We start from the raw sequence: 143,387 nt of genomic DNA on the forward strand, positions 1-143,387 counted from the left end.
TTCAAATCTGGCCTCAGACACTTGCTAGCTGTGTACCCTGGGCAAGTCATTTAACCCAATTTTGAGGGGTTTGCCTCAATTTCCTCATCTGCATAATGAGCTGGAGAAGGACATGGCAAGCCACTCCAGTATCTTTGCCAAGAAAACACCAAATAGGGTCACAAAGAGTTGGACATGACTGAAAATACCGAATAACAATAAATATGGAAGAGAAATCAGACTTGTACAGTTTGGCCCCAAATGGCAAAACTAGGAGCAATAGCTAGAAACTGAAGGCAAAATTTAGATATAATTTTAGGAAATCTTCCTAACAGTTAGACCTATTTCCAAGTGGTACAGGCAGTCTCAAAAGGCAATGTTCCCCCTCCTTGGAGGTCTTGACAGAAGAGGCTGGATAACCATTTGTCAGTTATATTATAATGGGGTCTCCTTTCAGATTTGGGTTGGATGAAATGGCTGCTAAGATCCCCTCCATCTCTCAAGTTTTATGAGAGGAAGCTTGGCACAGTGGAGTGGGATCTAGCCATAGAGTCAGGAAAAAAAAAAAGCTTGACACATCCTAGCTACATGACGTCATCAACTAACCTCACGGCATCTCGGCAACTTGGGAACCCAAAGCTTATCACACCAATGAAAGCTAAGTTAGGATCCAAAAAAAAAATATTTTAACAAAGAGATGGAAGAGACTTTAGAAGCCATCTAGCCCAATCCCTTCAGCTTCTGCATCTATGTTAATGAGTTATCTGCCCCAGACCACACAGGTGGCAAGGACAGGATATGAACTAAAGTTCTTTGGTTCCAAAGCCCACAAGTGTCTGAGGCTTAGGTAATACTTTCCTTACAGCAACCTCACAACTACTCTACTTAGCACTGTGCCATCTAGAGAAGGAAATTAAGTCTTAGAGATCTCTCTAAGACTGTCTAAGAGAGGTTAAGTGGCAGGCCCAACTTACCGCCACTAGGTTATGTCAATTCCTCAAACCAAGGATTAGCACCCAGCTCCAGATCTAGTGGGAATGCTTCCCGCTGATCAGAGCCATTTTGGTTGTTATTTGTTTTTACAAACCCTCAGTTTTCCCACTGCCTCCTGAATTGGCTGTGAAAAGAACACTGACCTTGGCTTGAAGAGACCTAGGTTTGAGTCCTGGCTGGGACCCTGACCAGCCAGGACCCCCAGGCCAAGTCAGCTCTCCCTGGGTGTTTTCTCCTGTCAAACAGGGAGAATTCACTAAGCCCTACAGACCTCACAAGGCTCGTGGTGAGGAAAGAAAGCCCTTTAAACCTGGGCCTAGGTCCAAGGAGGGGCAGGGTGGACACATTTTTAAAAGGATGCCCTTGGGGCTAGGTGGCTCAGTGGAGAGAGCTCTGGCCTTGGACCTGAGTTCAAATCCGGCCTCAGACACTTGGCACTTACTAGCTGTGTGACCCTGGGCAAGTCACTTCACCTCGATTGTCTCACAGAAAGAAGGAAGGAAGGAAGAAGGGAGGGAGGGAGGAAGGAAGGAAGGAAGAAAGGAAGGAAGGAAGGATGCCCTCCAGGCTGATTCTGAGCAGCTCCCACCGGCTGGGATGCGTCTTCCCCTCTGCCTCCCTTGGGCGCCCTGTACCCAGAAGAAGCTTCATAAACGCTTGTTTGCTGGTTTTGAATAAGCTCTATTTAGGTACCCTGGCTTAATGGAAAGAACCCTAGTTTTGGAAGTCCCATCACGTTCAACTTGGGCAAGTCCTTTCCAGTCTCTGGGCCTCAGTTTCCTCACCTATAAAATGGGGGGGGTGGGGAGAGGGGAAAGGAGAACAGGATTTAATGGCCTCTAAGGTTTGGGTCTGCCATAAACAAATCTAGGATCCGAAGGTTTCCAAAATGTTTCCAAAAGGGGTCGAGTCCCTGAACCCCAGCCCCGCCCCCCCCACCTCAGGGCCTGACCTCAGCCTTGTCCCTCCTTTCTGACCTCCACCTCAGGCTCAGCGATAAGGCCTCTCCCTCAAAGGCGGTCTCTTCTCAAAACATTTCTGCGAGGCCCTCTAAGGGCCAGTGGGAAAAACTCCTGTCCAGAAAGCCTTAGCCTCTCCAGCTCAAACCCCAATGGCTCCTGAGAGGGTCGTTTGACTCTTTCAGCCAATAGGAGCCTAGAGCCTGCCCGGGCCGCTCTGCAGCTGGACCAATGGATACAAGCAGATGGTGTTTAGGGGCGGGACCTAATGAAGCAGGCCGGCTCTGGTAACTCGAAGCCCTATTGGCTGGGATTCTCCTCCTCCCGCCCACCCCGCCCCCTTCTATAGACAAAGCCTGCCGTTGCTAGGTTTGGCACGAGAGTGTTTATTGTGGCGGCTGCGCTGTCTAAGAGGACTCTAGGGCTGGGGGATGGCAGGGGAAGGGAGCACTAAGCTAGCTTAGGAGCCAAGGTGCCTTGTCCAGGTGCGCATGTCTGAATTTTTGGCACAGTGAATTTGGAGGGAGAACATCTGCCCCAAGAGGCTCCCTGTCATCGGCGGTGTGATAAGCATGGGAGCACAGCCAACAAATAATAATAGCTGGCATTTAGAGAGGACTTTACAAATACTAACTCATTTTATCATCACAACAATCCTGAGATGAGGTCGGTTCTATTATTATCCCCATTTCACAGATGAGGAAACTGAGGCAGACAGAGGATAAGTGACTTGCTCAGGGTCACAGAGCTAGTAAGTGTCTGAACTCGGGTCTCCCTGACTCCAAGTGCGATGTTCTATTCACTATGCCATATGATGCCTATTATGTGTCCACTGAGTGCAAATCCATACTCCACGCTGAGGGAAGTACAGAGTTTGAAGACCCAGTGTCTGACCTCACAGTGCTCACAGCCACCCTAGTAGAATATATAAACTCTTTGGGGTCAGGGACTATTTTTCTTTTTGTCCTTGTCTTCCAGTACTTGGAGTGGTGAATGGAAAGCTGACCTTAGAACCAGGAAGATTTAGGCTCAAGTCGAACCTCTGACACAAACTGGCTATGTGATCCGTAGCAAGTCACTTAACCTCTCCATTACACCAGGTAACTGTCTAAGGCTGTAAGTTCCAAAGGATATGCCCACCTGCATTTGTACAGGGAGTTTCCTCACCCAGGGTGTCCTACATCAAATCCGAGGTGTAGTTGCTATCCCTAGAGCCTAGCTCAATGCCTTGAACACAGATACAGAATAAGTGTTTGATGGATGGGGTTAGAACCTAGCACAGAGAAAAGAAACAAAGACAATTGCTGGGAGGTAGTGTGGTACAACGAGAAGAACATGATGTGAAGTAGGAGGACCAGTGTTCATGTCCCAGCTGCCCTTACCTAGGTGATCATGGGCAAGATGCCTCACCTCTCTGGACCTCAGTTTCCTAATCTATAAAATGAAAATGTTGGATCAGATAGCCTCTAACATCTCTTGCAGCACTAAATCTATGATCCTATGAACTATAATAACACACAATATTATGTCATAATTTGGGATAAAATATTGTCAAGAACACGAATGACTGGAAAAAATAGACTAGTCATTCAGGGAGTCTTAAAAGAATAACTAGGGAAAGGTAACAGGAATTTTGTCCTAAGGCAGTGAAATTTGGAGTACTATGAATATGTCAACATCAGAAAAAGAAACTGACCTAGTCCCTGGTTGACAAGAATAATTAGTTAAAATAAAAAGCTACCAAAGGGCATGTTTCCTCTCTCCAGCAGCCATACCCCTAAACAGCTCCTCCCTGGTTTGGCTCAGCTCTGCCCCCTTCCTCAGGTGGCAGCCTCCCAATAGCGGGTCTTAAGGTATACCAGAGTCTCTATCTCCTCACCATAGAGTAGTGCTACAGGGTCCCTCCTCATCCTCCATCTTCCCACCCATAACTGCATTTGCTTTAAGAAGTTGATCTGAGGATGTATTTTATAAAGCTTGCCCCAGGTGGTGAAATTGCTAGTTCTGTCTCTGATACTGAGGGATAATAGATAGAACAATCTGAGGGCTGGATGCCATGGAATATTAGAAGTATCAGAAGGCTTTAGTGAATCCTCTGGGGAGGACATCTGGAAAGATGCAAACAAAAACCGGGTGGTAAAATGGCAGGATTGCAATCTGAATTGGGGATGGGAGCCCTCACATCAATGAGAGCCACTGCCTGGGAGAGGTATAAACAAAGTGCTCAGAGGAGGTCATAGCCCAGAGCGTCATGAAACGTCAGAACTGGAAGAGCTCTTAAAAATCATCTCATCCAACTCTCACTTTATTATCATTTTAGAGAGGCGCCCCAGAAAGTTCAGGTGATTTCCACAAGGTCATAGAGGTTGTAAGCAGCAGAGGAGGAAGGATTTGAATTCAGGTCCTCTAACCCTAAATGTAGTATTCTTTCCATTTTCCTGCCCTGCCCTCTCAAATCCAGGGATACAATAACTAATTCTTTATATATACTGTCGCAATAGCCTGGAACCCCAGTCTAGCATTGGTAAGGTAAATATAGGTGTCAAAGTTTGTCTGAAATGAAAATTTGGATCTTGAATGCAGATCATTTAGATAAAAAAAATGACAAGGAAGAGCATGTCTCCAAAGAGGCACAATGCCAGTGAGTAGGTTATGACCTCAAGATTCCTCAAAGCATTCTCTTCTATACTTTTCTCTCATGATTTAGCTGCTTGGTCTGATGATTCTGATAAGAGTTTTGTGGGTTTTTTTAAACCTTGGTTGAGATCCAGTACTTTCTCTTTCTCTGTCTGTTTCTCTGCCTCTCTGTCTCTCTCTACCTTGTTGTTTTCTATTTGGTATGCGTGTTCACTGAGGACCTGCTATTAGAGGAAAGGGTCAAGTCTTGAATGTAGAGCTTGGGGTCCCCCTCTGCCCCCAAATGACAACATAATCAGAAGTTAGATGGAACCTGATCATATCCCCTAGACTAACAATACTTACAGGGAACAGGTAGATGTACTTCTAACCTGGAACCCCACCTCTCTCTGAGGAGAGGAGAGTGGCCTCCAGCCTACTTCCTGCTTCCCTTCCTGGCAGGACTGAAAGTAGCCCCTTGGAGAAGAGGCTTGAGATGTCCGTTCTGCCTCCCTTCAAGCCCCACAAGGACAGCTCCTTTGCCAGCATAGCCTCTTACAATGTAAGGCTCATCCACTTCACTCTTTCTTTACCTGTAGGGGCTTGTCCTTACCTTCATTTGTTTATTTGTTTTACTTTATTTCCTAAAAGTCTTTCCAAAGTGCTGGGATAGAAATCAGGAAGACTGGAATTTAAATCTGGCCTCAGACACCTATAAGCTGTATGATTCTGGGCAAATCACTTAATCGCTATCTGCCTCAGTTTGCTCATCTGTAAAATGGGGGTAGTAATAGAATCTACCTCACATGGTTGTTGTGATGATCAAATAAAATATCTGTAAAGTCCTTAGCACAGTGTCAGGCCCATTGTAAGTGATTAATAAATGCTTATTCCCTTCCTCTGCTTTTTATTCTTCATATTTCTGTTTCAATCACAGAATAATATTCCTTTACATTAGCGTACCACAATTATTACCTTCTCATTGTTTTCTTCTAGTTTTTTTTTAGCAATTACATGTAAGAGTTGCTATAAGAATCTTTGAAAAAAATTAAATTTTGTTCTTGACAACACTTTCAAAAACTATGTTTATTTTTGTATCTTTTACTCCATACTGTCATCTTGCTTTCCAAAAAGATTCTCTAAGTTTGCAATTCCACCAGTAGTGAATCAACATTGAGTTTCATTGCTTTTAATTACTTTTGCCAACTTAATGAACATGAGATGGTACCTCATATTAGTGAGGTTGAGCATTTTTCCCAAGTGATCATTCATCATTCATTTCCTTTTTTTGAAAATTGTCCATTACAATACTTTAAATATTTATCAGTTGTAGACAGAAATTCACTGTGATTTTTTTTTTTGGAGGAGTGAGGCAGTTAGGGTTAAGTGACTTGCCCAAGGTCACACAGCTAGTAGGCCAGATTTTGAATTCAGGTCCTCCTGACTCTAGGGCTGGTGCTCTATTCACCTTCTAGTTACCCTACAGCTAATGATTCCGAGAAATGAATATGTGTAATCTTGGTGGCTTTAGGAGTTCCTAAGTCAGGTGCCACTTGCCCAGCAGGAAATGATTTCTATAATCAGGATGGATGAGCACCACTGCCATCCTGTATCCTGTAGCTGAATGACCAAAGAAAGACATGCCCAGCTGGCCAGGAAATCTTGTCCTTGTGAGTTGTTCACACAGTACAGGTTTGAGGTGAATGTGAAATATCTATCTAGCCATCCCCCAAAAGACCCTTAACTTTCAGTGTAATGAGCATAATGAACTATGTGATATCCTTGTATGAGTCCTGTGTTTGTTAATATGTGCTTGTGAGTCTTTTGTGGTTTTTGTGGTAAAAACAAAATAAAATAAAGAGCTGATCTATAGCACCTACTACTCATACTGTACGTTGAGTATCTTTTCTAGAAAAGATCCTATTACCTGCCTTTGTGTTTTACCAGGTTTTATTTTAATATTGCATTGTTGACTTCATTTGCATTGTGGCAATTGTTGTAGCTACAACACTCACCATATGTAACACTCAAATATCACATGTGTATCATTAGTGTTTTCCTTCCCCTTTAAGAGTATGCCTTGGAGCCACTGCTACTACACATTTCTGTCTGTAAAAGATTCCAAGTGGGGCTCAAAGCTTGAGCTGCATCAGCTCAAGGAAAGCTGATCATGCCCAGAAGCACCTTTCACCCTCTAATACATTCCCTGACAATTCGAGTTTCAAATTAAAGTCTAGGGATAGGAATTAATTCCCTCAAAATCCTATTTTTCAAAGGTCTCTAGTTCGTATTTCCAATTCAGGTTCTTCAGATTTGCTTTTCCTGTTCTGGGAAAATTCCTGAATAAGTTACTCAGGCAGCATTTAGACTAAATAGAATTTGTTAAAATGAAATTGAAACAAAAGGTTAAAAATCCAAAGCAACTTAATTATCAGCCACAGCTGCTTGCTGTCAAGTATGAATTTCCAACATCCATTCTTTCTTATGGGTTCTGGCCCCTGTTCTCCCAAAGGGGAAGATATTCCCAAAGGCTTTTTGTCAGTCAATAGTACGAAGCATTCTCAGTCTCAGGAAGCCAAGTCAGGGTAGGGGAAACACAGCTTATGGAAGGGGAAACCTATTGCCAGGGATTGTTACAAACTGGGTCATGCCATCTCCTTTTATTATTGATGGTGATTATCATCTCCCCATCATGGTACTACTACCAAAGAGACTGAGACTCACTTCCTGGTCCCAAACCAAGATCAATGGTTCAATCTGTCAGCAGCCTGGCCTTAGGGAAATTCCAAAGTACCCACCAATTGCTCTGTGTCTCTTACCAACATGAAATACACGCACTAGAATCCAGAGAGAGGGAAAACTCCAAAACTACTTGTCTGGCTTTTTTAAAGTCCTGCTGGAATGCCAAAGTGTGACCTCTGACAAATCTCCCTTAATGGGAGATGCCCCCTGCTCTCTACTTCATTTTCTCTTTGGTACCTAAATATGTCAACAATGTGTAAGGAATCTAGATCCAGTCCTTGGCAACAGAGAGTTGTTTCAGTGGAAGGGGTTATACATTTATTTTTCTTTTGGTTCTTCTTTCTTTGGTTCCGCATCATGTCTCATAGCTAGTTCTATGTTTCTCTGAATTTTTCATATTTGTCATTTACAACACAGTAATATTCCATCACCATAAGTTGTATGTCTTCCCCCTCCAATCATTGAGAGACCTTGTATTTTATTTCTTGCTTTTTTTAAAAAGAGCAAATAATGCAGATATGAACATTTTTGTAGAAATGGGTCATTTCTTACTGTCATTAACCTCCTCGGGGTATAATTCCAGCAGTGGAATTTCTGGGTCAAAGGACATGAGCAATTTAGTAATTTTCTTGCACAATTTCAAATTGTTTTCCAGAACAGTAGAACAATCCATAGACCCATCAGCAGTGAATTAGTATGCCTGTCTTTTCACAACTTTGACCGCTACCCCTTTTCTTCTAAGATATTCTCTCGTTTTTGGCTTCTGTGACAGAATTCTCTCCTGGTTCTCCTCCCACCTACCTGACCAGTACTTCTCAGTTTCCTTTGTTGAATCAATTTCTGTCTTCAGTCCCCTAACAATGTGACATCTTCCCTCCCCAACTTTTGTCCTGGATCCTGTTTTCTTCTCTCTCTACATTCTTTCCTCTGGTAATCTTATCTGTTCCTTGGGTTCAATTATCATGTCTATGCAGATGATGAAAAATATAGGTATAATTAAATTATCTATCTAATTTCCAGGTACTTTCTTCCCGATATTTATTGGATGTCCCACCTGCACTCAAATGTAATATACCCCGATTGGAACTTAACTTCCCTAAACACACTCTTCTTTCAAATTTCCAGACTTCTATTAGTTGCTACCATCCTACCAGTTATCCAGATCTATGACTTCTGAGTCTTTCTTGATGCATGAGATCACATGATTTAGAGTTAAAGGAGATCTTAGAGATCATCTAGCCCAACCCCCACATTTTACAGATAAGGAAACTGAGGACCAGAGAAGTTGTGACTTGCCAAAAGTCATAAGGGTAGCAAGTAACCGAGCCAGGAGTTGAACCCAGGTCCTTTGACTCCAAATCTAGCATATTTCCCTATGGTTCTGAAGTTACTTCCCTCTCCCTCATCTGCTTTATCTAATAAGTTGTCAAGTCTTATCAATTGTACCTGTACATCCCTCACTTCTCTCTATTCACACAGGAAATGCCCTGTTTGAGGCCTTCAGTCGCCTCTAGCCAGGATTATTATAATAGCTTCCTAATACAGTTATAATTAACCCAAAAGCTAGTGGGGAGTTAAGGGCAGCTAGGTGGCAGTGGATAGTGTGCCAAGCCTGCAGTCAGGAAGACCTGAGTTGAAATTTAGCCTAGCTGTGTGACCCTGGGTAAGTCACTTAACCCTCTTTGCTTCAGTTTCCTTATCTGTAAAATGAGCCAGAGAAGGAAATGGCAAACCACTCCAGTATCTTTGTCAAGAAAACCCCAAATGGGGTCACAGAGAGTTGGATGTGACAGAAACGACTGAACAACAACAAGTGGGGCCAGTTGTTGCCTCTACCTTCTCTCATGGCTCTCTTCCAAACTTTCCCAAACTCCTGCTGCTGCCATATGTGAAGATCTTCTGTGCCCCACTTGTCCTATGGCTGATCTCGAATTAGTTTCTTCTGTTCCCAAACTGGGAAGGACCAGAAATCCCGGGTGTTTTGTGGCCAGCCAGCCCCTTGTCAGGGATTGTTGCATATTAGGAGGTCCTCTTGCATGACTCTGGGAAATGGGTTGAGGAGGAATGGTGGTGGTTGTCCTCCGTTCTTGAAGAGGACCAAAGTGACATCACTTTGCTACAGTCAAGTTACAGTGTGTCTGACTGCGGCTGATTGGACCAACATGAGCTTGGAATGCTGAATGTTTGGGGCGGATTCTCTAAATTGGCACATCTCAAGTTTCTTCTGAGCTACTTCAACTCTGCTTTGCTCATAGAGCACAGCACCTTCTCTGATGAGGACATGGCATGCTGGGCAGTCCTGTGCCAGTGTCTCCCATGTCACACAATTGATTCCCAAGTTCTCAAGAGAGACCTTGAGAGTGTTTTGAGTATTGCTTCTTCTGACCACCGTGGGAGGAAGAATGGTCAAAGAGGGAATTGAGTACTTACTAGGTGACTATTATTCTGTTGAGGAGAGTGGAATGTTAACCCCAAACTGCATTTTAATATATAGTGACCTTTTCTTGGTTCAAGACTCCTATAAATGCTACTTTAAATTGTCTAATGGTAGAAAAATGCCTAAGGACATTGGAGTAAGGGGTAAGAAACTTTAGACATTTCTCTCTTTAAGCTAGAAATACTAGGATTTAGAATAATGTTAAATGAATAAAAATTAACCTCTGGAAGATGTGCCTAAAATGTAGAGTACAACAGTAGCATACTTTCTTTGACACTACCTACAGTGGTTTGCAGATTATTGTGGATTTATTTAATCAGAATCAGCTCTCCAGACCCAACCTGCAAGAAACTCTGTCTCCTCTCTGAATTTGCTCTATTTTATGAGAGATAGCATGGTGTAGTGAATAGGACACTAGACTGGGAGGAAGAAAGGAAAGCAGGAAACAAGTATTTATTAAACACTACATGCCAGGCACTGTGCTAAGCACTTTACACATATTACCTTATTTGATCTCCACAACAATCCTGAGAAGTAGGTGTGATTATTATCCTTATTTTACAGTTAAGGAAACTAAAGCAGACAGTGACTTGGCCAGGGTCACACAGCTAGTAAATGTCTGAGGCTGAATTTGAATTCAGGTCTTCCTGAGTCTAGCACTGCATCCACTGTAGTCCTAGCTGTCTGGGTTCAGATCCTGGATCAGGTACCTAATACCTATATTACCTCAAGCAAGTCACTTTACCTTTTCAGAAATTTTAGAAATCCATTTTAGAAATCCATTTCTTCATCTGTAAAACGAGGGGATTAGATTTGACCTGTGAGATTGGATTAGATGACCATCTAAGGTCTCTTCCAACTCTAAATCTATGGTCTTATTTCACTGAATACTAGCCACATGACCTAGCCATGACTCTGAACAAGAATAAATGGGCGTTTGTTCCTGGCATTGAATCCAAAAAGGCACTAGACCAATACTAAAATATCGAACGGTGTCTGTAAGCCTAGAGCAGGAGTGGGGAATCTGAGGCCTTGAGGCCACAAGTGGCCTTCTAGGTCTTTGGGTGTGGCCTTTTGAATGAGTCCAAGTTTTACAGAACAAATCCTTTTATTAAGGGGATTTGTTCTGTGAAGTTTGGATTCAATTCCCACCCCTGGCCTAGAGCTTCTCCCAGACCCAAGTCTCTGTGAACCCAGAGGTTCTAGAAAATGCACAGCTGAGTTTGCTCATCTGCTTATCTGCTTTTACAGCTCATCTTCTGACCTGTTGGTGTCAAAACAGCACAATTTTCATAAATGACATTCAACTCATATTCAGTAGGCCCAGTTTATAGATGAAGATTCATGAATTCAGAGTCCAAGAGTTTTCATTTTCACAAGTACATGGACTTGGAAACAGGTGTAGATTGAATTCTTGAAGGCTCCATTCACTGTCCAGTCACTGGCAGGGACCTCCAACAGCTTCTTGCCGTAGCTAGCCCATTGTTTAGGAAGCAAGGAAGAGCCTGCCATTGCCATACCACCCTTGAGACTGACCTTAAGACTTCTCCTACTGCTGTTGAGATTTAGAGGTTTAGGGATGCTAGGACCCCAAAATCACAACACATGGGGCCTGTCTCCAAGAATTCAACCCAAGCCTTCTTTCAGCCAAAGACAAGGTTTATTAAAGATAAGCCATATAGTCCAGACTCTTAAGGAATCTGAACGTTAGTGAGTTATTGGCTAGATTTTAAGGATCTGAGCATTTGGCTACATTTTAAGACTCTGAGCACCTTAATAGAGACAAGATGGATCTTATATACAGAAAGACTGTGGGAGGGATCTAGGAGTGGCCAAGTAGTTTGGGGTGACTGAAGGAGGGGTCTAAGGAGGATATAGATGGGAGTGGCCAGTAAGCTGGAGTGAACAGAACAGAGGGACTAGGACCACATAGCCAAGGGAGAATGGAGTCTAGGTAGGATTAAGGGTGGGAAGTGGCCAGGAGCAATTGGGAGGTAACAGAACAGAAATGGGAGATTGGGCATAGCCACAATGAAAGGCCAGTTGAGTGGATTACAGACTCAGGCAAATGCCAGAGATTTGGGAAAAGCACAGGGATTTTCTTTTTTTTTGGGGGGGGTCCAGATCCCAAAGATATGATATTTTCCTTTTAGGGTTCAGATCCCATTTCCATCACTGCCACAGCAAGTCATTGTGATATTCCCATCTTGCTCCCTCCTACCCATCCACCTTCATAGTTCTACGTAGACAGAGCAAGAAGGATGCTACATATCATCTTCTTGCGGGAGAGATGCTTTGTCTGATCTTTCTACCCCACCCTCCATTCCACACCCCAGATTCAAAAATGCCTTTGGTACAATAATTTCTAATTATTGGTTATTACTCTGCCTCCTAATTAGTTTCCATGCTTCTAGATAGATGACTCAGTGGATTGAGCTCTGGACTTAGAGTCAGGAAGAATACTTGAGTTAAAATCCTGCCTCAGACTCTGAGCAAGTCACTTAATCTTCCTGTATCTCAGTTTTCTCTTCCATAAAATGAGGAGATTGCTTCTAGCCTCTAAGGTCCTTCCCAGCTCTAAATCCTATGACCTCTACCAGACATCTTTTACCCAGCTGTTAAAATAACCTTCCTAAGGCACAGTTCTGACCAACCATTCCCTTGCCTCAGATGGCGTCTCTACATAGTGAGGTGGACGGTCCTGATTCTGGGAGAGTCCAGATGATATATGAGGAAAATGCCTTGGAGAGACTGTAGAATTCATGCAGGCACTATGTAACTGGTCCAGCTTGGCTGGCTAACTGCAGGGTGAATGAATGACAGGCTCTTTGATTGGCTGCAGAGGTACTAAAAAACCTCAGTTGGCTTCCAGAGCTCTGTTGCCTCAGACCTTGGAGCTTCTCTCTTTATAGCTAGCCTCCTCTCCTCAAAGCATCCAGAGAGAGACAATGTTGGGCATTGGCAGAGGCAGAGTGCCCTTCTCCCTATCAAGGCCTCATGGCTTGAGAAACTGGCCTCAGTCCTTGGCTTTTGCATTTATTTGTCAGTCTAGGTAAAGGTAGTACAATCTTTAACCTTATAAGTTTTGAAAGGTCAGAAGAGTGACCCACAGGAATCTGAAAGTTGGCATCCGCAGCCTGCCCAACACTGATGCTCTTAGGAATAAGTGGCAAGCAGCCTTTGAGAATAACCCTCTGGACCCAGGCTAGCAGAAGCTAAGACTAGGAGTTATTCAGCAGACATGTTGCCTCTAGCTATGAACTCCATGGGAACAATACTGCGAAAGAACTGAGCTAAGATGGACCCATTCTCTCCAGAGAAAAGGGTGGTATAGGAAGAGTATGCATGCCCCTGGGGCACTGGATGCTTGTACTTTGTTCTTGCTATATCTTTAAAGTAAAGGTCTGCTTGTAAAAGCTCATTGATATTAAGTGGTTAAATGGAACTAGGGATGGTAAATGGAATTAGTTTCCATTGCCTCATCTTCATGAGTTCAAGTCTGGCCTCAGAAACTTATTATCTGTGTGAACCTGGGCAAGTCACTTTACCCTATTTGCCTCAATTTCCTCATCTGTAAAATGAGCTGGAGAAGGAAATGGCAAACCACTCCAGTATCTTTGCCAAGAAAACCCCAAATGGGGTCATGAAGAATCAGACATAACTGAAACGACTTAACAGCAGTGGTAGGGACTGGGGAGAAAGATGTAGATGGTAGGGGCTTGAACCAATGTCAAACAGAGAAGAGGCACTTGTCAACTCCTCAGGGCACCTAAGAATCCTAAGAGGGCTTACAGCAGGCCTAGCTCTAGGAGAGAGGGCCAGAACATACTGTCTACAGGATAAAATATAAATTCCTTAGCCTGGCATGTAAAGCCCTTCATAGGGTCAGGGTTTGACTCCAATCTACTGTTCCAGTTTTATCTTATACAGGATTCACTTCATGTGTGCTGTGTTCCAACCAAACTTGCTCCCAAACTCCTCATTCCATCTCTGTCTTTTGTACAGGTTGTCCCCTGTACATGAAAGGTACTGTCTTCTCATCTCTAACTCTCAGAATCCTTCCTTTCCTTCAAGGTTTAGCCCAGGTGCCTGCCATCTCCTCCACGAAGGCTTTCTTGATCTCCTCTCCCATTCATGGATGTATACTCCCTCCTCAAACTTCCTTCTATTTATCTCTGTTCATGTTGTAGTCTTCCCCAACCCCCCTCCACCATAGGATTTAAGGTCCAGAGGGCAGGGCCTGTTTTATTTTTGGTCATTGTGTCCCCAGCTTCTAGGACAGTACCTACCTTGTGCATTGCAGGTGTTTCAAATGTTTAATTGTGTTCTTTATAGGATCATAGACTCAGAGTTGGAAGGCAGCTGAGTTCTTCTGGTCTGTTTCCCTAATTTTAAAGGTGAGAAAACTGAAAATCAAGGAGGTCAGGTACCTTTCCCAAGGCCACAGAGGAGTGAAGAGACAGGCTCAGGATTTGAACCCTGCTTCTCTTATGCCAAATCCAGTGCTCTTTTGTATCATACTGCCTCATCGAATAAATGACCTTGTACCTAGTAGACTGAATAAAGGTATATACCCTGTAAGCATGAAGTGGATGAATATTTCTTTAATTGAATTGAATTAAACCAACCCTTTTTGAGTTTCACAGGAAATACTGGGTTTAGCATGCCTTGGTTGTTCAGACCCTCTTGTCCTCCTAGATCTTTTACCTCTGATCACTTTTCTCTCCCACAACACACCTTAATTCCTGCCCTAGTGAATGGTCAAATTATGTCTTCAATACAGCACTGCCACCAGAGTTGTTTCAAGGTTGATTCTGCTGTAGCACTCTTGACTACCTGGAGAACAAGAATGGGAATACTGTTTTTAATCATTATGGAGGTATAAACTGGCTCGCTTTCTTCACCTACTCACGATAAAATACCCCTCCCTGCTCATCACTCCCCTACAGGTGCTGTCTTCCTCTACTAAAATGTATGCTCACTACAGTACATATAGTGTACCAAAGAAATCTGTAATAATGTAGAATACCATATTAACATTCTGATAAACCTCCTTATTTCTTGCAATAATTGTGTCAATGTACTTTCAGTGATATTACTTCAACATGTACAGTGCCTGGCCATTTATTTTCAGATGCAAATTTATATTAAAACCAAAAACGTTTCCAACCTTTTATTTAAGTAAAAGATGATGCGTCCTGATTAACAGGTGAAACCTATTCCACAGATCTTTTAGTTACAGTAGTTGTTTATAGCAGTAAACTCAGTTTTGTAAAAATTAACATTAAGTGAAATCTGAAACCTTTGTGCCTAACAATGACTGTTACTTGAGTTAAATGGGATTTGGCAGGAATATTAGAAATCTTGTCAGTAAGAGGTGATGAATGTGAAGGAGATCTTGATTGTTAAATAAAGTTTTTATCTTTCCTCAAAAAAAGAAAAGAAAAGAAAACATATGCTCTTTTTTAACCTTCTGTGTTTTCCTTGGGTTTTTGGTGTGTTTTTCTTTTGTAACATGGCAAATATGGAAATATGTTTTATATGGCTTCATATGTATAATCGACATCAAATTGCTTGCCTTCTCAAGAAGGGGGTAGGAACAGAAGGGAAGGAAAAAATTTGGAACTCAAATTTTTAAAAAATGAATGTTAAAAAATTTATACATGTAATTGGGAAATATTTTTTTCAAAGAATGTATGCTGTTAAATACTTTACAAAACTTGAAATAATAGCAAAATTCATTTGGAAAAAACAAAAGATCTAGAATATCAAGGGAAACGAAAGAACTAAAGATGAAGGGGAAATAGCAATTTCATATCTCAAACTATATTATAAAACAGCAGTCATCAAACCTATCTGGTATCGCTTAAAACACAGAGAGAGCAATGTAATAAACTAGACAAGGAGAATCAGAAACAATGGAATTCAACAACTCAGCATTTGATAAGGTGGAAAACATAAATGACCTTAAAAAAACCCTCTCAATTTGATTAAAAATGGCTGGGAAAACTGGAAAGAAGTCTGGCAGAAATTAGACCAGTATCTACACCATATTCCACAATACATTCTAAATGGATATGCAACCTTTAAGAGTAAAGATTATGCTATAAAAAAAATTAGAAGAGAAGCAAATCATATACCTCTCTTAGCAATGAGTATAGAGGCAATTACAAAAGATAAAATAGATGACTTTGATTACATGAAACTGAAAAGCTTTTGCACATATGACACTTGTCGCGACTAGCTCAGTACCTCGGATTCATGGACTACCTTGAAAAATAACGTCCAGCTTTAATCTTCTATCTCAGAACACATTGAAGAGGCGGGAGACAAGATGGAAGCAACTCCATTTATTCAAGGCACAGCACAGCGTTTTTATATCTTTGACTCATGGGAACATACCCCAATGTAACAGCGGACAAAGCGACAAAGTTTACATCTCTTTACCAATAGCAACACCGAGGATTTTTCTCATAGGAATACCAAAGTATCAACAAGCACATCTCTTTGCAACATTATCCTGGCTGTGTCCTTCTCCGGAGCTGTTCAGGTGGAAACACCATGTACTTCTTGTTCCCAGAATGTTCCCAATACCTGATACCTGAGCTAGCAATACTTGATACGTATTTGTGCTAGAGCTGACTGTGCTTGAGCTGGCAACATTGTTTATGGTTGAGTTTGCCTAGCATCAGAGTTCTGCTGATCCGGAGGTGCAAGGTCCGTGGATGGAGAACCGAGCCAGGATATTCTGCTCGTGTACTAACACCCGAGACGGGCCTCCGCCCATCAGTGAAGTCTCATGAACAGCCTGTGGCCCTCAACGTCCTACAGACCCGTAATAGACACTAAAAATGCATCTAGGGTAAGAAGGGAAGTGAAAAAAAAATCTTTGTATCAAATTTCTCTGATAAGGGTTTGGCATCATATATGTAAACTATATATATATATATACACACATATATGTATGTGTATATGTGTGTATATATACATATATATGTGTGTATATATGTATATATGACTAATAGCCATTCCCTAATAGATAAATGATTGATGGATATAGAAAACCAGTTCTTAAAAGAAGAATTGCAAAGTATTCCCACCACACATAAGAATATTCCAAATCACTAACAAGGGAAATGCAAATCAAAATAACTCTGAGACTTCACCATATACCCTGAAAATTGGCAAAGATAACAAAAAATAGCAATAGTCCATGTTGAAGGTGTTGTGGAATGAAAAACACAAATATATTATGCTATCCATCTCACCTCACACCATCACCCTTATGATTCCGGTGTGAGAGGGTAATGGCTACACATGCTTCTTTTCATCTTTCCTCTGACTTTGCTGTTTGTATCTTTGCAGGCTGGCATGTGGCCATAGTATCACTCAAGCACCTTTGATTAACTAACTCTGAATCTAGGAAATGAAATGGAATGTTAGTCAAAATATTAATGTAGGGTGTGTGTTGCCCATGTGGACTATGTGACTGTCCACCTAGGTTTGTCTTAGTTTACTCACAGGGAGACATGAAGATATCTCTGGAATTTTGCCCAGTCTTCTCTGAGAGATTTTGATTCCTGCCTGGAAGGGAGGAAATTGGGACCAGGAAGCTGGCTTATTGTGATTTCTTACATCTGGGATCCGAGATTGGAATTATATCTATCTGCCACCCTAAATATTGCTAGTAGAGCAAAAATGATTTGTTCTCAGGTTTAAGCCACTTTCCTGGTCACCATCTCTTAATGGGTAAGCTATATCTGAAGACTTGGCTCCCTTCCCAGCAAATGCTAATTATACAAAGGCCATCACACATAGTGAATAGCAAATAAGCGTATTTATCCCAATGGATAGCAAACAGAACTCGAAGAAGTTATATAGATTAGAATATATCTGACAATATAAAGCTGAATGAGCTCTCCTACTGGGGGCAAGACATCTCACCTAAACTGGGAAAGTTCCCCCTTATATGCATGTATCAGGCTTGTAACCCCCAGGATTAAAATATATACAAGAAAAGGAATCTAGACTAATTACTCCTATGTGGAATTATTAATCTCTAACCATCTCCTAGTCATCTTCCGTTTCCCTCCCAGACCTTTGACTAGGAGGGTGATAAATCCCTACTAAATACATCCATGGTTCATGGAAAAGGAAGTGGAGGGCATTCCCCCTCCCTGTCTCAGACTCACGGATTAAAAAGAAAAATCATTTCCTCAGCTCACCAGTACAACAGGAGACATAATAGCTGGCATTCTCAGAAACTCTGGATCTTTTCTGCAATAAAATGACATCCCCCTGGTCACCACCTCTGCTCCAGGTACAGAGACTCTCCTCATGGCACCATGGCTTCTGGCCAGCACTTGTCATGAAGTCCCCGCCTCTCCATCTGGTCCCCAGTCACCCCTGATGCTTCTGTCTCTTTCCCAGAAGTGTAAACAGCAAGGTCAGAGGAAGAATGAGAAAAAGCAAAGAAGGGACATTACAATGTGCAGATACCATTCCTTTATACCATCACAGTGTCTTCTATCTCATTGCAAATGAGAGCTTACCAAGACCCCAAATGAGAAGTCATAACCCTTTCTTCCCAAAACTATAAAAAAAAAATGGCTCTATCACTCTCTCTCCATAGGGGACAATTCAAGGAGATAAATAGCACCAGCAGGAGCTGCAGATATAGAAGGAAAGGGGAGTGGAGTTATGAAGCTACAATCAACCTAAAACCTCTCAAATGAAGACCTTATTTTTTCATTTGTATCCCCAAAACCAAGCAAAGTGTTTTGCACATAATAGATGCCTAATAAGTGCTTGTTGGTTTAAATTAGATCAGTGTTAATTAGTTTAAATTCCGTAACTCCAAGAGAAAAAAATCAGAAATAGTCTCCTCTTATTTGCAAAGGAAGCAGACATCCAGCTGCTGCCAGTAATTCCCCAGTCTGTGTGGGCTGAGTTTAATGGGGAGTTGGGGGGATAAAAGGATGAGGGAAGTGTGGAACTGTCTGTAAAGTGTTTTCTGGAGCCTTAGCTGTCTCAGATAATTTTCTTTTTTTTTTCTAGAGAATTTTTTAAAGTTAATGTGTTTTTTGGGGGGCAACCACCCTACTCTACTTTCCTGGGACCAGATACTCTCTTTAAACTGCTGAAACTTCTAATTTACCCAAAAAGATCACTTAGCTTATTGTTTAAGCAAATGTCAGGGAAGGGAAAGACTCATTGCCAGCTGCCTGTTTTTCATTCTTCAGACACAAACCCCACCCAAACCACAATGTGGTATAACAGAAAAGAGCCAGACCTTGGAATCAGAAGGCCTGAGTTTAAGTCCCAGCTCTGCCATTAACTATCTGTGTACCTCAAGCAACTCACTTCTTTGGACTTCAGTTTCCTCATCTATCAAATGAGGGGGTGGATTAAATGATCACCAAGGTTCCTTTCAACTCAAATATCCTAGGATTCCTTTGTAATAGAGTCCATTTCTCTTCCCCCTATAGAGAATGCCCCCTTGTCATTGAAGGCTCCAAATGAACACATGGAAGCTTGTGGGGAGGAAATACTTCTGTCTCTGTATAACTCGTTGTTAAGAGGTTTTCACTGTGTGATGATGAAAAGTCCCCTAACTGGCTACCAAGCCAGAAAAACTGATGATTCAGGGGCTTTTAATGGGAGATGATAAAGAGTTTCCTAATTGGCTGCTCAGCTAGAACTCAATAAAGGGTGACCTACTGCTCTACTCTTCTCTTCTTTTTCAGTTATGAAGTCTTTTTGAGGATTATTGCATGCAGATGGTCATGTGGGAGAAAGATAGCAGCCCTGTCTCTCAGGTCCATGTGGACATGAGAACATGTCCCTTCTAAGCAAGGTCTGCAATGGGGCCACCTCTTTCTTGCATTTCCTTTTCTTAAGTAGGAGACTTGGTGAGTTTTGAAAGGTTTGGAAGTCTGTTTTTGTAGCAGCAGTAGTAATAGCATCCTCACTGCAGGGTGATGGCGCTTGAGGCCGTCAGAGCCACTGGAGTCCGTAGTGCCCAGGGAAATATGTCAAAGAGACTGGCCACCAGAAAGAAAGGACTGACCTAGTTGGGCTACTTTACCAATGGGTTATTCTATGTGTTCTGAAGGGAGAGGATAGAGGCAAAATGTAAAAACTGCTAATTAGCAGCCTTGCAAACTCTATTATGTCCCAATATTCTTGAATATAAACCTGGTATAATTAGCTGATTGTATTAGGTTTATAAGTTAAGTTACTAAATCCTGTTTAAAGGGTTTTGTTGCTGTTTGCTGTGATTCTTTTTATGGTTATCATTGCTTTCTGTGTAGGAGCTAATGACCTGTTCCAAATTCAATTCACATTGTGACCCAGGCTGGGCCCTTCAGGCACGTCTCCTTCCCTGGGAGCTAGGCTTCGGACGTCTCCGGACCCACCCTGGGGGAAAGGTGGGCTCAAGGACCAGACAGGACGCGAGTGTGGTGTATGCTCTTTATTGTGGAGGATCCCCCGATCCTTTGTTCTCAGCCCGTTATATAATCTGAGGGCGGGTCATGAAGGCTACAAGGATCCACCCCGAAGGCGGTGCCAACAACCCATTAGCGGAGCCTCCCCAGCACCTCATCCGGGATTGCCACGTAGCTCACTGCTGAGCCCGCAAGCTATCCCAGAAGAGGCGGGTCCCAACTCCTGGGGTGTCACCTCTCCATTCAGGTGTCCCCTGCCAGCCCCCAATCACCTTTACCTCTCCATTCCGACATCTCTTACCAGCCCCCAACAACCTCCCCCTTTTTGTTTAAAGAGGATGGGTGCTGTTAGCATTACGGAATTCTGCCTTAAGGGCTGCGAGGGATCTTTTGAGAAGAGAAAGAAAACAAGAAATAAGGCATGGGAGGAAAACACATAACAAAAAACCTCCTACAAGTACAAGAGCACCATGGAGGATCCATTGGAGGACATTTTGGTATTGAAAATCGTCCCACCATTTAACCGTTTTGGAGATTGAGTCCTCCCAATCTTGGGAAAAGTGCAGGGTAGCATTCTCTATGGCCATGATGATCAAATCCAGCTGCTGAAGCTCGGTAGCAAAGACAACGCCTGTGGTGGCGTTGCGTAGAATGTCCTCCAAATCATTATACATGGTTGAATTATAAGGGATAGGGGTTACACAAACAGGGCGATATTTATAATGACATGACAAGCGCATATAACGCAGCATAAAAGCTTGTTGATGTAACAATACTTGCACAGTAGCAGAAAGGGTAGTGATTTGTCGTTCCAAGAGACGGTCGAGTGTCTCTTGATGTTTCCAGGCTTGACTTTCTAAATGCATGAAATGCTGCAAGAACTCTGCTAAGAAAGTGACTTGTTTATGTAATTGCATTATTTGTGTCTCTTCTATAATTGAAAGGGCTAGCGCAGCTACTGCCACGATGTCAGTGGGATCAATATCCCGTTTAACCAGTTTACATAGGAGAGAATCCGATAAAGACAATGCGAATGGATCGGCTCTCACAGGGTGAAGAGTAAAGGGGGGTACACGTAAAAGCAGGACGATAAAAGAGGTATGGGAGGTGTTAAGAGTGTTAGTCAAGGTAGCATTAGTACAGTGTATAGTGTAACCGGTTTTGTTATTTGCCTGGGGCACGATTGAAATGGTGAAGTTCCCTGGAGGGCACAAAAGGAAAAGAGCATCAGGTGTCGTTTGTGCCTCGGCTGTAAAAGTATAACAAAGAATGTCAGTAGTTGTGGTAGCATTCGTCTCATGACAAGTACTATTTTTGTTCCCAAAAATCTTATGCCATGTTGCAAAAGGAAATCCGTGCTGTACTTTGGCAGCTGTCTGATTGTAGCGGACAAAGGTAGGATGAAGAGCAAGACCTGCCTTCCACCAATGACTTTGCAAGGGTGCCTTCTCTTTAAAGGGGATGGGTGCAGGAAGTATAGAAGTTTGTGGATAATTATCGGCAAACCATATAGATTCGTTAGTATTGTTCAACCTACTAAAGTTTCCTGTACTACAAGCATGAAGGGGTTCGAATATATGAGGGGCGGTAAGTGGACAAGGGGGTAGCGAAGTAGTAACAGTATGGTTATTACTGAAATTGCGAATCAAAGAGGCGAGAGTTATGTTTAAGGAACCATAAGTAGCATTCAATAACTCTGATTCTAGAAAGGAAGGTTGGGAAATAGACCAATTTGAAAGAGGATAGCACAGTTGAGAAATGCTGCTATTCGAGATATTTGAAGGGGATAAGCACAGAGGCAACGCCGCAGAAGTCCAAGTAACGTTCATTCCAGTTTTGGAGATAATAGGAACCGCCAGTCCCAAGTCACCCGTTAACCAAGATGCGTTGCCAAAGAGGAAAAGTGGGCTTGCCTCGTGATTCCACGTCATGAGTTGAAAAATGGGCAGATGTGGTGTTAGTGCCCAGTACATAGGTGTCTCTGTCTCCAATGAGACCCAGGTAGTGTTAAATTGGTGTAGGTTGATCACAGGGGTTGGACATTCCCAAACGACCAGCAAAAGAGAGAGCCATATTTCAGGCCTCATTATCCCTCCCGTGCCTGTGGAAAGAAAATAACCGGAGTGGAAACGCAAGAAGGTTCGTTTCTATATCTCCTCTGGCGGCGCACATGGCAGTCCCCGCGGCGCCCCCTCTTGTGTCTCCTTCTCCTGGTACGCCTTTTCTTCTTTTTTCTCAAGTTCTCTGGCCCACCGGACAGGGATCCATCTTCCTTTATCATTGTCCTTTTCATTCTGTGGAGACACAAAGAGATAACCCTTCCCCCGGATAGTTACTCTATCTGGACCATGCCACACACCCTCAGGGTCTCTCCACATAACAGAAGCGCCTTGCTCCAGCAGCTCCTGCCGTGGGGTCAAAGACGGTGCGTGCACACCGGTATCACGTGGGCGAAAAAACCTCTCAGCTCGGGTTAGGCCATCATCAGTCACTTGTAAGAAATTTAAAGTGAATAAAACCTGATCAAGGAGGGCCCTGGTAAGTCTGCCTGGGATTCCCCCTTTTTGTTTAACAAGAAGCTGCTTCAAAGTTTGGTGGGCTCGTAATATGTCCCGCCCTTCCGCACTTAAAACAGCGGACTTGTGGGGTACCCTGGGTACATTGATTCTGAAAATGACCTGTTTTCCCGCAACGGAAACAAGTCCCCTTTGCTCTAGTCCCCGAGTTAGCTGCCTGCGCTGCAGCGAAAGCTTCTGTCAGTACCTGGATCATGCCTGCATCAGGTAAGGGACCTTCCTCCAGGCAGACATCAATGCATTCTTCCCATGTGGGGTCTGGTGGTAACTTTGACAACAACCCTCGTGACTGTTTAAGTCCTTCTTTGAAAAGCTGTATCAGCAGCTTTTGGGCAACATCTCCTGCTCCATATCTCTTTTCCACAACCTCTTGTGCTCGGGACGCGAATTCCATGGCACTTTCTTTTGGCCTTTGCACGAGTTTGTTTAAAGGAGGTTGCGATTTCTCCCCTAGTCTATCCAATGCTTTTAGCGCCACTATCTGGGCACCTTGTATAACAAGGTCTGGGAGTAAAAGCTGTGCCTGCAGCCCAGCATGCTGGCCATACCCAGTTAGCATATTAATGGTATCTTCTACATTCTGAGGGAAATTAACCTCCGCCCAGGCCCTAGACTCTCGGCGTCTATACGCCGACCAGGCGGTGTAAGCAGCACTCTCCAATACAGCAGACATAATTTCATCCCAATCCCCTGGGGTCCAAGCGGCCACAGCCACAGTAGATTGCAACAGCTGCTTAACATAAGAAGAGCCCGCTCCATATACTTTTACTGCCTCTTTCAAATCTTTCATGAACTTATAGGGCACTGGTCGGTGAGACCGACCACCTCCTCCGGGACCTCCCTGGACAAAAATCGGGAATTCCTGTCCCCACTCTTTCCAGTCTACTACCTGCCCGTCCCTAGCGGCCTCTCGCAATGAGTGCTGTAAAAGTGAGGCCTGCGGGGTCTGTTCGTTCTTCCCTCTTTTGTCAAGCCGCATTTGGTTTATTTGGGCCTGTAGTTGCTGTATCTGCATTTCTAACTGCGCCACAGGCGGAACTTCCTCTTTCTGGAATTCTAACTGCGCCACAGGCGGAACTTCCTCTTTCTGGAATTCTAACTGCGCCACAGGCGGAACTTTCTCTTTCTGCTGCCAACGTGGCACATACGGGGGGAGCGGCTCCGGACTCGGCCATGGCGCGGACGGGATTTCAGGGGGCTTAGGGGGCTCAGGCCATGGCTCGTCTTGACCCTCAAGGTCTTGTTCCCCTCCTAATAAGGATGTTCCTACCTGTGTCTCCTCCGCTACTATTACCGGCGGAGGGCACGGAGAGAGGGCGAAAGTCACAATGCCATAAAGAGTAAAATCCTCTGGTTCTGTCTCTGCGTAGGAAGACATCTGACTCCCAACTATTTTCCATCTTTGATAATCAACCCCTTGGCTCTGTAACCACGGGGACACCACTATAAATTTTTCTACCCACTCCTGACAGCGTCTCAGCTGTATTTTTACCCCATTATCCCTACAAAGCTTATACACTTGTAGGACTAGCACTCGCTTATCCTCCGGTTTAATTCCTTTACTGTATCGTGCTCCCATCTTTCCCTCTATGCAGCCCCGATCTGCATAGGGGTGTCGGTCCCTTCCTCTCTTTCACTGGAGAGAGGGTACTTACCCGTACCTGGCGGGGTCGCCGAAGAGGAACTCAAGTCCCTGTTCGGGCGCCACTTGACCCGGGCTGGGCCCTTCAGGCACGTCTCCTTCCCTGGGAGCTAGGCTTCGGACGTCTCCGGACCCACCCTGGGGGAAAGGTGGGCTCAAGGACCAGACAGGACGCGAGTGTGGTGTATGCTCTTTATTGTGGAGGATCCCCCGATCCTTTGTTCTCAGCCCGTTATATAATCTGAGGGCGGGTCATGAAGGCTACAAGGATCCACCCCGAAGGCGGTGCCAACAACCCATTAGCGGAGCCTCCCCAGCACCTCATCCGGGATTGCCGCGTAGCTCACTGCTGAGCCCGCAAGCTATCCCAGAAGAGGCGGGTCCCAACTCCTGGGGTGTCACCTCTCCATTCAGGTGTCCCCTGCCAGCCCCCAATCACCTTTACCTCTCCATTCCGACATCTCTTACCAGCCCCCAACAACATTGGACATCAAGTACCTCTTTTCCTACTCCCCTTTTTAGGAAGGCTCTAGGCTCGAGCCAAAAATAACACTGTCCTTAAGACTGTTAGGTGAGGATTTAATGAGTTAACCAAAGTGAGAAGGGAAAGCTAGATCCCCTTAATTAGAAGCAAGTTGTCCTAGCATTGAACCCAGTATAAACAGCAATGGCAAGGACAAAATAGGGAATGGTACAAGTTGTCAGGCTTTATGAATCCTAGTCTAGTGCTGTCTCTATGCTAGATTTTTTCAGGTGAAGGTGATGGTGGTAGTTTTTTAGAAGAAGGGTGGTAAAAACAGGGAAATATTTATTTCCCCTGAATTTTATCTTAAAGGATGAACTGATAACTCTGGGAAAGTGACATAGGATCAGTGAGGTCTAAAACATAGGCCAGGATCTTTCTTTTTAAAAATCTGATTTTAATTTATACTTTTTTTACCTCATTCATTTCTGAATATAACCCTTCCCCCCCATCTACCAAGTCATCCCTTTAAACAATGCTTTTAGAAAGAGGAAAAAAAAATTCAGCAAAACTAGTCAACATATCAATTACATCTGATGTTATATGCAATATTCCATATCTAGAGTCTTCCCCTACCCCTCCTACAATTTCAAATGAGAATTTTTATGGCTCTTTAAGAACATTCTGCATGAAACTCTAAAATTTAACATTTAACTACTGGCTGGCTTTTTTTCTTTCTTTTTTTTTTTTTAGGCAATTGGGGTTAAGTGACTTGCCCACGGTCACACAGCTAGTAAGTGTCAAGTGTTTAGTCTGAGGTCAGATTTGAACTCAGGTCCTTTTGACCTCAGAGCTGGTGCTCTATCCACTGTGCCACCTACCTGCCCCACTACTGGCTGTTTTGTAAGAGGTATTGTATGTGGACCTTATTAGAGTGGTGAACTTGCTTTCCCTGTTACTCTCAGGGTGTGGATAATCTCATTGATTTATTATACCCATTCCACTGGACATTTCCTGTTTCCTCATCTGTAAAATTGGAATAATAATAGTACCTAGATCAAAGGGATAATACATTTCAAGCATTTGCATACTTTAAAGTAATATAAAAATGATATATATTATTATTTTTCCCCAGATGCTAGGAGCAATAGAGGGAAATCAGTCCCTTCAAGCCAAGTTCATCTTGGAATCTTCATTACCACCTCCTGAGTCTTGCTCTCCTAAATAGTGTCCTAGGACTAGTGTGCCTTTTACACATTTATTTTTTAAGGGGTGTGGGGTACAATAAATGGAAGGAAAATGCTTAAAATAAGTCAAATTAGAAAAAAATTCCCCAAAACTACAGGCATGGAGACTACCATGTGGAATCTAGGATTCCACAACCCTCTCTTGCTACATATTGAAAAACTCAGAGATTGAATTGGGAAGAAGTGGAACTCCAGATATTTAAAAACCAATTCTGTTTTTCTACTTTGAGGCAGATGCAAAATGAACTAGAGCGACCTTCCATCTTTTTCCTACCTTTCCCCTCAAAACCCACTATGGTAGATGAATCTTTGGGATCTGGACAGATTTATCTGGAAGAGGGAAGGGAAGGTTCTTCTTGCCTTAGTGTCTTGCTACGAGCCCTTTATTACACGCCTTTTTTTGATGTGTCACTGCTTCTTTTCCCAGTCCAGCTGGCTCCAAAGCTGATTTTCTCTCAATTTTCATGTTGGATTCCTAATTCGCAACTAGAATCCATTCTATTGTATGCTGACATAAAGTGGCAAGAAGAGAGAAGAGGAAGAAATCCTTTCCTTCCCTTGAGGACCTCTACTAGAAATACTACTAAGAGCTGGTTGTGTCAACTGACTGCTTAGAGAGTACGTTGAGGGGCATCTATGTGGTGTAGTGGATAGAGCTCCAGCCTTGGAGTCAAGAGGACCTGAGTTCAAATCTAGCCTTAGACACTTGACACTTACTAGATGTGTGACCCTGGGCAAGTCACTTAACCCTGATTGCCTAAGCAAAAATAAATAAATAAAAGAATTGAGAGTATGTTGCCAGCCAGTGGCTAGCTGTCCTTTGTTTGCTCTTCATTTTCAATGAGGACCAGTGACATCATGGGGTGATGTCTTGTCTTGTCCATGAACAGGATTTAAGGGAGGCAGAGTTGCACAGTTATAAACCTCACTCTCTTTTCCAGAGTCATCAAAGTCCAGTGTCAGGACAAAAGTCAAGGTGACTGGCAATAGCCAGGATGCAATGGATGACCTTGGCATGTTCCACGTCTGGCCTAGCCATATCTGACCAAGCTCTAAGCACTCCACAACACCTGCTTCGGCTGCCTTCATGGCCATTGGAACAAATTGTTATCATCAGTCATACTTGGGGTAGACACCCCCTTAACTCACCAATGGGTAACCTGTCAGTTACCTTTGTGGAAATGAAATGTGTAATGACTATTCCAACCATCTTGACTTCTTGGAACTGCCATATTATTCTGAACCAATGACTGACTGGACAGGGACAACTGCAAAGCATCCTCTGACTGAATCCTAGTGTGTTTCTGAGGCATGTCTTTGCTGATATCCTGCTTCTCAAGACCCTGTAACTTCAAGGCAAACATTCTAGAACAGTTGAGTCAGGTGTGCAAACACAATCTCACGAACTACTTTCAGAGAACTGTCAGGTTAGATGTTCAAACACAGTTCCAGGAACTACTTTAGCAAACATTTCCCCCTGATTTCCTTGTATTCTGTGATTTTTCTTTTGCACACAAAAGCCTCAGTTTTACCCTTCGTAAGTAGGTCTCCTCTCCAGAGGCTCTGCATATATGCTGTCTGTCCGAGAAATGAAACTTAGCTTCTTGTGCTTCTTACCTTGTCTCCCAAACACCTTTTTCTGACTTAGGTCCTTGGCCTTTATTCAGAGTAGGGTAGAGGTCCACACCCTCAACTTGCCTTAGCTGGCTGCTGTGCATGCAACAGCTTCTTGGGGTCACAGGAGAGAGTTGAGTGTCAAATGGACACCAAAGGTAGATGAGCAGCCCTGAAAAGGGCTCAGCAAACCCTCACACCAGGGATTCTAATCCTCCTTGAACACCCCAACTAGGGCCCTATAATTCTATCAAATTGATATAGAGACATTGGTCCCAGAGGAGCAATAAAGTTATACAGAGATTAAAATATTTCTCTTTTTTCAGTTGTATTTTATTTATTTTAACATTAATTTAGCATTTAGCATATATTTAGTATTTAGCATCTTTTAAACAAAATTTTAATATTTAAAAAATTTTAGTTCCAAGTTCTTTCCCTCCCACCTGCCATTCCCCCATCCATTGAAAAGGTAAGCAACGTGATATCAGGTGAGTTGGGAACACTCCATTGATCAAGCCTGGTACTGTAGTTTTAGAGTGGAATTCAACAAAATTAGATAAAATGACAACAGCATAAGCAAAGGTTATAACTGAAAAATGATTTGTAAACAATGGTTGGACGAAATAAGAAATCAGAAGAACAATAATTACTTAAAAGACAATGATTCTAACAAAAACATATATCAAAATCTATGAAATGGAGCCAAAGCTGTTTTTAGAGGTAAATTTATTTAAGAAAAGGGGAGAAAATGAAGTCAGAATTCATTGAAAAACCCTAGAAAAGGAACAAAGCTATTTTATTTTAGCATTCAAAGGATAGTAAAAAGAGAGTGATTACTAAAATTAGAGTGGAAATAAATAGTATCGAAACTGAAAGAACAACCGAATTAAAAAGTAAAACCAGGAAATGATTTTTAACCAACAAAATTGACAAACTATTAGCAATTCTAATGAGAGAGAAAGAAGCAAATCAGAAAAATCACAAGTGAAAAAACAGAGGTCACAACAACAACAAATCCAAGAATATTATTAGGAAATAATACAGATGGTTATAACAAATTAGAGAATTTAAAAGAAGTAAATGATTAGCTACAAAAATATGAATTGTTCAAACTCACACCACAGGAAATTAAAATTTTTAATAGATCAACATTGAAGGAAGAAATAAGAATCAAAGAATTACCCAACTGATGGACTTTCAGTTAGGGTGATGTCCTGCAGGATTCCACAGCGATGATTCCTCAGCTTCACCTGGCATGTGCAATAAGGTCTAGGGAAAAAAGCTTGTCTTCCCAGATCAGAAGTACCAGCAGTTTTTGAAGGTCAGGGAAAGAAAAATGGGTTGGTAATCTCCTACCATAACCCCCTCGGCTTCCAGAGACCATAAGAACAAGGTCCCAAGAGTGAAGGCCAAGGCTAAGCAGATCATCATGAATTCCCTAATTACAAACCAGATGCAAGAGAGTATTTAGTGTTTTGACCAGCAAGCCGGACTGAAGGATGCCAGATGTATTCCCCACAAATGCCTCACCAAAGAAGAAACCAAATACCATCCTGTGGCAGGGGCAATTAATGTTACTTCATCCATTGGCATCACTATCCCATTCCAAGTTGCTGTTACCATCTCAAAAAGCACTTTTTTTCTTGTCATCCTCTCAGCGTGAGGAAAGAGGCAGTTCCTTTCTTGCTTGAGGATTTCAATAGACCTGTCAACATTCTCTCAAACTGCCTGGCCTCCTAGTTCCATCAGCCTCTTTAGATCCCATGACTGATATTTTTATTCTAAGATACATTTACAGAGGTAGTCATGTACTAGAGCTCATCATTACTTATAGCTATACTACCAGAACACTGAAATTCTCCCTATTCACAACCTTATATCCTGCCTCACTTCTGTTAAACCTGTTGTGTGTTCTCATTGTGACTTCTAGTCCCTCCGTCCTCTCCCTGTTCTCCATATATCACCTGTGCTCTGGCCTCACTTTTCTTATTTTTAGTCTTGACCCTGTAATTAAGCTCTAAGCTCTTGAATCCTTTCATCCCTTGCCCCATTGCTGCCCTTTCTTTGCCAATGCTCATCCCTGTATCATCCCACCTTTCCTGCTCCTTCTCTAATGCTGCTGAATGGTGCTAGAGGGAATTATAAAACTATGCTGAGTTCTCTATGGGTTTATTAGCTCATCTCTACTTGGCCCTCATTGCTGCCCAGCAGTCCTTTTATTCTTCCTTGATTGTCTCTCTTGTATTCACTGTTTCAGTTGGTGTCTTCTTGCTTCAAACTTCATATATCACCCTTTGTTCCCCTCTTAGGAGAGGCCTTTGCTATCTACTTTACTGAGAAAATGGAGATCAACTATTGATTAGAGAAATGCAAATCAAAACAACTCTGAGGTACCACCTCACACCTATCAAATTGGCTAACATGACAAAACAGGAAAATTATAAATGCTGGAGAAGATGTGGGAAAATTGGAGCACTAATGCATTGTTGGTGGAGTTGTGAACTGATCCAGTCATTCTGGAGAGCAATTTGGAATTTCCTTTTGACCCAGCAATAGCACTTTTAGGTCTGTACCCCAAAGAGATCATAAATACGAGAAAAGGACTCACATGTACAAAAATATTTATAGCAGCTCTTTCTGTGGTGGCCAAGAACTGGAAATTGAGGGGATTACCATCAACTGGGGAATGGCTGAACAAGTTGTGGTATATGAATGGAATGGAATATTATTGTGCTATAAGAAATGATGAGCAGGCAGACTTCAGAAAACCTGGAAAAATGTATATGAACTGATGCTGAGCAAAATGAACAGAACCAGGAGAACGTTGTACACAGTAACAGCCACATTATGTGATGACCAACTTTGGTAGACTCAGCTCTTCTCAGAAATGCAAGGATCTAAGATAATTCCAAAAGGTTCATGACAGAAAATGCAATCCACATCCAGAGAAAGAACTATGGAGTCTGAATGTAAATCAAAGCATACTATTTTCTCTCTCTTTTTTTTGTTTCGGTTTTGTTTTGTTTCTTCTTTCTTGTGGTTCCTCCCTTTGGTTCTAACTTTTTATTACAACATGACTAATGTGAAAATATGCTTAATATGAATGTATAAGTAAAGCTTATATCAGATTGCACACCATCTTGGGGAGTGGGGAGAGGAGGAAGGCGGAGAAAATTTAAAACTCAAAATCTTATGGAAATGTACCCTTTGACCCAGCAATACCACTTCTAGGTCTGTATCCCAAAGAGATTATACAAACAGGAAAAAGACCCATGTGTACAAAAATATTTATAAGCAGCTCTTTGTGTAGTGGCAATGAACTGGAAATTGAGGGGATGCCCATTAATTGGGGAATGGCTGAACAAGTTGTGGTATATGAATGTAATGGAATACTATTGTGCTATAAGAAATAATAAGCAGGCCAACTTCAGAAAAATCTGGAAAGACTTGTATGGACTGATGCTGAGTGAAGTGAGCAGAACCAGGAGAATGTTGTACACAGTAACAGCCACATTGTGTGATGACTGATTTTGATAGACTTAGCTCTTCTCAGCAATGTAAGGATCTAAGACAACTCCAAAAGACTCAGGATGGAAAATGCTACCCACATTCAGAAAAAGAATCATGGAATCTGAATGCAAATGGAAGCATACTCTTTGCTCTCCTTTTCTTTTGTTGTTTTATTTTATTTCTTCTTTCTCATATTTCCTCCCATTAGTTCTAATTCTTCTATACATCATGCCTAATGTAAAAATATGCTTAATATGAATGAACCTATAACAGATGATATGCCATGTTGAGGAGGGAGTAGAAGAGGGAGGGGGAGAAAATGTAAAACTTTAAATCTTATGGAAGTAAATGCTGAAAACTAGAAATAAATAAATTATGTAAAAAGAAATTAATTTACTAAAATAGTGATATTAATTAAGCTAAAATTATGTTAATCTAAAAAATGCTAAGCAACTTTAAATGCCTGTATTATTGTTTTTAGTTACATTTTAAATTTTTCTTTCCTTTTTAAAGTGATGAATCTATGGCAATTTATTTTTAAAATTCAAATAAATAAAAGTTTGCCCCTGGGCAGCTAGGTGGTGCAAAGGATAGAGTGCCAGCCTTGGAGTCAGGAGGACCTGAGTTCAGATCTGGCCTCAGACACATAACACTTACTAGCTGTGTGACTCTGGGCAAGTTACTTAACCCCATTGCCTAGCCAAAAAAAAAAAAGTTTACCCACAGGGAAAAAAAAATCTTATGGAAATGAATGTTGAAATCTAAAAACAAATTAATTAATTTTTTTGAAAAAGAAAAATAAACATTTCACAAACTAAAGAAAATCCAAGTTATAAAATTAAAACACATACTTTCCATTATGTTAAAGGCTACTGAGTATCTTTGGTCAGCAAAATCAAACTCCAGAAGCGTAAATGATTCTGTCATTGCTAAAGACTAAATGTACTTCATAAAGTAATTTGTCAAAATTTGCCATTAAATATTTCATTCGCATTGCTACTAAGAAAGAAAAAAAAAAAGAAAGACAATGGAGGTCATCTGTTGTCAGGTACCTCTTCACTGCTTTAGACCTTAAAAGCTTTCTTTATTGCTCATTTTATTTTCATTTGTTCCAATCTCTGCCTCCCCTTTTGTGTATTTGATCCCATACCTCTTTGCCTTTGTAAGACTGTCCCTGATGCCTATAATGTGGTCCTTTACTTCCTCCTCTTACATCAATCTTTAACTTTTTTAAGGCTCACCTCAGGTGTCCACTGTATAAAGCTTTTCCCAATCCCCTTGTCTATTAAGAGACCCTCCCTCTTCAAAATTTTTTGTATTTATTTATATATGGATAGAATGCATCTCCTCCAGTAGAATGTAAACTTCTTGAAGACAGTGATTATCATTTTAATCTTGGTATGCCCAAGAGCTAGCAAAGAACTTTGCACATAGTAGGCACTTAAATATTGTTGACTCTAAGGCCCAGACTAGCTAAATGTAGAGAGGACCACCACCAGAATTTGAAGGAGATAAATTGATTTGGCTGCAGTAAAACCTGTAAATAGCCTTCAAAAAGAAAAAAAGGAAGAAATTCTTATTGATTAAAAAAAGAACATTAAGAAAGGAAAACATAATTAATCACAGTAAAAACAAAAACATCCCAAACAACATGATGATGTCAATAGGTGCAGAAAAAGTCTTTGACAAAATTAAATATGTTAAAAATCTTACAAAAACATAAGCAGAGAAGCTTTTAAAAATATGACACAAAGTATACATCTAAAACCGAAAGGTAATATTATATGCAAAGAGGAAATACTAGAAGTTTTCACAATAAATACAAGAGTAAAACAAAGATGCCCTCTTTCACTAATGTTAGACATATTTCTAGAAATACTAGCAAAAGCAATAAGAAATCAATAGTATATATACAGGTAACATGAGAGCTTACTTAGAAAACGTTAAAGCATCAATAATCAATCAGTATTTTTAAAGCAGTTTGTATATGCCAGGCAAATTATCAAAAAAATTCATGGAAATAATAATTCTAGTAAAGTAGTAGGATAAAAACAAATTCATGAAATCAATAGTGTTTCTGCTGAGAAATAACAAAATTCATGAAAAAGTAATAGAAAGGGAATCTCATTAAAAATCAGTACAAAATGCATCAGCCCACTAAATCCACTAAAGCATGTTCAATATTTGTAAACATTTGATTATAAAGTACCCCTTAAAGCCATATAGAACAACTTAAATCGCTGAAGGAATATTCAGTTCTCATGGCTGGCCTATGTCATTATAATGAAATTGACGATACTATCAAAGTTAACTTGCAGATTTATTGTTGCATCAATCAAACTAAACAGACACATTGCAGAACTGGATGAACTAATAACAATTCATTTTGAGGAACAACAGATCCAGAATATCAAGGGAAATAATGAAAAAAAAAGGTAGGAAGGAAGGGAGAATGTCACTTCCAGACCCTAAACAATATGATAAAGAAGGGATGATGAAAACCATTTGGCTTAACCAAACTATTTTAAAAATAGAAAAGTGTACCAATGGAACACACCAAAAAAGGAGAATCAAATAATAGGACTTAATAATTAGTGTTTGATAAATTTAGAAACATAAATTATCTAGGAAAGAACTCCTATTTGATAAAAAGTGCTGGGAAAACTAGAAAGCATGAAATTAGGCAGAAATTAGGCTTAGATAGCATATTTCATGGTAAACTCATGATAGATACAGGATCTAAATATTAAAGATCATACCATAAAAAAATGAAAAGAGAGCAATCATTTACCTTTCACAGGTAGGAGAAGAACTCTTAACCAAACAAGTGATAGTGTAATTATAAAAGATAAAATAATTTTTTGTTGTTCAGTCATGTCCAACTCTTCATGACCCCCTTTGCGGTTTTCTTTGCAAAGACACTACAGTACTTTGCCATTTCCTTCTCCAGTTCATTTGACAGATGGGGAACTGAGGCAAATAGGGATAAGTGACTTGCCCAGTGTCACACAGATAGCAAGTGTCTGAGACCAGATTTGAAGTCACAAAGATAAGTCTTCCTGATTCCAAGCCCAGTGTTCAAACTACTGCAAAACAATTTTTGATAACATGAAATTGAAACTTTTGCACAAAAAAATTAATGCATGTAAAATAAGAAAGGACGCAGTCAACTGTGGAAAAAAAGCCTTTACATCAAATATCTCTGAGGTTTTCATATCCAAGATATATAGACAAGTAACAGAAACGTATATGGCCAAAAGCCATTCCCCAGTAGATAGGTGGCCGACAGTTATAATAGTTCTCAAATAAAAATGCAAACTATTAACCACTACATGAAAGAATTGCTCCCAATTATTATGAGAAATGCACATCAAAACAACAATGAGCTGTGGAAGTGGTTCCCTTTCCCTTCTCCTCTTCTCTCTCCCTCCCTCCTTCTCTCTCTCTTTCCCCCCCTCCTCTCTCTTTCCCCTTTCCCACTTCTTTCTCTCCCTTCCCCTTCTCCCTTTCTATATCTCTGTATCTAAAGCTATATATATAAAGATGTTTGTTTTTGTTGTCCCTCCTATTCCCAAACTCCTTGAACTCAGGGAATATTTCATTTTCTGTCTCTGCTTTGACAGATAGTAGGCACTTAACAAATATTGGTTGATTAAAGATGATTGAGTGAAGCATTTTCTTTAAACCTAGTCCAGTAATGTGTGTGCGACCACAGTGCACATAGCTTGAGTAATGTAAATGTAGAGGGTTGGTTAGACTGAAGGACCTATCCCAGATAGAGCTCAGGGGTGGAACCATAGAGAGTTCTACAAGTTAGTATTTCAGAATGCTAATCCATTTTCACATCCCTAGATCAATATTGGTTCAGAGCCAGCCTCCAGGGCCATAAACTGAATAATCTTGAGTCAGTGAAAGGGGAAAATAGTCCAAAAGCTTGAAAGTTTAGTAGTCTTGGGAGAACAAAGATAATACAGTCTTTGGGGAAGCCCATCCATGTGTACTTGAATACTGACGAAATTGTTGGGCTGGTGGCTTGTGAGCATAGCACCACCTGGTGGACAAATTATGTATTATGCCATCCTTTTTCTTTAGCAATAAAGTGACATGCTTATAGAAAGCAGGACTTCAAGTGTACAATTAATCTGCACTGGTAAGAGCAAGAGGTAATATTTTTTGTGCGGTCTGTATCAATAAGTGGCATTTCATTTGTTACATGGACTTAATATCAGATTCCTTTCGTGTACACTTGAACATGAAAATAAAATAATCCTATTATATAAATATACAAATAAAAATTTATATAAATAAATGTATTTATATAAATAAATCCACACTACAGGCTGACTTTCTGTGTCAGCTAGTGACAATACTATAGGTATAGGTGTATGCAATGCAGTAGAAAGGTGTGCTAGATCCACAGTCAGAGGACCTGGGTCCTAATTCCAGTTCTGCCATTTACCCACCTGGATGATCTTAGACAAGTCGCTTAGTAAATCAATCAGTATTTATTAAGTGCTTACTATGTGCCAGGCTCCTTGGGAAGCACCTAAGTGCTAGGGATGTGAAGCAAGGCAAAAAGTTCCTGGGCTCCAGGATATCCTACTGGGGAGACAGTGTGTAAATGCCAAGGCATATAGAAGATATAGAGAGAGCGGATGGAAGCAATGAGGGGTTCAAGAAAGGCCTCCTGCATGAGGTGGCATTTAAGCTGTGTTGAATGAAGAAATGGAAGCTAAGAGGCCAAGGGTAAGGACAGAATCACCATCACAGAGGACAGTCTGTATATGGAATGTCATGAGGGAAGAACGACAAATAGGTCAGTGAGTTAGATGGTAAAATGTGTGAAATGTACAGTGTAAAAAGACCGGCATGGTAGGAAGGGGCCAGGTTAGGAAGAGTTTCCAATTTCAGAGAACTTGATATTTGGATTCTGGAGGTCATAAGGAGCCATTGAAGTTCATTGAGCAGGGGTGTGACATGGTCAGACCTACACTTTAGAAAAATCACCTTGGCAGCTGAAAGGAGGATGGATTGGAATGGGGAGGGATCTGACCCAAGGATATCAGGCAGAAGGCTTTTATAATAGTCCAGGAGAGCATTGATAAGGACCTGAACTAGGGTGTTAGTTGTGTGGGTGAAGAGAGATTTTGTGAAGGTGTGAATGAAAAGATTTGGCAATGAATTGGGCGTATGAAGTGACTGAGATTCCAGAGTGGAGGAGGATGCCGAGGTTGTACAACCAGGTGACTGAAAAGATGGTGGTGCCCTCACTTTAATGAGAAAGCTAAAAAGAGAGGAGGGTGTTGGGGAAAAGATGAGTTCTGTTTTGGACACGTTGAGTTTGAGATCAGTTCAAGCTGCCTAAAAGGCAGTTAGTGATCCATAGCTGTAGCTCCGGAGAGAGACTAGGGCTGGATATGTAGATCTGGGAGTCATCTGCATAGAAGTGACTGTTGAACTCAAAGGAGCTGATGAGAACACCCAGTGAGATACTGTTGAGCGAAAAGAAAAGACAGTCCAGAGCAGAACCTTGGGAAATACCTACAGTTAGGTGGAAACACCTGGAAGAAGATCCAGTAAAGCAGATAGGAGAGGTTGGATATGATGAAGGAAGACCAAGAGAACACTGTCACAAAATCTCATAGGATATCCAGGAAAATATCAGTGGTGTCAAATGTTGCAGAGTTCAAGGGTGAAAACTGCGAAAAGGCCATTAGATTGGGTAATTAAGAGATCATGGGCAAATTTGGGAAGTTTCAGTTCAACAATGAGATAGGGAGCCAAATTACAGAAGGTTATTAAAAGAGTGGAGGCACTGTGCATATATAGCCTTCTCAAGTTCTTTAGCCTAGAAGAGGGCAAGACATATAGGACATTAGTGCAGCTGGTAGGATTAAGTGAGAGTTTTTTAATAATGGGGAAGACATAGGTGTATGTATATATAGGTGTATATTTGTAGCCTGCAGGGAAGGAGCCAGTGGATAGAAAGAAATGGAAGATAAAAGAGAGAGGATGATAGTGGAGGCAAACTGCTGGAGGACATGGGAGAGGGGAAAATCAAGGCTGCATGTAGAGTGATTGGCTTCGGCAAGCAGAAGGGCCATCCTTTCATCCAAGATCAGAATGAAGGAGATAATGGAGAAAGATGTTTGGATGGTGTGAGATGAGGGGAAGGAGATAAGAGGAATATCTTAGCAAGTGATCCAAATTTTTTTTCAGTGAAGAAAAAGTGAAGTTCTCAGTAGAGATGGTGGGGGGTGGGGGGACGTGGGGAGGGATGCCATGGGTGGCCTAAAGAAACAAAAAGGTCCAAGGTGGAGTTTGGAATAAAGGATTAGAGAGTATAATGATTGCCTTGCTAGATGGCACAATGGATAAAAGGCTGGGCCTGGAGTCAGGAAGACCTGAGTTCAAATCTGACCTTAGACACTTACTAGCTGTGTGACCCTGGGCAAGTCACTTAACCCTGTTTGCCTCAGTTCCTCATCTGTAAAATGAGCTGGAGAAAAAAAATGGCAAAGCACTCCAGTATCTTTGCAAACAAACAAAAAAAAACCCTCAAAACCAAATAGAGTCACAGAGTCAGATATGACTGAACAATAAGAGCAAAAAAAAAAATTGCCTTGCTGAAGTGAGGGATAAGTTGATATTAGATAACATAAATTTGTGGTGGACCCAATAAGCATAGTTTAACAATTTCCCTTAGCTACATTCAGAAGCATGTGAATAGGAGTGGAGAAGATGGTGGGAGTAGAGTCAGGGACCAAAAAGGAAAGAGTGTACAGCTGGTAGAGGAATAACCCCCTTCCCCAAGATTTCCACTATTCCCCCCCAGCCAAGCAGTTCACCCTTGTAGAGAAGCACCTCCTGAATACAATTTTAACTTGTTGATTTCTCCACCTTTGGAATGATTAAATCATTAAGGCAGGTGAAAAAAGCAACAGCTCTAGTTTTAGCAGAGGACGCCAACAGGCACCTGGGTAACTGAACTCTCCATCACCATCATATCATACCACGGTTCTGGACTTGTGGTTTCCTTTGCCTCAGTTAAGAAGACCTCTTTCTCTAGGATGTAATCTACATACTCTGGGTGAAGCGCCTTATTTAGCTGATTCTGAGCTTCTCTGTGTAATGGGAGTACTGGGGAAGGTTTGCCAATAAGGACCTAATCCTTGAAGCTTTTGCACATATTTCCTGTCTGGTTCCAGCCCAAATGACTACACGATAAGTTGTGGGGATGGAGGGAGGCCTGCTTCTGGCCCTTTGTCATGAGGGGCTGGTATTGTGAGATGAGAAATGTATTCTAATTGGCTGAAGGGCTGGAAGGCCTTATGACTCAGGAATTGCTGAACTGGAACCGAGTTCTAGTGAGACATCAAAAAGGGTCACCCAATGATCTCTTTTCCTTCCTGTCTGCCAGTGAAACAAGCACTGCTATAAGCTGCCAGGATGGGGAAAAGATACTCATCTCCCACCTGGCTTATTTGTCCCCTGAGTGCATGGCTCCTCTTTCTTTTGTGTTTCTTTCCTGATCTCAAGGGGAATGACTGAATTCAAGAGATCCATCAGCTGTCCCATTGGCAACTGAAGCGAGTAGCAGAATCCACTGGATGCTGTAGCAGTGGCCACTAAAGTGGCAGTGCCCAATGATGGACACGTGCCAGCAATGGACTCTACCTAATCCTTGGACTCCACAAAGGGAGAAAGGATTCCAGCGACTAGGAGTGGTACTTAGCCTTGACCACAACGTCTTCTGCATGCTACCTCTCCTCCGTAGGGACCTTGTGTGTGCAAACTGTGACCCCATTTTGTGGGCAATATTACACTATTTGTTCTTGCTATGCCTTCTCTATAAATCCCTTTCTTAATTCCCTGAAAGTTAATGAAGTTGTGGGTAAAATTGTCAGTGATGGAACCAACAAGAACCAGAACCAAATCTAATTAAAAAATTTAGCAACCAACAGAGTTTAGTGTTTGCCAGCAAGAGAGCCCCACCTGCATGGGCAGAGACTTCCCAAAGGAATAAAATTTAAGTAGGAGGTGAATTGGGCATGGGGATACTTCAGGACTGGACAAGGCCTACTGCTGAGGGCTTGCCGGGTAGGAACAGCAGATATGGAATCCCTTGATTGGACAGAACCTTTTTCTGGGGTTGGCAAAAAGAAAGTCCCCTAGGTCACCAGAATTTGAAATTACATGCTTTTGTGACATGTCAAGTGTTATGCTGTACAGTCCTACAGCCTTCATCCAGCTGGCCTACTTAGCTTCCAGAATCAGATACAAACTCCTCTGTTTGGTACCCAAGGACCTTCTCAAACTGTTTTGAAAGATTACTAAATTCACGACCCTCTTTCACAAACTCCACTGCTCTACCCATCCTACACTCTACATCCATCTGGCCCCTCTGTGCCTTTATGCACAATACTCTACCTTTCTAGAATCCCTAGGTTCCTCACAACTTGGCTCAAGCCATATAACCTATTACATGATTCCTCCCATCTGCTAGCTCTTCCCCACCAAAACTATACTATATCTATGCCCTTAGAGCTACATGTCACCTGATAGAATGTGATCTCCAGGGCAAGGACTGTTTCATTTTTTGGTCTTTGTATCCCTAGTACCTAAGAGAACCTGGCACATAGTAGGTACTTAAGAGTGAGAAGAGACCTTAGGTCCAGTTTAATAATCCCTCCTTTTACAGGTGAAAAAACCTTAGCTTAGAAAGATTTACTGGCTGGCTTGAGGACAGGTCAGGGCCTGGAATTCAAATCTTCTGTCCAGTACTCTCCCTTCTCCCCAGCTTTCAGGGCTTCGAGGGACTATGCCACTCAAAGGAAAGATCATTCATTCAAATGTTAAGTATATTATTTGCAAAGACCAATACAAAGCCCAGGAGGGAAATAATAATTCAGCTTTCTTTATGCCCTCAGGTTATACAACAGAAATCTTTTATTCAAAAAATGACTAATTACAAAAAGATTAAGGAAGCTCTTTTTGACAATTTTGCTTGAAGATATACAAACTTACACCAGGAAAATTGCAAGTCATTTTAGATTTACAAGATATCATTTTCGTCCAGTAATGCTCCATGCTGACGTGAATTGGTCAGCCTATATATATAAGACAAAATGCTCATTTTTGTAGATCACAGTTTTTTCCAATCAACGGACTCTTGGCCCAAGTCATTATTAACTCCACTTTCTGCTAAGTCACAGAAGGACAATGCTACTGTTGTATAAAGGTATTCTTCTTTACATGGCCAAAATCTTCCTTTCAGGTAAATCTTGGCAGATACAGAAATAAGTGATAGCACTACTCACTGGCCATTTTTAAAAAGTGTATAAATAGCAAACTAAAGTTTTCTGCACTAGGAGAGATGCTTCAACAAAATCTTTTCTGCAGTTGGAGCAACAGAGCAAGGTCAAGTTAAAAATGTGACTGAACAGTTTCACTGAAAAGGAAAGCAACAAGGCTGTCATTTGAGTGTAATTTTCCTGATCACCTGAACCCTTACCAGAGAAGGGCTGCACTGTTAATTACAACAAACACACACCTAAACATATTTCCCTTCCAGTCTTTAACAATCTACCCATGTTTATTTTAAAATTAAAGTATTAGGAAGCCATCATATCTTACAGTCACTTGCAAGGAAACAAAAAAGGAAGAAGAGAAGGAGTCGAAATGTTTCAGTGAATTTTTCAAAGAAAAAGTCTTTTTATAGTGCAACTATAACCATTTCTTTAAAAATGAATCCAGATGGAGTACAAGAGATATGGCACCTCACAGTAGCCCATCATTTAGCTGTTTCATATGTGTAACTTAAAATTATCTTAGCAAACTGGATAAAAAGCAAAATTTACTGAAACCTATCTTCTCAATGACCCATTTTCAAAAATGGAAAATATAGAAAAGCCCATAGGGCTAGTATGCTTCAACAGCAATAGTAGGGGTAGGGAAGATTAAATTTCTTGCTACTTTAGCCAATAATTCATAAATGAGGAAACATACTCTGCCACCTGAATTTTTCTCCAAGTTTGAATAGAGAGAGGGTAGAATACACCTGTGCCCCAAATTTTCAGTTTCTTATGAGAAGGCTAGTTATCCATATCTGTCCTTTTTCTTTCTCTCCTTTTTTAGGTCAATTACTGTGTTTTCCCCCAAGGGAAAAGAAACAACAGCTCTTCTTAGAAGGACTTTCACTGTGCTTTAAATGTCAATAATTACAAAAACTTCTGGCTTCTCCTTATCATAGACTTGCATCGCTGAATATGTTATTGCCTTGACTTCAGTCCCCTAAAATGGTGATTGGAGACAGAAAAATTAAAATAAAATTTAAATGGAGAAAAGAAAGTAAAATATAATCATAAACCCTGAAAACAACATGGCATAAAGACCAAAAATTCATGCTGCTCTGTTTCTCTCACCTACTCGTCTCCCTCCACTGCCTCTTTGAAGCTAGGTGGCACACTGGACAGAGCACTGGACTTAGAGTCAAGAAGATTTTAATTCAAACCCAGATACTTACTAGCTGTGTGACCCTGGGCAAGTTACTTAATCTCCTCCAGCTTCAGTTTCCTCACGTGCAAAATAGGGATAATAACAGTACCTACATCCCAGGGTTCTTGTGAGGGTTAAATGATCTAATATTTGTAAAGCACTTTGCAGCCATAAAGTGCTATATGCACGCTATTATTATCACCTCTATTTTTTATTATTTCCCTGCTGCTCATCAGACCTTCACTTTTACCACTGATCTAATAGCTGCTGATTAGGAGACAGTCAAGTTACAGAGTAGCCATCTGAGCACAAAGCTTGGCGGGAGTGGTTCCCAACTGTTCTGGCTTTCAGCTATGGCCTTCACAAGCCTAGGCTTGTTCTTTAGAAAGAGCATAGGATTATAAGATTAGAGCTAAAAGTGCCCTCTGAGACCATCTAGTCCAACCTGCTCATTTTAAAGACGTGGAGACCCAGATCTGAGGGGTATGCTAAATGATTTGGCTCTAGTCATAAAGGTACTAAACATCAGAGGCAGGATTTGAACCTAGGTTGTCTGACAGCAGAGCTGGTGCCCTCTACCACATGGCCTGACCTCGGGAAACAATGCTTGGCATATGGTTAAAAACATATTATTATAATACAAATTATATAACAATAATCTTTTTGGTCCATACCTGTGATTTCCCTCTACCAATGTGCAGCTCAGCAACTGTTCTGTTGCTTATGGACTTATTCAGAGATGCTTGGGGGCTCCAAAGTCACCTGACTTACTGTGGCTCACTCAGCCAAGTGGCTTCTAATAACAGACACTTCTACAAGGCTTTAACATGCTCCACACACACATTAGTCATTTACTTCCAGACAAGTCATATAAATTCCGGGAAAATCTGTCCACTAAGGTATCCTGTGCATGTGACTTGTTCATAACAGCTAACAAGGTAAAACTCTTCATTCAAAACTTTTGACACTGGAGTCAGGAAGTTCAAATCCAGCCTCAGATATCTGACACTTACTAGCTGTATGACCCTGGGCAAGTCACTTAACCTTGACTGCCTCAGCAAAAACAAAAAACAAAACAAACAAAAAACAAAACAAACAAAAAACAACTTTTGACATAACATTATGAAGGAAAATTATATCATGCCTCTCTCACTTTGGGCAAAAAACGTTTAAATCTATTGAATTTTTACATACCTGAGGGTGCTTGGTCAAAGAAAACTCTTCTCCCCACCTTAAGAAAAATAAAGATATGGTTAAATCTTGCACAATTTTAGGAATTTCTATTGGATTTTTGTATTATGAAATAATAGCTAAAATGTTTATGGTACTTTCAGGTTTGCAAAGCCCTTTACACATACTATTTAATCACTGAAATTAAATTATTTCATAATTATTTGATCTTTATAACAACCCCATGAGGTAAGTGCTACACAGATGAGAAAAATGAGCACAGAGAGGTTGAGTGAGTTGCTCAGGGTCACATAGCTAGTATATATGTGTCAGGAGTGGAGGGTGGGGAAGGGAATAAGGATTTATATAGCACCCACCAGGTGCCAGATACTATGATAAATGCTTTTAACAAATATTTCATTTAATCCTCTACAACAACCCTAGGAGGTATAACAGATGAAGAAACTAAAACAAGGCAGAAAGATTTGTCAGGGTCACACAACTAGTAAGTGTCTGAGGCTGCATTTGAACTCAAGTTTTCCCAACTCCAGGCCCAGTACTCTATCCACCATGTCACTTAGTTGCCTTAATAAGATACTAGGAATATAAGTGATCTGAAATTTCAATAACTAAGCACACAGGAAAAAAAAAAGAACTGTTTCATGAATAATTTTATTTTGAAAGGTCCATTGTCTTAGTTTTTCAGGCACTTTGGTCAAATAGTATTTACCAGGCTGACAGGCACTCCTGAAAACAGCGCATAGTACAGGGTTCTGCATATAGAAGGTACCTGACGAATGCTGTTTTAACACACACATATCTCCTTAATTCAATTTCAAGTGAAAGTGGAATAAATACTTACTAGCAATTACTTGCAGAGTCAGGAGGTTAGCCTGCTGAATGTGTAACTAAGATCTGAACAGTTTCTATTTTATCACTTTTCCAAAATTATACAATGCTGACATCTTTACTTACTTTCTTGACTCATCCTTTAAGACAGGTTCTATACTGTGTAACTATAACAACTACACTTGGTTCCTTGAGATAACTTGGCACTGGGGATGAAGAGCTGCCCCTGGGACCAGGAAGACCTGGGTCACCCAGGGCAAATACCTTGATTTCTAAGTACTACAAGTATTTTCTAAGACTATCAGCTGCAGAGAAAGTGTGACCTGTTTTGGTAGAGTTTCATCATCCAGGAGTTCTCTAAACTAATAAAATCACAGATGCAGTCCCTCTAGCTCACTCAGTTATCAAATTCATCTTCCTAAGCAGCCTGACCATATCACCTCCCTGTTCAGTAATCTCTAGTGGCTCCCCATCATGCCGAGATCAAATATAAGATTCTATTTGGCATTCAACATGCTTTATAACCTGCCCTCTCCTACCTTTCCAGGCTTTGTACACCTTACTCACCTCCATATACTCTGCAATCCAGTGATATTGGCCTCCTGGATATTCTTCCATCTCTTCACTCCATGTATTTTCACTGGCTCTCTGTCATGCCTAGAATTCTCTTCCTCCTCATGTCTACTTCCTGGCTTATTTCAAAGCTCAGTTAAAATCCTATCTGCTACATGAAGCTTATCCAGACTGCCCCTAATGTTAATGCCTTCTCTCTCTCAATTACTTCTATTTCAGCCTGTCTATAGCTTGTTTATACATACCTGTTTGTATGCTGTCTCCCCTGCCCCGGTCAATGAACTCCTCGAGAGGAGGAGCCATCTATTGCCTTTCTTTGTATCCCCACTGCTTAGCACATAGCAGGTGCTTAATAAATGCTTGTTGATTGACCTAAGCTTGGCCTCAAAGAAGAGATGTGTGAATGTACTTCTCCCCTTCTTTTCAACAGATATGGAATGCTGCTTATAACTCCAGATTTGGCTTGTTTTGCTGAACTGCTTTTTTCTTCCTCTTCCTTTTCTGTTCCTTATTATAAGGGATGGCTCCCCAGGTAAAGGAGAATTCAGAGAGAGATATATATATATATTTTTAGTGAGGCAATTGGGGTTAAGTGACTTGCCCAGAGTCACACAGCTAGGAAGTATTATGTGTCTGAGGCCAGATTTGAACTCAGGTCCTCATGACTCCAGGGTCAGTGCTCTGTCCACTGCACCACCTAGCTGCCCCAAGAAATCAGAGATATATTGAAGAAGTAAGGTGTTATAAGAACAAAAGAGAGCAAGCAAAATAAAATAGGTTTGAAAAAACCTATTACTTACCCAATTGAGCGTAATTTGAAGTTTCTTTGGTCAATAGATAGTACTTTCACTTCCTAAGAAGAGTAGAAGAAAAACCAGACTTGTATGTAATAATAAAAGGTTTGTTTGCATTACCCAATACCAACATTTCTAGATAAAAAAGTGATCAGGGTCATCAGAACCCTTCCCTCAAGCAAAGGGGATTCAAATGTTAAGTACCTAGGGCAAACTAATTATGTTTCAGTAAAAAATTAGGATAATTTCTCTAAATCAATACCTTTTTACACATTTGCATAAATGGTCTCAATTAGTTTAACTTTAAATAATCTATGGACTGCAATCTTGAAATGAGTCAACTGTACAACATGGCAGGCCATAAAGCTAATGTAATTTTAGGCAGCACTGAAAGGCCCAGTGTCCAGGATTACGGAGATCAGTCATTGCTGTACTGGTCAGAACACATCTGGAGTATTAGATTCAGTTCTAGATATCATATTTTAGGAAGGTTTTTGATAAGCAAGAAAGTGCTCACCAAAGAGCGACCAGGTGAAGGGCTTCACCAGGTGAAGAGTTCATGACTTGTGGTGATTAGCTGAAGGAATTGGGGATGTATAGCTTAAAGAAGAGAAGGTTCAGGAACAGATAGCTATCATCAAGTATTGAAAGGTTATTATGATATCATGTGTTTTAAAGAAATATTAGACAGCAGAATCTGCAGCAATGAGTGAAAACTGTAGAGTCTGGCTTGGGCTTGATGTCAAGAAGCACTTCTTAACAAGACCTCTCTAGAAGTGAAATGGGCTACCTCAGAAGATACAGGTTCCTTTTTCCCTAGAGGCATTCTGACTAAGGCTGGATGACCACAAATGTCTGTGAGGGTGTAGAGGGGACTATCTTGCTCAGGAATAGGTTGGACAATATGGCTTCTGAGGTAACTCTGATTCTGTGCAGTGGACAGAAAACCCATCTACTCCGTAACAAAGAAAATCATTGCTTACCCGAGGTATGAAGAATTCATCGGCACTAAATTTATAAAGCCACTCATCCAAAAAGTGAAAGAGAAGAGATTGCAGGTCATCTCCTACAAAGTCAAACCACAAAGGATTACACATTTGAAGTTTCTCAAATTCAGAAATGATCTTTCCTAACAAAGAAGTTTGTACCCATCTTATGCTTATATTTTTTGCTTTGCCTAATGTATATTTATTATACAGTGCTGCATACTAATATATGGGTCATCTTCTTTGCCAGATTATAAATTTCATGAGGGAAAAGAACCATGTCTCAATTATCTTTTTCTTCACTCCAGCCCCTAGCACAGCATACTTAGTACAGATTGATGGGTCAATGAATGGATAATAGAAAAACTACTGTAAGAGCCCCCACATTTTCTACCTTGAATAAAAATCAGCAACAACTACATATCTGTATATATAACGTGAGAGGAAGAACAGGTTTGGCTAATTAGCTTTTTTTTTTTTTGCTTATACTGTCAAATTTTCTAACACATTCAATAACATGAAATGTTGCACATTTATAGCAATTCCCTCTTTTAGAATGCACTTATACCTAGAAGAAAAGTACAGGGGAAAAACGTTTTAATGGATCCTTTTGGTTTTTTACCACACAGGTCCTTCTAAATATGCTCCCCAAATGAGCATATATGGCAACTTGTGGATATCTAGTTCTGGGCTAGGAGTCAGGAAAACCTGAGTTCAAATCTGGTCTCAGACACATACACTTCCTAGCTGTAGGATCCCAGGGAAGTACTTAACTGCTATCTGTCTCAGTTTCCTCAATAGTAAAATGGGAATCATAACAGTACATACCTCAAAGGGTTGTTCTGAGGACCAAAGTGAAGAGCTTAGCATAATACCTGGCACACAGCAGGTGCTTACTACTTATTCCTTTTCCCAACCCATAGAACCCTCCCTTGAAACAAAAATCACCAAGCATAACTGACAAGAGTGGCCATGTCTAACGGTACATGCATCTTCTATTCCTACTACCTCCCACTCTCTGCCAAGAAGAGGGAAATATGTTATCACCCGGGCTCTGAAACCAAAATTAGTCCCTACATTTAACCCAAATTCAGATGCCTTTGTTTTATAAGAAAAGTGAATTTTTACCTTCAGCTTCCACCTCAACTGTCTGGAGAGGCTCCACAGTCTCCGTATCTGTCATGTAACCAAACATGGCCATTGCACACTGCTCAAATGCTTCTTCCAATGTGTCTCCCCAAGCGTGTAACCTATGGAGATGGGATCAAGTCACCTCTGCAAAAGAATCACTTCAGGGCAAAGGGATAGCAAACCAGCGTAAGCACAAAAAGACTAAATGCACTAATACCGAGCGCTTTGAAACTACCACTTTCTTATTCCAGAGGAACCAAATTAGGTAGGAGAAACAAGGATGAAAGTAGCCAAATACAGAACCTCCCTTTTAGCTTCAATTTAAATGTAGATTTTCAAAGGAATATATGTAGTGACTTTATGCTTTCAAATTCCAGTAATACTCACTGTACATCAGCTGTGTGATCCAGATCTAAGGGAGGGAAAAATACTAATGAGATCCTAAATTTGATAATCACATAAGATAAAAAAATTATACCTAGCTGATTATTACAAAAATGCTAAACTCTGATGAAAACAGAATACTATATCTCATACCCTGTTATCAATCTGTACATAGTTACTTTTAAAGATTTAAATCTATCTGGTTATATACTATTCAGTAGCTATATCAGGCATCACAGTAAAACAGAGTGGGCCTCAGAAACAAGGAGACCTGGGGCTGGGGCAAGTCATTAAACTCAGTTCCCTAGGCAACTGTTTAAAACTATAAATTGTTGAGAAGGTGGCATTCTACAATGATAAAGGAAGTTCCTTACCCTGTACCTTACTGATGAAATTATAGGTCCAATTTAAAATTGGTATCATTAGATTTAACAAGTCAAACTTGTAACTAAAATAACTAACAATTCCTAAAGAGAATAACATGAACTCTGATTTCCCAGTAATCTGGAGAATATCTAAGACATTACTATTTCTTAATAAGAAAAATATATCTAACCAAGTGGTTTCCTGTCACTAGTAAACAACGGAAACATAGTAGAATGTACTCTAGTTAATTTTCCCCCAATGAGGAAAATTAAATTTTTACTAAATGTTTTCTGGGTACAATGTCATTCAAGGAATTACAATACAACCATGGAAAACAAATGGAAAGCTTCCTCTAAATTTTGCTTTTTCAGACACCTAGAATACTAGAGAAGAATAACTTCTCATGAGTAGAAACCAGATCTTAAATATTTTATAATCCTCATAAAAGCATTCAAAGCTACATTTTACACAGTACTTGGGGCATGCATACACATACATACATACACATATACTATATGATATACTACACAATTTCTATTGTATCTAAAGAGTTCTGCTCAAAGACAAAACACTGAAGTAGCAATGAAATAAATATTTTATATATCTGTAACACAACTTAATGGTTACAGTCAGAGGAAAGAATAAGAATAATTTCTGCTACTATTTTCGTAACACTAGGGAAGAAAGCATAGTGGGATTGAAAAAACACAAGACTAGGAATTAAAAGACTTCATCTCTAGTCTCAGTTCTGTCATTTAACTACCTGTCTAACTTTGGTTGTTATTTAATTCCTTTGTGGTTCAGCTTCTTTATCTTTAAAAATGGGAATTATACCTTCTCTATGTCACTGGATTGTTTTGAGGTTCAAATCTGTATGTAATATCTTTCACATTTGTTTCTTCCTTCCCATTCTTACTGTCATCAGCCAGTCTCTCCATTAGTTTATCTTTTAGAAACCTCAAAGCACTATATAATAATAGCTGGCATTTAGCTATATAAATGTGAGTTATAATCATTATCCATATTATTGTAGTAACTTAGTCTTCTTGCCGCCAATATTTCCCTCTTTCTTCTAAATTATCCTACAACTAATTCATTCCTAGATCACTTTTGAAAAATGGTATTTTCAGAAAATGATTTGATGGCTCCTTATTGTCCACAGGATAAAATCCAAATTCTTTAGGGGGTCAATGTTATTGATGAAATGAAATAGTGACTGAATAATATTTAAGTGAGTGATTAGTATAATAGTTCTCTATACTATAACTTACTTTGAATCAAAAATGACACCTCAAACAGGGACTAGGATTTTTAGGGCATCCTAAAATAAATGGGGACCAAGGTGGATAATCATTCCACTCAAGAACAGGAGCCCTCTCATGAGAAGAGTGGGAGACAAAATAGGCCAGACTATCTCCTAGATCCTCCATTTAAGAAGGGCAGTCATCTCATTATTTCCCACTCCACTACTCTCTTGACTTCAAAAACTCATCCTCCTGCAAGATTATATTAACTCTGAAATTCACATCTCCTTAGTACCCCTTCCTCCCGGGGCCTCTACCTCCCTCCGATTGGAGATAGTAGATGTGGACATTAGAGATCTCCTACCAGATCATTTAAGGAGAAGCCTAGGGCAGTCATGTCATTATTTTCCATTAGGCTTTGGGACTTCATTATTCACTGGATTGTTAACATCTATAGTGTAGGAACTGTCTTTTATCTTTCTTTGTATCTCTGATGCTTAGTATAGTGCCTAGCACATAGTAGACACTTAATAAATGTTTATTGATTGGCTGACAGAGAACTAGCTAAAGCTAAAGAAATAACAGATGTTCATTTATATACAATCAGGCTGGAAAGGACAAGACACTGGACAACATTTCCCCCCATTCTTCTTCCATACACATCTGTTAGGTTGTATATAGTTACTGGACTTTTTAGTGGCGAAGTGATAGAGCACTGGGCTTGGAATCAGGAAGACTCATCTTCATTGAGTTCAAATATGGCTTCAGACACTTACTAGCTGTGTGACCCTGGGCAAGTCACTTAACCCTGTCTGCCTCAGTTCCTCATCTGTAAAATGGGCTGGAGAAGGAAATAGCAAATTGCTCCAGTATCTTTGCCAAATTGGGAAATGAAGAGTTGGACACAACTGAACAACAACAATTGGACTTTTATGCTCTCTCCTCAGCAAGACTGCCCTGGAGGTTTACTTTAACCAGATTTCACCCATTTAAAAATACTGGGAGAAAGAAAACTCACAGAATGTGACTTGCACTAGGCTGAATACTGAATATTCCATGAGTGCTATTTCATGATTTCTATCCCAACTCCCTTACCTGGCTTTCAAGACTTTTCCTTACCTATCTCCCATGATTCTCCAAAAGGTACCAACTCTTTGCCGGGCTATCTCCAGTTACCCCAATCAATATCTGGCCACTGGACCCAGATGGCTCCAAAGGAGAAAGTGAGACTGGTGACTTTGCACAGCCCTCCCTCATTCAAATCAAATTAAATTGCAAGTCATGTTATCTTCCTGATGTCACAGTCCTCTTCAAGAATGAAGGACAGACCACAATCAACCACTTGTTCTAGTCTGTCTAGTTTCCATGTTATCATACAAATATGCCATGCTCATTTTCCTGCTTTCAATCAGATTATTTCCCTCAAATGGGATGCTATCTATCCTCTTGCCCAGTCAAAATCTATCCAGCCTATCTTATGTTGCACCTCTTCCAAGCCATCTTTCCTAACTCATCTTCAGTGATCTCCCTCTTTGCTAAACTCTTGTAGCAACCTACAATTTTAACACTCAATTAACATATTTTTATAATGCTCTCTAATTCTTTCACGTCTACTGGTCCTGGATTCCCTACTAGACCATAAACTTTTTAAGAGAAAATACCTGGTATAAGCCTTTGTGTATAGTAGCCACTCAAATATCTGTGAATTTGTTTTTTATCCTCTACAATGGACACTAAATGAAATACTTATTGACTGCCTTTAAATTTACTCAGCACCTTTTCCTACTTCAGTATAGTAGTGTGGTCCAACAGAAAGAACGCCAGACTTGGAGTTATAAGACCTGGGTTCAAATTCCAAACTCTGCTGAGTGTCTAATACCAATTTGACCTTAGGCAAGTCACTTAACCCCTCTGTGACCATGTTGTCATCTGTAAAACGAGGGGGCTGGACTAATGACCTTTGAGGTCCCTTCTAACTTTAAATCTATGATCCTGTGACTCTTACCCCAAAACCTCTAAAGGAATTTAAATGTATATAGTGTACACACTTATGTGTAACATACACCTAAGCTCAAGCTTTAAAAACAGGAAACTCTGTAAAATATGGCTAATATAGACCTATGTTTTACATGACTTCATACATATAATGGGTATCATATGACTTGCCTTCTCAATGAGTGGAGGAGGGACTGGAGGGATTGAATTTGGAACTTAAAAAAAGAATGTTACAAATGAGTGATTAAATGAACAAGCAAAGAAAAAAAACTCTGCAAAGGTGGGCCCCAAAATACCAATAATATCTTGCTTATATAGTATTATATAGAATTGAAATTTACTTACAATGACTGCGAGGTTGATAGGGCAAAAAAGGAAACTGAGGCTCAGAGAGATTAAGTGGTTTGCCAGGATAATAGTTTTCCAATGAGTCTAGACTTCTTACTCTAAGACTAGCACCCTAATTCTGTTCCATTTAATACACCGTGCTAATGGATCAAAGGGTCATAGAATTTCATAGGTAAGGAAACTTGAGGACTAGAACGGCTAAGTGACTTGCAGATAATGATTCAAACTCAGGTCCTCTGTTTCCAGATCCTATGTTTCTTTTATTGTGTCATTCTATTCGTTAATGAATTCTAATTCATTGAATTCATTAATGAATTAATTTGCCTACTTCAGGAAGACTTCGCTGCCCCAAAGTTAGTATCCAAACTCTGATTTCCCTCCGTATATGACCTGCTTATTTCTATGCTATTTAGAAACCGAACTGAAATTGTTCCGTAACTCAAGGCTTTCTTCTCAACTGGATGAAGTCGTGAACGGCAGCACCTACAGGGACGCCCATAAATATTTAATGGACTAAATGCACAGACGTTGGAGCTGGAAGGGCACTTGAAGATGAAGGTCGGAAAATGTAAAGCTGGAAAAGATCTTAGAGCATCTGTAAAATGAGGCTGGACTAAACGCCCTCTGAGTCTTAAATCTATGATCCTGTGATGCAGGCTTTTACAGAAAAGGACGCTGAGGCTTGAACTTGTCTTTGGTCACACTGTGAGCAGGAAACTTGGGCCAGGACTGCTCAGATAGCGCGCAGTCGGGGAAAGAGCACTGAATTTAAGTGTGTGCTCTGGTAATCCCATCGGTGTGACTTTGGGCTCTGTCTGAGCCTCACGCTACACCTCTGTAAAATGGGGGTGTGGTAAGAGGATAGTGCCCAGGGTCCATCAGTGGTGTTAGGGCGAGGACTCCCACTGTGGCCCTGTCTCCACCCTAAGAAGGCCTCCCCCGCTAGGAGGGCCCAAAATCTGAGAGGAAGCGCACTCACACTCGTATTTCCGGATAGCCGGGGGGTACTTGGCCTTGATCGCCTTCTGCGCTTCATTCAGGTTGTAGTCCCTCACGTCTTCCCCTTCCTGAGCCATGACTACTGGGCCCAAGGCTCCACTTCCGCCCTTCGCCGGTGCAGCTTCCGCCCGGAGTCCCCGCCCCGCGACTCGTGCACTTAAAGGGCCAGGCCTCAGTTCTTGCCATCCTCCTCCGCGCTACGGCCGCTGACCCTAGACCCTATCACGTAGTAGGAGCTGAGTCTGGCAGCAGTGGGGGCTAAATTAGCCCCCAAGCCCTTATACCACTGTAGGTCTAGGCGAGGATGCCTTAGCCTCCGAGGAAAGAAGCTGGGCTTCCCTTAGTAAAGGGTCCCGGGTTCCCTCTCGCTTCAATGGAGAGGGGTCCTAGGACTCTCCCGTCGAAGGAGGTCAAAGCCAGAACATCGGGTGAGACTTAATGGAGCCTGACTGGAAAATGGCCGCCTCCCAGGGGAGCTTCGAGCCTCCCCGTTTTCCAGCTTTCCCCTCCCCCTCCCGCCCCGCTCACGTGACCAACAACCGTTTTCCCCGGGCGGCGAGGCCGCGCGCGCTCGCTAATCTCAGCAACCCGACCGCGCGGGCAGAGAAGGAGGCGGTGCCAAGCCGTGGGGGGAGGGGTGGACCGCGATGCCGAAGCCGGCTCTCGGCGGCGACGCGCCTTCCGATTGGCCTCCGCCGAGGCGCCCTCCTTCCCCTTTGCCCCCCCATCCCTTTCGCCTCGGCCTGTTCCGATTGGCCGCCGTTGGCGCGAAGGTGCGCGACTCGGGCCACACGCAGGGGCAGCAGGAAACAATAGAGGCCGCGCGCGCTGAGCTAGCGCCCTCGAGCCCTCCCCATCCCCCACCCCTTCACCCTCACCCCCCCCTTCGTGGTGCCGCGACCCCGGGAGTCCTCGGCCCCTCCGCCCGTCATTCCGTCCGTTAGCTTCTCCGCCCGCCATGGCCGACAAGGAAGGTGAGGGGAGCCGGGGGAAGGAGGGGGGCCGAGCTCGGAGGAGGGGGCCCTCCCGGCAGCCCGAGTTGGTCCTCCCCGACCCACGGAGGGAGGGATGTGAGAGGAGCCATTCCTGCCCGCGGCCTCCGGTTCTCCCCGGTGTCTCGGTACTGCTATCCTCCCGCAGGCCTCTTCTCCTAGTCTACGTGTCTGTCCCCAGGAAGGAGGCCAGGGGCCGGCGCTGCCCCACCTGGGGCCAGGGGGGAGGGGTGCGCTGCAGCGCGCTCCGGGCGATCGTGGATTCCATCCCCCACTTTTTACAGTTGGGGAAACTGAGGCCGCACGAGGGCACGGCACTTGCCCAAGTTCACCGGGGTATCGAGTAGCAAAGGCAGAATTGGAACAAAAGTTCCTGCCGACTTACGGCGCTGCTACGCTGGCTTTGTGACCTTGGACAAGTGGCTTAACTTGGAAAGCTGGGGGACGGGATTTGGGGGTCTGACGATCTCGGGTTCTAGTCTTTGCTCTTAGTTAGAACGAACCCTCTTCCTTCAGCTTCCATGCCAGCTTCTTGAGTAATCTTCCTAAAACACAGGTGTGATTGTGAATCTTACTTTGTCCGTGTTCTCCAGCGTCTCCCCAGTTGCCGCTAGGATAAAGTACGAATTCCTCACTGACGTTTAAATCCCTCCATAATCCAGCACCAGCCTAACCTTTCCAGACGAATTTCACCGTTGATCTTTAAGCATCCCTGTTGGAGCTACATTTGCCCATCTACTGTTCTCTTAACTATGTATTTAATCTCTCTGAGATAAGCACAAGCTTATGCTTGGAATGCACTTTCCTCAACTGGATATCTTAGAATTCTTGACTTCTTACAAGGTTCCTCATAGTTCCTGTCTCCTATGAGAAGCCTTTAAAAGAAGTGTATTCTGAACTTAACAAACTCAAATAAACTGGACATTTCCATACATTAACTAGAACTGATAAAAGCTTTTCTTGATCTCCCTAGCTGTTAGCACTCTTTCTAACTTGAGAGTATCTCGTTAGTTACCTATATATATTATATCCACCTACCCTTCAGGAATGTTAGCTTCTGAAGGATGGGTATTTTTTTTTTAATCTTTGTATCCTTAGTGCCTTCCTTGTATTAAGCACACAGTAATGTTTATCAACTTAAATTGGCTCAGTCCAATTTTTTTCTTGTCTTGGCCCCTGTTTACTCATCTGAAAAAGGAAAGGACTGAATCCAATCTCCAAAAACCTTTTTCCAGCTATAAAACCTATGGAATGAGCCCTGGAGTTCTTCCTAGTCCCACACGAAAGGGAAAGGGGGAAAGTTTGGAGGGTTCACATCTTCTACAAGGGGCTAAATATCCCTCTCATCCTCCCTGAGGAAAGAAATATGTGCCATGGGTAATTTTTTCAAAGTACTTATACGTAGAGGTTAACTCCATTTATTTTATTTTTTAGCAGCCTTTGATGATGCTGTAGAAGAACGAGTGATCAACGAAGAGTATAAAATATGGAAAAAAAATACTCCTTTTCTCTATGACTTAGTGATGACCCATGCCCTAGAGTGGCCCAGCCTGACTGCACAGTGGCTTCCAGATGTAACCAGGTGATCTGAATATCTTAATGGTTAAAAAGAGTAGGAGTGGCATCAAAGTAATAATAGTGAGCTCTTATATAGATCTTTACTGTCTGTCAGGAGCTTTACAGATAGCTCATTAAAACACCACAACAACTTTGGGAAGTAGGTGCTGTTATTATCCCTGTTTTACAGATGAGGAAGCTGAGGCAGAAAGTGACTTGCCTGGGGTTACACAGCTAGTAAATGTCCCATGCTGGATTTGAACCATGTCTTCCTGATTCCAGGTCCAGTTGTCTATCCACTGTACCACCTAGCTGTGCTAGATTTGAGGATATAGTCTGTGATTGGAACCAAATTTATTTTTTCCACAGTAAGGACCCTACCATTGAATGGATGGAGACTGTGTCCATTGTCTTCCCTCCCCCCTCTCCAGTAACTTAGGGAGATGGTGTAGCAAAAATAATAATAACACTTTAGACTTCCAAAGTGCTTTACATTTGTCAGTCTCATTTGGTTTTCACAGCAACCCAGTGGTAAATTCTCTTATCCCCATTTCACAGATAAGGAAACTAGGGCTAAGTGAGATTTAAGTATAAGTGCCTGAGGCCAGATTCTGACTCTGTCCAGCACTCCATACCACAGCACCTAGCTGTATCTAAATTGGTTAATAGCTATTTGTGTGTGTGTGGCTAGTCATGATGCTTTGTTATTCCTGTGTGTGGGAAGATAGAGGCAAAATAGTTTGGGTAATTTCACACAAGTTAGCACTACTGTGAACAGTTGGCTAATCTAGAAGAAATACTTGGGTAAGAAATAAATGGGTGAGCTGAATAGTCATGTGAAGGTCGTAGCAAACTGAAGTGGAGTTTAATTCTAAGAATGATAGATTTGGAGGGAAAAGGCCCTATTTAGAGTCTTGGCTTTACCACTTACTGCTTGTGGGACCATGGGCAAATCACTTAGCCTTAAGTTTTCTCATCTGTAAAATGAGAGGTTGGTCTAATTCTTAGAATTAGAATATCTCCAAGGTCCTTTCCAGCTTTTAAGTCTCAGTACTCTGTAAAGCACTGACCAGGAAGCCTCCATGTGCAGAAATAATGCTTGCATTTAGCCAGCATGATAGATACACTCATGTGTTCAGAATGTTAAAATAGGTTTAAAAAAATTATCAGCGTTCAAAAAATATTTCTAGTCTTTACTGGATTAGTAGCATAGCAGTAAAGCTCATTGCCTTTGTATGTCATCAGTATCCTGAGGAGGTATAGTACTTAAAGCTATAGATCATAAAAATTTTACTTACCTTGTTTCTTCTAGAGCTACTGTAATTTCTTACAGCATTAGCAGAGAATAGTGGAAAGAGTACTGAACTTGGAATCAGAGACTTAGCTTCAAATTCTTCTTAACATTAGTTTTGTACTCGTCAGCAAGTCATTTAACTTCTTTAAGCCTCAATTTCCCAATCTGTGAAATAGGGAATAATAGTATTTACCTTGTTATTATGAGATTTCAATAAAATATTGGTGAAGCAATTTGCAAACTCAAAAGTATTATATAATTTCAGATATTATTATTATTGTTGCAGGCCTTGGCCGTATTCTGATTTGCCTATCTACAGATGGTTCATGTTTGTGTGTTTTTTCTATTCATTTTGAACTTAAATACATTTGTATGGTTTTTAAGAAAAAATTTTCAGTTAACAAAAGTTTTTCATTCTCATCCTATATAATATGTGTACATGTGATATTTTCCCTGTAGAAAGTAAATTTCTTGAGAATAGGAACTATTTCACTTTGTCTTTGCTGAAGATACGTTTAACAGGTGTGTAGTTGTAGGGACCCTGGAGCTAGGTGGGGCCCCAGTGACTATCTAGTCCAGCGGTTCTTAATCTTTTTTTGTGTCTTGTACCCCGTAGGCAACCCAGTGAAGCCTCTGGACTCCTCAGAGTAGTATAGATTATTTTAAATTTACAGTTAAAGAAACTGCTAAATTTCAGTTAGATATTAGTGAAAACAAAGGTGTAATTTTTTTTTTATCCAGAATTGTGGGCCCACTGAAGTCTATTTTGATTGAGTCTAGACTCTTTATAGCTGAGGAAATGGAGGCCCAGGGTAGTAAAGTGACTTGTCCCAGTCTCACAGTTAATGAATGTCTGAGGCAGGGTTTGGAACAAGTGCTTCTCATTCCAGTAATCTGTCCATCCGTTCAGTAGTCTGTAGTTGCTTATGTTGAATACCACCAAAGTAGGAATCTCCCTTTTTTTCCCCTCTACCTCCATTTGGCAGATGTGGGTAGCTCTTTAATTCTAGTCTTGATGGTTCTGATAAATTCAAAAGTGATTGAATGTCTGGACCTAAAGAGTAAACACTAATGATTCAGTATCAGCTTGGGAGATGATCTCTAGTGGATCTCCCTAGGGATCTCTTTGGGTTTGTTGTTTAACGTGTAGTGTTTAACATATTTTTTAATGACTTGTCTAAAAACATATGGCACGTTTATGTAACTTGTAGAAGACACTATCTGGGAGGGGTAAGTAATACGCTAGACGGAATCAGAATTCAAAAAGGTCTTGGAAGTATAAAACATTGAGCTAAATCTAAGGTAAGTGCCTACTGTGTGCCAGGCACTGTGCTAAGTGCTTGGGATACAAAAAAGAGGCAAAAGACAGCCCTCAAGGAGCTTACAATCTCGTGGTCGAGACAGCATGCAAACAAATATATACGAAGTGAACTATATACAGGATAAATCAGAAATAATTAATAGAGGGGAAGCATGGAAATTAAAAGGGACTATAGAATAGGATTTTAGTTGGGACTTAAAGAAAGCCAGGGAGGTCAGTAGTCAGAGTGGAGAAGGGAGAACATTCCAGACATGGACCTGAGAAATGCTCAGAGCTGAGAGATGGAGTGTCTAGTTCAGGGATCAGTCAGGAGGCCAGTGTCACTGGATTGGAGAATATATATTGGTGAGTAAGGTGTAAGAGGATTAGAAAGGTAAGAGAGGGCTTGATTATGAAGTTTAAATGCCAAACGGCTGATTTTGTATTTGTTCCTGCAGGTGATAGGAAGCCACTGGATTGGGGGCGAGGGAAGGGCATGGCACTGACATCAGATCTGTGCTTTAGGAAAATCACTTTTGTGGCTGAATGGAGAGGATGGATTGGAGTGGAGAGAGACTTGAGGCAGGCAGACCCACCAGTTGGCTATTGGAATAGTCCAAAGTGAGGGGATGAGGACCTGCACTAGAGTTGTGGCAGTGTCAGAGGAGAGAAGGGAGGGCTTATTCAAGAGATGTTGAAAAGATGAAATAGAGGCCTTGGCAATAGATTGGATATGGGGGCTGAGTGATAGTACTGAATCCAGTATGCCTCCTAGGTTGTAAAGCTAAGGGATTGTAAGGGTGGTGTTGCCCTCTACAGTAATAGGGAAGGTAGATGAGGCTCAGGGGAGGTGTTAGGAGGAAAGATGTTGAGTTCAGTTTTGGACATTGAGTTTAAGAAGTTCTGTTTTGAGGGGGCAGCTAGGTGGCGCAGTAGATAGAGCACCGGCCCTGAAGTCAGGAGTACCTGAGTTCAAATCCGGCCTCAGAGCAAACACTTGACACTTACTAGCTGTGTGACCCTGGGCAAGTCACTTAACCCCAACTGCCTTTAAAAAAAAAAAAAGAAGTTCTGTTTTGGACCTTATGGAGTTTTAGATGGCTACTGGACATCCAATTTGAGATGCGGAAAGGCAGTTAAAGATTCAAGATTGGAGATCAGCAGAGAGATTGGGGCAGGAAAGGTTGATTTAAGAATCATCCACATAGAGATGGTAATTAAATCCATGGGAATTGATGAGATCTCTAAGTAAAGTAATATAGAAGGAAAAGAGAAGAGGGCCCAGGATAGAACTCTGAGGGATAACTGTAATTAGAGGAGGTAGGTAGGAGGCGATCTAGGAGATACTGGTATCCTGAAAGAGGAGGGACTGGTCAGCAGTGTCAAAGGCTACAGAGAGAATGAGGATTGAGAAAAGATCATTTGGATTTTAACAACTAAGAGATCATTAGTAACTTTGGAGAAAGCAGTTTTGCTGGATGGTAAGATGAGAGAAAGTAGAAGCACCTATTATAGAAGGCCTGTTTGAGAAGTTTACAAAGGGCAGAAGAGATATAGGACCATGGTTAGCAAGGATGGCAGGATCAAAGGAAGTTTGGTGGGGTTTTTTTGGTAGAATAGGGGAGACATGGGCATGATTGTAGGCAATAGGAAATGAGCCAGTAGGGAAGGAAAGATCCAAAATAAGTTTTTTAAAAGGGGGGGCAACACAGAGGAGTACAGTCTTTTGGAGGAGATGGAATGGAATGGGATTGCTTGAACAGGTAGAGGGGTTAGCCTTGGTAAGGAATAAGGCTGCTTCATTGTATGAGATGAGTGAAAAAGGAATGGGAGAAAGCTTCTGCGTGATGGGAGATAAGGAAGAGAAAAGAAGAGGGAGTTACTAATGGTGAATGACCTCAATTTTTTCTGTAAAACATGAGGCAAGGTTCTCACCAAAGAATGAAGAGAAGAGGATCCATAGGGAGTTTGAGGAGGGATAACAGGGTTTAGAAGAGCTTTTGAGGAGAGTGGGATAGTGGGTTAATAAGGGAAGTATAGTAGGATTGCTTAGCAGCAGTGAAGGCTTAGTTGAGGTATAACAAATTTGTAATGGGCCTTGTCAGAACAGTTCTGTGATTTTTTTTTCCCCCACCTTCATATAGCAGCATGTGAATGAAAGCAGCAAATGGTTGGAGTGATCAAAGACTTAAGCTTGGGTGGGCATAATCAGCAATATAATAAAAGGGTTAGGGGTTCAAGTGAGGAAGACAGTATAGAGTTGAATTAGTTCACCAGGAAGTCAAAATGGGGAGAAGAGTGGAGAGTCGGTAATGAAAGGTAGATGGATTGAGAGAACCAAGGGCTCAAGGGATTGGCAGTTACCGAGCAGATGAAGAGTAGTGTTGTATAAAGGAAGGCAGAAGGGGAGGTGAAAAGCTAATAGATTATGGTTGGATAAGGGGATTTCAGAATTCTTGAACATGGAGGTGCTGGGAGGATCAAGAATAATGACTGTCTTTGTGTGTGGCGGAGGTGGTGTGTAGGAGTAGCTCATGGGAGGTGAGTAGATCAAGGTACTGAGTGGTTTGGATATTTGAGGGAGAATGTGTATGTTGAGGTCATCTAGTATGAGGGCAGGAGTTGGAGAGGAGAGAAAACTGTAAAGTAGGTTTTGAACTCTTTGAGGAAGGAAGGATAGTGACCTGGGGATCTGTAGACAATTACCAGGATTTTGATTGAGTGGTAGATATGAATAGCATAAGGCTCAAAGAAGAGAGAATATTGAGTGATGGAGATAAGGGGACAACCTGAAAATGATATTAGGGAGCAAATAGGATAAATATTCATGAAGTGTTAGGTTCAGAAAATCAGTTTCACAAATACAAGCTTGGAGAATCATAGCCAAATAACACTTAATCTCAAAAAAAAAAAAGATCTAGAAGTCTTAGCAGATTGTGAGCCGAGTCAGTGGTGAGATGGGAAATCCAGAAAATGAATATAATATTAGTCTGCTTTAAGAGAGACCAGGAATAAGAAGCAATAGTCCTATTATAACCCTCCATTGTTAGCCCATATCTGGATTATTGTTCAGTCCTAGGTCCCTTTTAGGGAAAATATCGATAACTGAGAAAGGTGAACAGTATGTTAAAAGACCTCAGTTGGGTCTGTGCAATAGGATGATTGGCATGTTTGCTCAAGAGAAGAGATGTCTTTCAAGTTCATAGTAATAGTGAAAAAAAAATGTTTTTTAAAGAGGGGAGGTAACAATGCTATATGCATTTGAAGGACTGTCATGAGGAAGGGGGATTAGATTTGGTCTTTGGCCTCAGAAGGATAAACTAGGAATATTGTGTCAAAGTTGTGAAAAAGAACACATGGGCTTAATATAAGGAAAAACTGTAACAGCAACCTAAAAGTGAAATGGAGCAGTTAGGTGGTGAAGTGGATAGGGTACTCATCTTGGAGTCAGGAAGACTCATGTTCCAATCTGGCCTTACATACTTACTAGCTATGGGACCCCTGGACAAGTCACTTAATCCTGTTTGCCTCAGTTTCCTCATCTGTCAAATGAGCTGGAGAAGGAAATGCAAATCATCCAGTATCTTTGCTAGAGAAACCCCAAATGGGGTCATAAAGAGTTGGAAATGACTGAACAGACAACAAACATGAAATGGAAGTGTCTTGAGAGGTTGTGAGTTCACATCTTACTGGAGGTCTTTAATCAGAGGTTTTCTCTATAAGGCGTGTTTTAGAAAGAATGCTTTTTCAGGTATCTCTTAAACTCACTGATAGTCTATAATTCCTTCCCATTCTGAGAAAATGTCCTCTGTTTAATGCATGAGTTCTTGTGCATTGGCTTCTTCAGTTCTCCTCAAATTACTTTGATAAAAAAAGTCTGGTTACTTAGACTGCTGTTCAAAGTGCCTGCCATGTGCCCACTGCTATTGATTCAAAAGAATAATGTATAGATAGCCCAGGAGCACTTACAATTCTTCTGCCCTGCCACTGGTTATGTTGCTATCTTTTGTCTGAGGTTAAAGCATCCATTTCATAGACGCAGTACTTAGAGATGAATTAAAGTGACCTGCTTTGCTATTGCAGACCTGAAGGGAAAGATTTCAGCATTCATCGACTTGTCCTGGGCACACACACATCAGATGAACAAAACCATCTTGTGATAGCCAGTGTGCAGCTCCCCAACGATGATGCTCAATTTGATGCCTCTCACTATGACAGTGAGAAAGGAGGTAGGATTCACAGCAGATTTTGCTTCTAGCATTTTTTTTGATGAATTTTTGCAAAAGTGGTGGGTAACACATAATAAAAGAGCTACTTAGGTTGAAATAAGATGTACTAGTAATTCTTTAGGTTAAGAAGGCAAAGTACTGTATCCTTGTTGGTTTACAGTAGAGTGAGAAGTTTAACTATGTCTACTTGAATATGCCTTTGCCTGATCCTTTACCTCTATCATAGAACTGAGCCATGCCCCCCACCCCCATCCCCCAGCACCCAATCCTGGTATAATAACAGTGGTAAATGAGAGAAGGGCATCAAGTCAGGGCTATGTTTAGATTGCTTTTGTCTGCTGGTGGAACTGGGATGTCAAAAATATGTATGGCATTGTACGATACATGACCTTTTCAAAATATTTTGATCTGTTAATGACAGCCATGAGAAGTAGGTAAGGCAGGTAGTGTTAACCCAGTTTTTCCAATGAAGACAATTTGGCCAAGTGAATATTAGACTTAAATCAAAGTCATAAAATGGCAGAACCAGAAAAGAGCCTAGCTGTTTTGACTCCCATTTGATGTTCTTTTTGTTAAGTGGTATGGCTAGCAGCATAGGAAGGGTTAGTTAGGTGTCCCTTTTACCTCTTGAATATTCATATTAACTCAGCAGTGTTTATTTAGCTGCTGAGGTGTACAAGCCATCATGGTATAGTTTTCTTTCTTTCTATTTTATGTTATCAAACAACAGAGGAAATAAGGATGCAGACATCTCTTTTTGGATAGGTTGATCTATATGGCAAAGAACTATTCTGAATGAAGGAAGTTAAGCTTATAAGGAAAGTACAAATGTGTATTCATTGAAAGTCAGCCATTCAACTCTATCTTATTCTTATTGATCATAAGATTTTGAGTACTTCTCATGTGTTATATTAACAGCTTTCCCTTGGGAAAGGAAGAAGTTGAATCATTTGCAGCAGACTGAAGATAAACTTATTTTCCCCTATCTCTAATCTGAATAATATTACATGTTGAATGTTCCCCATAAGAGATGTGTATTGATCATAATCCATTCTTTCATCTAAGGTATATACCTTCTACTCTAGTTGTTTGCTAGGCATTCTTTCATCGAAATAATTGTGCAATTCGACTTTCAGTTCTTTGCTTAGCAGTGTACTACCAGATGCAAAAAGAACTCTGATCAAGATCTATTTGTGTCTTGGTCATGGGCCACTGGCCAAAGCAATTTGTTAGCGGGTATGCCTGAATATTATTCTGAGTGCAGTTTGGTGGTGGACTCTGCCAAATCTGAATTTTTGTAGTCCTGCTTGTATTACAATAGCTTAAATGTTTTTATATTTCTCCTAGTTTCTTTCACTTTTCATTTATTCGCCTTTTTTTTTTTTGCTTTTTTTCCCTCCTGGTTTTTGGAATTCTCTTCTAGTTCCTCATTGTGGTATAGAGGTTGAGTTCTTGAAAGATGGGCCATCAGAGTGCAAGCTCTGATGATTTTGTAGTGGACTCTGGCAAAGGACCAAATTAGCTTAGTGTACATTCATCACTAGGTGAGCATTTATTAAGTACCTATTCTGTGCTGGACCCTGGGGTGATATAAAGACAAAATCAGAGAGGCCCTGCTGTCAAGGAGGTGACATTCTCCTGGGGAAAATGTACGCAGACCACTATAGAATGTTAAAGTAATTTTGGCATCGAGACAGGAAGGACTCTAGCAACAATCAGGATAGTGCTCAAATAGGACATGTCACTTGAACTCACTAAGTCTTGAGAGTACCTCGAGAGAGACTGAAGTGGAAAGTGAGGAGGGAGAGAACATTCCGGTCATGGAGAACAGCCTGTAAAAAGAGATCCAGCCCACATGTACAAAAATATTTATAGCAGCTCTTTTTGTGGTGGCAAATAATTGGAAATTGAGGGGGATGCCCAGCAATTGGGGAATGGCTGAACAAGTTGTAGTATATGAGTGTAATGGAATACTATCATGATGGAAAATGCTATCCACATCCAGAGAAAGAACTATGGAGTTTGAATGCAGATCAAAGCATACTATTTGATCTCTTCTTTTTTTGGTTTTGTTTCTTCTTTCTTGTGGGTCCTCCTATTGGTTCTAATTCTTCCTTACAACCTCGCTAATGTGAAAATGGATTTAATAGGAATGTATATGTATAGCCTATTTCAGGTTGTGTGCCATCTTGGGGAGGGAGGTAGAGAAAAATTTAAAACTCAGAAACTTAAAGAAGTGATTGTTGATAAATCAAAATAAGTTAGTAAAAATTTTAAAAAGAGAGAGGGAGATCTAGACAAGGGAGGTGGAGTGTCATGTATAGGAAGCAATGAGAAGACCAGTTTGTCTGGGACAGAGAGTGTGTGAAAGGGAGTAATGTGCAGTAAGCCTGGGAAGGTAAACTACAGCCAGATTGTGAAGGGTTTAAATGCCAAACTTAGGCATTTATCTTTTATCCCAGAGGCATTGGGGAGCCACTGAAGTTTTGAAAGTAGGGGAATGACATAGCAGAACCGTGTTTTTGTTATCTCTTTTGGATCTACATGGAGGATGAATTAGACAGGGAAGAAACTGGAGGCAGGAAGACCAGTCAGGAGGCTTTTGGAATAGTGCAGTGATGAAACCCTGAATTAACATGGAAACTCTTATGAAGGGAGGGCAAATTTTTAGCAGAACATTGGCTACCATGTGACGATGGGAATTATTGAAATAGTGTGCAGGAGTTATAATCTGCCTAGGTGAAGGGAATATCCATAATGATGAAATTACTTGTCTTTTAAAAAAATATTAAGTGTTCTAATTTTTATTTTCTTTTTCAGCATTTTTTAAATGTCAGTTTTAGCTTTTTTTCTATTTCATTAAAAAATTTTTTTTTATTAAAATACAGTTATTTAGAGCCTTTTAAAGCTAGAAGGGTAACCTGTGTTTTATTGGCACTAGAAAAGAACTTTCAGCTTTCAGTGGTAGTTTAGAGTCTAAACTAGGGCTTCTTAAACTTTTTCCACTCATTTTGGCAGTATTGGTTGGCATTTCATGACCTGGGGGCAGGCACAGTGCAAAGTGCACATGCTTTTTGTTCAAAACCGAGGCTTCAGTGAAGTTGCATGATGCTGGCAAGTGCTGCCAGAAACAACTCGGATTCATTACGTGTTTGATTTTTAATTGATTTTTTGGTGGTTGTGTTCAGAAATCTTTTTATTCTTGCCAAATTTTTCACAGGATCATGACCCACAGTTTAAGAAGCGCTGGTTTGGCCCGTTTTATCAAAAAAATCAGCAAGAGATTTTTAGAATAGGCTGGAGATTTTTAAAGAGATGGAACTGATTCTCATGTCCTTGTGGTCTTAACCACATGTATCTTTCACTTTCTCCTGCTCTGTATTTGCAGTGGAGACACCTTGGTGGTTCTATTTGAGGTTTCCTTATAATTAATCTAGCTTCTTGCATGACTCTAAGGAGGCAGCTTCTTATCTCCCAGAACAACTAAGTGGAGTCTTCTGGCCTCTCTCCAAAGTCCTGCAGTTGATTAGTGAGGGTATAGAATAATGAGTTGACACCTACAGCCTGCTATACCTCACTTGATTTCGGGTAAATGGTAACAGGCATATAAAACATTTTCAAAGAAATACTGGTAGTGAAAATGTGAAAACTGGCTAAAGTTTTGCTTTTGTCATTAAATGGAATGCATGTGTTGATAGTAGAAACTGTCAGGGCATAGTAATATTATAAACTGAAAATAATTTATTGAGCTTAGGTGGAAATTTTCACTCCAGATAAAGATATATGAACTATTTTCTTTTTTAGCATCATGTTTTAGGATCATCATCTAGTATTCTCTTAGTTATATAGTTAATAAACTAATGTTAAATTTTGAAGAAAATAAAATAATTTCATAATTGACATGGGTAGAATTTAAAATGTGTCAATACTAGTTATTTTTAAGATGTTCTAAAGATCGTCTAAGAATCTTAAAAGGTCTTTGGGGAAACTGGAATCAAAGTAGCAATATAAGAATCTAAGGTTTCTAACTGAGCAGTAGTCAGTTTTCCTTAGCTACCTATGGAACTGTAGTTCTGTTTTGAACACTTTGACATTTTCAACTTAGTGTTCTGCAGATGTCCTACATAATGCAGAACATCTTAGTATACCCTCCAGGGCTTTTCTTCCAAGGTGAAGTGATAGACCATAATAAAAATGACCTACTCCCCTACTATTTTGGCAGCTTTTGGAGTATGTGTACCCTTGTATGATCTAGGATAGGCTAGGATAATGAAGGCTTGGCCAATCCTATAATCCCTGGCTATAGTAGGAAGTGAGGAATAGCTTTTGTTTTCTGTGTCTTCTACATTAATGATATCGAACTCAAATAGAAAGGATCCTTGTGGTGGCATGCTGGCTAAGAAAAGCATGAATTAATGTTATCTGTTGTATCGTAGTTTATTTATTTTGCTGACCTGGTTCAGTTTTTGAGAACTGAGTTTAAAACCTCTGCTCCATATCATAACCTTTGAGAGTTGTAGAAACAACCAGGAGAAGTATCATGGGGGAAGCCTGTAATTTCTGAAGATTACATATTACGGTCTTGAATTGAGAGATTTTTAGCACTGAAGGTTTTGAAATGTGAGTCATATATTACCTAATGATAAGCGCTGCTACTGTTGTACTCATGAACTGTTTTTATTGTTTCAGTGTCTTACATTTTTGTTTTGTTTCCCCAACTAATCTCTCAGCGTAAGTGCCATGGATAGGTATACAGCACTGTATCACCACGTCTCCTAGCAGAGAACTCTGAATAAAGTAGGTGCTCAGTGAGAGAATGAGCTTGGAATAGTGGATAGTATGCTAGACTTGAGAGTCAGGAATACCTAAGTTCATATTCTTGCTCTGGCATAGATTAACTCTGCAGCCCCTACAAATCACAACTTGTCTACCTAGGTTTTCTCCTCTGTAAAATGAGAATAATACCACCTCTAATAGCTCCTTCATAGGTTTATAAGGATCTAATGAGATAATGTATTTAAAGTGCTTTGCAAAATTTAAACACTATAAAAATGTCAAGTTGGGTCCTCATCATAATCATCTGCCCCAGCAACTGACGTGGGTGAAGTGGCAGTGATTGCTGTGCTGGCCCCCTTCCCCTGGGTTCCTTTCCTAGTGTCCATCTTTTCTTCCTTCTCCTTCTAATCCCTTCATTTCCCCCTCCCCTCAGTGTGTGCTGGGAGCCAGGCCCAGGTCCCCACTACAGCCTTCTTCTACCAGCCCCATACCATGGCTGAGATGCTCTCCACTGCCACATCTTACACTGAAGATGACTTCTACTGCCTGGTCTATCAGGAAGTGTTCAAGACCCCAGTGCAGACCGTGGCCTGTCAGCATGGTTTTTTTATAAAATGTTTCTTGACTGCTATGAGAGAAAATGGAATATGCTGTCCCCTCTGTTGTGGACATGTAACAAGTATCAGGATGAATAGGTGTGTCCTCCATCATTCCAAACTTTCAAATCTCTTAAGATTCAATAGGGAATAGTTATAGGAGTGAGACATCTAATCTGATAACACAAAGACCTATCAAGGAGATGCAAGTTTTTTTTAAAATTTAATCATATTTTATTTTTTCCCCCAGTTACATGTCAAGAAAATTTTTAGCATTCATTTTTACAAGATTTTGAGTTCCAGATTTTCTCCTCCTCTCCCCTCCACTCCCCTCATGAGTCACATTTGTGAAAGAAGAAACAAATTTTTTTTTTTAAGTGAAAGAATAAAGTGAAAAAAATATGCTTCGATCTGCATTCAGAGTCCATCAGTTCTTTATCTGGATATGAATAGCATTTTTCTTTGTGAGTCCTTTGTACTTGTCTTGGATCATTGTGTTGCTGAGAAGAGCTTAGTCATTCATAGTTGATCATCATAAAATGTTGCTGATACTGTGTACAGTGTTTTCCTGGTTCTGCTCACTTCACTCAGCATCAGTCCATACGAGTCTTTCCAGATTTTTTTGAAGTCTGCCTGCTCATCATTTCTTATTACACAGTAGCATTCCATTACATTCATATACCATAGCTTGTTCAGCCATTCTTCAGTTGAGGGGCATCCCCTCACTTTCCAATATTTTGCCACCACAAAAAGTGCTGCTATAAATATTTTTGCATTTGTAGATCCTTTTCTTTTTTTTATGAAGATTTACAAGTTTTACTGGGCAGCCCATATTTAAATGTCCTTTTTCTCAAGAAACAAACTTTACAAGACAATGTTTACTTTGTAATGATCGTAATAATAGTTACCTCTTTCAGATGGTCCCTGTGACTTGTCCTATTTGTGTGTCTCTTCCATGGGGAGATCTAGCCAGATTACTAAAAATTTTGTTAGCCATCTAAATCAAAGACATCAGTTTGATTATGGAGAATCTAATTTCAGTTAGATGAAGGAACACAATATCAAACCGCTGTTGAAGAATCTTATCAAGTAAACTTCTGGAGGTTGTAGTCATCTGCATCGTCTATCTGTAAGTGCCATCTTTGAGGGAAAAGCTATGTGAGTTCCCATTTTAGTAACCTGATATGTATATTAATAAAAATTAATTTTGTTTACTCTCTTGTTTTTTACTGTAAAATAAGAATAGACTTTTAAAAATGCTGTCTTTTCATCCTTGAAAAATGGAGGTTATAGTATTACTTAAAAAGCATAGGAATTTCCCTGTGATGATAGTAAAAAATGGGGTCTGCTGATGTAAAATGGTGTACCTTATTCTTTTCTATGTTAAGGGTTTCTTGAATATCTCATTTCTCAGTTTTTAACTTTATGAAATTTTCCCGCTTTATTCATTGTTCAGTAAATAGTATTTTTTTTAATGGATTAAACCTTTATAAATCTGAGCCAGTTACTATCAAAATGGAAATTTTGAAAATTAAGTGGAAAGTCATCTTTTCGTGTGATTTGTAGCTGAAAAATTAATCTTATATTTATAGATTTTATTATTTTGAACAGTAGTAAGATTTCTTTAGTAATATTAACATTTAAAGAAAATGTTGCCATTCTATTTCCTTATGTAAAAAAAGTGGAGTATTGCAGAGCTATGTGACTTCCTTTTTGTCATTGGGAAGAAATTATATGCTGTTATCAAAAGAAAATTAATTTTTATTTTTCTTGAAGATAGTTAAAAGTAGGATGCCCTAATCTTTGACTGTCAGTGACCTTTAACAATGAAGAAGCAATTACTTGAGCAAACGTTGGTCCCAGAATTTTAATAGTAGTGATTTTAAGTAGTTATGATAGCAGTGAGTTTAATGGAACATTTTTCGAGCTGGTGGTGTTACATGCTGATAAACAGGTATTTAAATGAGGTATATCCTCTTCTATGTATATAAGAAATTTAAGGTGTATGTTTTATATTTTTTGTGATATACGTGCACCATTATCTGCTAGATATGGGGAAAAAATGGAAAATCAGTGTGGAGATCAAAGGATTTTTATTGGACTAGTTAAATATTGTATAGTTTCCAGAATGCCAGCTTGTTCCGTTGACTGCTAATCCTTTTGTTATGGGAGGGGCTGAGTTGACATGCATATGTAGCATGGTGGTTTACGTCAGAAGAAGGATGTGAGACCAAAGTAATAACAAATTCTTAAGCCAGGAAGTCTGTCTCAGGACTCTGTAGTGAGAGGATCACCTTGTACACTTTTTTGTTTTCACTTGTGGGAGTGAGTGCTAGCCATATGCACCATAAATTATCTTGCACTGGAAGGCCTAAATCACAGAATTAGGATAGCCTGTATTCTGACATTCTATGCTAATATATACTATTTATGCTGTCTTAAAAACAGCAGAAAATGGAAATCTCAAAAGTATTTTGCTGCTAATAATATGTGTTATGTTTTTTTAAAAAGTGTTTTGATTTTGCTAAAACCCTCAATCCTTTCTACAGTGAACATTTCTTAAACTGACTTAATAAACATGTTAATTTTGGAAGTAGTATTTAGTTTTAAAAATTTTGTCAGGGGCAGCTAGGTGGTACAGTGGATAGAGCACCGACCCTAGAGTCAAGAGGACCTCAGTTCAAATGTGGCCTCAGACACGTTACACGTACTAGCTGTGTGACCCTGGGCAAGTCACTTAACCTCATTGCCTAGCCCCCCCCAAAAAAAATTGTCAGTCAAACAAATATAACTTAATCAGTGGGTGTCCGCAATAATCACATAAGAAACTATACACTTAAATGAGCATGGCCTCTGCTCTATCATTCCAAAGAGTGAAAGTTAACTACATACTTGAATATTATCATTTTTCTTATATACTCTTGCAATTACAATTACAACTTTTACAAAAAGACTGGCCTGATTTTTTTTCCAGTTTGAAGCAGTTAAGTTCAGTAGTTCAAATACATCAGAGTATTTTGAGACTTGGAGAATTTTAAAGACTAACTGGTTGTGATGTATAAGTTGGCTGGTAGTTCATTGATAGAATTGCCTTTTGAAGCATTGTAGCCTGTTTAGTTTGTGACTAAGTTAAATATCTGTAATGTTGAGGTGACCTTGTTTCTTCATATATCTATAAGACTTTTACATAAACGTAACGTTAATGTTTTATGTTCCTGTTTGAAAATACAGAGCTAATAATGTCACTACCCTAAGATGTTTATTCAGGTACAAAATCCCCTGGGTATGGAACAAAAATTCTAAGACTGGGAATGAAAAGACTGAAGCAATCAGAAATGGTAGTTTCAGAATGCTTTCCATTTGTTAATGAATTAAGGAAGGACTTGGGCTAATGGGTTTACAATTTAAGTTCAGAATGAAAGTCTATCACAATTTTTACTTGATGGGGGTGCGCGGCGGCACACTGTTGATGCTCAAATTGAAATGCTTAAATTTCACCATATACCACTTTAGGAAAACCGTTCTCTTTAACCAGTTACATCTTATTTGAGATGTATTGAATTATTTTTCACCTTAAAGCTTTTTCCTCTTCTAAAAAAAATGGTCAATTTGTCAGGTTTTTGTTTTTTTATGATTTGAGATCTTCTGTATAACAGATCTTCTGAGCCTAAGCTGTCAGTTTTTCAGTTTCTTGACTTGATTGAAGAACTTGGGTTAAGTCTCTGAATTCTACTCTGTTTTAGATAACTAACAGCTATTTAGTAAATTTGCACCAGGGTATGATCTTTTTACCTAAAAAGGCTTTACTGTATAGACAAAGGATCAGTAAGATTTATGACTACATATGTATATATATATTTTTTTGATGCATGCTAAAAATCTGTAAGATAGCTTTGCTGAGTCAACTGATTTAAACTTTAGTATTTTGTAGTAAAATGTTTTAAATAATATAGACAGTAAAATTTGCATTGTAGACTAACCTCCCAAAATTGTTTGATTGAAGAATAGTTTCGATAACTTTTATTTGTTTTCATTGGCTACATTTTACACAAGTAGGAAGTTGTGGAATAGTCATTGCCATTTCATTGGACTTAAATCTGGAAGCGACCTTTTAAAGATGATATATTGGATGGAAGACAGGGGCCTTAGTTTTCACTGGTTATTTGGCATCTCTGAGCACTGGTCATAGAAAAGTATCTTATGGGACTTTAGCAGAAGGTGAAGGGTGAGGGGGAAGGGGTAATAAGGTTTGGGAGGTTGGCTTTGAGCAGTAACACAAATGTCCAGTAGAATAAGAGTCTCTCAAAAAACCTTTGTGTCTCCAGCACCTAGCATGAGTTTTGCAGTTGGTAGCCACTTCATACGTGGTTATTAAATTGAATCCCCCTATTTTACATAAGAAAAGACTGGAGAACCAAAGAAAAAATGTGTCTCTGCCTAGGCACACCTCTCCCTTTCGATGCAGTCTTATTTCTGTGCTGGATTAGCACTTCACTTTGAGGCCTGGCGTATCCAGGGTGCACACAGGGCTAGGACATCCAGGTTGGTCATCTTGCCAATATGTGAGACGTCTATGTGCCTCAAACTGCTGCCTCTGTACACTTGGATTTTGGTTATATAATAATAGGAAACTAATTCCTCTGCACTAGCCTGCTTTATTCAGCTGTGAAACACACCCCCACGCACACCTTCCCCCCACACACCAGGATCGTTTCAGTGACCATTGTCCCTGGTCTAATCTTGTAAGGGTGTATGTATGCATGAGTTGTAAGGATGTGTGTGCTTGTCCCAAAGGATTTCTTAAAATTCATCTTTGGTAGAGTGTCTACCCAATGAATTGGAGGCCTTCCACTGGTCTTGTAGGAAAAAAATAGACTGCCTCTTTTAAAAAAAAAAATTTAATATCTTTTTGAATTTTTTTTTACATCACCAGAATTTGTTCCAGTATCCCTCACTTTCCACCTTCTCAAAGAGCCATTCCATAAAATAAATAATATATTTTTAAAAATCAACAAAGTTGATCAGTGCATCAGAAACATCTAAAAGTCTATGTGGTACACTATACCTGTGGGCCTCCTACCTTGGTGAAGGGGTATGAGATAGGGGCGTCTTCATCACATTCACTTTTAATTGTTTTGTGGTGGATGTTCTTTCCTTTTACATTGTTGTCGTCATTTTGTGTATTGTTTATTTGCCATTTATTCTAAACACAATAATATCCCATTACATTCCTGCACCACAATTTGTTAGCCATTCCTCAGTGGAGCTACTGCCTCTTATTTTCCCTTTTTGGTTTTCTTCTCATTGTATGAGAGGATGCACAGATAGGTTGTGCTCTGTGGTGAGAGGGTTGATTGTGTCAGTGAGATCAGAGATGCACTGAAGTATATTGATCAGGTCCTGTCTTTGTTTTCACTTAACAGATGAAAACTTTGGCTCCTGGATCTAAAGCAGATGTGTTTAATGACTACTCTTGATTGTTGTCAACACCATTGTCTCCACCTTCCTTTTTACATGTTTAATTTGTATAGCTTTCTAAATGTCTAGCCTGAATTTGCTCCTTTCCAGTTTCCTTCTGTCAACATTGTATTTACTTGAATAGATTTTTTTTTTAACTTACAAGAAATAGTAGTTGAACATGCTTACATTAACATTAACTTAGCTTTAAATAGCTGGTATGCCGAGTCACACAGATTGATACGTTTGCAGTTATACTTGTGAAGGATTTTTTTAAGCATTTATTATAATCCATAAAGATATGTAACTTTACCTCTGGGTCTTACTTACTGGGTTTATTTCAGGTAGAAATATATAACTTGGAAGTTAGGGAAGTAAATTTGGTTATGGTAGTTTTGCTTATCTCCAGCAGGGGGAATAAGCATTTATTAAGAACCTTCTATGTCCAATCCTAAGCATTTTTATTTTAGCTGGGTGCTATTATTATCTTCATTTTACAGTTGAGGAAACTGAGGCAAACAGAGGTTAAGTGACTTGCTCAGGATCACACAGGTAAGTATTTGAGGCCAGATTTGGAGTCAGAAGACTAATCTTTATGATTTCAAATCTGGTTTCAGGCACGTATTTTGTGACTCTGGGCAAGTCACTTAGCCCTGTTTGCTTCTATTTCCTCATCTGTAAAATGAGCTGGAGAAGGAAATGCTCCAGTATCTTTACCAAGAAAACCCCACATGAGATCAACAAAGAGTTGTGGAAGTGACTGAAAACAACTGAACAACAGCTTCCTTACTCCAGGCCCCTCCCCCTCCATGCACTGTGCTACCTGCTGCCTCAGGCCAGCAGAATCACCCGAGAAAGAAAAAAATTTGAGTGTTCTTGTTTTTGTGAGTTGATGTACATATAGAAAATAAACAGAAAACACCAATTAAAGTTGTCAGTAATTGGGAATTATTAGGGTAAAGAGTAATTTTTAATAGCCATTTTCATGTGCTTAGTATCCTTTAGACTTAATATCTAACAATAATAATACCAATATGTGACATTTCTCTGGTGTTTCACAACTTTCCAAAAATGTTTTCATCTGATTTCTCAAGAGCCTTCTTTTTTGTGGTAAAATTGCGATTTTCTTGATTTTAAATTATTAATTTTCAACATTTAACATTCACTAAAATTTTCGTGACTATTTCTGGTATGATACTGGGCGCCTTGAAGCTAGCCTTGCCTGTGTCCTTGATTAGCATTTGTATAATATTTCTTCTTGCTTTGGCATTGTCCCAGTAGTTTTTTCCTATATTTACAGAATTTGGAGGCTTTGGCTCAGTCAGTGGGAAAATTGAAATTGAAATCAAGATTAACCATGAAGGCGAAGTGAACAGGGCCCGTTATATGCCCCAGAATCCTTGCATTATTGCAACAAAGACTCCATCCAGTGATGTCCTTGTTTTTGACTACACCAAGCACCCTTCAAAACCAGGTACACTCTTTTCCATGTAGACATACTTGTGTGTTCAACTGAAGGAGAAATGCCTAATGCCAGAGGAAAGTTCTCCAAATAATGAGTCACTGTGGGATTTTGTTGCTCCTTTCAGTTTAACCTAATTGCTAATTATTCTTTGCATAATTTAGCATCATGTGGTTAGAAAGTCTTCCCTCCTGTTTAAAAAAGAATTTTCTGTAGCCGAAAGGACTACACCACCTTGGGGGGGGGGGGAGGTTTGCTTAATGAATGAAGATCTTGAATTGAAAGAGAAGCTCTCAAAAAAATTGTGAATTTCTTGGACCATGGTCCTTCCATTGCCCATTATAGGCTCAAAGTGACAAGACTATTTTGTCCCTTTGCAGACCCTTCTGGAGAGTGTAACCCAGACTTGCGTCTCCGTGGACATCAAAAGGAGGGCTATGGCCTGTCTTGGAACCCAAATCTCAGCGGACACTTGCTTAGTGCATCAGATGATCATGTGAGTATTCCCATCCCCTGAAACTTCCCTTAGTGAGACATTGGGATTAGTCATTTGGATTTTTGCAAGGAGTGTGGGAGGTGGTGAGGGCTCTTCTATCTAAAAGTTTGTTTTACTTTTTAAGACCATCTGCTTGTGGGACATCAGTGCAGTTCCAAAGGAAGGTAAAGTAGTGGATGCAAAGACCATATTCACTGGACACACAGCAGTAGTTGAAGATGTTTCTTGGCACCTGCTCCATGAATCTCTTTTTGGATCAGTTGCTGATGATCAGAAGCTTATGATGTATGTAGAATTTAATTTTTTTTTTCATTTTCTCTCATTTAGATAACTTATACTTAGATAATCTTAAACTTACTATTTTGCTCTGTTTCTTCCTACTGGCTGTAGCTGGGATACACGATCAAACAATACTTCTAAACCAAGCCATTCAGTGGATGCTCACACTGCCGAAGTAAATTGTCTGTCTTTCAATCCTTATAGTGAGTTCATTCTTGCCACAGGATCAGCTGATAAGGTAATGTGTTTGGTTTGGTTTTTTAATTTCTCTTATCTAAATGCATAGAATGAATTCTTCCCAAAGTCCCTGTGTTGAACAGGCTGTTAGGTCTTTTAGGGAATGTAAATTTTTTTTTTAGATATATATTTGTCTACCCCTTTTTGTGAAATTATTTCTTTGCTTTTCTTCTTATATCTAGACCGTTGCATTGTGGGATCTTAGAAATCTGAAACTGAAGTTGCATTCCTTTGAGTCACATAAGGATGAAATATTCCAGGTAAGAATGATTACTTTACTATTGGGGATCCTCCATGGATGTTAGATAACAGAAGTAGTTCTGGCTTCCAGTTCAAACTTTGTGCCACAGAATGTGTTCCCAAGGGAAATTTTCTACTTGTGAATAAGAGCCAGATTCTCTTGTCCCACATAAATAAACCTGCCTGCAGAGGGCTTTCCTGGGAAGCTTTGTTGGTTTAGTTCCTTGCAGTAGTGTTTTGAAAAAGCAAAGTTCTAATTTAATTCTTCTATATCAAGTCCTTGCTGTTGCCTCATTGTGATGCAGAGGTGACCCTAAGGTTCTTAAAGGCCATGTCAGCTTGAGCATATTCTCCCCAAGTGGAAGGCTTAGAACATCAGCCCAGGGAGGCACTTCATGTATGTTTTCTGTGAACAAGCCTCGTTAAGTACAGAAAAAATTTTCAGCCACAATGACTCTTAAGACACACTGCTAACCTTTAGAAGATCACGGGTCCCTCTCATGAGTTATTACTTAACAGCAGTGAAATAACAGGTTCGGGAGGTGGGGCTGGGTCACATCTGGAGGTGCTTGCCTTTGTGTCAGAAGCAGTTCTGCTCTTTTTGTTTTGAAGATGTTTGTGAGCAGTAGAAGGGATTATACTTTTTCAAAAGGCTTCTCCCCCCCCCCCCATAGGGCTTTGGTTTAATTGTTTGTTGTTGTGTTGTCTTTGTTTCCTGTGGGACTGCCCAAGAGAGAAGATCAAAGAAGGAAGCTATTGGATTAATCCAGATGTGAAGTGATGGCTAGGAATTTAAACGCATTTGGATAAATAAACATTAATGGCCATGTAAATATAAATTATTAATGGCTGTACACAGAGGTTGAAACATTTGAAGCAAGCCAGAAATGGTCTCTAGCCTGAAACTATTTCTATTCTGAAGAAAATAAAACATCTAGACCAGGCTGTTACAGAGAAAAGAAACCAGAGAAGCCACATTTCGTTTCTAACTAGTACTGCAGAGCAGTTACGTAGCAGAGACCAGGGAGAAATTAGAAAATGGAGAAACAGCAAAAGGGTTTTTGTGCCAGTTCTCAAGCATTTGTAATTGCATGTGTTTAGAATATTCATTTGTTTTATTGGGATATCCTCTGGGAGTTTCTCTTTATTAATTCATGCCAGTCAGCCTAAGGCTGGTGTTTGAAGTAAAAGTTTGGACATTGTTCCACCCTTCTCCAGTGCTTTTTTTCTTTCAGTTCATGGCTCAGCTATTGGTTCTTTGTGCAAATTGACAATCTCCACTGAGGATCTAAAACTGCTTTACTTCTAGCTCTTCAATGTCCTGATTACAAAGATTAAAAAACCTATTTTTTCCTCACTTCTAGCTATGTAGTCCTAGGCTGGTTGCTAACAAATAAATATAGATAAGCAAAACAAAAATCCACACACTGGACTTAAAAAATAATATAATTTCATGTTGCTTCACTTCTGAATTTCTACTATATAATCTTATAAACTATACTTCTTCCTCTTTTCTCATTCCTCTCCTGCCTGCCCCTTCTTTCCTCCCAATTTACTTTAAAGGCGTCCTGGCATAGGGGATAGATTGCTGGACTTGGAGCTAGGAAGACCTGGATTCAGACGTTTTTACGTGTGACATGAGCATATAACCATAAATCAGCCATTTTGTTCATCTGAGCCTCCATTTCCTTATTTTTAAAATTAGGACAGTGCCTGTAGTACCCATTTCATAGAATTGTTGAGACACTGTATATAAAGTGCTTTGTAGACTTAAAAGTAAACTAAAGTCCATTTCTGGTTCAGAGTAACACTGACTAATCTGCCTTAACACATTCATTAGGATCATAGACTTAGAGCTAGAAAGGAGGGCCTCAGAGGTAATTTAGACCACCCCCCTCATTTTATTGATGAGGAGACTTGAGGCCCTGAGACTTGAAGAGATTGAACCACAAGCACATATATAGTAATAGATCTAGAAACAAACCCAAGTCTTTTGACTCCAAATCCACCATAACATCTGCTGCCTCTAATGCCATTCCCCTGTATAAAAACAACAACAAATTTGCAGTAGTTCACTGTTACTTTCTGTGTAAATTTTAAGATCCTTTGGCTCTGTTTCAAGCCCCCTTTGTGAATTAGTCCCACAATGCCTGTCCAGTGTGTATTTACTATCTTTTTCTAGCCCATAATGTCTGGTATGGATGTTGTGATTTCTTCTTTGAGCCAGTGAACTTGATTTGTTCGTTTCCTCATGTCTGCTTTCCTACCCTTCCATCAAAGCCCAGGTTAAATCCTCCTTCCTTCCTGAAGCTTTTCTAACTATTCCAGCCCTCATGTTCTCCAAAAATTATAGTTTTGGCTGTTGGGTGTGTGGTCTTTTAGAAAAGAAAATTATATAGGCCAAAACACAAGACTTGGGGTGAGTTTCTGAATGTAAAAATACCTTTATCCTTCTGTGGATCCATGTTCTCAGCTGGGTGGGTCCTTTTTCCACCAGTCCATCTACCCCTTTACCTTAGTGGGATTCTCACCCTTGTTCTTTTTTAAAATAAACTATCATAAGTTTTTTTCGATAATCTTGTTTTTTTCCCAGTAACTCTCTCCTTACCACCCCCTCCCAGAGAGCTATCTTATAACAAATATCTTCTAAAGAAAAAGAAGAAAACAGGGATGAGGGAGGTAGATCAGCATGACCAAGCAGTGTATCCAGAAGGTCTGAAAGTATGTGCTGTGACCAGCACTGTGGACTGCCCACCCCTGACATCCTCTTTCTGTGGAACCTTGCTCGTTTTGTTTTTTGTTTTTTAAATTTTGCATCATTTTTGGATTTCTTTGTTGTTTTATCGTTGTTTAGATTGTTGTAGGCATTGTGTGTATTGTCTTGGTTAAGCTTATTTCACTCTACAGCAGTTGTGTTGATCTTTATGTACTTTTCTGTATTCATTGTTTCTTACATCCATAAGGTTCCATAACATTCATGTACCACAGTTTGTTTGGCCATTTCCTGATTGATGTTGCCTTATATATACTTTCATAAATTATTTGTAACTAATCCACTAACAGAGGAGGCATCAGAACATTTCTTCTTTGTTAGTACCAGCACTCAGGTTGTCCACCTGTCATCTCTTAGCTTTGCTATGTGACTGGCTGGCTTCCTTTTCTCATAATATATTTTTTGGGTGTGTTTATACCACATCTCAAATGCAAGCTTTGTTGGTCCTCTGATTTTCCCACAATTTCAGTCTTTGGATGATGTGGCATTTCATGATTTACTACCATATATAACTTCATCAGGAGAGTATTGGTATTAAAAATAAGGTTTTATGTCAAGGAGCCTCTTGAGATCATTGATAGCACTGTTCAGTTTCCTAAAGGCAATCCAGTCCCTCAAACTCTGCCTCTTTTTCACTTCTGGACCCAGCTCATCTTCAGTGACTGTCCCAGATGCATGTATTGCTAGATTAATTTGATGGGCAAGCCTTGACTGCATATTATTTATTCGCTTGGACTTTCCTATGTGGAATGTCTCCCTTAAGTGGCTGAAGATTTCACTGAGGAGGCTTGTGATATTGTGGGGGTTGATATAATCCGCACAATTTAATCTACAAATAGGAATGTTTAAAATACCCCAACCGTCTGTAGAGAATTTTCCATTTGGAATGTATGTAAACATCCTCTCTGACAGTAACTAACACCTTTTGATACTTGGACATCCTTTATGCCTTGCTTGGTGTTGACAGTTGCGATTGTTGAACAGAATTATCTGTGATTGCGTCTCTGAAGCAGTATTATATGATATTAATGTAAGTATAGCAGATGCCTTGTTGGAGGAGAATCTTTAAGGCTACGTTTCTACATTTTGCCCTTTTTAAAAAAAAAAATTAAGAACTTTGATGTTTTGTATTGATATGAGAAGGTAGACATATGTTCACTAATAATTTCTTCCAGATTGCCATTTCTGCTAATAATACCATTCATCATTTTTCTTTGAATCTTTTGACTTCTTTGGGAGATTTCAAAAAATTAGTGTGAGTGCATTCAGAATTGTCCCCACCAGCACTGATTTTTATTTTTAGTTTAGTTTAGTTTACTTGGTTAGTTCCATTCACTCTTCCAAATTCATCTTAAATGTCCTCTTAAGCACAACAGGTACTAGAGTGTTAGAATCTGAATTGTATTGCTTCAGAGATGAAAATGGATCTAAAAACACTAGTAGATCTATTTAATTTTGTTGTTCTTCCAATTCTTTCTCTAAATTTTGTTGGAATAATCTGGCTTAGTTGAGTCTTAAACACTACTATAGTTTGCTTGTAATTTTAGAGTTTGATTGAATACACCATTCATCTAAAGTCGTTTTCACTCTGTGGTTCTCAAACCCCTTTATGCTCTTAGAAATTATTGACAACCCCAAAGTTTATAAGGGTTTTTTTCTATTGTATTTACCATGTTGGAGGTTAAAACTGAAAATTTTTAAATATTTATTCATTTAAAAACAACAATAAGCCCTTGACATACTAGCATAAGTAACATTATTTACGAAAAATAGCTTTGCAAGACATTCTTAGTGCAGTTTTATGCTTTATATTTTTAAAAAATGAGTGAGAAGAATGGCATTGTTTTACATATTTTTGGAAATGTCTGGCTTAATTGGGAACAGCTGAATTCTCATATCTGTTTCTACATTTAATCTGTTATGATATGTTGTTTTGGTTGAAGTATGTGAAGAAAATTCAGCCTCACAAAGATGTGTTCTTGGAAAGGGGAAGAGTATTTTAATAGGCAAATAATGTCTTAGTGTTATTATAAGTATAATTTTGACCTTGTGGACCCCCTTTTGGGATCCATGGACCACACTTTGAGAACTTCTGCTTTAACTTTCTTTTCTTTAGTAGCCGTTATAGTTTTAAACTGGCCAGTATCCCCAAACTGCTTCCCAAATCTCTGTCCAGATTTTTCCGTTCTAGGTTCAACCCCAGTGCCATCTTTTCTTTCAGTCCTTTCTTTGATCCCTCTAGCTAGGTGGTCTTTCCTTCAGATTTCTCTTAGCACTTAATTTGGATTTCTTCTTTTTATTATAGTTCTTTCTGTATATATCTTAACTCTGTTTCATTCTTGTGTCCCCAGCATGTGGCATGGGGCCTCGATTTTAGTGTTTGATAAAATCTTGTTAACGAACAAAGTGAATGGTATGTTATAAGACTGGAAATGTATGAATGGGGAGGGGACCTCAAATGTGTAAGTACTTTAAAAAAACAAACCTTATCTTTGGAATCAGAAGATCTGGGTTCAAATGCCACTTCTTCCATTTGCTATTCATGTAGCTTTGGATGAATCACTTTACTGCTCTGGGATTCATTTTTCCCTTCTGTACAATGAGGAGGTTAGATTAGATGACCCCTAAGTTACCTTCCAACTCTAAAATTCTATGACCTAATTTTAAAATCTCCATTACTCTTCTGTTAATATATATATATACATATACATATATATATATGTATATATATATATATATACATATATATATACATATACATATATATATATACATATATATATAAAAAACTGGAGATGTTTTCCCCCTACCAAGCTTTCAGTTCTTACCTTTCCTACTTCTTTCTTTCCTCAATTCAGGTTCAGTGGTCTCCCCACAATGAAACTATCTTGGCTTCCAGTGGCACTGACCGCAGGCTAAATGTCTGGGACTTGAGGTAAGTCATTTCCATTTCTATCAAAATAGATTTCCATTTAATGTCTGTATGACGTGGAGCTTGTTTTAATTTGTTTTCTTCCGGCAGTAAAATTGGAGAAGAGCAGTCGCCTGAAGATGCAGAAGATGGGCCACCAGAATTATTGGTAGGTTTCTGTAGTCAGAGTCCTCTGAACTAACCAATAACTGGGTTCTGTTGGCTTTTAATGTCTTGTTCTCCTTCTCTCAGTTTATTCACGGTGGTCACACTGCCAAGATATCAGATTTCTCCTGGAACCCCAATGAGCCTTGGGTTATTTGTTCTGTATCAGAAGACAACATCATGCAAGTCTGGCAGATGGTGAGTGTTTGTCATTCTCTTAGGGATCGGGGAGAGGGCAAGTGGGTAGATTGGCACGGTCAGTGACCTGAAGTACACATTTGTTTTCACAAAACCTTCTGTCCATCATCTGTCTGGTAGCTAGAGACAGAAAGCTGGAAGATTGGGGTTTATTCTCCAGGCTTTTCCACTGACAAACTTTGTAGTCTTGGCCAGAACTTTTAATGTCTCAATCCAGATAATTCTGCTTCTGAGAAAACTAATGAAAGTATTGCCGAAGAGCCTTGGAAAACATTGTTATAATAAGCACACTAAGTTGCAGTGTCCTATTGAATGTACTGAAATACCATTTAATAGTAAAATAAAACTCCTGAGTAGCTTTAGTACTTTTCATTGTCTAGATTATAGCCCTAGTTTTAAGTGGTTGGTTATTAAAGAATTGTGTCTTGCTTTATCTAGTCAATGTGTCCCTTAAAAGTTGAAGGTTAATTCAGTTTGATTATAACATGAAATAGGGGGGGCTTTCAGAGTATGTCCTTCTGGGATACAGATGAGCACTTCCTGATTTACCTGGTTTACAAATTGAGATTTAGAATACTACCTGTAAAAATAAATAGGTTTTGAAGGTATTGGTTATTTGGAAGAAATTGGTGAAGCTCATATTTATAAAAATAACCTGATACATTTCAGTGGGAAGCTTGTCTTAGAGAAAATCCTGTATTCCTTCAGTGCTCTAACTTTTGTTGTTGTTTGGGGCAGGCTGAGAACATATACAATGATGAAGACCCTGAAGGAAGCGTGGATCCAGAGGGACAGGGGTCCTAGACATGTCTGCACTGGTGCTGATTTTTAGACTCCCCTTTCTTCCCAAATCGAGATTGATAACACTGGTTTTGAGACAGACATTCATGTGTAGGTACCTGTTAACCCAGAGAGTGAATGATTTCTGACTATTAACTATGAGGGGGCTTGACTCAGCAGAGCCACAGACCCATATTTAATTTTTTTTCCAAGAACTTTTTGTGAGCAAATCCAGCTCTAAAATCTGATTTAGCCACAAGAAATGGACCATGAGTGTTTTATTTTTCTTCCTATGCTATAACTGCAAGTTTTTCAGGCTAATTTAAGTAAAATTAGAATGGGGTAGGATTTATATCCAAGTGAGGAGTCTGAGCCGCTGAGGTGTTAGCATTGTAAGATGTCTGAACTGTTTCCTTTGTTTATAGAGATTCGAAGACTAAAATTGGCATGGCTAACCTTCTAGGGTACAGATCATCCCTGTTGTAGACTGGCCTACCCCTGCAGGTTTCCTCTGTAACCAGTCAAAATTTCTTATTGAAATTTTTTTTGTTTTATTTAATGGTTTGGTTGATTTTTTTTCTTCCCTAGTGACTGTTTACTCCCTCCTTCCACTTCTCATCTGGTGGGGGACAAACAGCCATGTGAAATGTTGTAGCTATACCTGCAAAATATCTTTGTTCACCTCATATAGTTTTGCTCTCTAGTATATTTCTTGAGCTATGTTTTCGTATTATTTCTTTACTTTCTGTGAATTTTTTTTAACTTGGGACCACCAGGTTATAAAGAAGGTGTGTTTTTACCTGACAGATATACTATTGGTAGACTACCCAGTAATCTGAAAACAGAACAATTTGGTAGCTGACATGTGCTTTAAAATTCTGGATATCTTTTCTTCCTTTTTCCTCTCTTTAAAAAAAATGTTTTTTCCCCAACAAACCCCACACCAACTGAATTAGTCCTTGACCACTCGTTTTATACGATGTCCTTTGGGGTAACTTGTCCAACCAGCAGCCTGTTACTGTCCATGACTAACTGTAAGTGCTTATGATGGAATAAATTGTTTTTCTACATAAAAATTGCTGTGGATTCTTATTTTATACCCAGAATTCATCAAGTACTAGAGCCTGACAGATATGAACAACAGTAAAGCTAGTATTCAGTTTGTCAGAAAAACACTTAGTTTTTCCTAGATGTAAATGAAGAGACATCAGACAAAGTATCAGCGGGGCCTGCATTATTCTCATAGAATGTTGCCATCTTGTTGTTTTGAAGTTTATTGCTCATCCTTCTCTAAATAAATACATGGGTCTTCAAGAATATTAGAGACTGTTGTAGAGAGAATTCCATGAGAAAATTTTAAGTTTGGAAAAGGAGAAGTTAGCCCTTCCTATAATGTCTTGTTGGGGTTTTTTTTCCCCCAGTGGGACTTATACTTACAGGTTAGTAATAATGGCCTGTGAAAGTTTTACTCTTCAAGACCTAATAATACCAGATAGTATTCCAGGTACTTGGCCACCTCTTTTAGTAGCCAAGTATATCGCCTTATACCACAATAGTCTTCAGGAGGCTAAAACTCAGTGAAAGTCCAAATGGCTTTAAACATTTTGGTTTGAAAACTTCGATTGGTCCCTCGTTTTCAGGATGACACGTGTGTGCTGTGTAGTGGAAACTATTGATATGAATAAGGAAACAAAGCTACTAGAGCCCACAGCACCCTTATAAATGCTTAGCTTTAAGAAAAACTTCTATTTAAAGTCAGACACTTGTGGCACAGGTAAATCAAACTTTAAAATTCCACTTAATTAAAATGGGCTGCCTTGTTGACATTTGCTCTGCCTTACAAAGGCTTCGAGCTTTGAATCAAAGTAAGGCAACAATTTCTGCTTCAGAACACTGCAAGGCATACATTGGTCACTGTTGGTGTGTCCTTTTCATAGCGTGCACATGAGTCTGCTAGGGGGCTCCCGGTGCCTCCATTCTTCAGTGCAATAAGCTCTATGCCCTACAAGCTGAGGGTTGTCTGGTATTCTGCTTCTGGCAGGGAGGGTGCTTACGCCTTTCACAGGATGGAGCATTTTACCAGGTCCCTCATATTCCCTTTTATGTTGCAAAGAAAAAATGTCCAATGAGGTTTTAGTGCCCCTTCACTAAGAGCTTTTGTCTTTTGTTTCTGGGTTACAGAGTCGGCCATAGATTTCTAAACAGCTCCTGTAAAGTTGAAAGAAAAGCAGGTTTAGATTATATTCTGTACAAACTGAAATATAATGTAGTGAAATACTGCTGAAGCAATTCTTTTTAAGACTGAAGTTGCCAGCCTACATTAGTAGAAGGGGTTTCCACCCTTAGAGTTCCTACACTGATGAAATTGGCCTGAACCTGTCCTACCCACCTACCCCAGAATCTGTGAAGATGTTAGTGCTCTGTGTGTTTAAGTTAGGAGGTGCTGTGTTAGGTTTCCATGAAAAGCCATCCTTTGTTACTTGTAAATTGGCCTCTGGTGTCCAGCAAAAGACTTTGAACAAAATTAATCTCCCCTATCCAGCTGCCAGAATATCTGAAGTTCTACCATCAGGAATTAATTCCTTTAGGATTAACTTAGTTTCTTATTTGTGTTCTTGAAATGCACATAGAGTTGTGTAATATAATAAAATGTCTAGTTCAAATTAGTTCACTAGTTCACCTTCTTTAGTGATGGGAACTGCACAAGTGGTTTGTTCCAAAAACAAACATATATACCTGTATACAAGTTTGGGTCAGGAAAAGCATAGAAAAGTTAAGTTTTGAAATTTTATGTCAGTTTAACAAGAAAGTGATTGGATGGTATTGACACTTGTTCCAGTCACAGAACTGATTAGGCGATTTCGGTGTCTCAGTTTCTCCGTCTGAAATGAAATCTGTCACCGACCCACCTCTCTGAACAATTGTCAAGAATAATGATTGAAATAATGAAATAACTTTAGTCCCAGATAAGATTTTTTCTTCTTTTAAAAAGCAAGTGATGACTGATTTCTTAGCCAGATTTTAAAATTATGTTTAGGTCACTATAAAATGACTAATCATGGACTTTGGAGCTATTATATAGCAAAGTGGAACATTGAGCAGTGGTTCTGTGTGGCTTGATTGGCAAGGTACTCCAGTTCTGGCAGCTACAGAACACCTCTTACCAGGGTATCTCGTTTACTGAGTCCTAAGCTGTGATGAAAAGCATGAGCAGTTTTCCCACTTTTAACCAAAATCCGGAATCCTCGTATATAACTCAGTCTTTTGAATGTTGCCACCAACTGGGAAAGGAAATCTTAGCTTGATGTCAGACTGCCTTGATTGGCTCAGATATTAAATATTATGTTCTTTGCCCTGTGAATGATATTGAACTTGTGTGATATTTTTATGGCTGTCACAGTCACTAATTCATGTGACTCTTTCCTTGGCCATCTTAGATGGTAAAACTTCTGTCTCACTGCCATTGTGAGTTTTATAATTAGTGAATGTGGAAAAAAAAATTAGTTTATTAATGCTGTTTTACCCTGGAGCAGTATGCCTGATGAAAACTATTTAGAGTGACAAAACCTGGATACTTTTTCCTTCTTAAGCCTTTCATTGTCGAGCTAAAGAAATCGATTGTGAGAGGTCTTGTACCAAAGAGAAATAACATGAGTTATGTTAGAAAGAGGGGCATCTTGGACTATGACCTCATTTCTCACAGTTGTGAGTGGCTTGAGCTGTGTGTCTAGAAGGCCTGTGTCTTGGAGGCAAAGATCTGAAAAACATCTTTTATCAGTACACAGGCTTCTAGAGGCAAACCAATGCTGACTAGTAGGGTTAAGTGGTTTAGCACTCAGAGGATGCAAGCACTGCTCTCCCACCAGAGATCACCTTGAGACTTTGTCTCCATTCCACTTCCCGGAGAAGTGGGGGCCTCGAGCTGCTCTGCCTTCTTGGGTAGCATAGCCCTTTAAAAACACAAAGCCATTTTTCATCTGAGGGCAGATGACAGGAATTTTAAAAATCATTCCCCTAAAAAAAAGCAATCCTTCACACACCTCCCCTTGAACTACCTCCCTCTTCTACCTCCTCAGCCTTCGTGTATAGACAAATTTTGGGTAGCAGTAAAAACTGACTTATAAATAGAGAGCTCTTCAGTGAGGCTGATCCTTAGCTCCTCCATCTCTTTGTTCTTCTGCTGCTGCAGTTGTACTCGGCTTTTCAGTTGCCTCTGTCTGTCTTCCATTTCTTCCATCTGTTCCTGTAGGAAAGAGCCAAGAGAATTTCTAATGAACCTGGGAGAGGGTAGCAGAGAGTTTGAGAGGGCTTTTCACAATTTCCTAGACTCCTTATGGAGTATGACTAGGGATGAATTTCAGTCTTCCCTTGGCTTCTCTGTGTGTTCCACAGACCTCCATCTGCAAGGGAGGTAGTAACTAAGTTTTAGAGGGTCTGTGATAAACTCTTCAAACAATTAGTGCGGAGAGACTTAATAGACCAGATCTTTGGAAGCTGTTTTTTTTTTAATTCCAAAGCAGGGATAATAGGATCATTAGATCTAATATGATCTTTAATTGTACAGTTAGGATTCTGTTGAATTGGGAAGAGGGTAGGGATTCGAAATCTTAGAGACATAGGCCTTTGATCCAGCAATACCACTAATAGGTCTGTATTCCCAGATTTTTAAAAAAGGAAAAGGTTTTGTACAAAAATATTTTTAACAGCTCTTTCTGTGATGGCAAAGAATTGGAAATTGAGGGGATGCTCATCAGTTGGAGAATGGCTAAACAAATTGTGGTATGATTGTAATGGAATACTATTGTGCTATAAGAAATGACAAGCTAGGGCAGTTAGGTGGCGCAGTGGATACAGCACCAGCCCTGGAGTCAAGAGGCCCTGAGTTCAAATCCGGCCTCAGACACATGACACTCACTGGCTGTGCGACCTTGGGCAAGTCACTTAACCCCGATTGCCTCACCAAAAAGAGAGAAAAGACAAGCAGGATGATCTCAGAAAATCCTGGAAAGATTTACATGAACTGATGCAGAGTGAAGTGAGAAAACTCAGATCATTATACACAGTAACAGCAATATTGTACCGTGATCACCAGTGACCCAGCAATGCAGCGATCCAAGACAACCCCAAAGGACTCCTCATGAAAAGTGCTGCCTACCTACAGAGGAAGGACTGACGGCGTCTGGATGCAGTCCAAAGCACGCTGTGTTTTACTTTTTCTCTAGTATATTTCTTTTGGTTCGAGTTTTCCTACACAAAATGTTAGGGACAGAGGGATTCTTAAGAACTTACCTATTCCAACTCCCTCATTTTGTAGATGAAGAAGCAGGCCCAGAACGGGGCAGGCACCTGCCTGAGTTACATGGCTAGCTAGTGACAAAGTCAAAGCTAGTGCCCAAGTCTCACGTGGCAGCTGGTTAAAGGCTAGTCAGCAAGAGAGTTTTTGTTGCTTGGTGGTAAGCCATATGGGTATGATAGTGAACTGGATGACCCTATTGATCTTTACCAATTCTAAGATTCTGTGATTTTTGTACATTCTGATATCTGGGTGGTCTTATGGGTTGGCTTCACCTCTGTCTTAAAATTCAGGCCCACAAAGGACAGAGATAAAGTCTCTTGTCTACTATCCACTATAGGATTATCAACCATCAGGTGCTTAACAAATACTTGGTTATGGTAGTGATGATGATTACAAGTATCTGAAACTGAATCTCATCTGCAAGTATCCATATTCTACTGAGCCAGAGATATAGGGGAATTTGTCCAAGAATTAAGTAAGTTGATGGTAATAAGAGGGACTCTAAAATAACACTAAGACCTTGGCCAGATCTCTGTGGCAACTGAGTAAGTCAGTTTAGTCTGGATACATTGCCAAGTGATTAAGGTGTTTGTCAGCCATTCGCCAGTCTAGCTGTCGGTCCAGATCACAGACACAGGCTAGAGAGTCGGGATTAGAAGGTGTATTTTGAAAGGGCAGTGACTTCACATTCCTCAGACTCTGAAGCCTAGTTGCTTCCATTTTCTGGGCTTTAGTTTCCTCTGAAAAGTGAAGGGGTTGGACTAGATTTATCTTGGGCTTTTTCCTGTTCTTACATACTCTGACTAATGGAACAGGTATCTAGCTTTGGTACATCTCACTCTTAGAAGGGCCAAAAATACTTACTGTCTGAGTCATCCTTGATGTTGCACCTGTGATACAGCAATGAGTCCATAGCAGTAAAGCATTTTTCTTCTCTCTTCACCCCATACTTTCCCACGTCTGAGCATTTGCTCATGCTGTGTCCTACACCTGAAATACCTGCCTCTCTGCCTATTGATGTCTTGCCTAGCAAAAATGTTCCTTCCCCTCTCCAAGAAACATTCTCTGTTCTCACCAGCTGGAAGATATAGCTTCTGATGTCAACACTTCACACCCCGCTTATGTACTTACTACATGTCATATTTCATTAATATTTGTATTATTAATCTACCTATTTTATTAAGTACCTACCATATAGATGAAGAGCAAAATCTCATTACTACATAAGCCCTTTAAGGACAGTAACCAAGTCTCATTTTTCTGTCTTTGCCAGCAGAGGACATACAGTAGGCTATTTTTTAAAAAAAATGTATTTGAGTGGAAGAAGAATTTTGCCTGGATCCCAGAAGCTGTAATTCAATATCTGGTTACTCTTGACATTATCCATGCACAATGACCTAACGTATCAGGGAGCATTTAGTCTAAATAGTCTATGGACTACTGATTCTTCCTAGGCCTTAGTGTACCTACTTGAATATCTTTCAAAAGCAATTGTGCAGATGAAGGAAACTTGTATCATTGACAAAAGGGCTGAGCCCTCGGAGTACAGAGAGTTTTTATTGTGAGGAAGAGTTGAGCCAGTAGTATGAAGGCCACTTCCTATTTATCCTGCACACTGATGCCAGATTTATCATATTAAAGCATTGCCTCTTTTAAAAGCCTTCTGTGGCTTACCATCGCCCAAAACATAAAGTCCAAACTAGTCTGCCATTGAAGGTTCTCCACTGTTTGAGCCCCTACCTGTCTCTCTGACTTTTATTTTCCAGTGCGTCTTTACACAAATTATTCTGAGCCAACCAGACTGATTCATTGTTCTGGAATGTGCCATGCGTATTCATCCTGTTGCTTATATTTACTACCCCCACAAACCTTGTCTGATTCATGTCCTGCAATGACTAGTTAAAGCAACTGCCTAGGCCTGCCATGTTATTTCAGTCTCTGAAACCCTTTTTATGAACCACTCACTTGGCACCTTGGAGGTATTCTGTCTCACCAAACTCAAGCCCTTTAGAGGCTGTTTTTACACTTCTTTCTGTCCTCAGGGTCTAGCACTGGGCCATAAACATAGACTAGACTAATTAGTAAATGCTTATTGATGGAATGATTCAAATCAACAAGTACTAAGTGCCTACTCTGTGCAACACCTGGGAGATAATGATAAAGTACAACCTTCAAAGACTTTACCAGGAAGGATTTGAAGACGTACACAAATAACAATATTGTACAAATTAAGACATAATTAAATACATAGGAAAGCCAAACAGTGGCCAGTGATTCATGGAGAGAAGGATCACTTTTAACTGGGAAGACTGAGGAAGGGGGCATGGAAGAGGTGGCACACCTTCTTTGTAATCCCCAAAGTCTAATATAGACATTAGGGCACCAAACATAGATGAGACTATTCAGTAAAAGCTTATTGATGAAGAGTGAGTCAAGGCACACATAAGCTGGACCTTGAAGAGTTTTGATAGGTTGGGACTGAGGAAACCATCTCAGGCTTGGGGATTGGGGCGGGGAGGAGACGCCACAGTATAGAAATCATATATGAATGGGCAGAGGTAGGAAAGGGCAAGATGAGACGGGACCAGCCAAGTAGCACACTTTGCCACGAGCATAGAGTGCATAAACGGTAGTGAGATAAGACTGGGACCAAGTGGTGGAGGACCTTGAATGTAAGCATGTGGTGTTTAAATTTTATCCTGTAATTAATAACTGGGAGTCAGAAGGTTTTTTGAACAAGGTGATGCTATAATCATACTTGTAGGAAGATTACTTTGGCAGCTATGTTACAGATGCTGTCACGATTAGAGCCCAAACCAATCTGGAGGCTACTGCAATACAACAAGCAAGGTAATAAGGAGAGTTAGAACCTGAGAGGATGCCCATCAGTTGGCAGATGGCTGAACAAGTTGTGGTATATGATTGCAATGGGATAAGAAATGACCTGATGCAAAGTGAAGTGAGCAGCACCAGAAGAACAGTCTACACAGTAACTCAGTATTGTAACAAAAATTGGCTGTGAATGATGTAGCTACTCTGATCAATCCACAACAGTTCCTAAGGACTCATGATGAAAACTGCTATCCACCTCCAGAGAGAGAACTGATGAACTCTGAGTGCAAATTGAAGCACGTTTTTCTTTCACTTTATTTTTCTTGCCTTTTTTCCTCCTTTTGCAACATGGCTAATGTAGGAATATGCTTTGCATGACTTTATATGTATAATGAGTATAATATTTCTTACCCTCTCAATGAGTGGGAGAGGGACGGGGGAGGAGGAGAATTCAGAATTGAAAAAAAAGCCACATTTTGTTTTAAGTAATAAAGGTGGCTGTGGGAGTGGAGAGGATGGGAGAGAGAGAAGAAAATGAGGAGGTAGAAACCAAAAGGGTTGGCAACTGACTGGAAAAGGGAGGAATGGTAAAAGAGAAGGAGGAATCTAGGATGACAAAGGTTTCACGACTGGGAAGATGGTGATAGCTTCTATATAAAATAGGGGAGCTGGTAGGAGAGGCAGATGGAGTTTACAATGGGGAGGAGGAGCAGCCTTGAAATATCAGATGCCAGGAAGAGAGATTTAGCAGAAATCACCTAGGAAGTTTTGTCAGCACTACAGTTCTCTGCAAGGTTGTCAGCCTTGTGCCGGACAAGGGGTATCAAACACCTATATCACTTTTTTAGCATTTCCTGTAATGCAGCTCTCCCTCCAGCAGGGGCAGGAAAAGGTGCTGGCTCTGAATAGCCTTCCAGGAACTGGAAATGAGACCTGAGATCGCTTGGCTAGAAGTTCTCAATCTTAGAATTAATTACCCTAACGATCCTCTCCCACTAATACAATGCCTGGTGTAATTCTTCATTGGTTAACATATTCCTGCCCCCTTATATTCTTCCCATTCTGTGATGATTCTGAACTCATAGCTGTCGAAAAATAGACTCCCAACTCCAGCTAGCTGCTTCCTTGGTCCTGTCCACCTCAGTATCCCAATCCAGATCTGCTTGCCCCTTCCACTATGGAACACCTGCTTCATAATAAAACTTAGTTTCCATTTGAAACTTTTCCCTCCCTCTTTCCATCTTCTGGCATTCATTAAGACCTGGCCACCCTTTCCAGTCACTGGCTACGTTTTTAATACTCCACAACTCACTGCTCATGGTAAGAGAACTGGAATACTCTTGGTTCCCCAATACCACTTTCAGACTCTCTACCTACCATCTTCACTAATCATTTCTCCTCTTTTGAGGTTCACACTATCCAAATATATCAGCCAATCCAGAGCCCACTGGCAGTTACCAAATCCCAGGCCACAGTCCCTCCTTCCTCACTGAGTTTAGTGTCTCTCTTAGACTTGCCCTCTAGCCCAGCTCCTTATATATATATGGAAGTCCAGGGGACTTCCTTATATATACACTGATGTTTACTTAAATACCCTAACTTCCCAGGTCCTCATTCTACTCAGTTTCTATGGCCTGTTCTTCCACTCCACTTTCAGCTACACATGTGGATGGTCATACCCTTGAACCTGCTATCGCTCACTAATATTCACTTTCAAGTTTATGAACTTTTGTCATGAAATTTTAACATTTTACCATTCCAGCTTCCCTCTGCAATGTGATCCCTACCCCTGTTTTTGGTCTTCATTGTGACCTCCAAACCTCCTACCCCTTAATACTTTCCCAGGCTATCACCTCTAGCCTGGCTACACTTTCCTCCTTTGCCAGTCTGAACCAGTCGGTGAACCAATTCAACTCTCCACCTTCCTAGAGGCAGCTAGTATTAGCAGTAATGGATAAAGTGCTGGACCTGGGGTCTAGATCTCCGTTCAGATTCAGCCTCAGACATTAACTAGCTATGTGACCCTGGGAAAATCACTTCACTTCTCTCTGCCTCAATTTTCTCATCTGTAAAATGGGAATAATAACAGCACCAACCTTCCAGGGTTGCGAGGATAAAATGAAAATATTGTAAAGTGCTTTGCAAACCTTAAAGCATTATGAAATACTGTTTATTTTCTGCTACTCTCAAATTTCTAGCCCCTTTATCCTGTTACTGATCGTGCCTTGCCAAACCTGGATTACTCCCACCCTCTGCCTCTTTTAATCATATATTGCTGGTATTCAGGAGAAAAAGACCATTATAAATTTATGTTATCTAACATCAGCTGGGTCCATTGCAACAAGGCAATCCTTCCATTTCTCCCTAATTGATTCTCTGTCCCACTCACTATAGTGACTGCTCCAAATCTCTTCACTTCTTAATCCTCCCGTGGCCTCCTATCTCCCCAACTCCTCATACAAGAATCTTGCCTCATACTTCACTGAAAAAAAATGAAAGCCATTTGCCAAGTTCTCTTTTTCTCATTTCACATTCTTTCTGATATCATTGCCCATCATCTCCTCTTTAATTCCAGTGTCTGATGTTGAGGTGGCCCTTCCCCTTCCAAGACAGACTTTCTACATGCATTCTTGTTCCATTCTCTCACTATTATCCCCACTGTCTCTAATTGTCACTCTCATATCTGATTCCTTCCCTATTGCCCACAAACACACCCATGTCTCCCCGCTTCTTAAAAAAAAACAATTCACTTGATGCCACTATCCCTGCTAGCTACCTTCCTTTATCCCACCTTCCTTTCTCAGCTAAATGCCTTAAAAATGCTGTCTACACTCTGTGCTTCTACTTCCTCTCATTGCACTGTTTTTTAAATACTCTGCCACCTGAATGATCTCATTCAACTGAAAGTGCTTCTTCATAGCCAATGATCTCTTAATTGCCAAATCTAATGGACTTTTTGTAGTCAGCATTCTTGATCTTTCTACTGTTGATCATTTTCTCCTCCTGGGTACTCTGTTCTGGGTTTTTCCTGATACCACTGTGTCTTATTTCTCCTTCTACCTGTCTGACCATTTTTTCCTCAGTCTCCTTCAATGGACTTTCATCCATGTCATGCCCACTAACTATGGGTATTCCCCAAAGCTCTGCCTTTTTTCTCTATAGCAGGGGTTCTTAATCTGGAGTCCACAAACCCTCAAGATGTTCTTGGATAGATTTCAGAGGGTATGTGAACTTGGATGGGAAAAAATTACATCCTTATTTTCACTAACCTCTAACTGAAATGGAATCTATCTCTCAGTTATTTAAAGACACTCTGAGACAAGGACCATAGGCCTCACAAGACTACCAGAAGAGTCCATGGCACCAAAAATGATAAGAATGACTGCTCTATACTATCTCACTTGGTGATCTCATCAGCTCCCATGTGTTCAGTTATCATCTCAGGGCTAATGATTCCTGTATCTATATATCCAACCCCAGTCTCGCATCTTGAGTTTCAGTCCCATATCACCAGCTGCTTATTGGGCATTTTGACCTGGATATCCCATCAGTACCTCAAACTAAATATGTTTATAGCAGAACTTATTATCCTCCCCCAAAAACACACATACACACACACACACCCCCCTAAAAACAAACAAAAAAAACCCCATCCCTTTTCTGAACTTCCCTATTACTGATGAGGGCACCACCATTTTTCTAGTCATCTAGATTCACAACCTTGGTATCATCCTCAACTCCTCACTTTCATGCCACATATCTAATCAATGACAAAATCCTATGGTTTCAAGGGGCAGCTAGGTGGTGCAGTGGATAGAGCACCTGCCCTGAAGTCAGGAGGACTTGAGTTCAAATCCAGTCTCACACCAAACACTTGACACTTACTAGCTGTGTGACCCCAGTAAAGTCACTTAACCCCAATTGCCTAAAAAAAAAAATCATATGGTTTCTACCTTTACAGCATTTCTTGTACATTCCTTTCACGTCATTCACACAGTCACCACCCTAGTTCAGGCCTTCATTATCTCTCCCTTGGACTATTACAATAACCTACACTCTGATCTGTCTTCCATTCAGCTGCCAAAATGATTTTCCTAAAGTGTGGGTCTGACATTTAGTCAGTCCGGGACTCTGACCACATCATATCTGTACTACTCCCATCCCACCTCAACTCTATATACTCTGGTGGTTCCTTGTTAAACTTCCAGGATCAAATATAATGACCTTTGTTTGGCATTTAAAGCTCTTCACAACTTGGCCCCTTCTTAGCTTTCCAGTCTTCTTATCCTTTACTTCTCTCCAGGCATTCTATCATTCAGCCATACTGGCCCACTTGCTGATCTTTGCAAAAAGTACTTACTTTATTTCCTATTGCCATGCCTTTTCACTGGCTATTTTCCATCCTTGTAATGCTCTCCCTCCTCTCCTTAGAATTCTAGGCTTCCTTCTAGACTCAACTCAATTGCCACCTTCTGCAGAAGGCCTTTCTTGGTCCACCAGTGAAGCTTCTCCTTTACCTTCTATCTATTGTGCATGTGTCTTGTATGTACCAACTTTTATGCGTGTTGTTTCCCCCCATTAAAAGGTAAGCTTCTTGGGGCAGCTAGGTGGCGTAGTGGATACAGCACCAGCCTTGAAGTCAGGAGGACCCGAGTTCAAATCCGGCCTCAGACCAAATACTTGACACTAGCTGTGTGACCCTGGGCAAGTCACTTAACCCCAATTGCCAAAAAAAGGGGGGGGGGATGTAAGCTTCTTGAGGGCAGGAACTGGTTGGTTTTTTTTTTAATATCTCCAAGACTTAGCATGGTTCCTTGCATGTAATAAGCACTTAATAAATGCTTGTTGATTGACTAAATTAGCACAACATGGCAGAAGGTGCTTTACAGACACAAGACTAGAAGGGACCTCCAGATGTTATCTAACCCTGCTACTTGGATTCCACATTTCCTGCTGCCTCAAGACCCAATTTCATCTGCACCATTTTTGTTAGTTTTCTAATCACATCAGGATCTCCAGGTCAGGAAATTCCAAAACTTCTGCCAGTGATTCAATATAGTATTTAACAATCCCAACAGGGATATTTATATATATATATATATATATATATATATATATATATATATATATTTTCCCCCCTGATATCTAACCTCACTCCCTCCTGCTGTTTTAATAACCCTAGCTGTTTTCCACATATGTGGAAAATAGATGGTTCCTCCTCCATGATCTTAAAAGTACATGAATCCCCTTCAGATTTACATTCTCCAAGTTAACCCTTGTTTCCTTCATTCTTGGTGGGCCTACCCTGTACTGTTTCACCTCCTCATCCCGTTTCTGTCTCAGAAGCAAGATCTGGTCTTCCAGGTTCCTGTTTTGCAAACTGAGTTGTCTGGCCTCTGCTTGTAGCGGTCTCAAGGCCTCCTTCATCGCTTGAATTTCTGCCTGTGTTTTCTGTAATGCCTTTGTCCCAGCATCCTTCCTCTCGAGGAGTCTCATCAGTTGGGGTTCATACTCTTCTTCTAGGCCCTGGCGGCTTTCTGCCATGAAGCTCTCAAACTCAGCAGAGAGCCTCCGGCTCTCCTGTAGAAAATGGCTATCCCCCTGACCCCGAGGGGCTTCTAGCTGCTGCTGAAAATGCCCTTTCTGTTTCTCACATGTGTCTTTGAGTTGGGCCAGCTCCTCAGATAGTCGGGCAACACGAGTGGTGAGCTCTTCCTGGCAGGCAGCAAACTGGGCAACTTCCTGCTGCCGGCACTCCAGCTGGTACTGGTAGGCTACACATTCTTTTGTCACTTTGAACAGCTTTTGCTTCACCACCCGGATCTCCTCCCTTAGGCCATCACACTCCAGCTCCCCCTGGGCATGTAGCTTGTAGGCAACCAGGATGTCCTGGTGGACCTTCTGTACCTCCTGCAGAACTGGCTCTCGTAGCAGCACTAGTTCGTGGATGAGGCGGTCCCGCTCCTCCTCCAGCTGTGCTACCGCTTCAATGCATTGCTGGAAACGGCATTCCAGCAGCTCCAGCTCCTCTGGACTCAGGCTGTCCTCGACCCTGAGACTCTCCGTGGAGGCAGGGTTCTCCTCAGAGCTGCCTTTCTCCCCCTGTGCATTTGTCTCCTCTGGATTTGGTATCTCCTCTAGGTCAGCTCTCTCTGTCACATGCAGTGTCTCCTCTGGAGTAATTGTCTTCTCTTGGTTCAGCGTCTCTGGGTTGAATATCTCCTTCACAGGCAGTGTCTCCTCTGGGGTGACCGTCTCTCTTACATATAGCGGCTCCTCTGGGTCAGCTTCCTTGTCCGAGTTCAGTGTCTCTTCTACATAGAGTACATCATCAGCGTCATCTGTGCCTCCAAGGTAGAGAATGTCCTCTAGGTCGATATCCCCCTGAAGGGACAGAGTCATCTCTGGGTTCCGGGCCTCTTCCCCTTGCAAGAATTCAGATTTCTTCTCTTGGAGTGAAGCATTGTCCTCTGCCCCTAAATCCCTGCAAAAGAAAATTCTGAGGTCTGTGGAAAGCCATAGTGAGGATGGGACTTTGTGTACGAGAGTGATTTCTGAGACTTTGGTCATGTCACTCAGCCCTGGTCCTCTAGTGGCTTTTACACACCACACACACACACACACACACACACACACACACACACACTCTCTCTCTCTCTCTCTCTCTCTCTCTCTCTCTCTCTCTCTCTCTCTCTCTCTCGCTCCCTCTCTTCCCCCCTCCCCTCTCACTTCCTAAAGTGATTTCCTGAAAGTACAACAAGCACCAGGGAAACTGTGATACCCAGTGTAGTCCGGGTACACTGACCAGAGAGAGGTGACAAGAGTCACCTCTAAAGACTCTATAACAGAGGTACCCAAACTTATTTGACCTACCACCTCCTTAAAAAAAAAAATTACTCAGTTCCCCCCCCTCGAAAATCTACTTTCTTAACCTTTAATTTTTTTTTAAATTTACATCATTTCAAAAGAATATAAATTTTTTTAGTGATACATCTTAAATTTAATAATTTTTTTTTAATTTGTGGGTTTTTTCCTGCACTCAAATTTTGATGACACAATATTGCATCATAGAACCTTATAGTATTGTAAGCAAGTCATTACGTGCTCGTATTCCTACCCGATGCATGCTGGACTTCCCAACAATGTGACACGCTCACCTGCCAACACTTGTTTGTTAAGTCTGTCAGTGGATTTGACCACTGATCAGTTAGTTACACCTTGCACTTTTTGTGTTTATTTGGAAAATGATGTAATCACTATGACTTTAACTCTGTTATACAACAGATGAAACGTGTACAAATGGTTTTTCAAAATTTTCTTCTCTTCTTTCCTTGTTTCCACTGCCCACTTATTTTTATTCAGTGCCCCTCAAATTGTACCCGAGGCTACTGCTGCTTCCCCTGGATCATTCCAGCACTTCAGGAGGCAGTATTGCCCACTTTGGAACCTCTGCAATTCTATAAGATCTAAATGAACTGCTTCCCCAACAGAGCATTTCATAGAATGTTATGAGCCCATTGGAACTTACCAATGCCCTAATTTTCTAGATTAGGGAGGGAGCTTAGGGAAGGGAATGATTTGCTTGAGGTCACACAGTAAGTGGAATAACTGAGATTTAGGTTCAAATCTTCTAAATCCAAAGTCACTGCCCTTTCCACTATGCCATAACACAGCTCTGTCTTGGAAAGATGAATTCAAGCTTAAGATGTGTGCCTAGGATGTGAGTGCTCACCATCTACCATCCAAATTCCCCGTAAAGGCCCTGCTTGTTTCTTACCATTGTGGCACTACCATGCACCCCTTGCCCTGAGGCAGCCTCAAAGTGAGACCCCAACAGGTTTTTCAGATAGATCTGTGCAGGAGAGCCCTGCAGCTTCCCTGCACCTTAGAACTGGAAGGGACCAACCCCTTCATTTTACAGGTGAAGACACCAAGGAAAGAGAAAGGATTTGATTGGTCATGCATCGGCTGGTTCCCTCCTGTCCCTGTTCCAGTATACCTAACTGGTCACTTCAACTTTAGAAAAAGTTGTCTGGACACATTTTGGAATTGCTTTGTTTACTCTTAAAGCAGTTTAGGAAGGAGCAGGACTTAGAAGTAAACAAACCTTCTTTTAAACATTTGTGCCTTCTAACATGAATCTCAATGATCCATATTGTGGGCTGACTGAGCTGCATCTTTATGTCAAGCTGGCTCTACTCACTCATTTCCCCTCTCCCCCAACTTTCCTGCTCTGCTGTAAGATCGTTAAAACTGATTTTAATGTTTCATTTCCCACCTCAAGACACTGTACTATACAGAGTGGGCACTTGATAAATGCAGGATTGAGGGGGAAATTGGTGGCACAGTGGACAGAGCGCTGGAGCTGGAGTCAGGAAGACTCATTTTCCTGAGTTCAAATCTAGCCTTAGACACTTATTAGCTGTGTGACCCTGGGAAAGTCACTCAACCCTGTTTGCCTCAGTTTCCTCATCTGTAAAATGAGCCAGAGAAGGAAATGGGAAACCACTCCAATATCTTTGCTAAGAAAACACCAAATAGGGTCATGAAGAGTCAGACACAACTGAAATGACTCAACAAGAAATTGGAAAGGTAAAGAGAGGCCCTCTAATGTCGTTGGCAGAAAGAAGGAACAGCATCTTCACTACGTTTTAATCTTAGATAGTTGTCTAGGCTAGAGCACTGAGAGGTTAAGGGACTTACCCAGGGTCACACAGCCAAAATGTGTGAGAGCTGGGTTTCCTGGCTTATAAGCTAGCTATCTACTAAAACTTACTGATTCATTCCATCTACCTCATGAAAGTCTGGTGGATTATCTGCTGTTTAGAATTTACATGTGCCCTTGTCATTGGTGTAGATGATTGAGAGGTGACTCTATTAGCTTCCAACTCTTCAATTCAATCTCCTGTCACTTGGCAGGGGTGTCTGAAGGATGGATGAATCCTTTAAGGACTTGGCTTCTTGTACAAATGAGGATCCAGAAAAGCTTTTTACACAGCTGCTCCTCTCCCTAAAGAAGCAGGTCCAACATCGGAGGAGGGGCAGGATTATGGGAGGCTTCTGGGACAAGAGAAGAGCTTAGCTGGAACTCTAAGGGCTATGACCACAGGATTCATTTGGGCCTCAGGGAGCCTCCCTCTTCCCTGCCTAGTCCTTAGGGGATTTTCTACCTTCAGTCTATGACTCTCTGTGTTGTGTGTGTGTGTGTGTGTGTGTGTGTGTGTGTGTGTCGGTGAAGGGCATGTGGGGAGGTTGTATGCAGGTATGTATGTGTGTCTCTGGGTTGGCAACTTCATCTTTCAGTCCATGGGAAAGTCAGGCCACCCAATCCACTCAATCCTCACCTCTCAGGGCCATTCCCTCCTGGGGCTTTGGCTGGCCGACAAGAGTGAGGGGAAGTGAGCAGTTAAAACCGACTCTCTGAAGCTCCCTTTCCACAGGTAGGGACCAGGCTCTCTCCCCCACGCTTTCCCACCCCAAAGGCAAAGATCCTTGGGCCCCCAAAAGCAACAAGCTGTGTGAAGAATAAACAATCTGTGTGATTCCCCCACACCCACTCTTTTGACATTGGCCAAGGACCAAGAGGCTAGGTGCAGGAGAATAGCGGAATTCAATAACTCAGGGCTCTGGGGTCACTACTCTTTTTGTTAGAAGAGTAGGGGGTGGGGAGAATGGGGAAGACCTTTGAAGACAATATGAGACCGAGTATTTGGCATTCCTGCATTCACTGTATTTGATGATTCATACCTATTAGAAAGGATTGACTCCCTTTTTGGGGAAAGGTCCCCCCAAAATAGCACAAGAGAAATAAATTTCCCAAATACACACACTCACACAGAGATGTCCGGGCTAGGTTGGGCTGGGCGCCCCTGCCCTCACTTGAGTTTTCTGGATTTCTCGGTCCCCACCCCGAAGCAAAGCGCTGGGGAGCCATGCAGTCCAGCTCTGCCCGTCCCCACGTTCTGGGCGGGGCCTGACACTTAACAGATCGGGTGAGGATCTTGGGGTGGCGTGGGGCGGGGGGCATGTGGACAAAGGGAGAAGGAACGGGAAGAAGTTCGGGAGAAGCTAGCAGGTTGCGGAAAGTCCCTTCCCTAGCCTCAGGCTCAATCCCGCCGACCTCTCCCCAAAGCCGGGAGGGGCTGGGCGGGCGCGGCAGACCCCTCCACGGGCCAGTCCTACCTCTCCAACCCAGCGGCTCCGGCTCCTTCCCCGCAGGGGCCGCCCTCCCGGGGCTCCTCCGCGCTGGCCATAGCTGGAAGGGTCTCATGGAGAGCTGCAACCCCGGGTTATTAATATCCCGGTCAGTGCCTCGCCTCACCGCCAGCTGCTATACCAGCTTGCAGCCCAAGACACCGGATCCCTCCGGTGCTCCCCTCCCCCGGCGGCGCGCCCACTTGGCTCTCAGCTTTGGCCTCAGGCCCAGGGGGCGGAGAAAAGCGGTCCTAGACTGGTCAGCCAGCCCTACCCCGGGGCTGCGTGCCCCGGGTGGGTGGGGAATGTGGAGGAAGGGACTCTGGGTTAGGGGCGCCTCCGCAGGGAGGTTGGGTCCACACTGATTCATAGACTCATAGAGCCGAAAGGTACCTAAGAGATCATCTCTACGGAGTCCTTTTGAGTTAAAAAAAAAAAACAAAAAAAACCCGTGGCATAGACCTGGGAAACACTTGCCCAAGGTCACTCGGCAAGTTAGTGGAGAGTCAGAATTAGAAACAGGCTCCCTGTCTCTTATTTCAATATTCTTTCCTCTACACCGATGCCTTCTCATCACTACCTTGGTTGGATGGGAAACGTCAGGTAAGGAGACTGGACTGGGGTGCAGGAGAAAATGAAGGGCTGCTCCGGATCCTCGCCCCATTCCCACTCCTTCACACACGCCTCTCCACATCCCACCCCTCCCAGCACAGGCGCCACCCATGGGCTCAACACTTCCCTATCTGATGATCCCTGAAGGGGAGGAGGGGGTACCACCTTCCTCTCCCACCCCACCCCCAACCCCACGACCAATTAAGAGCTCTCTCTGCCTGACCAGCCAGATATGGCTGAAATGGCAAATGCTGATGACATGGATGGAGCCAAGACACCTTGGCACCACGCCCTGAACTTGAGTGACCCTCTCAGAGGCCTTGCTGTGGAGAGCATTGTTGTTTAGGTGCAGAATGGAGGTGCCCTCTGAGATCCTTTCCAGCCACCATTCTGTGGATTTCTTTACACAGTAGGTAGGACATACATGGAATTCATTATTCCAATAAATTTCTTTCACAGCTTCAGTTGTGGTGAATCCGAGATGGCTAAGGAGAATGGATCTTCCCAACCTTCTGGTTCAAAAGCTGGGCAGAGTTCATAGGATCTACACCCAAAATGCACCTCGGGCATCATCTTGTACAACACCCTAATTCTACAGAGGAGGCTGAGGCCTACTGATGTTAAATGACTTGCCCAGGGCCACACTAAAATAGAGCATGGTTTCATGGAAAGAACACAGGACTTGGAGTCAGTGGTCCTGGTTTTGATTACATGTGTGATGATTATATAACTGTGAGACATAAAAAAACTGTCTCCTTATAATTGAAAATGAGTTTGTTTGTTTTGATACCGTCTCCCTGTCTCACCCAGACTGAAAGTGCAGCTGTCCCTCACAGGCCCAGTCCCACTTCTGATGGGCAGGGAAGCTTTCACTCACACTATTTCTGGTTCGCCCCTCCTTAGGCAGATTGGCAGCTTACCAGCCTAGTGGCCACTTTCTCCTGGGTGCTCACTCTATATTGGTGCCAGATTTCATGTGGACATCCAATTGGCCTTCATGCTGCTGCAGCTCAAAACTCCCAAGCTCGAACAATCCACAATTCTCAGCTTCCTTCATCAGGGAATATCAGAGTGTCACACACACACACACACACACACACACACACACACACACACACGCCTGAAAATTAATATCTTGAAGAGGACAATGGAGAGGTACATAATGGGTGTGAGCAGGCTTAAATCTATAACAAAGAACTTCAAAGAAAATAGGGGTGAAGGATATTATCAGGGGAATGTATGTGGTTAGGCTGAGGGATGAAAGTGAATGGCACCAGTCTTCCACTGGTATTCTCACAGTGTCAGGAGAAAGCCAGGAAGACTTCTAGCACAGTGGACAGCCCCATTGGTGAACTTTTGGGAGGGTCTAGACAGAAGTCAAGGGCATAGGCAGCCATAGGTAATTAGTGATCTGCATTGTGCGACTACCCAGGCCAATGAGATCACAAGTCCATTCAAGTGTTTGAGTATGGACTCACATGAACTGATGCTAAGCAAACAGAGTAGAACTAGAAAAGATACACACTGGCCACCTTGACATCAATAAAAATAACTAAAATGGGACCAAAAACTCAGAGAAACTGAAATCAATCTCAGTCTCATAGAAGAGAAGGAAGCATCCATTCTTTCACTCTGTAGTCCTTTGTTGGTTGGGTTTTGGTCATATTTGACTTTATTATTAGGGGAGGGAAAGAGTGACACATTGGCAAATGTTTGAATACTCAAATGTATCTGTGATCTCAGTTCAGGAGTCCCCTCTATCGATGCCAGTTGCAACCCACTCATGCCTACCCATCCTATGCCACTTTTGTTCAGCTTTGTCTCAAAAGTTAGCCCCAGGAGGTCCACCCAAAGTGCTGGAGGGTAAATCCAGTTTAAAGAAATTTTGGCAAGATATCCAACTAAGCAAAGTCATTCCAAGGACATTTGAGAATAGAAAGAGGACTACAAACAGAGGAAAAACGAAAACAATTTGCTAAAAATCATGTCAATAAACTGTTTCCTCCATTGAGTTTAGTGGAACCACGTTCTTGAGTCCTAACATCGCAGGCCCTGAGTGGAAGACATAGAAGTGGCACTAAAGAGAGCAAAGATGGGGAAAGCAGCCAGATTGAACCAAGAATAAATAGAGGAGATCAAGCCTGGTGTTTTTAGAGGCATAAATAAAAGTTATTTGAAAGAAAAGATACAATCAATATCGATCAATAAGGGTACCCTACTATCAATAAGGGTACTCTGCTATGAGGGTTTTGTGGGTCTGTCCATAGGTTCCTGTGAGTCCTTTGGCTGGTTGGTTTTTTGGTGGAGTGAAATAAAGGTTTTCCTACCTGGTATGGATGCACATCCTTGGGCACTCTCAGCCACGTTTGGGGAAACTAGACACAAGCTATACCTAAGCTATATTTGGAGGTTTCCCAGAGTAAACTCTAGGTGGAGTAAGCCCTCCAGATCATTCTTGGATCCTGTGAGTCCTCACAGGGCTTTGGGGAGCTCTGAGCCATAGGTTGCATTTTGCTAAGTCTTCAGGAGTAGAGGACTATCTGGTTCCAAGATAAGCACATATTCAGTCTCTTTTTTTTGTTGAGGCAATCGGGGTTAAGTGACTTGCCCAAGGTCATGCACCTAGTAAATGTTAATTGTCTGAGGCAAAATTTGAACTCAGGTCCTCCTGACTCTAAGGCAGGAGCTTTATCCACTGCACCATCTAAGCTACAAATTTAAGAAGAGGAAAACTAAGTAATGAGTGAGGTTCCCATTAGTGGAGGTGTTCAAGTAGATACTGGATGACCATTCATCGGGCTAATGTAGAGGGGAATTTGTGCTTTGGAACAGGTTAGAGTATATTCCCTCTGAGTCTCCTTCTTATGATAAAATTCTCTTGCCATTTTGGTGAGGGGAAGATGGGATTTAGTTTACCCAAGTTTATATTCAGTTCACTGTCTTTGTGAATGAAGTCTAATGGATTCTTGTTTTGTTTTGGTGAGGAAGTCAGGGTTAAGTGACTTGACTGGGGTCACACAGCTAGTGAGTGTTACGTGTCTCAGGCCGCATTTGAACTCAAGTCCTCCTGACTCCAGGACCAGTGCTGTATCCACTGCACCACCTAGCTGCCCCACTAATGGATTCTTAGTAGGAAAAGAGGGACATGATCCCAACAAAGCACAGAGCCTTATTTCCCCTCTAAGGGGATGAACTGTCCACATGGACCTGCAGGTTGAGTTGTCCCACCAAGACTGGTGAGTGGCTTGTATTGAACCAGCCACCCTTTCCTTCTTGTTCCCCTTGTCATTGAAGGGATGCTGAACTCTGAAGTTCTCTCATTGACCGTTCTTTTTTGTCCTTCCCCTCTCCCTCTAGCCTTTACTTCTCCCATACATATTCTTCACTCTCATAATCCCCCTGTTCCTCTCTGTTCTTGCCATTGATACTGTTCTGGCTTCAGCACCCCCCCCCCCGCCCCCCAGCCTTGACACTAAGGACAGCCACTTCAATAATTCTCCTGCCCCCTTTCCTTGAGTAATTTGTCTCCTTCCTATTCTGCAATTTCTATATACTGCTAACCTTCAGTCCCACATGGCTCCAGCTAAGTATTGCTGGAGGAAGTCACTAAATCATGCTGACAGAGCCATTAGGAATTTGAGTCTCTTCTCTCAGTTAGGCCCTCACCCCTGCATGGCAATCCTTTTATTCATCGTTTATAAAATCCCCGTCATATTCTCCACAGCAGCGATTCCAAACTTCTCATCTCAGATGCCAGTTTTACTCCCTTCTCCTCACTCTAAGCAGTGCCTTTGTTAGCCACTTTAATGAGAAAATTGAGACCATCCTACATGGACTCCCTCAATTCCCATCTTTCCCTCCTCCGAATCTCTCAATGCCCTCACCCATCCTCTTTTGTTTTCCTCATCTCAGAGGATAAGGTGGCTTTCTTTCTTGAAAGAAAGAAAATAAAAAAATAGAAAAAGCTAAATCCCTTCCCCCATACCTTGGATTCCATTTTCTCCTGTCTGTTCCAGGTCTGTGCTCCATCAATCATCCTTTCTCTTTTTCTCTTGCTTCAGTATCTTTCGCTCTGGCTCCTTCCCCTCAGTCTATAAGCATTCTCAGATCTTCCTTATTCTAAAATCAAATACAAAACAAAAACACATAAACACACAAGCAAACACAAATCTCCAATTGCTGAACCTTACCCTTGAGCCTACCACTTCCTCAGGCCTCCTTTTTTATATCCCTCCTTCCCTTCACTGCCACATTCCCAGAAGCTGTAGCCTAGTTGGTTTCCTGCTCCCATGCTCCCTCCCTCCTCAATACCTTGTTGTGCAGCTTCCATCTTTACTGATGGAAGAAAGTTAGCTGTTCAAGGTAATTAATGGCTTCCTTGGTAGTAAATCGAATGGGGTCCCTGCCCATCAAACCTGGCCCTGTCTTATCTTCCCCGAACTCTCTGAATCATTTAACATGGCCTCCTTCTTTCAAAAAAAAAGTTTCTTTCTATGTTTGGTTTTTGTATCACCTACAATTTCCTAATGTATCAATAGAGAGGTGGGTGATTATAGGTGACTCACAGGCAGGGTCCCTTTGTTGGTTGTGTTCCCCTCTCACAGAGCCATTTTAATGAAGAATAAAAAAAAAAAAGAACAGGGAGTTCAGTAAAATTAGCCAACATCCAAAAAACCTTAAATTATATGTGGTATTCCACAACCGTGGTTCCCCATGTCTACAAAAAGCACTCTTGACCTCCCCCTCCTCTTTTTTAACTTTCTCGTCCCTCTCCTCTTTCTCCCTTGGTTTCCATGACTTGGCATTCCTGTGGTTCTTCCATCTACCTGGCAGGGCCTCTCTATCTCTCTCCTCCTTAAATGTGGGTGTTCTCCAAGGTTCTATTCTCAGACCTTTTCTCTTCTCTCTACTCTCTCCCTTGGTGATCTGAACTACTCCTAAAGCTCCAGTGACTTCCAGATCTATATCTGCATTCCAACCCTCTCCCCTGAGTTCTGGTCCTAAATTTCCCACTACCTCCTGAACATCTGTGCCTGTCTGATGATGCTGATAACTGGCATTCATGGAGCCCTTTGAAATTTACAAACTGCTTCACACGGATATGTCATTTGACCCTTACAAAAACCGTGTGGAGTCCCACCAGCACCGTGAACTCAAGCTGTCCAAAATAGGATCCATCTCCCCAAAACCTAGTCTTCTCCCTAATTTTTCTATTTCTCTTGAGGGCCCCATTGTTCATGTCACTCAGGCTCATAACCTCAGTCATCTTCTGTCTCTTTCATACCTGACACCCATTCTCCAGATCTATCCTTTCTCAAATCCCTCCCCTCCAAGGAAGGAAAGAAAGAAGGAAGGAAGGAAGGAGGAGAGGGAGGGAGGATTTATTAAGTATCTATTATGTGTCAGGTATTATGTTAAACATTTTACAAATATTATCTCATTTGATCCACACAACAACCCTGGGAGGTAGGTGCTGTTATTATTTCCATTTTCCATTTGAGGAAACTAAGGCAGACAGAGGTGAAGTGACTTATTCAGGGTCACACAACTATTAAGGGTCTGAGGAAGGATTTGAACACAGGTCCTAACTCCAGGCTCAGTGTTCTATCCACTGTGCCTCCTAGCTGCCTCCTAACAATACCAGTGGCAACTATTCCTGCTGTTGTTTTACACTCTTAATTGGTCTCCCTATTTCCAGGGTATCTCCTCTGCAAACATCTTTTACACTGATGCCAAAATAATCTAAAATTTCTCTCTAAGATCATGTTGAGGCAGAAGGTCATAGTGGATAGAAAGCTGGCATCAGTCAGGAAGACCTAGGTTCAAATCCTGACTCTGACACAAACTATGTGACCCTAGGTGAGTCACTTAACCTTTTAATGCCCCAAAGAATTCTCTAAGGCTATAGGTTGTAAAGAAGGAGCTGACCTGTATTAGCGGAGGGAGTTTCCTCATATGGAAGTTCCCTATACTAATGACAGCACATGTCACCCCTCTACTTAAACACCTTTCATGACTCCCCATTCATTTCCCATGATGCATTAACTACTGATTCCAGCATTTGAAGCCTTCCACATTTTGGATCCACCCTACCATTGGAGCTTAATTTTGTGCTACTCCCCATGTGTACTTTAAGCTCCAGCCAAACTGTCCTATTCTCTGTTTCCTATTCCTACCCCTGTCCCACTCTCTCCCATTTCTATACATTTGCTCCTTCCCCCATGACTGGAATATGCTTCTCCCACTCTGTCCATTGACATCCTTTCCTTCCTTCAAAGTCCACAAGAAGCCTTCCTTTGCCCTCCTTCCTCACATTCTCAGAGCACTTTGCTTGGGACCCTCCTTTGTGCTTGTCTCACCCTCTCTTGTATCATACAATCATTTCTGTTGTCATCCTCATTGACCCCACCACAGCGTTGAACACAAAGGCTCCCTATTGGATATGAACCTGTCATTCTCCCCATTAGATTGTAAGCTCCTTGAGAGCAAGGCTTCTATCCTATCTTAGTCTCCCTAGTACCTTGCATACTGAGGGGGTTTGCTTGCTGAAGTGAATAGAATTGGGGAGAGGGCATTAGTTTGGAGAGATAGGCAACATTCTTCTGTGGAGCTGGTTCCATTGTAGACACCCCTTTCCTTGGGAGAGGTTCTCCCTCCCTCCCACCCCCATCACTTTTGTAAGTTTCACCCAGCCCTTCATCAGTCCCCAAGTCCTAACTGTATTCACCCGACCCCACCAGCATCAGTATGAATCAGCGTCAGGTTTAGTTCCATTGACTGTCTAATCTAGAGTCTGTCTAAGGACAGAAACTCAGTGAATTTATCTTACAATGCTAAGGAATGCTGGGAACCATTTGTCATCTTTTGGGATCTGCCCATTTTCCACTTCATCCCTCTGTTTGGATAGGTTTTTGACTCAATAGCTGAGGAATGCTGCCAGTTTACAAAGGTTGGCAGGGGTGGGCACGTGGGCTAAGGGTGAAAGCACAATAATCTTGATTGACTGGGAAACTTAGGGAAGACCTAGACAAGGGATTCTTCACTTTTTCAATGTCATAGACCCCTCTGGCAGTCAGTCTGTTGAGGCCCTTCTCAGAATTTTAAATCCACCAAATAAAATCTAGAGCATCATAAAAGAAACTAATTATATTGAAATACAGTGATCAATATATGTATATTTTAGGCAATTGGGGTTAAGTGACTTGCCCAGGATCACACAGCTAGTAAGTGTCAAGTATTTGGTCTGAGGCAGATTTGAACTCAGGTCCTCCTGAACTCAGGTCCTCCTGACTTCAGGGCTGGTGCTTTATCCACTGCACCACCTAGCTGCCCTGATCAAAATATTTTTCAAAAATTGTTCATGGACTCCGGGTTTAAAACTGTGCAGAGAGATGGTTCCTAAGTTGTGTGTGACCATAGCTCATTGGGATAGTGGGTCCATGTGGGGTGGTTGTACCTATGTAAAGTGTATGAATGAAAAAGTATGTGTACCCACGGATGACTTTAGGTTTGTATGTGGGAGAGTATATCCCCATGTGCAAGCATGGGTTAACATGAAGGACAGTAGGTCATATGGTTGTGTGCCTGTGTGGGGTGCACTGTGATTATGTGCTTGTATGAGGGTATGGGTCTCTGTGTGAGAGTGGTGTACCTATGTGAAACTGGGGATCTGTGTGTGGGATAGTGTGTCTAAATGTGACGGTATGCCTATAAGGGGTATTGTGATGATGTATGATTGTGGGTCTGCTTGAGTACTCACGTGTGACTGTGGTTCTGTGAGGATTAGAGTACCTGTGTAGAACTGTGACTCCGTCTATGCGATAGCATGTCTATGTGTGATGGTGGGTTTCTGTGAGATAGTGAGCCCATTTGTGATTGTGGGTCTGTGAATACTAGTGTGTGTATGTACATGTATGTGATCGTAAGTCTATAAGGAGTAATGTGTCCATGTCTGATGACTGGTCTGCGCAAACTTCCAGCATTCCTCAGCTAATGAGTCAAAAATATCTTTAAACAGAGGGGAGATGTAGAAAATAGTGGGAGAGGGTGCCTGAGTGCAACAGAGGGTTTGTGTGCATGAGTTTTGGGGACTGTGCTTAATTTAAGCCTGTGCCTCTGGGCTGTTGCTATGTGTTTATATCTTTCTGCCTGTTCAAAGACTGAGCAAGATAAACGTCCAGTGCCTAGCCTGGCAAAAATAAGCCCTTGTAAGGCATGAAACAGAAAAGGCTGGTTTTGGATGTTGGTGGTCATTTCCTGACTTACCTCTGAACTATTCTCAGGGAGGAGACTGCAGAAGTACCAGCAGCTGCCTGGAGGATTCTGTCAGTTGGGGAATAGCTCGTCGGTGCTGCCAGCTCCGATGTTTGCTGTGGGCAGCTTAGCAACGGCACCAAGGATGTCATGAGGTAGGGGGCCCCCTCCCCTGTGATAAGCCAACCCAGAGAGCTTAGCCTAACCGAACACCCAGAACTGTAGTCCTTCATCCTTCGTCCTTTCCCTAACAGTAACCAGCCCCTTCACCTTCCTAAGTCATCCAAGCCTCCCACTCCCAGACTCAGCCTGTGCCCCAGTTCATACTGACCGTATCCACAACCAAATGAGATCATGTGTGTAAAACATTGTGCCAGTCTTAAAGCCCTGTGGAAATATCACCTATTAATAAAAGGATATAGTCTCTATCCTCTTGTTATGATCATTTTTTTTAAAGGGACCTGTGATTTCCCAGGGAGAAACATTGCAGACCAGCACCCGCTCTGCAGCTAGCTGTAGAGACTTAATGTCATTAGGCGCTACATAGCCTTTGACTCATACTTTACAACCAACATTGATCTGTTTTTAATCTGTTACATGGGCGCTAGGTGGCGCAATGGATAGAGCGCTGAGCCTAGAATCAGGAAGACTTATCTTTGTGAGTTCAAATCTGGCCTCAGACACTTACAGCTGTGTAACCGTAGGCAAGTCACTTCACCTGTTTGCCTCAGTTTTCTCATCTGTAAAATTAGCTGGAGAAATGGCAAACCATTTTAGTATTTTTGCCAAGAAGACTCCAAATTGGGTCACAAAGAGTTGGATACAACTGAAAATGACTGAACAACATCTATTGTAATGAGGTTATATATTACACACACACACACACACACACACACACACACACACACACACACACACACACACACACACACCTGTCCTCAAGGAGCTACATTCTTCTAAGTGGATGGGGGATGAGGAAGACGATATGATCTATACACAAAATAAAACTACTGGCATTTATATAGCAAGTTAATGTTTACAAAGTCGATGCAACAAACAGGGCAGCTTTGAAACTTACAGATGGCATCTTGTACATAATAAAAAGAAAATGCAAGTTTTATGTCATAGAGACCCATGGTTTCGATGTCCTTTTCCAGCTGTACTTTACATATGGAAATATACATTTTATTCAGTGTTTAAGTTTAGAAATAGCAAAATTTTATAAAAGAAATTTTATAAATGTATAAATTTTTTAGAATTTTATAAAGATTTGCAAAAGGTTTGGCATATATTGTTTCCTTTGAGTTTTACGACATACCTGTGAAGGAGATTTGATGTTCAGTCAGTTTCAGCTGTGTCCAACTCTTCATGACTCCATTTGGGGTTTTCTTGGCAAAGACACTAGAGTAGTTTGCCATTTCCTTCTCTAGCTCATTTTACAAATGAGGAAATTGAGGCAAACAGGGTGAAGGGACTTGCCCAGGGTCACAGAACTAGTCAGTGTCTGAGGCTGGATTTGAACTCAAGATGAGTCTTTTCTGACTCCAGGTCTGGCATTCTATGCGCTATGGTGCCACATAGTGCCCATGTGAAATAGATACTACAGCTATTATAGTCCCCACTCCACAGATGAGAATAGAAGTTCATTTCATTTTTGAGTAACTGTTAGGAGGTTTTTCCTGATATAGCACCCTCTCAGGCTACTTCCTCAACTTGAATTTGTATTAGCCTGTGAGGTCCCCTGAGGTCGACTGTCTCCTCCTCCTCCTTCTTGGAGTTCTAAGGGCTGGCTGAGCCTCTTTGGGGTTCAGGTTCCAGTATCATGTCTAGTTCTAATATTTTGGCTGGGAGTAGAGAGAAATGTGTTGAGAACAAAAAGAACATTTTCCAGAAAAAGTTACAGATATTTAGAGATGAGATCGACCAGGTTATGATACTAATGTCCCCCTTAGGGACTGGCATTTCTAGTATTGTCTCTCTTGATCCCGGCCAGAGTGGGGTGCTTCTCATTGATTAACAGTCAGGCTTAGCTTTTAGAAAGGATATTTACTAAGTGGGTAGAACAAGGGTAGTTGTTACAGAGACAGTCCCCCCAAACTGGGGGATGCATTCCCAACACAAGAAAGGTCTATGGTGAGGGTAGGTTGGAACTTCTAGTAAAATTTTGATTAAGGGACACACGTAGACAGCTCGTGTGGTAAAGGGGGAGCTCACAGCCCCTTATTACTAGGTTTTTTCTCTCTTCCTGAAATCTTCCTCAAGTTCCCCTTAGCTGTAGCTCCCTAACCGGGCTAGAAGAGGGAATGCTTTTGTAGAATCCTGAAACTAACTTTCTCTAATTTGTCTCCCTATGACTGGCAGCTCCCCGGTTCAGGACCTCAGCCACAGATACTTCAAGGAGGCTGCTCCCATATCCAGTGGACACTGCTACCAACCCTGACCAGAGCTCTAGGTCGTTGGACCTTTTTTTTTTAATCTTTAAATTTTTAATTTTTTTGCGAGGCAGTTGGGGTTAAGAGACTTGCCTAGAGTCACACAGCTACTAAGTGTTTGAGTCTGGGTTTGAACTCAGGTCCTCTGACTCCAGGTGCTCTATCTACTGTGCCACTTAGCTGCCCCTCTTTGGGCCTTTTGAAGTTCACAGGGTCATAATGTAGTCAATCCCATCTCTGAATATTTGGTAACTTTTTTTCTTTATTCTCAATATGTTTGTCTCTACTCCTGGCTGCTAGCCTAGTGTCTCTGGTAACATGGTGAATGGGGGGGGGTGGGGCGAGGGGAGCCAAGATGGCAGACTGGTTGGATGAAGTACAGGAAACGCTCCCTCAAACCTCCTCTAGATAGATCAGAAAATGCACGAAACCAAATCCCAAAGAGGAAATTCAGGGAAAAGTCACAGTAATTCATTTTTTCAGCCCAGATTGACTCAGGGACACAGAAGGAGAGGTGTGTGGACACTGGGAATGAGTTCTGGCCAGGAACTCACATTCCGGTGCAGGGAGAGGCTGTGCCCCAGGGCAAGAGGAGGTCACAGACCCACACAGGGGCAAGGAGACCTTATGCAAAGGGTGGGAACCGGTGCCAACTGGCAACTATCTAATTCCTAGTTATAGATCCAGGACAGACTGAGAAGGGGACCTACGTTTCAGGCTAAGGAGCCCTGGGCTGTGTACTGAGAGGGGAAAAAGGTCAGAAGCAAGCAAACAGCTATGTGACTCAAACCTCAGGAGCAGAGTGGCATCTGAATTCTAATTTCTAAGCCAGTGCATGTATGTGTGTGTGTGTGTGTGTGTGTGTGTGTGTGTGTGCATGTATATGTATGTGTGTGTGTGTGTGTATTTTCCCTTTCAGATATGTCCAATGCAGAAATTTGCTTTATTAGCTATACATGTTTGTAACAGAGTTCCCCCCACCTTCCATTCTCAGTTTGGTGGGGCAGAGAGAGGGAGAGAAGGCAGATTTTTGCTGATTGAAAAAAATATTTTAAATGGTGAATGGGGAAGGGAGAAGAGAAAGAGAAGCACTTTCTCTTCTTCCCCGAAGACTGATCCCGTCAGGGTCTGGAAACCTCAGCTCCTGAATTTGGCTACAATCTAGATGGCTGTTTTTGAATGTAGCCCAATGGTATTGGGTTCTTTCAGCCAATCACAAGTCTTTTGTTGTGTGATGTCATTGATAACATTATCTAATAATCAAAGCTCTTTATTCCTCTCAAACTAGTTAAGGACTTGTTTGTATCTAGATGACACTTCTGATTGATTTAATTGATCTCCTTGGGCCTTCTGTGATTGATTGGGTGGGGTAGACTCCCACTGACCTCTAGCCTAAATTTGTTCTTCCATTGCTCCATGTTCTGCCCTTTCTGGCTAAACAGAACAAATCTCATTTCTTTCTTTCTTCCTTTCTTTTTTTCTTTTTTTTTTCCCAGGGGAGGGTGTTTTGTGAGGCAATCTGAGTTAAGTGATTTGCCCAAGGTCACACAGCTAGTAAGTGTCAAGTGTCTGAGGTCAGATTTGAACTCAGCTACCTAGCTGCTCATCATTTCTCTTCCACATGACAACCCTTCAAATACTATCATGTGGCCTCTCCATCTCTTCTCCAGGCTAAAACATCCCCAGTTCCATAAGTCATTTCTCATGTGGCATGGACTCCAGGTGAGGATTCGGTTTGGTGTCTCCTTTGGGTCAGTATTTCCTTCCTCAACTGTGGTGGCCAGATCTGAACCCGATACTTCAGAAGGATCCGGCCAGGGCTCTCTGAGTTGGGTGGTGAACTGAGGCCTCCTGACTCCAGGGTAAAAGATGCACAAAATAAGTACCACCCTGGCATTTGAGGAATGTTAAATGAGTGAAAGGGGAAGATTCATGGAAGGACGTGGACTCCTCCTGACTGGGGGGAGGGGTGGGTTGGGATTTATTCAGTTGACTGGGGGACCCACAGGGATGAGATCACATTGAAGAACTGAAGCAAGAGGAGCCTGCTGTCTCTCTTGGGGATCTCCTGCGCCCATCTGAATCTCTTAGATCCAGTTCTGGTTTTTGAGCCCTCCCTCTTCTTGCCTAGCTCTTTCCCAAGTATCTTAACCCTCTCCCTCCCCCTCCTCTCTCCTTCTCCCCCCCTCCTTCTCTCTCTCTCTCTCTCTCTCTCTCTCTCCTCTCTCTTCTCTCTCTCTCTCTCTCTCTCTCTCTCTCTCTCTCTCTCTCTCTCTCTCTCTCTCTCTCTCCCTCTCTCTCTCTCTCCCCCTCTCTCTGTCTCTGTCTCTGTCTCCCTCTCTCCTTGGCAATCTTACCCACTTCCACTGTCACCTCTGAAAATGACTCCTAAATTCGTATCTCAAGCCCTGACTTCTATCCAGAGCTTCAGGCCCATATTTCAAATTATTTGTGGGAAAACTACTACTTCTGTCAAGGGCAACACCATTTAATTACTTTTGTTGTTGTTGTTAAGTCATTTCAGTTGTGTCCGATTTTCTGTGACCCCAGCTGGGGTTTTCTTGGCAAAGATACGGGAGCGGTTTGCCATTTCCTTCTCCAGCTCATTTTACAGATGAGGAAACTGAGGCAAACAGGGTTAGGTGACATGCCCACCGTCATATAGCGAGTGTCTGAGGCCAGGTTTGAACTCAGGAAAATAAGTCTTTCTGGCTCCAGGTCCAGTGCTCTGTGCACTATGGCGCCACCTAGTGCCCCATTTAATCATTTACCCTGGCCAAAGACTGATTTTATCTGTGACTCATTCCTCTCCCTTGCCCATCATCGAACCCTTCAGGTGTGGGGTACCTGCAGCCTCAAGGCTACATGTGGCTTTCTAGGTCCTTGCGTGCAGCCTTTTGACTGAGTCCAAGTTTAACAAATCAGAACAAATCCTTTTATTAAGGGGATTTGTTCTGTGAAGTTTGGATTCAGTCAAAGGGCTGCACCTAGAGGGCGACATGTGGCCTCGAGGCTGCAGTTTCCCCACCCCTCCTTTAGATTCTACCTCCACAATATCCCATATCCGTCCCCCTCCCTCTCTATTTCTCTGGCTAATACAGACTTTAATTACCATGACTATTCCTAACAGGACTTCCCCATATCACTCCCTGCCTCTAATCTTTCACACAAAGCTAGATTTCTTTTCCTTAAGCATAGATCTAGTGATGGGATCCCTGGTCATAGATTAAGAGCTCCAATGGACTTTAAAGTCATTAAGTCCAGCTCTTTATTTTACAGATGAGAAAATTAAGACCCATAATGGTTAAGTGATTTCCATAGGGTCAGTCACACAGCCTGTATGCTCAGGATTCAAACCCAGGTCTTCCTGGTCCCAAGTCCAGTGCGCTGTCCACACCATGCTGCTTCTGACAACTCCCTGCATCTCCATTCCAGCTTCACCTTATACTATTCCCCTCCATGGCTACTAAGCTTTGGTCAAACTGAAAAACTAGTCCTGTCATCCTCTGCTTAAAGCCCTTGGACTGGCTCCCCATTGCCTAGCCAATAAGCCCAACAACCCCTTAGACAATCTGTCATTCTGGGTTTCCCACAATCTAGCAGCTGTGATTTCATCACATTTCCTCTGCAGCTTCTGGTCTTAGAGAGTGATTTGTCCAGCGTCACCCAGCTAGTATGGGTGAAAAGCAGGACTCTGAACCCGGGGCTTCCTGGCTCTGAGGCCAGCTCTCTATCCTCTGTGTCATGCTGCTTCTCATAGCTTCTAACTTTTCAAGCTTCATCTTGTACTATTCTTCTCCCTGGGTACTGAACTCCAGCCAATTGAGACGACCACTTGTCCCTCAAACATGTGCTATGCTTTCCTACCTCCTTGCCTTTGCTTACCACCTTCCCTCTTTTCTTTACCTGTTGAATTCTTTCTCAGCCTTAAAGCTGAAGCTTAAATGTCACCTCTTCCTTTATTCCTTCAGGGATAATAGGAAATTGACTTTCCTCCTTACATAGTGCTGTGTACCAGAATGATCATGAGATGACTTTTATTTAAAAGCAAAGGTCTTTGTGTGTGTGAATCAATTAATAAGCATTTATTAATTTATTAAGTGTTTACTATGTGCCAGACGCAGGTGAACCCAGGGCACCCGAGCACAGGAGCTGCCTTCCTGGGTAGGAGACCCTGTGGAGTGTACTGAGAAAGGAGCAAGTTCAGAAGCTAGCAGCAGCAGTATGGCTCAGACCCCAGGAGCAGAACGGGATCTCAGTCCAGGGCGCCTTGTCCAGCCTGCAGAAAAATAACCAGGGGAGGATCCCAACCCCAAGAGGAGCCTGAAGTTTTGTGACTTTGAACCTACACAGCTTCCTGGTAAGTGCTAAGTCCAACAGTATTCTATTGTTGGTCTGACTGATACCTAGGCCATAGGTAAACATAGGTGGTGCAGTGGATAGAGAGGCAGGCCTGGAGCCAGGAAAACCTGAGTTTAAATCTGGCCTCAGGCACTTACTAGCTGTGTGACCCTGGGCAAGTCACTTAACCCTGTTTGCCTCAGTTTCCTTATCTGTAAAATGAGCTGGAGAAGGAAGTGGCAAACCACTGCAGTATCTCTGCCAAGAAAACCCCAAATGAGGAGTCAGACACAACTGAAAAATGACCGAACAACAATAAATGTTGCAGGAACTTTGCTAAGTACTGTTGTTTATTCTTGTTCATCCTTAGTTCTCAGAGAGGACTGATGACATCCCGAGGGTGATGTATTGACTTGTGAGTGACGTGGGTTTTAGTGAGACAGAGCTTCACAAAGTCATCAGCCCCACTCTCTCCTCCAGTCACTAGAGTCCAGTGGCAAGGCGAGAGTCAAGATGACTGGTGCTCGCCCAGGGTGCAGTGGGCAACCTTGGCCTTTTTAAATTAGGATCTTTCTCGGGTCTCAGTTTGTCTTAGGCAACGCGTATCCTATGACTAAGGGTTATGTGAGAATTGAGATAAAAGGTCACATCACAAAAGTATCAGTCTGAGCAAAAACATCATCCCTGCCCTCAAGGAGCTCACATTCTAATGGGGGACAAAACATGCAAATAACTATGTGCATGTAAGATATATATATAGGATAAATGGAATGGAATCTGGAAAGGCAAGGCTTCCGGAGGAGGTGAGATTTGAGTTTGGTCTTAAAGAAAACCAAGAGGGTACAGTTAGGTGGCACAGTGGATAGAGCACCGGCCCTGAAGTCAGGAGGAGCTGAGTTCAAATCTAGCCTCAGACACTTCACACTTACTAGCTATGTGACCCTGGGCAAGTCACTTAACCCCAATTGCCTAAAAAACAAAACCAAAACAAACAAACAAAAAACCAAGGGAAGTGAGGGCCAGCAGCGAGAGGGCAGTATTGGGGACAGCCTGTGGTAATGCCCAGAGTTGGGAGATGTAGCATCATATGTGACAAACTGTGAGGCGGCCAGGGGAGCTGGAGTAGAATTCATGGAGAGAAATAAACTGTAAGAAGACTGGGAAGGTAGGAAGAGGCCAGGTTGTGAAGAGGTGTAAATGCCAAACAGAGGATTGTATATTTGATCCTGGAGGTAATAGAGAATCCATGGAATTTATTGAGTAGGAGGATGACATGCTCAGACTGGCTTTTTTGGAAAATCACTTTGGCATCTGGGGGAAGATAGATGGAAGTAGGGAGACATTTGAGACAGGGAGACCATTTAGAAACCTTTTGTGAAAAACTCTTGTAAATAGAACTAGAAAATGCATCCCAATGGGGAAATCTAGAGCAAGTCACAATGAGTCCTTTGTCTAGCTTAGGATGAGGAAAGGAGACAGACAGAGAAATCAACGGACACTGAGGCTGAGTCAGGGCAGGAGCACTCCAGCTCTGGAAGAGGGTGTGCACCAAGGCAAGACGAGGTCCTAGACCCTTCCTACAGCACCCCCAGACCCATAGTAGGGCACTGAGATGCAGAAAGGTGCCAACTACCTCGTTCTGGGTCACAGATTCGGGTGGACAGAGAAGGGCACCTGAGCACAGGAGCTGCACTCCTGTGTAGGAGACCCTGCACAGCGTACTGAGAAAGGAGGAAGTTCAGAATCTAGCAGCAGCGGTATGGTCCAGACCCCAGGAGCAGAACGGGATCTCAGTCCAGGGCACCTTGTCCAGCCTGCAGAAAAATAACCAGGGGAGGATCCCAACCCAAAGAGGAGCCTGAAGTTTTGTGACACCCCAAGACCAGGGCAGCAAGAATTCCGGATTCTGACTCCAACCTGAGTCTCTCCTAGCCCTTCGGAGGAGCAGGAAAATGTAGCGCATAATAAATGCTGGCCTTAGAAACTTGGGTTCGAACCACAACTCTGACACTCCCTAGCTGAGTGACCTCGGGAAAGTCACCCAACTGGGATGAGCCTCAATGTCTTTAAAAAGATGTTAGTCATACTTATGTTGACAGGTGGGGTGAGGTCTGGTCTTAGAGTTGGAAGAGCCCAGTGCCAACTTATCTTACTAGCTGTATGACCACACAGCCCTAGGCAGCCCTCTAAGTCTGCAAGGTTCAGACAAGTGATTCAGGATCTCTATAGCTAACACTGAGACAGCGCTTTAAGGTCTGTAAGATGCTTTACATATGTTATCTCATTTTGTCTTTACAACAACCCCAGGATGCTATTATTATCCCCATTTTGCAGAGGAGGTAGCTGGGGCAGACAGAGGATAAGTAACTTGCCCAGGTCATCCAGCTAAGAAGAGTCTGAGGCAGGATTCTAACTCAGGTTTTCTTGACTCCAAGTCCAAAATGCTATCCACTATGCCACCTTACTTTTTTATGCCAACTGAAATCATAGAGAAGAAGGAGGAGAAGAAGGAGGGGAGAGGGGAAGGAGAAAAGGAGGAAGATGAGAAGAAGGAGAAGGAAGAAGAAAGAAAGAAAGAAAAAAGGAAAGAACAGAGATTATTTATGGTGTTGAAAGTGCTTTGCAACCTTTAAGAGAAACGGGAATTATTTTAATTCATGTTTGAAAAATATTTATTTAGTACCCATATGCACTGATGAGTACTGCATATATGAAGATGAAAAATAACACTGTCTGTGTCCCAAGTTTATAATCTAATGGGAAGGATATAACCTACACGCAAATATGTTCTTTTGGGAAGGACTGATTTTTATTTTTCTTTGTATTCCCAGGTCTTAGTATAGTACCTGCATATACTTAAGTTCTTGATAAATGCATATTGATTAATTGGCTGGTATGAGACCAGGGAGAAAGTGATCTGGCCAAGGGAAAGATCCAAACAAATGCTATGAGAAGAGGAGCAAAAAGAGGTCAATTTTATCTTAGGTAAAGGGAAGGACGCTGGATAAGGCTTATGGAAGAAGTGGCACTAGATTCGAGCCTTGAAGGAAAAGGAGGGACTTCAAAAGACCTAAGAAAGGGTGAAGGGCAGCTAGGCATGAAGTGGATAGAGTGCCAGGCCTGGAGTCAGGAAGACTCATCTTCTTGAGTTCAAATCTGACCTCAGACACTTCCTAGCTGGGTGACCATGGGCAAGTCACTTAACCCTGTTTGCCTCAGTTTCCTCATCTGTAAAATGAGCTGGAGAAGGAAAATGGCAAACCACTCCAGTGTGTTTGCCAAGAAAACCCCAAACGAGGTCAAGAAGAGTTGAACACGAGTGAACAGGGGTGAAAAGGGAAAGTCTGGTCTTAGCATAGGTGAGAAAAGTGAGAGACCTCACACAAGTCACTTGTCTGAGAGCCTCAGTTTCCTAATATGTAATATGAGTGGATTTGGCCAGAAGATCTCTAAGGTCCCTTCCATTTCATGATCTATGATTATCTTCTCTGGCCCTTAGTAGCTGTGGGCCACGAGCAAATCATTTAACTCAGTTTCCACATTTGGAAAATGGGGATAACAATACCAGTTGTACCTTCATGACAGGGCTAGGGGGAGACTTAAATGGGATTAGGAGGGTAAAGCAGTTTGCAAACCATAAAATGCTATGCAAATATCAGCTGTTATTATCATCCAAATAAAATTGGTGTTTGTGGAAGGCTGGTCTGGAAGAGAGAAGTTCAACTCCAACTCTGCCTCTTGCTAGGCATAGGTGACCTAGAATGCATTACTTTCTCCTTTCGGCTCAATTCCCCCCATCTTCTGGGGGCAGTGGAAAGAACTCAGCAGTAAATTCTGCCTGTCTTGGGTAAGTTGCCTCAGTTTCCTTGTCTATCAAAATGCGAGCTCCTTCCAGCTTTGAATATAATCCTTAAACGAGGGGTGCGGAGCGGGTTGAAAGAGTCTCTAGGTTTCTTTTAATTCTAAATCCTTAGGAAACAGGCAGTGGCCGAGTCTATCCCGGGGCACCCCCTGTGGCTGTAGTACCCAGCTAAGGCCACGAGGGGTCACAATGAATGCGGGTTTCCACGGGGCGGGGGGGGGGGGGGAGGAGGCATGATCCTCGGTGCCCGGCTCCTGGGACTCTGTTGCTATTCGTCCTTGGTTCTCGAAGTGTGTCAAAGGGCTCCGAAGAGCTCTCGCCCCCAAGGGGCCCCTAGCGTGACAGGCTTGGGCAGCTACACCCCGGTTTGCCCGCAGGCGGAAGAAGAGGAAGCCCCACCTATGCACCCTCTGGGTGTCCTCCTAGCTCCTTTCCATCTCCAAACCAAGGCTGAGAAAGGGACTGTGCCTCCTCTGGCCCAAGGGCAGAGCTGGACTGGGCTGGACTGAGCTGGACCCGGCTGAGCAGAGCCTTTCACGAGACAGGGCGGCCTGCCTGCCTGCCGGGCGAGCAGCGCCAGTCTTCGCTCTAGAGTCTGGTTCATACAAATCTGAATGCTGACATTTACTCCCTGCATGTTCTTACCCCAGCCCTTTTCTTTAATAATAACCTCCCACACAATTTAGTTACCCTGTATATAGCTTGCTTTGTAGATAGCTGTCTGCATGTTGTCTCCCCTGTTAGATTGTAAGCTCCTTGAGGGCAGGGACTGTCTTTTGGCTTTTTGTAACCCCAGCATTTAGCACAGTGACTGACACACATAGTAAGCGTTTAATAAATGTTTATTGAATTGAATAGAAAAAAAAGTTTTAAAAGAAGATAACTGCAAAGGATATGGATAGGCAGTTTTCAGATGAAGAAATTAAAGCCATCTATAGTCATACGAAAAAATGCTCTAAATCACTATTGATTAGAGAAATGAAAATCAAAACGACTCTGAGGTATCACATCGCACTTATCAGATTGGCTAACGTGACAAAAACAGGAAAATGATAAATGCTGGAGAAGATGTGGGAAAATTGGAACACAAATGCATTGTTGGTGGAGTTTTGACCTGATCCAACCATTCTGGAGAGCAATTTGGAACTGTGCACAAAGGGCTATAAAACTGTGCATAATCTTTGACCCAGCAATACTACTTCTAGGTCTGTATGCCAAAGAGATCATACAAATGGGAAAAGGACCCACATGTACAAAAATATTTATAGCAGCTCTTTTTATGGTGGCAAAGAATTGGAAATTGAGAGGATGCCCATCAGTTGGGGAATGGCTGAACAAGTTCTGGTATATGAATGGAATGGAATACTATTGTGCTATAAGAAATGATGAGCAGACAAAACCTTCAGGCAAACCTGGAAAGACCTATATGATCTGATGCTAAGTGAAGTGAGCAGAACCAGGAGAACATTGTACACAGTAACAGCAACATTTTTCGATGACCAGCTTTGATAGACTTAGCTCTTCTCAGCGGTACAATGATCTTAAGACAATTCCAAAAGACTCATGATGGAAAATGCTATCCACATCCAGAGAAAGAACTATGGAGTCCGAATGCAGATTGAAACATATTATTTGCTTTCTCTCTGTCTCTGTCTCTTTCTCTCATTTCTTCTCTCTCATGGTTTCTCGCATTGGTTCTAATTCTTCTTTACAACAGGAGTAATGTGAAAATAGGTTTAATATGAATGTATATGTTGAGCCTGTATCAATTTACATGCCATCATAGGGTAGGGGAAGGGGAGAGACGGGTAGAAATTTTGGAGCTCAAAATCTTATGGAAGTGATTGCTGAAAACTAAAAATAAATAAATAAATAGATTTATTAATTTAAAACAAAAAGGTAACTGGCCAAGTTTATATCTCCCTTTAAATGATTTGCTCAGGACACAACAGGAAGAAAATGAGATTTAGCACTAGAAAGTACCTTAGAGATCAGCCAACCCACTCATTTTACAGATGAGGAAACTGAGGTGCAGAAAGGTCAAATGACTTGCCCCAGAGTCACACAGTGAATTAGTGACAGAGCTTGGATTAGCACTTGTCTCCAGATTACCATGCCAGTGATCTTTCCCAGGCCAGTGAACTTTGCCTGACCACGACTTCCTCCTAGAAGTGAATAGCTCTGCACTATTTTACATGATCTTGGTGTCCCTACTAGTTCCAAATCATACTGTATGGTGCCCTCCAAAGGGGAAGTCCCCCTCTCTCCCGGCTTATCCACCTACCCCTTCCGCAGGAGCCTCCAGATCTTTTCTGCTGGCGTCTTTATTCCATCTCAGATCCTGTCCTTTGGCCTATGGTGACTATGTCCACTGGCTCATTCACTACCATTATTTGCCTCCCCCGCACAGTGTCCCAAGATCGCAGGGCGGAGACTGTGTCCTGCTTTTCCCTACGAGTCTCCCAACCAGCTTCTCCTGCCACCTGGTTCTGGAGACAAACCTCACCCTAGCTTCCTTCCCTGGGAGCTTGTAACTGACTCAGCTGTTGTGGCCCAGTCAGGGATGGGCTACCCAGGGTTTCAGGAGAACAAACAGTAACCCCTGCCCCCATCTCAGGCGGGGTTGGGTTAGGCTCAAAAGAACATTAAACCTCTCAGGAGGTTTCCCACTAAGCCATGAGACTGGTATCTTTTCTATAGCTTCACAAAATGCCTAACCCGCCAGTGTCCTGGGAAGTCATTCATTTATTCATTAATCTAGCAACTAGTAAATTGACACTGTTTGCAAACCACTGTGCAAGGGGATAGATACAAAGACAAATTCCCAGAGGCTCTGTCCTAAAGGATCATACATTCATTTTCCTGGTGGGGGATACAAACACATCAAAGAGCCGTTCATACAGTTTCAGCTTAAAGGTGAGTTGTTAAATTGTACCACCGATTAAGTAAACACAAACACAAAATGATGTGACGAGGTATGCACAAAAATATTTATAGCAGCTCTTTTTGTGGTGGCAAAGAATTGGAAATTGAGGGGATGCCCATCAATTGGCTGAAGAAGTTGTGGTATATGAATGTAATTGAATACTATTTTTCTACAAGAAATGATGAGCAGGCAGACTTCAGAAAAACCTGGAAAGACGTGCATGAGCTGATGGTGGGTGAAGTGGAAAAGTGAGGTATATAAATGAGGTCTCTCCTGGTCCATCCCTGGTGTATCAAGTGATTTACCTAGGATCACACAGCTAGTAAATGGAAAACTGGGCCTATCAACCTGGACTTTGAAGCCCAAATGACTTGCTGAGCCAGGCCTGTCAAAGTGGTGTAGTCGAGGGACCATGGAATTTGGATTCAGAGCGTGTGGATTTAAATCCTGGTTCCAAGACCTGTGTGGCCCTAGCAAGACATTACTTTTCTGGGCATCTGTGGTACTGGCCAGAAATAATTGTAATTAGTCAATAAATGTTTATTAAGCACCTACAGCATGCCAGGCACTATGCTAAGTGCTGGGGATACAAATAGGAGAAACAAAAACAGTTCCTACCCTCAAGAGCCTACAGTTTAATGGGGGAAGACAACATAGAAAAACAAGAAGCTAAAAAATGAGAGGGAGGAATATAGAAGATGGGGAGGCTTAGTGGGAGAAGTCAGAGAAGCAAGCTCCAAAGTAGTGCTGCCAGGTGAGAAATGAAATATCTGCGCTGATATAAATCAGACCTTTATTTAGCACTTTACATACACTGACTCTTTGGACCCTTACAACAACCTTATAAGGTAAGTGCTATTATTATCCTCATTTACAGTAAGAATCTGAGTTAAGATATGTAAAAATGCTTTACAAATCTTAAAGCACTATATAATAATGGGTAGCATTTATATGGGGCTTTACAAATATCGTCTTATTTGATCCTCACTACAACCCTAAGAAGTAGGTGCTATCATTCTCCCCATTTTGCAGATGAGGAAACTGAGGCAGATAGAAGCTATGTGCCTAGAGTCACACAGCTAGGAAGTGTCTGAGGTTGGATTTGAACTCAGGTCTTCTTGACTCCAGGTCTAGCACTCTATCCACTGTGCCTCCTAGCTGATAAATTTTATCTATTATTATTACAGTTCCTAACGCCCAAGTCAACTATGACTTCCTAATGGCAGAATGTGTCCATTATCAGACTTTGTTACTGTTATCAGGTATTTCTTCTGCTTAGTTGCTTTTCTAAGGTTCATTCTGGAAGAGGGAAAGGAGGTATTGATAGGAATGACTGTAACATAAAAGCAAAAGACATTAATACCTTTTTTAAATGAGGGATTATATTAAATAGTCTCTAAGTGCCATGCTAGGCCTAAGTCTTTTATGGTAAGTTGAAGTAGGCAGATTTTTGCAACAAAATATTTTGTGCTACCTTCTACAACAGAGACCCAACCATATTAAAATGTAATTGGGAAGTATTTAACAAAAATAGATAAAAATACCAAAAAAAGGTCTAATATTACATTTTAAAACTAAGTCAATATGTGGTCTGCAGGGATCCTTATGTACAGGTGAGTGGTACCATTTCTTTCTGAGTTTGACACTAATGTTCTATAAGAAGCCTTTCCCATATGTTTAATATAACTGTAAGGGCACTAGGTGGCACAGAGGATAGAGCACTGGTCCTGGATTCAGGGGGACCTGAGTTCAAATCTGGCCTCAGACCAGATACTTGACACTTACTAGCTGTGTGACCCTGGGCAAGTCACTTAATCCCAATTGCCTCGAAAAAAAAAAGAGTAACATAATTATACATGTATAGCCTATATAAGATTGCATGCTGTCTTGGGGGGAAAGAGGGGAGAAATTTTTGGAACTCAAAATCTTATAAAAGTGAATGTTGAAAACTAAAAATTAATTGATTAAAAAAAGAAGCCTTTCCCAATCCCTCTAATGTTGTACTAGACCAGGGATTCTTAACCTTTTCTGTGCCATGGACCAAAGCCCTGATGAAGCCTTTGGACCCATAGAATGCCCACTCAAGATGCCTGGTACATAAAAGAAATGTTTATTGACTACTGACTACTAAATCCAAGTCCTTGCGTTTCAGTAAAGGACCAAAGCCTTCCAAAGAGAGCCAGACAAAAGGCATGCATTTTCCTTTCTTAAAAAAAAAAATCAACTGAACCTAGGGTCCATGGATTCTGTGCTATGGCTTTGCTCTGGAGGATTTTGAGCAAAATGTAGCTCTAAAAAAGAAGGCATCTAGCCTGTGTTACGATGAAGTACACTGCAGTCTTTGCTCCTTAAAATACCTTTGTTACCTCAGGCAAATCGCATCCCCTTTCTGGGCCTCAGTTTCCTTACCTACAAAATGAGGGCCTTGGACTAAATGAACTTTGCAGATCTTTCTGATTTTAAATATCAGATTCAACCCTGGGTCCTCTGATGCTCAGTCCAGTGCTCACTCTGCTATACAACAATGCTGATGGGGTTAAGTGCCTTCTCCAAGGTCACACAGCTGAGACTCAAACCCAAAGAGCAGAGGCCTTCCTTCCTTGAATGCAGCTTAAAAGTCAGCTTTAATTGACTGATTGATTGATGGCCAGGGAGCAGCAGGGCCAGGGTTCTTGCTTTGGCTGCTCCTGGAAAGGATTTTCTTCTCCTTAATTTCCAGACTGCAGGTGCAACCGTGGAAACTAAAGGAACCATGTCGGCAGGCCCTTCATGCCTCAGCCTTAGCCTCGACCCCGACTCCATCCCAGCTGCTTTGAAGAAGGGCAGCGCGGAGATTCTTTGAGAACTGAGGACATGTGGCTGGCTATGACTGTGATTGTGACTTTCTGGGAGCTTCTCAGCATTGGGAGGAAGCTGGTCTGGGCCCCCAATACCTGCTCTGCCACTGACTAGTTAAGAGACCTTGGGCAAGTTACTGCCCCTCCTGCAGACCTCAGTTTTCTCCTTTGTAAAATGATAAGGTTAGATTAGACAACCTCCAAGACCCTTGCCAACTCTCAGGTTCCAGAAATCTGTGTGTGTCTGTGTGGATCCTTAGAATGTCAGAGCTGGAAATCCTCAGTGATCTTATAGTACAGCAGTTCTTAGCCTACAATCCATGACCTTGGGTTGTCTTGGTTACTATTTTTTGCATTTTAATAACCATTTTTCAATCGGTAATTCTATGTGTTTTATGCATTTAAAAACATGATTCCAAGAAGGGGTCCAGAGCTTTGCCAGACTCTTTTTTTTTCTTTCTTTTTCCTTTTATTTTTTTCCCCATCTCGTCCCTCCCCCCACCCCAAAATGGCACACATTCTGAATACCCCTTCCCCTAGTCCGACCTCTCTTCTATCTCTTCCCCCCTTCTCTTATCCCCTTCCCCTTCTATTTTCCTGTAGGTTTGCCAGACTTCTTAAAGGCTTTGGTCCAGGCAGAGAAAAGGTTAAGAATCCCTGGTCTAATGCAATACCCCCACCACTGCCCCTCCCTCTTTCACTACATTCTACATGCTAGGCCCCAAATAAACAAATCTGGTCCCCACAGTCTCCACCCTCTAACTCAACATTCACCTCTATACTAATCGTCCTTACGCAAAGATCTTCCTTTAACTACTCCTTGGATATTTTCTTTCTCTTTCTTTCTTTCTTTCTTTCTTTCTTTCTTTCTTTCTTTCTTTCTTTCTTTCTTTCTTTCTTTCTTTCTTTCTTTCTTTCTTTCTTTCTTTCTTTCTTTCTTTCTTTCTTTCTTTCTTTCTTTCTTTCTTTCTTTCTTTCTTTCTTTCTTTCTTTCTTTCTTTCTTTCTTCCTCTCTCTCTTTCTTTCTTTCTTTCTTCCTCTCTCTCTTTCTTTTTCTCCCTTCCTTTCTTTCTTCCTTTCTTTCTCTTCCTTCTCCGTCAGTCAGAGTCCAGAAGCAGTGTGCTTATTATACTGGGTAGAGCTCTGAACTGGAAGTCAGAAGGACCTGAAGTTGAACCCTGCCTCACATACCAGTTAGTTCTGTGATCTTGGGCGAGTCTTTTAACCTCTTGGGCATGAGTTTCCTCATCTGTAAAATGAGAAAGTGGATGAGGTGACCTCTAAGGCCACTTTCTAGCTCTAAATGAATGAATGAAAAAGCATTTCTTTCACAGTTACTTTGTGACAGGCATTGTGTTAAGAACTAGGGCTACAAATACAAAAATACAAAAAGAAAGCCTGCCCTCGAGGAGCTTCCATTTTAATAGGGGAAAGATAACATCTAATAGTGCTGTGGAGGCCAGGTAGAGGTGTTTTGGTCAAAGCCAAAGGGATAGTGAATGAAATCATTTATTGACGTGTGATTACTGTTCCCAGATCTGGAAGTAGAAAGGTGAGAAGGGTAGGGAAGAGTATATATGGAGGCATGATCTGACAATGATCAGTGAGCAGCACGGTCAGGTTAAATAGGGAAGGTGACTTTGATCCTTAGGCTGGGTAGTGCAGTGGATAGAGAACTGGACCTTGAGTCAGGAAGACTTGAATTCAAATCTGGCCTAACACACTTTCTAGCTACATGACTTTGGGTAAGTCATGCAACATTTGTTTGCCCCAGTTTCCCCAATGGTGAAATGAGGACAATAATAGCTCCTATCTTGAAGGGCTGGTGTGAGGATTAAGTATGATAATGTTTGTAAAAACACTTATTCTAGTCCCTGGAACATAGTAGATGCTTATTCCCTCCTCTTCCCCATATGGTCATCATCTCTTTCAAGATACGCTTTCCTCTTCAGGATTAACACCATTTTCTCCTATTTCTTCTACCTGTCTGACCACTTCTTTAGTCTCCTTTGCTGGCTCTATATCCGGGTAGAACCTGCTAGGTGCCCTCCCCCCAAGCCTCTGCCTTAGGTCCTTTTCTCTTTTTCTTCCACACCTTGGGTGAATCCAAATGGAAGTGGAACCACTTAACAGTACTTAAGGATCCTTGAAGGTCAAATATTGACGTAGAAAACCACATATTAACATTATCTATGTTCTATTGTATTTTTATTTATTTTGCTAAATGTTTCCTAATTACATTTTAATCTGGTTCTGGCCTTTTATAGCCCAGGGCCTCGTGTTTAACCCCTCAATTACACTATCTCACTTGGTGATCTCATCAGCTCCCTCGGGTTCAACTATCTTCTCTTTATCAATAATTCTCAGAAGACATCTAGCTCTAATCTCTCTCCTGAGTTGCAGTCCCATATCACCAATTGCCCTTTGAATATCTTCCATTGGATGTTCCTTAGACGTCTTATTCTCTTTCCCCAAAACCCTCCCTTCTTCCTCACTTCCCTAATGAGAAGAGAGGAAGGCAGGTGCTGTCCTTCCAATCACTTAGGCTGAGGAGATTAAGTGACTTACTTGCCCAGGGTTACACAGCTGTGGCAGGATTTGAATTTAGGTGTTCCTGACTTTGACTTCCTGAGACATCAAGCCTGAAAGAAGATTTGAACTCAGGTCTTCCTGACAACCTCATGCTTTATCCACTGTCTACCTACCTGCCTCATGGCTTATTGCAATAGCATTAGCCTTTCATCGGTCTCCATGCAACAAGGACATTGACCCATGGCAGAGGAGGCACATGGGAACCAAGAGGCTAATAAAGGGATTGCTTCCTCAATCTAATGCAGATTCCTCAAGCATGGAGCCAACATCACCTGAAGTAGATGGGGAAGCTCAGCTCAACTCCATGCCTACTCCGATGGTGAGTGTTCCAACCCATTCTCCACTAAGCTGCTAAAGTGATTTTCCTAAAGTGCAGTTCTGGCCATGTCAGCCTTCGATCAATAATTACGTAATTAATAATTACGTCCAGGATCAAATGTAAATCCTCTGTTTAGCATTTAAAGCCTTTTATAGGCTTGACCTTTCCTACCTATCCTGTCTCCATATATTTTACTCTACCATCTACTACAATGGACTGCTTGCTCTTCCTTGAACATGGCACTCCATCTTTTGTGTCCATGCCCCTGTGTGCTGTCCTCTCCTTTAGAATGTTAGCTCCTTGAGGGAAGGAACTGTATTTCTGCCCTTCTTCAGGCCAATCCCACCATTTATCACTGTATCTGGCATCTACTAAGTGCTTAATAATAATGTTTGTTGACAATTTCCTGGAGGGTCTTCCCCCCTCCGCTCTTTAAACTGTCCTTCACATGATGCCCAATTAATCTTCCACATGTACAGATCTGGCCAAGTCTCAAGTCCAAAATCTTCAGTGGCTGCCTATTGCCTACACAGAAAAATTTGAGCTCCACTGCCTGGAATTCCAGGTTTTCTATAATCTGGCACCAATTTATCTTCCAAGCCTTAGTTCATTTAACTTTCCTCTGTTCACTTCCACTCTAGTCAAAGTGGACTTTCTGAAGGACTCTTCAAGTAGGTCCTATGCTCCCATGCTTTTGGTCAGATTGCCCTATGATCCCAGGCCCTCCTGAAACTATTCTGTGGGCTACCAGGCTCTTCATCCCAACCCTTCTTCTCTCTCATGGCTCGTTAGATTCCTAGCCATCTCTAAAGAGCAACTCAATTGTGAAATGATCCAACCATTTTGGAGAGCAATTTGGAACTATGCCCAAAGAGCTATAAAAATGTATATACCCTTTGACCCAGCAATAGCACTTCTAGGGCTATATCCCAAAGAGATCATACAAATGGAAAAGGACCCACATGTACAAAAATATTCATAGCAGCTCTTTTTGTTGTAGCAAAGAATTGGAAATTGAGAAGATGCCCATCAATTGGGGAATGGCTGAGCAAGTTGTGGTATATGAATGTAATGGAATACTATTGTGCTATAAGTAATGATGAATAGGCTGACTTCACAAAAACCTGGAAAGACTTGTATGGTCTGATGCTGAGTGAAGTGAGCAGAACCAAGAGAACATTGTACACAATAACAGCCATGTTGTGCGATGACTAATATCGATAAACCTAACCCTTCCCAGCAATATAAGGATCTAAGACATCTCCAGAGGCCTCGTGATGGAAAATGCTATCCACATCCAAAGAAAGAACTATGGAAGTTGAATTGCTATCTTCTTTTCCTCTTCTGTTGAGTTTTGTTTCCTCTTTCTGATGGTTCCTCCTATTGGTTTTAATTTTTACTTACAACATCACTAATGTGAAAATATGTTTAATAGGAATGTAAATGTATAGCTTGTATCAGATTGTGTGGTGTCTTGGGGAGGGTGGTGAGGAGGAAGGGGGAGAAAAATTTTGAACTTAGAAGCATATAGAAGTGATTAATGATAAATCAAAATAAATTAATTTTTAAAAAAGGAGCAACTTAAACACCACCAGGAAGAAATTGATGACCTTGCTTTTATTAGTAATGATCAGCTTAACATTGAACATTGCCTTTATTATTCAACTTGCCCAGGGTTACACAGCTAGGAAGTATCTGAGATAGGATTTGGAGGCAGATCCTCCTGACTCCAGGGCCAGCGCTTTATCTGCTGTGCCACCTAGCTGCCCCTCTGTACTTTTGATATATTGTGTGAAAGGAAGTGTATAGGGCACTGGATTTGGAATCTGAAAGCCTTATTTTTAAATTCCCTCTCACACTTATTAGGTGTTTGCAAGTCACTTAATCTCTTAACCCAGTTTTCCCCCATCTCTAAAATAGCCATAATATAATACCACCTAACTCAGGGTGGCGAAACAGGGGTAGGTTATGAGGCTCAAATGAAGTAATATGTGTAAAGCTCGTTACAAACCTTAAAGTACTATAGTAAGATTAGGTAGCTAATATTGTTAATTATGGTTATCTACATTTGTAGGTAGTGAGTTCCAGGAGGGCAGGGCCCAAGTCTTATCTGAATTTTGCTAAAGGAAGGTGATCACTCCACCTTTCCTACACCACTACATTGGGCCCACATGGAACTGAGCTGAGCTCCCCAGGCTACTTCTGAGGGATGCATGTGGAGGCTTGAGGATTTGTATGTTGGGTTGAGGAAGAAATCCTTGCCTTGGAATCTTGGTCCCTTCATGCCTCCTCTGCCACACATCAAGATGATGTGTCAAAGGGAATTGGCCATTGAGTCAGGAATAATGGTAGAGTCCTAAACGGAATGCTTCTACCCTCTGGCACTCTCTTCTTTTCTCTTCTGAATGTATGATTTGGGGCTTCTCTGGGGCTTCCTATGGTGGAGGAAGGGCTTTCTTCTTCCCCTCCCCACCTAGGATGGTAGCCCAAACATGGCATTTGGACATGTGCTGTTCTAGATGAGTCTAAGTCGGGCAAGACCCTAACTGCCTCCTTTGCTTTGTGTTTCTTTCCCTAAATATAAGTGACCGGGGGGGGGGGGCAGCTAGGTGGTACAGTGGATAGAACACTGGCCCTGGATTCAGGAGGACCTGAGTTCAAATCTGGCCTCAGACATATAACACTTATTAGCTGTGTGACCGTGGGCAAGTCACATATATATATATATATATATATATATATATATATATATATATATTATATTAATATATATATATATATATATATATATATATATATATATATATATATAATATTATATATATATATATATATATATATAAAGTGACTGGACAGTAATCCTGAGATGCTGAGCCAAACACATCATAGAAATGGCCAGCAGAGCTCAGCTGAGAATGTTCCAATGGGATGTGCTATAGTCAGAGCAGATGTGGGGGTGTGTGTGTGGTGTGTGTGTGTGTGTGTGTGTGAGAGAGAGAGAGAGAGAGAGAGAGTGATCGTCTGCAAATTACTCCTTTTACATTTGTACCTCCTCTGCTTCCTGGCATGGGGCTCTGAATACAGTAGGTATTTAATAAATGTTATATTTCTTGAATTGTTGCCAACCTACCCAAATTGCTCCTGCCTCTTTCAGCTTGGGGTGGTGGAAAGAATCCTGGATTTGGGGTCAGAGAATCTAGGTTTGAATTGTGGTTCTGTTACTTACTACCTACGTTATCTTTGGAAAGTCACTTTTCATTGGGCCTCAGTTTCCTCATCTGTAAAATGAAGAGACTGGTTGATGATTTTCTAATATCTCTACAACTCTAAATCCTACTATTCTCTTTCTCCTGCCCTGTGTGTATTTGTTGAGAGGAGAGAGGGAGGAAGCTTGATATAGGCTGGTAGGGAATGAGAATGAAGCCCTGGCCAGGAAGGGTGAGGAGGACCAGATGTGGGGGCAGGGGCTGTGAATTGTGCACAGGCTGTGCTCAGGGCCAAGCCCAGCCCCACCCTTCCCTGAAAAAAAAAAAAAGAGTTCAGCTTTCTACTTCCTCCTCCCTCTGCCTGATGACTCACCCTGGAAGCTGATCCCAGCCCCTCCTGAATCTCCATTGAGAAGGCTGTGTCTCCTGCCCAGCCTTAGCCACCAGGCTCTTCTTCACCACAACCCCCTTCCAAAACCGGATCCACATCCTTCAGGTTGCCTCTCTGGAATAACCTTGCTCTTAAGCTTCCATCCTTGCATTCTGCCCCCCTGTTTCCCCATCCTCAACTGTCAATCAGTCAATAAGCATTTATAAAGTGCTTACTGTGTGCCAGGAACTGGGCTAAGCAAACAGATGCAAAGCAGTGTAAACACAGTCCCACCACTTAAGGAGATAACATTCTAATTATCAAGACCACATGTAAATAACTAGATACACACAAGATACAAACAGTGTAGATAAAAGGTAATCTTACAGAGGAAGGCGCTAGCAGTTAGGGGGACCAGGAAAGGCCTCCTGCAGAAGATGGGATGTGAGTTGAATCCCGAAGTCAAGAGAACAGAGGCAGAGGTCAGGAAGAAGAGCATTCCACACAGGAGGGCCACCCAGTGCAAAGGTACATAGACCGGAGACACAGTGTAGTGTTTGAGGAATAACAGATTGGTCATTGTACATCCGGACGGTAAGGGTTGGGGGAAAAATGTGTGATGATTTATATTATCTTGAGACAGAACACTTTGTAACTGAGGTGGGGGGGGCTTAGGTTAGGTGGAGAGGAAAGAGTACAGATAACAGAATTTTCTGTTAGATTGTAACCTCCTTGGGAGCAAGGATCCACTTATTTCAAGTTAAAAAAGCATTTATTAAGCATTTACTGTGTATCAGGCACTATGCTAAAGGTGGGAATACAAACACAAACATAAAGAAAGACAGAGCCTGGCCTCAAGGAGCTTACTTCTAATGGAGGAAGACAACACATAAAAGGAAGCTGAAAATGGGGGAGAGGAGAAAATCAAGGTACCCTGCAGAGATGCATAGTAGAGAGAAGGCTGTGGAGAGTCACCAGCACAGCCTGGAGAGGTACGAATTATCTCCTAGAACCTTAGAGCTAGAAGGGAACTCAGCACCATCTAGTCTAATCCTCATCTGCACAAGAATCCTTACTACTGGGATGGGTGAAATCTGAAATGACTGAGGAAACAAAAGCTTGAGATTCCAAGCAAATTGATTTATTAAGCAAGGCATGCCAATTGTATAACAAGTTGGGACCAGGTTTCCTCAGCTTGGCACTGGACCCTGCATACAGGGGAGAGACAGATATTTATGCATTAAAAGAAAACAATAGGATATAAACCAGGATACAAGATCAGGTAATCTGATTTCTAATTGGAGGAAAGATTAGGGACTTTCCAAGTTGGGAGGGGGAAAGTAATCTGGTACAATTACCTGAAATCAGAAAATGAGGTGTCCTACACCCCCCAATCAAAGGAACAAGGAAACAGTAACTGATTGACCAGTATGGAGCTAGTTTTCAGATAAGACATATATGTTGCTTGAGATATACAACTGTGAGAAACTTCCTTGCCTTAATCTTCAGATCTGACTGGGTTTCTGGGCAGCATAACCTAGGTATCAAGGGTATCTAAGCAGCAGGTAGAGGGGGTCCAGCTTCCCAGCCATGCCAGGCTAATTTCAAACAATGCAATAAAGTTTTCCCACAACTCCTATAATTGAATAAAGTTTTCTCACAAGACTGAAATTGTACTAGACCTATAATTGAATAGAAAGGGAACTGTACTAGTTCTAGAAATGAATCACAAGATAGAGTCAGTGTGGTTCACTCAATTCCCACAATTCTCTCACTACAGTATCTACAGTAAATGTCATCGAGTTTATCACAGTCAGGATTTGAACCCAGGTCCTCTGACTCCAGATCTCATGTTCTTGCCATTGCTGCTACTATACTATACTGTCTCTTATCATTTATTCTCTTAAGACATGGCTTTTAATCTCCTTACTGGTCACTTTCCTTTGGATGTCCCCCAGCCTATCACTGTCCTTCCTAAAATGCAGCAATCAAAAAAATCACACAGAATTCCACATGTGGTCTAGTCAAGACTGAGCTCAGTAGGGTCATCACTTTCCAACCCTTTTCTCCTCCCCCAGCCACTGAGCCTCTCTTAAAGGAAATTTAGAACCAGCCTCTGTCCCTGCCAGGTCACACTGGGGAGCCCTGCCGAGCTTACTGTTTACTCAGCTCTCCAGGTCCTTGTCACGTGAACTGCTCTCTGGTAATGCTTCCCTTGTCTTCTATTTATGGAATTGACTTTCTGAGCCTGCAGGCAAGATTTTACATTTATACCTACTAAATATCATCTTATTAACTCTGGCCCATTATTTGAATCTGTCAAGATCATTCAGGGTTGGGACTCTGTTTTCTGGCATGTTAGCTATTCTTCTAATAAATTTGTCTGTACAAGTGCAAAGAATTACTTAAAGAATATATTGGGTCATTTGTTGAATAGAGCCTCCTTTTCATTAATGAGGGTCCTCTTTCCACTGATGCGGGTTACCAACAATCCAGGTCTTTAGGAGACATCTTCATAAGTTGCCATGGTCAAGAGAATTCATTACCTAATGACTGTCTGCCATTTGGCCAATACTGGAAGCTCTTCTAGCTTGGTAGGTCAATACAGCCTAACCAAGCTTTGAGGGCTTTAGAGATCAAAGTGACCTTAGATCTATTCAAACCTCCTAGCCAGGCAGCTAGGATGGAGGACTATACTGAGAGGCAAGCAGCCCTGAATTCAAATTTAGCCTCAGACCCTGTCGAGCTAAGTGACCTCGGACAAGTTGATTCACCTTTGTTTGCCTCATTTTCTCCATCTGTAAAATAATGATAACACCTACTTTTCAGGGTTGTTGTGAGGATGAGATAAGGTAATTTTGTAAAACACTTTGTAAACCTTAAAGTGTTATATAAATGTGATTTTTTATTATTGTTGTTGTTGTTATACTACAGATGAAGAAAATGAGCCAGAGAAGTAATTAGTCAAAAGCAGACCCAGGATTAAAACTCAGGTCCTTTGGCATCAAATCCAGTGCTTGTGGGGATCCCAGGATTTTCTCAAGCACACAAAGAGGCAGCCAGTGGGAGAGCAGAGACTTTATCAGTCAGGGTTTCACACACACACACACACACACACACACACACACACACACACACACACACGCGCACACACAATACACGTATGCACACATGTCCATACACACACACTCACACACATACGCACACATACACACTCACTTCCATACACACACACACTCACATACACACACATATTAGGAAACTCAGCCAGCTTTTCTCAAAGTTCAAGCAACAGGAATGAGTATGAGCTATTTGTTGCTACAGCGGCTCCTATCACCCAGGACACCCATCAAGTGTACAGGAAGCCTGCCCAAATGTCCTAGAGAATATTCATATGGTGCTTTAAGTGTTTATAGAACACTGACCTCCAACCCTGAAAGGTAGGTAGTACAAATATTTCCCTATTTTACAGATAAGGACACTGAGAGCCAGAGATGTAAATTTAAGCTGAAACTCAAGAGAGGTGAAGGGACTTGGCCCAGGTCACACAGATAGTAAACTGTTTGCCTCAATATCTTCGGCTGTAAAATGAGAATAATAATAGCACTTTTTTCCCAGGATTGTTGTGGGAATCAAATGAGATTATATTTGTAAAAAGTACTTAGTGATGGCATATAGTAGGCTCCCTCTCCCTCTCTCTCTCTGTATATATATGTATACATGCATACACGGATATATGCATTTATTTATTTATCCATTTATTCATTCATTCATTCATTTATTTATTTATCTATTTATTTGTTTGTTTGTTTATTTTCCCTTCCCCTAAAGGGGTCTGGTGAGCTATTGTTTAAGTCTAGTGAACCCTAGTGTTCAGTGGAGTCCAGAGATCTCTTCTGTCCTCTTCTCTTTCCCTTACAGAAAAACAACAACTCATTTATATAGATAACCCTTTGAGGTTTGCAAAGCACTCTCTATATTATCTCATTTGATTCTCACAATAACCCTGGGAGGTAGGTGTTATTATTATCCCCATTTCACAGATGAGGAAGTTGAGGCTGAGAGACTTGCCTAGAGTCACACAGTAAGCATCTGCGGCAGGATTTGAACCCAGGTTTTCTTTCTTTCTTTCTTTCTTTCTTTCTTTCTTTCTTTCTTTCTTTCTTTCTTTCTTTCTTTCTTTCTTTCTTTCTTTCTTTCTTTCTTTCTTTCTTTCTTTCTTTTGCCTTTCAGTGAGGCAATTGGGGTCAAGTGACTTGCCCAGGGTCACACAGCTAGTAAGTGTCAAGTGTCTGAGGGCAGATTTGAACTCAGGTCCTCCTGACTCCAGGGCCTATGCTCTATTCACTGCGCCACCTAGCTGCCCCTCCCAGGTTTTCTGGATTCCTAGTCCAACACTAGATCCATTATGCTCCCCAGATGCCACAGCTTTGTGTCTATGGGGGAAGGGGTTCCTTCACTGTATATGTTGGACTAATAGTTGCTGAGGGTCTTTCCAGCTCTGAGATTCTGGATTGGAGCTCACCTCAAGTCCAGATCTTCAGAGTAACCAATCAAGGATTGGAGCTCACCTCAAGTCCAGATCTTCAGAGTAACCAATCAATTGACTGTCCAACAAGCAATTGCTAACTACCCATCATGGGCCAGGAATTGTGCTAGGTGCTGAGAATACAAGAACAGAAGTGAAAAGGTCTTAGCCCTCTGGATGGGTGGTAATGGGCACATATAGAGCTATGTGCAAAACACCAAACCAAGGTAATATTGGAGGGAAAGGCATTGGCATTTGGGAGTGGGGAGAAGCCAAGAAAAGGCTTCCTGCCAAAGGGGTGTCTTGCCAAGAGACTCGAAGGCAACTTGGGATTCCAAGAGTCAGAGGTGAGGAGGGAGAAGAACATTGCAGGCGTGGAATGTGCAAAGATGCCGGAGGCCAGAGATTGAATATTGTGTAGGAGGAACACAGAAAGAAGGCCAGAACTGATGGTAGTTCATGGAGGAGAGTATTGTGCAATAAACCTGGAAAGGTAAGATGGAGCCAGGTTGTAAAGAGCCTTAACTGCCACACAAAGGAATTTATCTTTGTTTTGTTGTTGTTAGCTTGTTTCAATCATGTCTGACTCTCTGTGACCCCATTTCGGGTTTTCTTGGCAGAGATACTAGAGTAGTTTGTCATTTCCTTTTCCAGCTCATTTTACAGATGAGGAAACTGAGGCAGACAGGGTTAAGTGACTTGCACAGGGTCACACAGCTAGAAAATGTCTGAGACTGGATTTGAACTCAGGAAGATGAGTCTTCCTGATTCCAAGCTCGCTCTAACCACTGTGCAACCTAGCTGACCCATGCACTTCCCCCTAGACTAGTTGGCCTCTCTCTTGTCCTTTCTTGGAGCAGGTGCTCCCAAGGCTGTGTCTGTATCACAGGACTTCACCCCAGGAGGTACAGATGGGTTGCGTGACTGGCCTGAGTCTCTGGAGAGAGACAGGAAAGGGCGGGGTTGAGAGATGCTCACCAAGTTCTTTGTCTAGTGGTCATCTACTCTGTGGTTTCCATGACACATCCTCATGTGGGTCTGCTGCCTGCTAACAGCAGATACTGTACTTTCCCTTCAGCACTTTACTGTCCTATCTCTCCCCTCCCCCTATCCTCCCAACCACAGCTGCAGGGACTAGGGGGGCTGGCTGGGAGAACCAGGGCTTGGGAATCCAAACTAGCAGGGGTGGCTTTCTGAGTGAGCGTTGGAAAGGTTCTCTTCCACAAATCTCTCTCCCCATTGGTTTAACTCTGAAATTCTACCTTTAATGAGTCATTTGTGTGGGGTCAACATCATTCTCTCCCACATCTGCATGGGGGAAATGAAAGAAATCAGAAAAGTCTGAATCATGGCTATGTCTCTGAAAAGCTATGTAACCTTGAACAAATCAGAACTTCTCTGGGCCTCTGGTTCTGTATCTATAGGATAAGGGCTGAAAACTCATCGAATGCTGAAATCCCTTCCTGCTCTAATTCCTATGATCCTTGGGGAGGTAAGCCCAGGGGCTGACAGAATCACAGAACAACCTTTAGTCCAATCCCACTTTAACTACACCAAGTAGTAGGTGGTCATCCCCTGCCTGAAGACCTCCAGCAACGGGAAACTCACCTCCTCTCTAGGCAGCCCATTCCACAGCATGAATTGTTAGGAAGTTTTTTGTTGAGCCTAAATATATCTCTTTGCCACCTCTCCCTGTCCTTCCTGGTTCTGTCCTCTGAAAGCCTTTTACTTTGGGGACAATTAGGTCTTCCTTGGGTATGAGGCTCCTGTCCAAAGGTTTCTGGGTGCCTGGGCCCGGGGTGTCCCTGTGTCTGTGTGCTGCTCCAGGGGGATCTCCTGGGCTGCCATCTATCCTATGAGGTGTGTGTGCTTTTCATCGGAACCTCCACTGGAAATGACATGGATGCCATCCCTACCTTGAGCCCATCTGGCTAAGTGTGGATCACCAGGACGAGGTGTGTGGTCTGCAGTGGCCTACATGTCAGGCTGTGTTGCCATGGATCCTTGGGCTGTGAGCTCCTTCCTGCCTGCTGTGCTGGTGTCCCCAAGCCTCTGGGTTCTCTGCATGGCCCTCAGGCTTGGTCTTGTCCTTGATTTGGAGCTGGAGGGCAGGGGGCCCTGTACAGTATTGCTCCTGTTCTCCTGCTGGACAGGTGCACCCCCGCCTGATGCTTGGTTTCTGCCTCCCAGTTTCTCTCTTGGCACATTAAGGAGCCAGGGATCTGAGGCCAGAGCCAAACATCCATTTTGTGGGTGAGAGGGTTGATTCTGCTGTGGAACAGGCCCAGGAAAGCCATTAGCTGTTCACACTCCCCTCTGCTCCAGCCACTTTTCATCGATCCCTCTGACTCAGGATTCTCCCATCAGCACAGGTTCCTAGGGCCATGCAGAGGGTGGGGCGAGTATGGGGTGACCAGAAGAGGGAAGTGGAGCTCACTGGCCCAAGGGTTAGAGACTTTAAAAAGGTTTTGGGGAATTCACTCTCAGGTTTCAATTGTTTCACTGAAAAGAAATAATAGGACAATAATAACAAACATTTATATGGTGCTTTAAGGTTTGCAAAGTTACCTCATTTGATCCTTACAACAACCCTGGGAGGTAGGTACTATTATCATCATCATTTTACACCTGAGGAAATGGAGGCAGATAGAGGTTAAGTGACTTGTCCAGGGTCAGACAACTAGTGTCTAAGGCAATATTTGAATTCAGGTCTTCCTGGCTCCTCCCAAGCCAAGCACTAGCCACTGAGACACCTTGGCTACATGTAGAAGCTCTCAGTCCAACCCAGGGATCCTCAGTTCCATAAATGGGAAAAAGGGCTCAGGGCAGTGCATGGGGGCTTTATGAGGAAGAGGTGGGGTTTAGCAAGGGAAGAGGGGCTCAGGAAGAGAAATGGGGATTCAGTAAGGGGGATAGGGGCTCAGTGAGGGATAATAATAACCGACATTTATTAAGCATTTTAAAGTTTGCAAAAAGTTTTACAGCAGATAGAGACAGAAACTGTAATTTCATTGGTTAGAGGGAGCTCCTGGTGAGAAACTAACTCTCTGTACTAAGACAGATTAGCGGGTGTTCTGCAGCTTAGAGTCTCAAAGAATTGCCTAGAGAATTGAGATCAGTGACTTGCCCAGAGTCACACAGATGATAAGTTTTGGAGGCAGAATTTGAAATCAAGTTTTCCTGATTCCATCTCTAATACTTGCTTTATTTTTTTCCCCTATATTTTACTACAACTAGGATTGGGGCTCTTTGGGTAATCAGCAAGGGGACTGGGGGATCAGTGAGGGGATGGAGGTCAGTAAGGGGATTGGGGACTCAAGGTGAAGGGATGGGAAGGGCTCATTGAAGGGGAGATGGGTTTGCTAAGGGAACGGGAAAGCATCAGTGAGGGGACAGGGAGACCTCAATGGGGAAGGTGGAGGTGGGGCTCAGGAATCCAGTTCTGCCCCAGGCTCAGGAATCAGATCTGGCCAAGGTTGGAGCTGGGCACCTGTGGCCTGCACTTTGTGGATGGTTGTAACTTGATGCAAAGGTCTCCATGGGAATGGGAGCCATTTCCCACAATTCCCTATTATCTGTTCTGGCTCTGGTCTCCTGGATTTGAACTTGGGTCCTAAAAGCCTAGGAAATATCACAGGATTATAGGATCCTAGATCTGGAACCAGAAGGGACCTTAGAATGAGTCCATTTAGTCCAATGCCCTCATTTTACAGTTGAGGAAAATGAGGCTTAAGGAGGCTGAGTAAAGTTGCTTAGGTCAGTAAGCTTCAGAAATTGGATTTGAATCCAGATCTTTTGACTCCAGAGTCTTGAAATCATTGCATCTTAGCATTAGAAAGGACCTTTGGAAATCATTCAGTTCAAACCTACATTTTAGGTATGGGGAAACAGAGGCTTAAAGAGGGAAGGTTCTTGCCCAAGGCCACACACTGCACTGAGCCTAGAACTGAGAAAAGGAGGCTGGGAATTTCTTTTAGGAAGGACAGAATATACTTAGAGAAAGCACCAAGGGAAGCCAGCAGCTCCTGCCTTCTATCTCCCAAGGTTCTGGACACTTCTTTCTGGGGACAATAGTTGGACTATACCCAAGAGCAGTGACCCAAGGGGGAACAGTTTCTGTTGTCTGGCCTTGGGGTCCCTGCAGTCAGTGGGAGGAAAGGATCAAAGGAAATGAAGAATGAGTAGAGGGGGAGAGGCTGGGGCAGTGCCTAGGCACCAGGCAGTGGGAAGGGGGAGGGAGGTCTGCTCTTCTAGGCGCCATGGGAGGCAAAGGGGGATAGGCCTCCCAGATGGTTGCCCAAACTCTCTCCCTATCGCTGTCTTCAAGGCCTATCTTCTTCCCTCTTCTCTTCATGCATTCTCTGCTCCCCACATCCACACACATCTGACTGGGCAAGTTGCCAAGGGGTGGGGACTGGGTGGGATGAGCTCTTAGGATCTCTTCCAGGTCTGGGTCTGAACAGAGGTGGGAATGCTGGGTGTTGAGGACTGAACCCAGTGGAGGGCACGGGAAGGAGGTGCTCTCTTCCTTCCTGCCCTTCCTCTAGTCTGGGTGTCAAAATCTGAGACCGGAATCATCACTGGGTGACTCAGCATTTTCCTGAATGGAAACTGTCTCTCCCCTCCAGCTGGACAAGGGGTGATGAGATTTCAGACCTCCTGGGTCCCCTTCCGTGGATCCAAGCCTCCTGTTCTCAGTAGCTCTGACCTGGGTTCTCTTCTCTCTCTATAATTTCTCCCCAGGCAATCTTATTCATTTCCATGACTTCAATGGTCACTTTTGTGCATCAGACTCCTAAATTATCTCTAGCTCTGACCTCTCCCCAGAGCCCACATTGGAAAAATGTTTTATTCATTGTTTTTTTTCCCTGATTTTCTTTGAAACATTGTTATCATTTCCCAATAGAATCCCCCTCTCCAAGCCTTTGTTTCCAAAGAAAACAGTTAAGCAGAACAGGCAGGTTAACCATGCCTGACATCGTCTGTACTGTCTTTCTATTAAAAGGGAGATCTATGTGTCTTTGGTCTTTGGAATCAAGAGTAACTGTTATTTGAACCTTAATTCTCCAGAACCCATGTTTCCAATGATCCAAAGATGCTTCCCTTGACATATTTCCCTCCCCCACTTTTAGTCAGAGGACCTAGGTGGGTTCAAATTCTACATCTGACCCTTGATTCTTGTGTGACCTCAAGCATGTCATTTGAACACCAGTGCTTCCTCTGTTAAATGAGAGGTTTGGCCTCCAGGGTCTTGGAGTTCCCTTCCAGCTCTATACCTGTGATCCTATGACCCTGGCTCCCTTTTCACTAGTCAAATCCTAGAAGTGTTTGTCTATATTCATTGCCTCACCTTCCACAAATTCTTCCTTCTAATGAAGCTTGGAGACCCCTACTCTATGGAATCTGCTCTCTTCAGGGTCACTCATCACCTCCTAATGGCTTTATCCAATGGCTTTGTCTCAGACCTTATCTTCTGTCCAGTCTTTGACACTGTTGGCCATCAACCTATAGCTTCTTGATGCTCTCTCCTCTGGCTTCCATGCTGCTGCTGCTTTGCATTCCTCTTCCTCTAGGGCCCTAAGTAGAGGTGTCTCCCAAGGTCATGTCCTAGGCTTTCTTTTCTCCATATGTATTTCCATGGCTTTGATGACCACTTCTATCTGAGATGGCTTCCAAATCTATAGACTTCCCTCTTCTGTCATCTCTCCTGCAATAGTCTGCTGGAATCCCCATCTGAATGTCTGGCAGATTTCTCTGGGGTCATTGAAATCAAATTGGGGGACAGAATGTAAATTCCTTGAGGTCAAAGTGTTATATTTCTTACTTTGTATTCTTAGCACCAAACAGGGCCTGACACAAAGTAGGCACTAAATAAATTAAATAAAATGATTTTTAGAAAGAAATTTAATGGGGGTGGAGTGGAGAATAAGAGGGAGGGATGTTGGGGAAGATTGGGTTATCATCAAAACCATCTCCATTCTCCTAGTCTTGGAGAAAAGGGGAAGGATGGAGGGAGAGAGGCAGGCAAGTATGGATGATGGGAATGGTGGAGAGCTCAGAGGCCCTACCATAATGCCTTTCCCCAAACGTTTTGGCCATGAATCCTGCCTCTTTTGAGATTGTGTGCTGGCCTTCTCCAGATGACACAGAACCCAAGAGTGCTTCTGAGTCACTGCAAATTTGTGCTAATGTGATAATGAGGTTAAGTACTCATCCTCCTAGGCAAAACATTTGCATTCTGACCAGGACCTACTGGAAACACTGCCTTAGCCAGAAAGAATGACTCCAATGGCGGAATTTCTGGCACCTAGCAGGCTGGTGGGAAAGATCTGGTTAGGGCAGCCTTCTTTCCCAGCACCCTTCATGTCACAGCATGGAGCAACAGCAGAGTCTATGCCTAGAGCCAGCCTTAGCTGTGTCTCTGTATATGGGTGTGAGAAGCACAGGGAGAATAATGGAAAGAGCCTTAGATCCTTCCTTCAA

General features: G+C 41.9%; 4 protein-coding genes, 1 long non-coding RNA gene and 1 pseudogene across 15 annotated transcripts; 3 read left to right on the forward strand and 3 right to left on the reverse strand.

Annotated features, from left to right (window-relative positions):
* Positions 1–20,185: 20,185 nt before the first annotated feature.
* Positions 20,186–24,879, reverse strand: LOC110206253 (uncharacterized). 6 transcript variants are annotated; one of them, XM_020983502.2, is made up of 2 exons: positions 24,412–24,879; positions 20,186–22,275 (listed from the first exon to the last, which is right to left on the reverse strand). In XM_020983502.2, the coding sequence occupies exon 2, from the start codon at positions 22,259–22,261 to the stop codon at positions 20,504–20,506; it is 1,758 nt and encodes a 585-aa protein (XP_020839161.1). In that variant the 5' UTR covers positions 22,262–22,275; positions 24,412–24,879; the 3' UTR covers positions 20,186–20,503. The 6 variants fall into 6 exon arrangements, with proteins under 6 accessions (XP_020839161.1, XP_020839159.1, XP_020839158.1 ...); XM_020983500.2 differs by having other exon boundaries at positions 20,186–22,468; XM_020983499.2 differs by having other exon boundaries at positions 20,186–22,492.
* A 15,278-nt stretch (positions 24,880–40,157) lies between these two features.
* Positions 40,158–52,672, reverse strand: ZBTB8OS (zinc finger and BTB domain containing 8 opposite strand). Of its 2 annotated transcripts, XM_020983494.2 has the most exons (7): positions 52,543–52,672; positions 47,614–47,638; positions 47,224–47,345; positions 46,093–46,175; positions 45,116–45,168; positions 42,918–42,954; positions 40,158–41,519 (listed from the first exon to the last, which is right to left on the reverse strand). In XM_020983494.2, exons 1-7 carry the CDS (start codon positions 52,637–52,639, stop codon positions 41,433–41,435), a joined length of 504 nt encoding a protein of 167 aa, XP_020839153.1. In that variant the 5' UTR covers positions 52,640–52,672; the 3' UTR covers positions 40,158–41,432. The 2 variants fall into 2 exon arrangements, with proteins under 2 accessions (XP_020839153.1, XP_020839154.1); XM_020983495.2 differs by lacking the exon at positions 47,614–47,638 and having other exon boundaries at positions 52,543–52,633.
* A 234-nt stretch (positions 52,673–52,906) lies between these two features.
* Positions 52,907–83,380, forward strand: RBBP4 (RB binding protein 4, chromatin remodeling factor). 3 transcript variants are annotated; one of them, XM_020983491.2, is made up of 12 exons: positions 52,907–52,990; positions 54,989–55,136; positions 61,789–61,934; positions 74,064–74,237; positions 74,606–74,721; positions 74,846–75,006; positions 75,112–75,238; positions 75,420–75,497; positions 81,109–81,185; positions 81,273–81,330; positions 81,414–81,524; positions 82,263–83,380. In XM_020983491.2, exons 1-12 carry the CDS (start codon positions 52,936–52,938, stop codon positions 82,326–82,328), a joined length of 1,317 nt encoding a protein of 438 aa, XP_020839150.1. In that variant the 5' UTR covers positions 52,907–52,935; the 3' UTR covers positions 82,329–83,380. The 3 variants fall into 3 exon arrangements, with proteins under 3 accessions (XP_020839150.1, XP_020839151.1, XP_020839152.1); XM_020983492.2 differs by lacking the exon at positions 52,907–52,990 and adding an exon at positions 53,199–53,536; XM_020983493.2 differs by lacking the exon at positions 52,907–52,990 and adding an exon at positions 53,334–53,536 and having other exon boundaries at positions 54,992–55,136.
* On the forward strand, positions 66,182–68,755 carry LOC110206002 (E3 ubiquitin-protein ligase RNF138-like; annotated as a pseudogene).
* A 169-nt stretch (positions 83,381–83,549) lies between the features above and the next one.
* On the reverse strand, positions 83,550–105,336 carry SYNC (syncoilin, intermediate filament protein). 3 transcript variants are annotated; one of them, XM_020983490.2, is made up of 5 exons: positions 105,224–105,336; positions 95,737–96,916; positions 86,423–86,547; positions 86,178–86,254; positions 83,550–84,512 (listed from the first exon to the last, which is right to left on the reverse strand). In XM_020983490.2, the coding sequence occupies exons 1-5, from the start codon at positions 105,265–105,267 to the stop codon at positions 84,502–84,504; spliced, it is 1,437 nt and encodes a 478-aa protein (XP_020839149.1). In that variant the 5' UTR covers positions 105,268–105,336; the 3' UTR covers positions 83,550–84,501. The 3 variants fall into 3 exon arrangements, with proteins under 3 accessions (XP_020839149.1, XP_020839146.1, XP_020839148.1); XM_020983487.2 differs by lacking the exon at positions 105,224–105,336 and adding an exon at positions 100,615–100,780; XM_020983489.2 differs by lacking the exons at positions 86,178–86,254; positions 105,224–105,336 and adding an exon at positions 100,615–100,778.
* Positions 101,140–102,007, forward strand: LOC144454181 (uncharacterized). Its single transcript, XR_013482483.1, has 2 exons — positions 101,140–101,229; positions 101,698–102,007. It is a non-coding gene; the product is annotated as an uncharacterized LOC144454181 (long non-coding RNA).
* Positions 105,337–143,387: the final 38,051 nt, after the last annotated feature.

The sequence above is a fragment of the Phascolarctos cinereus genome, unplaced genomic scaffold, assembly GCF_003287225.1.
Source record: "Phascolarctos cinereus isolate Bilbo 61053 unplaced genomic scaffold, phaCin_HiC Scaffold_726;HRSCAF=1367, whole genome shotgun sequence".
Taxonomy (NCBI): domain Eukaryota; kingdom Metazoa; phylum Chordata; class Mammalia; order Diprotodontia; family Phascolarctidae; genus Phascolarctos; species Phascolarctos cinereus.

Bases quoted from the DNA above. Each gene is read 5' to 3' on its own strand.
- ZBTB8OS (XM_020983494.2), bottom strand. From the start codon at position 52,639: ATGGCTCAGGAAGGGGAAGACGTGAGGGACTACAACCTGAATGAAGCG. The intron at 47,346-47,613 runs GTGAGTATTACT...CCATCTCCATAG, and splicing joins GATCACACAGCTGATGTACA to GTTACACGCTTGGGGAGACA. The intron at 45,169-46,092 runs GTAAGCAATGAT...TACTCTTCTTAG, and splicing joins ATGAATTCTTCATACCTCGG to GAAGTGAAAGTACTATCTAT.
- SYNC (XM_020983487.2), bottom strand. From the start codon at position 100,685: ATGGCCAGCGCGGAGGAGCCCCGGGAGGGCGGCCCCTGCGGGGAAGGA. The intron at 96,917-100,614 runs GTAGGACTGGCC...TTTCTTTTGCAG, and splicing joins GGAGCCGCTGGGTTGGAGAG to GGATTTAGGGGCAGAGGACA. The intron at 86,548-95,736 runs GTAGGCCCACCA...TCTTTCCTACAG, and splicing joins AGGAGGTGAAACAGTACAGG to GAACAGATGGAAGAAATGGA.
- LOC110206253 (XM_020983502.2), bottom strand. From the start codon at position 22,261: ATGAGGCCTGAAATATGGCTCTCTCTTTTGCTGGTCGTTTGGGAATGT.
- RBBP4 (XM_020983491.2), top strand. From the start codon at position 52,936: ATGGAGAGGGGTCCTAGGACTCTCCCGTCGAAGGAGGTCAAAGCCAGA. The intron at 75,239-75,419 runs GTAATGTGTTTG...TCTTATATCTAG, and splicing joins CCACAGGATCAGCTGATAAG to ACCGTTGCATTGTGGGATCT. The intron at 81,525-82,262 runs GTGAGTGTTTGT...TGTTTGGGGCAG, and splicing joins TCATGCAAGTCTGGCAGATG to GCTGAGAACATATACAATGA.